Source organism: Cygnus olor, chromosome 15 (genome assembly GCF_009769625.2).
Source record: "Cygnus olor isolate bCygOlo1 chromosome 15, bCygOlo1.pri.v2, whole genome shotgun sequence".
In the NCBI taxonomy this organism is placed as follows: Eukaryota; Metazoa; Chordata; class Aves; order Anseriformes; family Anatidae; genus Cygnus; species Cygnus olor.
In genome coordinates, this window is record NC_049183.1 from 8,094,205 (window position 1) to 8,216,317 (window position 122,113).

At 39.7% G+C, this 122,113-nt stretch overlaps 4 protein-coding genes and 2 long non-coding RNA genes across 21 annotated transcripts; 2 read left to right on the forward strand and 4 right to left on the reverse strand.

Moving 5' to 3' along the window:
- Positions 1-588: 588 nt before the first annotated feature.
- On the reverse strand, positions 589-26,100 carry MARF1 (meiosis regulator and mRNA stability factor 1). Its single transcript, XM_040574586.1, is given in 29 exon segments — positions 589-3,018; positions 3,538-3,708; positions 4,673-4,813; positions 4,906-4,966; positions 5,715-5,768; positions 5,770-5,885; positions 5,888-5,927; positions 6,023-6,253; positions 6,940-7,167; positions 7,596-7,798; positions 8,320-8,453; positions 10,046-10,188; positions 10,933-11,153; positions 11,366-11,541; positions 11,878-11,997; positions 12,494-12,730; positions 13,040-13,120; positions 14,094-14,272; positions 15,000-15,189; positions 15,866-16,027; positions 16,123-16,289; positions 16,771-17,205; positions 17,975-18,147; positions 18,855-18,972; positions 19,899-20,125; positions 21,237-21,411; positions 22,394-23,059; positions 24,573-24,777; positions 26,041-26,100. Coding segments are annotated over 28 exon segments (5,229 nt in total). The 5' UTR covers positions 24,720-24,777; positions 26,041-26,100; the 3' UTR covers positions 589-2,785.
- A 4,458-nt stretch (positions 26,101-30,558) lies between these two features.
- On the forward strand, positions 30,559-46,322 carry NDE1 (nudE neurodevelopment protein 1). Of its 7 annotated transcripts, none has more exons than XM_040574642.1 (11): positions 30,667-30,813; positions 31,098-31,157; positions 31,545-31,680; positions 35,111-35,241; positions 36,261-36,414; positions 39,988-40,136; positions 40,452-40,588; positions 41,622-41,801; positions 42,837-42,928; positions 43,757-43,893; positions 45,001-46,322. In XM_040574642.1, the coding sequence occupies exons 4-11, from the start codon at positions 35,156-35,158 to the stop codon at positions 45,092-45,094; spliced, it is 1,029 nt and encodes a 342-aa protein (XP_040430576.1). In that variant the 5' UTR covers positions 30,667-30,813; positions 31,098-31,157; positions 31,545-31,680; positions 35,111-35,155; the 3' UTR covers positions 45,095-46,322. The 7 variants fall into 7 exon arrangements, with proteins under 7 accessions (XP_040430580.1, XP_040430575.1, XP_040430576.1 ...); XM_040574643.1 differs by having other exon boundaries at positions 30,693-30,911; XM_040574646.1 differs by lacking the exon at positions 31,545-31,680 and having other exon boundaries at positions 30,559-30,813.
- Positions 46,323-48,975: 2,653 nt separating this feature from the next.
- On the reverse strand, positions 48,976-109,774 carry MYH11 (myosin heavy chain 11). 3 transcript variants are annotated; one of them, XM_040574631.1, is made up of 43 exons: positions 109,656-109,720; positions 103,219-103,577; positions 98,403-98,559; positions 90,671-90,698; positions 83,438-83,540; positions 81,689-81,709; positions 79,534-79,626; positions 78,546-78,609; positions 76,489-76,587; positions 75,385-75,528; positions 72,861-72,956; positions 72,372-72,490; positions 72,043-72,195; positions 71,415-71,588; positions 71,047-71,220; positions 70,445-70,559; positions 69,346-69,539; positions 69,057-69,178; positions 68,872-68,941; positions 68,578-68,738; positions 67,616-67,724; positions 66,630-66,761; positions 66,129-66,335; positions 65,608-65,745; positions 64,830-64,953; positions 64,216-64,387; positions 63,184-63,396; positions 62,335-62,479; positions 62,043-62,249; positions 60,774-60,878; positions 60,521-60,673; positions 59,866-60,114; positions 59,391-59,603; positions 58,493-58,705; positions 57,613-57,774; positions 56,467-56,595; positions 55,845-55,933; positions 55,488-55,611; positions 55,121-55,329; positions 54,474-54,582; positions 53,700-53,872; positions 52,546-52,577; positions 49,522-49,657 (listed from the first exon to the last, which is right to left on the reverse strand). In XM_040574631.1, exons 2-42 carry the CDS (start codon positions 103,558-103,560, stop codon positions 52,550-52,552), a joined length of 5,832 nt encoding a protein of 1,943 aa, XP_040430565.1. In that variant the 5' UTR covers positions 103,561-103,577; positions 109,656-109,720; the 3' UTR covers positions 49,522-49,657; positions 52,546-52,549. The 3 variants fall into 3 exon arrangements, with proteins under 3 accessions (XP_040430563.1, XP_040430564.1, XP_040430565.1); XM_040574629.1 differs by lacking the exon at positions 52,546-52,577 and having other exon boundaries at positions 48,976-49,657; positions 109,656-109,774; XM_040574630.1 differs by lacking the exons at positions 52,546-52,577; positions 81,689-81,709 and having other exon boundaries at positions 48,976-49,657; positions 109,656-109,738.
- LOC121078443 lies at positions 99,299-102,381 on the forward strand. Its single transcript, XR_005824566.1, has 3 exons — positions 99,299-99,381; positions 99,928-100,031; positions 101,276-102,381. It is a non-coding gene; the product is annotated as an uncharacterized LOC121078443 (long non-coding RNA).
- Positions 109,775-112,189: 2,415 nt separating the features above from the next.
- Positions 112,190-114,583, reverse strand: LOC121078442. Its single transcript, XR_005824565.1, has 2 exons — positions 113,727-114,583; positions 112,190-112,639 (listed from the first exon to the last, which is right to left on the reverse strand). It is a non-coding gene; the product is annotated as an uncharacterized LOC121078442 (long non-coding RNA).
- A 758-nt stretch (positions 114,584-115,341) lies between these two features.
- Positions 115,342-121,065, reverse strand: CEP20 (centrosomal protein 20). 8 transcript variants are annotated; one of them, XM_040574648.1, is made up of 5 exons: positions 120,933-121,064; positions 120,433-120,666; positions 119,192-119,276; positions 118,212-118,351; positions 115,342-115,911 (listed from the first exon to the last, which is right to left on the reverse strand). In XM_040574648.1, the coding sequence occupies exons 1-5, from the start codon at positions 120,985-120,987 to the stop codon at positions 115,835-115,837; spliced, it is 591 nt and encodes a 196-aa protein (XP_040430582.1). In that variant the 5' UTR covers positions 120,988-121,064; the 3' UTR covers positions 115,342-115,834. The 8 variants fall into 8 exon arrangements, 7 of the variants coding, with proteins under 7 accessions (XP_040430582.1, XP_040430583.1, XP_040430587.1 ...); XM_040574649.1 differs by having other exon boundaries at positions 120,469-120,666; positions 120,933-121,063; XR_005824564.1 differs by having other exon boundaries at positions 115,772-115,911; positions 119,192-119,308; positions 120,469-120,666; positions 120,933-121,065.
- Positions 121,066-122,113: the final 1,048 nt, after the last annotated feature.

Genomic DNA, 122,113 nt, shown 5'->3' on the forward strand with positions numbered 1-122,113 from the left:
CATAATAGAACAATTTACTTGCAGTATTTTAACTAAGATTCTGAAGTAACGTTCAAAGCTCTCTAGTGAAGTTGCAGAGTAGCTTCTGTGCCAAACTTGTAGCACCCGGATATTTACTATCTTCAAGCTTAAAAAACAAGGCTATTTTACCCTAAGAGTGACTGGTTAACTTTATTGCACAGCAGGACTTTATATGACATTAGTCACATATTTTAACTTTTGAAAGTGAGATTAAAACTCAAGAGAACCTTACTTCTACCTGTTCCATTTATACTTTTCTCCATTTTTCTCTTTAGAGCAGTTAGTAATTCTTACTGCTCTTTGTACAACAGCTTCATGGCTTGTTTTTAGAAGCAAACTGCTGAGTGCATCTGTTAATAGTAGAATTGCAGAAGTCGAAAAAACCCACATTCTCCAGAGTTACGGAGATTATGAATTTATGGAATTTTCATCTTCATTAAGCCCCAAAATTTAGCTATCTGCTCTGTCTGGATAATTCAACTTAGTGTGAGTGACACAGCAAGCTAAGGATTCTAGAACAGTTTTTTTTTTTTTAACCTACATTTCCTCAGAAAAAGACAAGAGTTATGCTTGCTTGAAAATTTTATTGACACAACTGTTTGGTCCCAACACACAAAACAGCACTTGAGCCACAAAAGAAAGTGTCCAAACAAAGTAGACAGCTAAGAAAAGAATTTCTTCTCCCTCCCACTCCAAGAAAAAGATAGTGCATAAACTGAGGGCTTCAGTGACATTTCTTTTAAACAGACATTAATCTGAAATAGTACATTAATTGTTAAATTAAAGAATTTCATGGTTGTAATGCTTTTAAATCTGTAAGTCACATCATTCATTTAACCCTTTGGATAAAAAAATATATTGCAATTCAAATAGCTATTTTGTTACACTATAAACACAACTTCTCAAAAGTATTATTCTATTACCTTCAAACAGCAATTTCATCAGAATCACACATGAATCCAGAAAAGGTATGCTGACCTCCATAAACGGTATAACCACATGCACTTTGACAAATATCATATTTTCCTCTAAAGCATCAAAAACTGGTTTTCTTCAATACCCTAGATGACTTGCAGCTGCACCTTATGAAAATAGAACTCCAGATTTGCCTTTTCGCCAATGCATGCTCTTCTGAAACAAAGATCTAAGTGATCAGTGTTAACTTATCAAAGGTAAGGTGAAAGCAGATGTTTTTGCATTTAACTCAAACTTATTAAAAGCATTCCAAGAAAGCTTATTCTAAATCACAGGATGTCTGTAGAGGCTTACTAAGGACTCAGATACTGTGCCATAATGCTCAGAAAAACTTCCAAGTGTTTCTCTGCATTCACAATGGCTATATGTTTACTACAGGTAAAGTCTAAATTTAAAAGATTTTATAACAAAATCTGACTAGTAAAATTCTGTCTATAGCCATTATTCAGTGGCATTTCCTGTTGCTGGCTGAGAAATTAGAGCCCATGTTCCATCTCTTGCATATTACAATAGAATCCACCTAAAAAAATCCAGTTGGCCAGTGGAAAACCTCTGGTATAGGTTCTTTCAGTACAACAAGCAATTTATTTGCTGCCTGGCAAATACAACCCATTGTAAATGCCATGGTTACCCAGAAAGGGTATAAAGTCTCATACACTGGACACTTCTGCTAACTAGAGTTGAGGTCATCCACTGACTTAACTTCTCTTCCAAGGCTGGCCCTTTCAAAAGCCAACACAAGACACCACAAATTGAAAAAAAAAGCTTCCAACACTAGGAGTAAGTTTTAGAATAAAAACAGACACAGCTAAAACACAGCACATCAAAGAATAAGCTTCCCATTTACCAAAGATGCTTAAAAATAGAAAACAAGGTTAAGCAGAACAACCTTAGCATTTCCACATGTAGTTAGAACTTCCCTTACAGGTGGAAATAGCATCGACACCTTCCATCACAAAACATTTTAATAAGACCTGCTCCATTATCTGTCATTTATGCATTACATGCATATTTTAGAAATATCAGAATCTTCCTAACTTCATTTCTAGACACAATAAAATGTGTGTCTCTATCTCAAACTCATAACACCAAGACAGTCTTTTCCTTAACCAAATCCATGCCAGACTGGAACTAAACATAAAAGGGAAGCTTAAAACATCAATGTCCTAGAAAGCTCCTAAATGGAACTGAAAGGTACAGAAAACATTTAAAACGAGTTTTACAGAAATCCACATAATCTTCTACAGACGTCTTTATACAAAGAATTTACAATGCAGCTACAAGTCATCTGAAAGGGCAGAGAACAAGTTTCTCCTCTGGAGTACAATCAACTCCCTCACTCATGTCACTTCAGGTCAGCACATTAGAACTTCTTAACAGGCTTTTGAAAGACAGATCATGCATTTTATTAATACTGTCTGAAACAATACCAGTAAGCAACAGCCTATAGAGTATAATATGCTACATGTATGATTACACCACCAACGAGGCTTAAGGAAAATAAAATCTGTTCCATTTTAGTTGAATTTATATTTTGCTTTTACTGAACACATCTATGAAAAACTGTAAAATTTAAGAATAATTTAATGAACACTGGATTTTTTCAAAATAATAGAAAAAATTCTGCTCTGCTAATAGCTGTGTTCAGTGTAAAAGGAACAAAATATTCACAGAACACATTTAAATACAAATTAATTCTAGGCCTTTCATTAAAATACATAAGGGCTAGCAAATAGCTTTATTTTGTGCAGAGTCCATAGGTATTCGTCTTTCACACTAAAAGAAACAGTTAAAGCTTGGTTACAGGTGCAAGTGAAAAGTTTGCTGCCAATTTCACCTTGTTTTTGTGTTGCTTTTTGGCTGGGCTGTCCATTGCTTCCTTGTTTAGTTGGGTTTCAGAGGACTGACAGGGAGGCACTGAAGTATTCTCTATGGTGTTAGATACCACAGAACCAGAGGTCAATTTTTCTTGAGCTGTGGTAACGATTCTTTGTTTTTCTTCTTCTGTTAAAATCATCATCTCTAAAATAAGCAAGACAACTCTATTAATGCTCTGTTCTGGAAAAATAATACTTCTCTGATAATAAAAAAATAGTGTTTAAAAGCTTGTCAGCCTGATTAGAAGCCAAGAGATGTGTCACATTCACCTCTGCAGCTGACTTTATGTCTGCTTTTAGGTCTTTTTGTATTATACTATTTAGAAGGTTTAATTGAATTCTCATAAATTAAGCCTGTCAGCACTCAAAAAGCACAATGAAATTACTCTGGTGAAAAGACTGCTACAGGTTGACAAAATGCCATTTTAATGGGTGGGGGATAAGTTACCTATAAAATTCACCTGAGAGCCACTTTAGGGTACTTATTGTCAGTACTCAGACATCTGATAGAAGCCACCTGCATTTCCAACACATCCTATTGGACAATATATAGTTTTTTTCTTTTTAAATGGAACTTTCTAAACAACTGTTTGTTTGATGTTCTGTTTTCGAGATCATGAGTCATCATCACTACATTAGACACAACAGGCAAACAAACTCTTACCAGAGAGAGGTACAGGACGTTCCTCAAACTGAATTAGGTCAGCAGACTCAAGAACCACTGGATCAGGTCTCAGTTGCGGGGATGGTAAGCAGGAAGGAACTGGCTCGCACAGGAGGTCAACAGGAGACATATTGGTGAGGCAAAGAAGTTCTTGCTCAGTTTGATTAGAAACTACAAAAATAAGAGAACATCTTTCAAAGCATCTGTAAGCTACAAAAGTGTTATTATTTTAGCACTGTTAAATGCAAAGCCTTCAGATGTGATTCTGAGGATTTACAAGCTATGCCATATACCAGCCTCAGTTACTTTGCTGGGATGAAAAGCATCTGATCAAACTAATTACAATACAGCAGACAAAGCAAAACTCTGTTGAACTTGGTGCTTGCTCAAGCAGGTATACCCCTAGAGTAAAATCTACTATTTGCCAAACTTAACTAATAGACAGAGAGATGAGGAACAGTTTTTTTTTTTTAACAGAGAAGAGCCACTTCCCAGACAACTCCCCTGCAGATGTACTGACATCGTATCAGTTATTTACATGCCAACTAACACTTAGATGTGAAAATTAAGTTTCAAAATAAAGTAACGTGCCCTTACTAAATGGACTAACCCTAGACTTCTTAGGTAATACCTCAAGAATCATTTCTCAAGTTCTCTGAACTAGAGGCAGTAAAAGAATTGGAGACCACAGCAAGACATGAACTCAACATTTCCCAGTTATTTTTATTTGCAGACAAACCTATGCAAATAGGACTGTCATTATTTGCCAATACATAAGCACAAAGATAACCCAAGAAAGAGCACTATGCCCTATCAGAAGGTAGGGGACAGCCCTGCCAGAATCTACTACTGACCATCTTTTCTCATTAGCTTTATCCATACAGACTTAAGTTTCCACTAAAATCCAGGGGAAAGTATTGCAGTGACTATACACACACAGCTGAGAACAGACACCCTTGTTGAAAGGACACATGCCTAACTACACACTGAGATGATCAAAGAATCAGCTTTCAAACCCGAAAACGTTTCTACAGAAGTTAAATCTAACTCACACAGCTTTCCCCATGCTGCTTTGCTTACTCTGCTTATTTCCCCAGAGGTAATAAATTTCTTATACAAATCAACTTAGCATTACCATTGCTAGGTGTTCCTAGACTTAATTCCATTGATGAAGTGGATCCTGTGGTCTCCATAATATGTCCATTATGGTCAGCAAGTTGATTTCCATGATCATCCACATGATCAGCAGGGGGAAAACTAGGTGAGCTAAAACGAGCTACAAAAAGGCAAGTTCATTTGCTAAAGCGACCTCTTAAAAAGAGAGAAAAATGGAAACTATGATACTGGTTCAAAATTGAAATTGCTTACTTTTCATATCATTTTTCAGTACCACAATTCTCTTATGGCCATGTCCTTTGATCCAGACCACCTATAGAGAAAAATGCAGAATTAAACAGCAGTACGTGCTAGCCTCAAAGCCTAAAGCAGTTTACTCAGTGCCTTCATTCAGTCTTGCAGTGAAGTTATTTTTAAGTCAACTGAACTACATTGTTAATTTGTACTACGCTGCTTAAGTAAAAGCAGTGTCTCAAAATTGATGCCAAACAAAGGAAACCCATAGGGCTAGCAAGTACTAAATATTAACTAAAGTATGTTTAAATATGAAATTCTAAATTTCCATTTTGTTACTCTCCACAAACATAAATCTACTCAGAAGAGAACAGCCATAAACTGGGTCACAAAGTTATCCTAAAGCACTTAAATGCATGTGGATGACAAGATGGCATAGCAAAGTGCCACTGTGATGCTTCTGACAAGGTGCCACAGCTCCTTACTCCAGGTAGTCTACCCTAAGCAGAATTGGACTTGAATACTGTAGTTCTTTACAGTGAAAACAAAAATCAATTATCTCACTTAATAAAGATGTCACAAAAGCAAGAAAGTTTGTGGCCTTACCAGGAACAGTTCTTAAGCAAAGTTCGCCCAAAATATTTGAAAAAAATTCTCATTACAAAGCCCCGATTTCTCAGAAGCTATTAAAATACAACTGGTACAAGCCTCCTCGGAAAATATAATCATATAAATAATTCAAACTAAATGTCAGAAACTTCAGTTGTGTAACTACTTTAGTTCATTCAGAAGTCTCAATGTGATTGTGCAAAAACAACTCTTCACACCTGTGGAATTGCTCCCAAGAGCTCTTCTAAATTATTGCATCCATATGCTTTAGGTTTGCAGCACCTCTCCTGTGTATTTGCTATATGCTAGTGGGAACTCATGAAGAAAAATCTGCTGATAATGGTAGGTATGAAGTAAGGACCTCACATTCTTTGCAAACATATACAGATTGTAAGTTTCACATATTCTTCTGTGGCACCATTGGTAAAAACCTATTAGGAAAAGAAAAGAATTAGAGTGCAAGCTTATGTATCCTCTAGTTATGTCTCTTTCAAAAGTATGGAACACCAGAAAAGAACTTTCATACCTCAACCAAATAAGGCAGACTCTTCAAGAGCTCGGTTAAGGTCATAAAACCATATTCACATGGATTAAGAGAAGTACTATGGATTGTTTCATAATGTTGTTTAAGCTGTTCAACTGAGAGAAAGGATGTTCCATCCCAAGACATCAACAAGACTAGTAATTGGGCAGTCAGAGTCCGCAGAGATTTTCTGTTTATCAGCTGAATTTGCTTGCCAGCCTCTGTGTCAACAACCTACAAAAATGAATTTGGAATGTAGTTATGGACAAGGAAGAGATTGATCTATAAATAAAGTGTGTAGCTAGGGTTTCAGCACAGCTGTATCTTGTGTTACATACCAGCATCTGATAATACCCCAGTCGAAAGCCTAAAGATGAAGCTTACAACATAATTACAACAAAATATTTACTTGAAATACAAAACCTGTGTAGCAGTTTGTCTATGCAGTAGACAATTTTATTCTTTGTTCCAAGACAGTTGGATGTGACTAAACTCCAGCCTGAACATCAGCTGCTGAAGTAACAGCATGGGGCAAACTAAAAGAATACATCCATATCTACGTACAAGTAACTCTTCTTTTCTACTGGCATACAAGATCCTTAGACATTTCCATTCAGAGTCAAAGCCTCAAATCAGATTAAAAAATCAACAATATAAAGCATCACGAGAGAGTGAGACCTACTACAGCTAACAGGAAATGACTAGTTTTAACGCAGTCAGAAGTTGGGAAGAAAACTACACTATTGTTAAAAAAGCATTCTAATACAATGCTTTACTTGTTATTTATTAAATGCAGATGACTTTTCCTAAAAAAAGTTAAAAATCAAAATTTTACATTATTAAACACAACAGTAATTTGAGATAGGAAATCCTCAACACATTACATACCTTTTCGGTGGATAAATTACAAAGAGCATTACCTTTACAACATGACAAAGTTTTTGCATTAAAGCTGGAACTGAGCTAACATCATAGTCATGAAGACGCAGCGTATATCCAAATGTTTTACTGTACTCTGTCAGTAAATCAGTCATCATTAGGCAGTTGTCTTTCTGAGACCGCAGCAGTTTAACAAACTGGGCAGCAACTGCTTTGACTTGCTCCACCTCTGTGAGCGTGAGTATTTTCTCTTCTCCACATTCCAATACCTACAAAACCAAAATTACACTTGGTTAATGTGAGTTACCTAGTTTGAGTGAAAAAAATTAATCTGCAACTAAAATTCAGTGCTTGCAAGCAATCATTAGGTATACAGCAGGGCTACCTCACAAGATATTTACATAGCAAGCAAAAAAAACAGTTTCTGAAGTGACAAAGTAGGCAATAAAAATAGCTTGCTTTCTTTAACCAAGGTTAACACAACTTAAATGAAATTTAGCTCTGATTTTGATGCACTGAATTTTGTAAGTGTAATCCAATTTGAACATGTTAAACTAGCTTGAACATGCTATAAACCTTCGACAGTTTACTAACATGGCTATATCAAAGTTTTAAATACAGTTAGCTAACATAACTTTAGAGTGAGTTCTAAACAGTGTACTTTAAACTCTTCCTAAACACAAATTTTAGGACTTACTTGTAACACATCTGGTATTGCTTCAAAGAGTTCAAGTAGTTTGGTAAAACCGTAGTAAGCAAGTTTGCACTGACGACCAAAATGGTGGTGGTAAGATGGAATGAATTTATTGAAGGGCATTCGAAAGTGGGGTTGGTGGCGTAGTAAGTCTACCACCTCTTTAGAAAATTGTTTGGTTCTTTCAATTTCTTCTTGTGTGCGTTCTAAAATTAAAAAAGAAAGCTATAGCTATGTACCAACAGAACTATTTTGACATACAACAGAACATAAAATAGTGATTTTTTAGATTGCTCGCATTACACCACTTTCTTCTAATATTGAAGACCCATCTTAAAATAAGACAGGTATAGTCCAAAATAAGCATGTGATCAGTACTTCACAACATCTTTAATAGTCAAATATTTAAGTATGTGTTGTATAGAAATAACCTGCTCTCTAATCATACCAAAGAAAGCTTAGTATATGCAGTAGTAGCAGCATGATTTTGTGTTTTGCCACCTGCTTTCCTGTCTGTTCCATTATAAAATTATTCCTAATGTAACAAACCCTGTATTTGTTATAACTTCATAAATACTTTACAGTTAAAGGTGGTTATAGAGGTAGAAAGAACTATCATCAACAAAAATATAACCCACATCACTTCTACATGTTTTACACAGCCTGGTTTTTAAAATATTCAAAGAACAATTTCTTAAACAGTAAAAGAAAAGGTACTCAGACATACCTCTTTTGGGAATACAAATCACCATTTCATTATCTTGCTGTGACAAACAGATGGTTGTATCAGGAATTTCTGATATTATATCAGCCAGTTCACAAACTCCATACTCAGTAACATCCCAATCCTTGGAGAAACACCTGCAAGTTTTACAAAATTGTATATTTTATAAGATTATATAATACAAATGTCAAAGTTTTGAGTTAACATAGAATGCTATTAGGGTAAGCCTTAGATTCTAACAAGACAGGCATAATTTTCATATTACCCATGTTAGCATATAAAACAAAGGAAAAAGCGTTCTTAAACCAAATTATCTATTCTAACCAGGAAAGTAAGGGTTACACTAATGACTCACACGCCACTGGAAGAAAGCCACACCAGCCACTAGACACCTCACTAGTAGTGGCAAGTGACAATAGAAAACCTGAACTTGAATAGTATTACTTTAGGAAGAGACTGAAAAACACGTTGCATGCCCCCCCCCTTCCTGCCATGCTTTCAACCGTTTGTATTTGCATAATAAAGATGCATACTCTTCTTAAACAAGGTAAGGACTTGAGAGAAGGTATAGACCTATCCTGAAAACAGGATATTAAGGTTCACAATATTATGCAGAATAGTAAAAGGTATTTCGCTCCCCTTACTCCTTTCCCTCCAGACTGATGAGTATTTCTCAGATGCAGGAACGTTTCACATACATTCTTATTCAAGGAATTGCCAAAGCTAACCAACTATAAGGGAGATGCACATTTAGTAGATTAAGAAACAACCAGCAATGTATTTTGCCAATAGCAGAAATAAAGGTGTGGATTTCCACTAAGGAGGCATTGGCACATGTAGTGCAAAATCATATTTTCAGAAGTAGACCACATGTAGCACTAAGATACAATGGTTTGCATTGCACTAAGATACAATTGGTGACAGGATGAGGGGGAATGGGCTAAAGTTGTGCCAAGGGAGGTTTAGGTTGGATATTAGGAAAAACTTCTTTACTGAAAGGGTTGTTAGGCATTGGAATGGGCTGCCCAGGGAGGTGGTTGAGTCGCCATCCCTGGAGGTCTTTAAAAGACATTTAGATGTTGAGCTTAGTGATATGGTTTAGTGAAGGACTTGTTAGTGTTAGGTCAGAGGTTGGACTAGGTGATCTTGGAGGTCTCTTCCAACCTAGACGATTCTGTGATTCTGTTTCCTCAAAGCATGTGAGGTACTACTTTCTATCTTCACGGTAAGGAAAACATGTTTTAAAAAGAACCAAGGAATTACCGTACTAGACCAGAATAACTCCTGGTAATAGCAAAATAGCTATTATTCATCCTCATTAGTATGTCATTTTAATTAAATTTAACAATTAAGAACATTTATTGACATTCAGTCTATTTTATGTTTCTTTTATGTTTCCCTCTAAAAAAGCTTAACACTTCTCCCATAACAGTTCATATTATAAACATGCTACAAGCTGCTTAAATATATTAGTCAGCTTCAAATAGGACTAATGAAATAACCTATTTTCTGCATCAAGAAACTTACATGAGCCTAGTACTAAAGCAGCACAGCCTGACAGAAGTTTTAATTTTCATTATAAGTTGGAAATTGCAAACCATGGAATACAGTTGCCACAAGTTTTGTACTAAGATGAAAAGCGCTGACCCCTCTTGCACTAGGTTTAAAAGCCACAGGTGGATAGACATGCCCTGTACAGTTCTTCCTGTTTCATCAGAAGTTAACTTACCAGTGATAAGCCTGTAAGAATTCCCTTACAATAACTTGCTTGCTGGCCTGGGATTTCAGAAGCTTCAGTAAGTCCTGCGTAAAGCGTTTCACTTGAGCTCTGTGCGTTAGAGTTAATAAGCGTTTGGAACCCATGCCAAGAATCTGAAAGAAAGTTATTTGATCACTCATCGTTAGCATCCTCAGCTAATTATTTTTACAAGTTGGTTAGAAGCCAGTTCTAGTATAGGTACACTAGAGATAGAGGATGTAGACAACTGTTCACAAAGACAGCCTTGTAAAGCCATATACTTCCGGTAATAAGGCATATGCCATCAAGAAATACTTCCTCCAGGAGTACTACTGCAATTGTTGCATATGTTTGTATTTGTTATTTTAGACCTCTACAACAACTAGCATTCAAAGCAGTAAGCTAATGTGACCACAGTATCTTTTTTTGTAAGATAAGGCCATGCAATCTGTTATTTCACAGAACAATCCTTCAAGTCACAAGCTACACAGACTAACTTACTGGCATTCATATGTTTACTGTGTTTCTTTTACCTAAAATCATTTACCCAAGCACTGATGATAGGCTAAAAAATCCTTCAAACTTGCCACTGGAGGCATAGATTAAATAAAGTGTTTATTTCCAAAGAAGTTACTTTGGGAAGGTGGGGTAAATAAACGAGAGAACTAACAACTCAAGACAAGGAGGAAATAACTTAATTAAACCAAAGGAGGAAGTAACTTAATTGAACCTTGGACTGTAATCTCTCTTTTGAGGTCAACAAGGTAATTCCACGGCATCTATTATATAATACCAACCAGCAACAGGCTCATAATTCAGATAGTTCAAGATACAAATACAGTTCTCTAAAGTAAAAGGAACAGTGCCAGGTAACTCACTTGCAGTACATGAGGTACTGCTTCTAGCAGCTCCATTAACTTGGAATACCCGTAGTCAGACACACGGCATTGTTTTGCGAAGTGATGATGGTATGTTGGGATGAATTTACTGACAGGTATGATGCAGGACGGTTGGCTTTTAAGTAGATCTATAACTTCTCTACTGAACTGAATAAGCTGTGGATTACCTACAGGGCTCTTAGAACGCAGAAGCCAAGGATCTACAAAAAAAATAAATGGTGTTACTGAACCTTGCACTAGTATTCTTCCACTAATCACTGCATATTATTTGTGACAAAGGCTAAAGCACAAGAGAAAAATAATGTTAGTTTTCCTTTATTAAGTTTACCAATTATACAAGACATTTTCCAGTATTCTTTTTGAAACGTTTCCACAGAAACATATTAGTTCAGAAAAAAGATTAAATATTTACCTGCGGTAGGAGGTGGTGGTTTGTTATGTATCCATTTAATAACTTTAATGCCATTTTGGGCAGTGGCAATATTAACTCCAGGAACACAGGTAATCAGATGTTCTAAAGGTACACCACCCTGGCCTTCTGGCACCACTTGAAGATCATTGAACTCTGACATATAACAATCAGGAAAACTTTGGAAGAAAGAAAAAAGTTTCTATTACACACTAAAATACTACTATAACAATGATACTAAAACAATTATTTTGAGCCTGTTCCTGAACAAGAGGCTTTAATTGCTTACTAAGAGACTACAGAAGTCTTAATAAAAAGTACATTTTAAATAAAAGCATCTTTTTATGCTCAGCAAGATGTAAAAGCAGTAATTTGATACAGTTATTTGACAGAAGCATGTATGAGGAGTGGAATTTTTAATACAGCAGGTAGTTTACAACTTTATGGCTGTTGTAACATTCTGAAAACTTAAGATTTCAGCCTTTACGCTAAAAGACTAACTTAAACTACTTTACCTTAGTAAAGGCACAGTACCCTCATGGGTCTGTAGAAGACTGTGAACTTGAGGAGCAAATGTCTTCAGAGACAAAACCACAAAAGGAATTCTGTAAGAATCTGGATCAAATTCATGCTCACTGTAATAACAAGAGGTTGAAGTCAATACACTCATTCTATACTCACTTTAAGCATATGATGCCTGTGCTCATACGCACCCGTAATAAACGTATTATGATACACAGACACTAGCTGACCAGGCCACTATATACAGTCACAAGCATTTTTCATCTTTTATTCATCAAAAGGGGGTCTAAAGCAAGTTTTCAGAAGATAAACATTATTTAGAAGATCACGCTTTTATTATCATTAGATTAAGATGTGTAGCAAATGGGTAGCAGTACAGCAACACTTATCAGCCAGTTACCAGTGAACACCTAATAACAACAGTACTAGCATACCCTGGCTGTTGAGTAAGAAGAAAAATGTAATATGTGGCTTCAGGAAATCTTCAACCCAGTAAGAACAATTTACTAAAGATGCTATGTGAATGTTCTCTAACTTTAATCCACTTATTAGTGTTAACTGCTGTTCAAATACTTTATAATATTTTGTAATATTTTATGCACAGCTTACATAAAGTCTTTATTCAGGCAATGCTGCTTACAAACAGGCTCATGATATTCCAACTCTTCAAATATTATAGGACTACAGTTTGCTGATGAACCATCATGTGACTGTGAAGATCCCAATGGACTCTGACGGGCTTGACTGCTGGGCAAAAGACACACCAGTCGCCCACTTCCTTGGTCACGGATTGCCACAGTATCCGTTAGTTTGTACAAGTCGGATACAATTAACTTGTGCCCAAATCTAAAAGAAAAAGTAAAAAAATATCCATCTTAATTTCATATTTGTAACAGAGGAATATTGGAGAAACTATGCTATGCAAACTGTTCAGGCAACCACAAATCTGTTCACCTAAACACAACAAAAAAAATCAGTAAAATAGAACCATATCCCCTTAACCAAAGGCCAATATTACAGTCACTGGTTCTGGACAGAGATACTGCAACATCTAACAGCAAAGCACAGGACCTGTTAGTTTCTATAATGCACTGTAAGCAAGCACAAAACTGAATTCTTCTTAGAGGCACTAAACAAGAAGAACTGAGAACTTACTTCTTCTCATAGATTTCTGTGAACTTGAATACAGGCAGACAACAAGCAGGTGCATCCTGCAGAATGGAGATTGCTTCTGAGCTAGAAGAGAAGCTTTGTAATGTTAGCACAAAATTAATCTGTTAGTATTAGAAATAGCTATGTATTCCCTGGACCAGTTTGCGACATGTTTATAGATCTTGAAATGCATCTCTAAATATGAGAACAGGACTAACTATTCCCTTTTGTCCCAGTTGATGCTTCAGATCAGTGGAGAGGCAAGTAGTAATATATTCCTGCTACTCACATAGGTAACATCTTTGGAGAAATTCCATCTTTTGTAGGTAGTAAGTTTTTCAGCATCTTTAAGTTGTAACATTAAAACTGTAGCACTAGAAGTTACCAGTTACGGGGTCATTACATTAAAAAGAAATTTGAACTGCTATAAACAAAAATGCAAGAATGAAATGAAGTTGTATGAAATGAAGTTGTAAGTTATGCAGTAGCAAGAGAATTGATGAATACACTATATACCAACACACTATTTTCAAATGGAGCTTTGAAACAAGATGAAGATTTTTTTCTAATGCTTTCTTTCAGTAAGGAAGAAAGAAACAAAACATTTATATTCCCACTAGCATTAGCACTCTAGTTCTTCTACCAGTTTCCTTATAGGAAACTGAGATAAAGAGAGCAAAAGCATTTGAACCATGTGTCCTCTCTTTAAGGAGAGGATTTGTTGGCATTTTCTTGGAGAAAAGAAATACAAGATGCAAAGTATAATCTTAACTCAACTGCTAGAAGTACGTTATTGAAGTACATCAGTATTACAAAAGCGGTGATGAAGTCCAATACAAGGACACCATTAAACAGATCTAACCTCTTTAAGGGCAACTTTAATGTAAGCAATGCAAAAATGCTTAACTGAAAACTGTCAGCCTGGTTGCATTTAACACAATTATCAGATGATTAGACAGATTTTTACTTTGTTTTCCTATCATTCCTTTACTCAGTATTTTAAATTCTCTCTCAACTACTAAATACATGCTGTAGCAGTTAAGACAGTATTTATTACCTTAGGAGAGAGAGTGATTTATTAGTAGCTCCTGTTGCTAGTGAGACCTGGATCCTTTTACTACCAATTTTGTATCTGTGAAGACTGTTGACAGCACTGATTGCTTCTTGCAGATTTTCCATCTGAACTGTAGCCTTCAACTGGTAGTCTGTATGAGGACTAAGCTCGACACTTTTTACCTGAAAGTCAGAGCCACACAACCTTATGCATTTACCATAAAATATTAACCCAAATCAAGCTGACAGGAGAGTAGTAGTCTTACTGTGGCCAACAGCAAAACATGAGGCAAGAAAGAACTGAGTATGATGAGCCATAGCCAACAGGACAATGCAAACAATGATCCAGTGTAACAAGCTGTGGACAAGGCAAAGCCACAGTACTCAGGTATCTCCTTCCCATGCAGAAGATGCCAAAAGAATGTTATCTACAGATCACACAGCATCACTACAGGAGTGATCTCCCCCAGTATAATTACTTTTTTTTTTTATAAACTGATTCTCTCTCCCTGGTTTTGATCACTTAAAACTCAAAACAAACTCAGTTTTTACTTTTTTTAATCTGACATTAAGAATTCAGCCTTACAGCTTAAAAAGATTAAGTAGCTAAAGTGTATCTCTCTTCCCTCCATGCAGAAGGAACCACTTACAAATATATCATATATAACAAACTTCAAACTACCAGTTCTACAGAGACCACATGCAAGTTAGAAAGCTAGTGCAAGTTATGTTCTGAGTTTTGTTTTTTTTCCCCCCCAAGGAAAAACTTTGCTACAAGGTAGTATTGTGTAATAGTTACATTTGGATAGCTTTCTATTCCTACTCAAAGCTAGACCACAAACACACCCATAAAGAAACAGACAAGAAGTATTTAAAAAGACAGATTCAGTGGAGGGGTTTTACCCTTTACCTTGCCATGTCTTGAAAAAGTTTCTTGTAAAGTTTGCTGCAGCTCTTTTCTGGACAATCTGTAATCTATATTGCTGATCTGAATGTCTGCACCATTTGCAAAAGGATCAGGACATTCTGTACCGCTGGTATGATTTAATACATTAAATGTGAGCGGAGATGATCTATTTGAAAGGTTTGGAGACATACTCCTGGGTAAAACAAAAAACATTTATGAACTGAAGTAGTTATTGCACAGTTCTGATATGTTGAAATCCATTAAAACAGACAGATCAAGTACACAAATACAGAACTTTGAAGGCATTTTCCTGCTGTATGTATGCATGCAAAACAAGTTTCACACAAACAAAACACCAGAGCAAGACAAGCATGTCCTTTGAGAAGGCTGATGAATAATATGAATGACTTTCTAAGTCACCCAATTTAACATATGTGACACCAGGTCTTCCCCTACTATCTTACTAACACAAGTTAAACGCATTCAAGTTATTTTAATAGTTGACAGATGCCAGATATTAAAGCCTCTAAGAGAATTTGAAGGGCTTGGAGAAATTCCTACAAGGAACAAAGACACTGAAATTAAGAAGAGTAAGATGTCTAATACCTCTGATTTTTCAGAGGTATGAGTCAAAGTCTACATGAAACAACTGCCACACAGTAAGTTTCTGATAAAAGTTCATCTTATGTTTCTATCCACCCTGTCAGCTATTATGCAACACTATCACAACTTCTTTTAACATGCCCATGAATTGGTAATGTCTACTGTATGCAACTCCACATGAAAATATCAAGAATCAAAACAGATACTGTAAAGGCCTAGCACTGGCCAGTCTTGCTCCACATCCCAAATAAGACCCAGACACTTACCGAGATGACCAGCAACTCTGAGACATGAGCAAAGGACTGAGTTGTCTTGAGGCTGTCAACTTACTGAAAGCAGAGGGATAGCTGACCTGAAATACAGTTTCATCTTTATCTTTTTTATCTACAGGGGAATTAGTAATACTCCTGGAAGCAGAGGTCTCTTTTCTATTTAGAAGAACACAAAAAAGAAAACACATTATGTTGCAGAATTCATATAAAAGAAGTGCAGTTAACATTAACATCTAAGTTCTTAAACATACTTATGACTACTTTTACAAGACGATTCTCCCATTCCAGTTTTTTTGGTTGCCAGAGACACAGGAATCACTGCATTAGAGTTATTCTGAGACGGAATTTGTTCTCTTAAATGTTCTTGCTGGTTTTCAGTACTTCTACTGATAGTCTTTGATTCAAGCCGACATAACTCCTATACAAAACAGGAGAAACGTCAGCAAAAAAGCACTGGGCATTCCTTAAAGATGTTCCTTATGACAAAGTCAAAGTTTTCTTCAGTTAGATTTTCATTGGCACTACAGAACCAGAAATATTTGATTTTCTGTGACGGAAAGAAGTAAATGGTCAATGATTTTTAGTAGTATTTTTGCTACACTGTGTAGATCTACTAATTCAACACCAATTAAAAAGCTATAACTGACCTAGGATCCAAGACTCTGTAAGCACCAACAATATTTCCAAACTGAGTAAAAAGTGGTGGTGAGAGAGCAAAAACACTTTCAAACTCACCACATGCTTTCCAAGCAGATGATTATACAACTCACTCATGAATACACCACACATTACAGTTACACATTAACAAGGACTGACCATTTAAAAATACAGCTCTAGCAAGCAATCTTCAGAACATGACTAACAGCAAGGCTACAAAACAATGCAGAACACAACAATACCTGCAAACTCTTAACATTTGTGGGTTTGATAACTGATCCATGAATCTGTACCCCTCTCCCAGCAACGCCTTTGGTACCAGAAGCCTGATCACTTGCATCTTTGTTGAAGAGACACAGCTTTGTGTTCTTGTTAACTTTTTTGGGAGACTTCACCTTTTCAGTTCCAACAAAGCTGGAGGTTTTTGTTTCACTAAGTTCTTTGTTTTTGGGAGTAAAAGACACTATGATCCTGTTGCCAAAAACATCTTCATTTTCCATTCGTTTCCGGGCCCGTTCAGCACTGTCTTGATTTAAAAAACGGAGAATTGCACTGCTTCCGGAAATGCTCAGCACCTTCCCTCCACAGTTGTCTGACAAGCGCCGGAGTCTATTACTGACACTTTTACTGTCTCTGTTTGTTGGCAGATTGTAAACATACAACAACGTATGGCACGCCTGTTAAAGGGAATAAGATTTTAGTTTTATATCAGAACACCTATGTGCTGTTCAAGAACAATATTTTTATGTTGATTCTGGTGACAAGCTCCCCCCTGCAAAAAAGTCTTCTCTTTACAATGTTCAATTTGTTGGGAAAACTAATGCCAAGGTTGGCTCTGAAACTTCCATCTCCAAAATAAGTTAAAGAACAAAGAGACTACAAACACGCTGATCAATGGATCAATATCTGACTACTTCTCCAGATAAGAGCCTCACTGTTTGTAACCCAAGAATTCTATATCACACAGATGCATGTGAACACATAGTTAAGGAAGTTCTTCCAAAGAAAGAAAAGGCTCAGCGCTGTGCAAAGACAACACAGCACATCCAGAGAGCACCATCCAGAGAGAAAACACAGTAGGCTGTTACTTAAAACCAGCTTCTTTGTTAGGAGAGCATCACAAAACTGTCTTAATGAACAGCTAAGTTCTTATCCTACTTTCTGCCAGTGAAAGAAACTCATGTAATATACATTACCTCAAAATATTTAGTGAATGTGACTTTGCTGTTGTACTTTTTTTTTTAGTAAACTACTTGGTTCTTTATTTCATTCTTTCAGTTTTAATGCAGAAAACACACATACAGCAGTAACTAGAATATAGACAATGGCCAAATTTGTAGTGGACATTATGTCCCACCATAAAATAGCGCTGCTTTCCTCCAAAATCAGAGAGAGAGGGCTTTGACACTTGGGAACGTTCAGTGAATTAAGAATTTGAAACCTTACCGGCATTTTCAGTGGTAACCTTGGGGGCAAATCTGAAATAAATTCTTCAAAACAAATAAGTTCATGAGCATGATGTAAGAGTGCTTCTGAGGCTTGGTTTTTATGTACCAAAATTATCCGAAAACCATGTCGATGTCTCAGGTCACTGAGTTCCAAAGCAAAATTTACATCCGCTGAAGTAAAAAAGAATGAACACATGGGGAAAAAGTAAAAATCATAAATTAAACAAGCAACGCTCCAGAGCTCACTTGTCAGGTTTTATTTATTACTGAAAGTTTCCAAGGAAAAAGCACTAACAGCAACAAGACTTCAACAGATTTAAATCAGTAATTACCATTCGGTCTCAGAGAGGGACTTCCTTTAAATAGCAACTTGGAGCAATCTGCAAGGCATTTGACCACTACTGTATACTTTTGTAACAACACTTAGCTTAACAGGGATTACAGCTTTAGGGAGAAACCCAAGGCAACACACAACAATTTAGTAGTTGAGTGCCTTACATGTTTACCTGTATAGTATGCTGCTACAAGAATAAAAACAATACATTTGTCTCAAAACTCATTCCTGAAAGATATCCATAGGGAAGACTAAATTACTTTATTAAGGCTCCTACTGAAGCTGTCTAACAGACAGTATTTATAAGCATACCTAGTAACACTTAACAAGCCAACAGATTGCAATGATTTAACTAAAAGGTCTCATCCTTCTCAGCCTACTTTTCTCTCGCTGCCAACAAAATTATGAATTCTTAATTGAACAGGTCAGTTAAAGCTGATTCTAAACATAACCCTTGGAAAACAAAATACAGAAGTATTTACATGCAGAAGTAATACTACAGAGAAGAACAGAGTTCCGTACCACAGAAGGACCAAACACTTACTTGACACAAGAACCACAGTGGCAGGTGCTGTGTGTGTATCAGCAAACCTCCTAAGACTCTGTCTGAGTTTGTCATCAGCAGCATTCTTTGCTGTAGCATTGATGTGTGCAACAGTCACCTATAGAAATGGTGAGAGATTCTACAGAACTGTAGAAACATACTAGCTTAAAGGTTGTTCAAAAGTAACAGATACAAGCTTTCCCTTGCAATTTCTATTCAGACAATAGAATGCACACATGCATGAAGTACAGTATGTGGATACCAAACCACTCTAAAGAGCAACCAACTTGACTGCTAGTTGCTCAGTGTCTTACGGATGACAGCATTCTGTGTAGAGATCACGATTTCCATGTTTTGCATTCTTTAAGAGTATATGCCACTGCTATGAAAACATTCTACAAGCCATCATTTGAAATAGAGAGGTGACAAACATAGCAAGAACTGTCATCATTTTACCTCATGTAAGCAGGTAATTACAAACAACAGGCTGACAGTTTCTTATAGCATCAGACTAACACTATCCAGTAACAAAGAATTTGCTAGCATATCTACAAGTTCAGGAGCAGGAAGGGAAATTCTGTGTAGGAACCTGCACACAAAAAAGTCAAAGATACCAAGAAAATGTATTGATGGAAAAAAACAAGTTGTTGCAGGTGTCACAATACCACCAATTTGCAAGAACACACTAGTGAGCAAAACATTCACTAACAAAAGTTAAAGCATTACGTTCTCTAAGTTAATGCCATAATCACTTATTTGAAGGATACTACTAGAAGCATCTGCTTATTACTGAAAGAAATTAAAATCATCTGACAGCTAAGCTAAAAGGGTAATCTACATAAAACAGAATGCAGTTTCAGTTTTAAGTAGCATACCAAGAAAGTTTAGCATTAAAAAGCACCTACAAGTTAATTATAAGACCTAATTATAGGACTATGCATTTACAAAAGGAGTCAAAATAAAAGCTTTAGTAAACAGAAGTCACAATCTGTATCAGAGTACACATCCTCAAGCAAGCACACTAGGTAAATGCTGTTTTCATACCTGGCAGTTGTTCAGCTCCTGAATAACTTCTTTATTTTCTTTGCTTATGTCACACACACAAATGAATTCTGCCTCTCTGTGACCTTTAAAAAACTTTTCCCGAATTCTCTGTACAACCGCTACAGCCGAACGGCCAGTGGGAACTGAACAGTTTTCAATGTCCCAGAAGACTCCAATGGGGGGCAAGTTTTCCAGAACTTGTCCTGCTACTGCAACTTCTGGAGACCCTGTACAGGTGTAACACAGCTCATTTTAATCCCCAAACACCAGAAGTGTTCAACTTTGCACACTATGAACTTTGAACATATGATAAAAATTAGAAGTTTCACGTTTTAGAGAACAGCATGCCTGGGAATGCAAATTCATTATTATATAATCACGCATTTTTCCAGTTTCACCTCAAAGGAGAAACCAATCTTAAACATGAATTTAGTCACTGTTAAGTTAGAATAAAGATGCAACTGCAACTTTACTTTTAACTCTCAAATAACTAAGTAACATATTTAGAAAAGGTATCTCATCCTCAGGTGGCGTGTGCAATGAAGACTCAGTGCTGTATCAATAAAAAAGTGAAACCTGAAAGCTGTTCAAGTGTAAAGTGTGCATTAGATAAAGAATCTAAACAAAACCAGCTGAGATGACTAGTACTGTGTCAGTGATTACAGAAAAATTAAGGTAGTATGCAACAGAGGTGTCCTACAGAAATGGACACAGAGGATAAACTTTTGCTATTACATGCTAGAAACTGCAAATAAAGTTTCAGGTGTTTCAGCACTCTGCATATCTATATAGTTATGAATCAACATTATACACACTATCCCCACAGAACAGCCAGAAAAGAAATCTGATGAATGACCATCCTCACAGGTCAAAAAAAGCCAGGAAATAAGATTAGCTGAGAACATCAAATTCAGCACAGCAGATAACTACCAGGTTTGTTTGGGTATATGTTGACCAGTTATTCTACTGCATCTGAATTAAGATCAGACACTAGAGTAAGAAAATCCTTTTTAAAGCATGGCTCAAGATAACATCATGCATCAGAACAAAATAAATTCCAATTTCTTAGAACTCCTTTTTCTAGTTCTTAGTATTGTAAAAATACAATAGCCAAAAATCAAAACACTACACAAACCATGCAGTATATTAACTAAGCAGTGAAAACAGGTGAGTCTAAGTTACAATGTTGCAAAACAGATATAAGGTGTAATTTACTGTTTAGTCTTCTAGGACTTCACAGAAGTTTCCAGAGAACAGTGCAATTTAAGAGAACTCGATATGCAACAGTACTTAAGGAGGACATCCACTAAGTGCAAGTTTCTAACAAACGTGGTTTACCATATTTCTGTGGTGATGTGCCAAGGCTGCTTGCCAGTAGCAAACTCCTCTCAGTTCCTGTTCCTTTGGTTCCACAGCCATTACATATTGGGATAGAAACAGGTGCTGTTTGTGTACTTGGAGGAGGAATATTTGGCCAGATTTTAGCAGCATCAACTAGGCTGTTTCTGTTTGGCTGTTGGGACAATTTTTCAAAATACATGTTCATTTAGTATACAATATGAACACCTATTATTCCAGGCTAGAAACACTGAATTTCCCATCTGCAATGAATGCAAGTTCAAATGTACTCTAGAAAGTTAATTAACAGCTGTACCGCTCTATAAAATATTCTTCTAGATCTGAGTCTTTCCTAGTATACTTAGCTCTATATTCTCAAACACAAAGAAGGATCCTTATTTAACTGTGCATATGAAGATATGCCATCTTCAAAAGAGTCCTGACATATACTGAAAACACCTACCATGTGAAATCAGCACATTTAAGAGTACAAGGCTGAATTCTCACCCTCCCACCAAAAATAATATTTATGCTTCAAAACATACCAACTTGATCACTTAGTTTACTGAAAACATTTCTGTATTGGAAACTCATGCTTGGAAGCCTAAGTAATGCATCTTGCAAAGCTCTGTATATTATTTCACTCAAATTTCCTATTAAAATTCAAGTTCTAAGGAGTACCAAACTAGTACTGGAGTACAAATTACGAGTTGGGAAGATAGAACTAAGATTAAACCAAAACAAGAATATCTTTGTAGCTTCAGACATTTCATCTGAGTTTCAAATGGACCTTTACTGATCAGTACACAAGTGCACGTATTAAACGTTACCTAGCCTTTTTTGAATCACTGCTACAGAACATTTTATTTGGAGCTGTCAAGGAGAGACCTGTCTTTAAAATCCAATCAAAATTCTGTTTGAGTACATTAAAGATCCACTGTAAGCTATGCACTGATAGTCTCGTCTTGCTGTTAAGCTGAACGTTGCCTCAGAAGAGAGTGCCTCTGAGGGATCTGCTACATTTGGACTACCTGTCCCCATCTAGGTGAATGCAGACTGCAACCAACAGAAGCTGGTGTTTTGCTCAAGTAACACTTACTCCTTCAACATTTACCATATAGCATGCTTAATGAGCAAGAAACATGATGTGTACAAACCTGATTCAAGCAGTCATTGCAGTAGTGAGAGCCCTTTAAACAAACTGAAGGTGCCACGTTTAGGTGCAAAGGGTTGGCGCACACACGTGATGTTAGCTCCGACTGTGCAATATGCTCGTCCAAGTGGCCTGTAGCCCCACTTGTGAATTCAGAACAAGGAAAGTAGCCCGAAGATGTGCAGCTCTGAAGGGCTGGGAACTGATGCAGTTTGTGCATGTTACCATGACAGGACTGGAAATGGAGTTTTCCACAACAGGGCAGATGTTGACAGGAGGATACATTGTTTTCTATGCACATACCAGGGAACTCGCTGGCAATGCCTGCCAAATTGCTTCTAGCTGCAGGGTTCTTCAGTGAAGATGCAGGCTGGAAAGCAAATCCTGACCCTACTTGACAGGTAATCGTCCCAGTGCTTTTTGAGTCTAATATCGTGCCAGGGTGAATGACATTACCACCACCACCACCACAATGCATTTGTGGAGTACAAGGAGAGTCAGAGCCATGAGCACAGCAGCTTACTTTCGGGCCAGGTGAAAGCTGTATCTGCTGTTGCTGAAGAGGATGGACATCAGGAAGCGGTACTGCTGGAAACAGCTTAGAGCCAGCATTATGAGATGAAGCATCCTTCAATTCTACAGCAGCTTTCTTGTTCTCCATGTAACCTTTCTAGAAAATGAAGGCTACGTTACGTTCAGAAACATTAATAAGCCAACAATTTCACACTATCATATGTATATTTTTAAACATACAATTTTGACAATACCATTTTGAAAAGTGTTATCTCTGCCTCACTGGCTGAGCATGAAAAACTGGCATGTTTCCTTTAATACATGCCAGCCTGAGAAATACTGGTACTAATAGGTTTCAGAAGCAACAAACCAATTAAAGTCTGTAAAAACAGAATTTGAAAAGGAGAAAAGTGTTAGGCTAAGTCTAAGAGATTCCCTCCAACTGCAAAGCAAAAAAAAAAAAAAGAGTAAACCCAAATGGGTGAAATATAAAGTAAGAAAAAGCCAGTGGGGAGGTACATAAGTAAATATCTTTTGCTTTGAATAAAGACATCAGACCAGTACTAAAGATTTGAAAGTAATACATTGAAAGATTAAGACTTCAGAAAATTAGAAATGATTTCAAAAAGGTAAGCTAGAAAGACAGAAGACTAAATTCTCACAATGACTATATAAGTGCTTTTGCCTACCCCAAGATACCAAGAGGTACAGACAGAAAAGCAGCAGTGACAACCAAGCAGCAAGGTTATGAGAAGCACCAGAACACCGAGGTCAGTATAGCAAACCTGCACACAGCTCTGTTCCAAAGCTTCAGACCAGTACCTTGCTTTCCAAATTGAACTTAATGCATTGCCTACTACACAGCAATGAAAAATTGATTACTCAAGTTCAAAACCATTACTCTTTACCTGACGCCTTATCTTATACAAGAAAGAGACACAGCCAAAAACCCATCTGAAACTGCCACATACACTGAGCTCCAGAATTTACAGCAGCTCCCCTCCTAACTCCCTAGGCACGAAAAGACCAACCCAGGGTATATGCTCACAGCTTCCCCCATATCTTTTAAACAAAAGTAACACACATGAATGAAAGCTAATTAACTGTTGGAGCTTGCCTGCTCAAGCATGTCACTGTGTTCACTATTTCTTCTATTCCTTAGCACTCTACATCTTAACTATACACAATCATACATAGCTACAGAACTGAAACATTTAAAGAAAACAAACAAGGAATAATTGGGCCTTTGTTAAGTGCATATCTACCATTACAGTAATATATACCCAACTCAGAAAACAAATTATCTCCAAACTAAATCGAGAAAACCTGGAAGCATGGAGAGTAGCTTCCTACCCTACTCTTCAGCAATAGCTTCAGAGAGCTTTCAAAAAGCTGCCCTACACACTTCCTAAACCAATCAGTTGAATTACTCCAGACACACAGGTACAGAGCAGAGCCTGGCAAGCAAAACAGCATTCATACTTTCACCAGTAGCGATGAGAGAACTCTGAACACAACTACAGACCTTAAATTCCCAGGCAGACTTTGTACTTTGCACAGTAAGTGCTGTCTCCTCCCTCTCCCCTCAGCCAACAATAGCACTGCCATTAGGTATACTGCTCTGTATCCAGGTACCAGCTAGACTTTTGGCAAAGCAAACAATTACCTACCGTTTTCTCACTGCAAGGCAAAGTCTTCTCGGCAGCAGAAAAGCAATTAGAAAGTTTCCAGAGCCATGGTTTAACATCATTCTCTTGTCGCTGAAGCCATCCAAAAGATTTATTGCATAGGTTCTCTGTCCTGTTTCCTTCCATCATACAGCCACACAAAATGGTTCAACATTCTTTCATCCCCCCTTCCTTTCATTCTTTCCACCTGCTAAAGAAAAAAATGCATGCTTTAAAATAATTTTAAGGTAAGAAAGACAAAACCATGGTGGTCTTACAAATTCCACTATTACTAGATAACTAATCCTACATTATTTATGTTAAATTTAATTATGCATGGGACACAGCTTTGACTGGCTACATCAGCCTTCCTGTTTACTACAGAAATACTCCTTGTGCTCTGCAATACAGCTAAGGCAGTCTGAAAAGACAGCTGTTTGGGCCCATGGCATCACCTACGGAGTCCCAGAAAGGCATTACCGCTGACCTGAAATCATCCCTAGAAACCTTCATTGCACTCTCCTAGAAAGAGGAGCTGGGGTGAGTTTTCAAGAACAGCTGATCAGTAAATACAAAATAGGCGTAACTGAACCCAGCTGTAGAAATTGGAATGCATACTTATTGTTTTTCCATGGGTTTACAAAACTACCTACACCTATATTAAGCACACAACATTTAGTATTTAAACAGTTTTAAAAATCATTAAAATTATTTCCAAACACTTCTTGTAATCCTCAAGCTGTCCCATGGCACATCACATCACATCAATTTCCCCTTATGGAACCACAAAGAACTAAAACCCTTTGTTCAATGCCCAGCCACGCTCCACCAGAAAAATCAGGATTACCTTCCAGCTACGTGCTGCATTGATTAAACTACACTCGTGCAGTTCTTTGCATTTACTCTTAAACACAACAACCAGGGAATACATTCCATAATATTAAAGTCACCTCTAAGACCAAATTTGCCTCTAACATTGTTTTTAAGCAGAAAAACAAGTTTGACATTTCTATAAAGTAGATGTGTTTATTCACACAAACTGTAAGTTATGCTTCACGTTATTTTATACAACGTTATGTTGTGTAAAATACTGCGTCAAAAGACTTCATAAGCCTAGAGGGGACTACTTTCAAAAACATCTTGTGACACTCAGTAGATCCGTTCTGTTTACGAAATAAAGTGACAACAAGGAACCAAAACCACCCCAAAACCCAGGAGTTACGTCAGCTTGCCGTGCCCGCCCCCGGCCCGAACGCCCAGGTGGCAAACGGGCGCCGTCCCCTCAGCACCCCCCAGGCCGTTTGGCGGCCTCACACGGAGTGGGGGCAGCTGCCGCCCGCCAGGGCCCCGTCCCCGTCCCCACCGGGCCGCGCCGTTCCGCCGAGGCCTCCCCACCGCCGCGGGCAGCCCCCAGCGAACGGGAGCGGCGGGGCCGTTCCTCCCAGCCCCCTTTTCCCCTGCCCGGCCTCACCTGAGCCGCCCCCGGCCCTCACATGGCGCCGCCGCCCGCCCGCCCCTTTGTTGGCCGCCCCCCTCCCCGCCGCCGCCGAGCGCCGGAAAGCAGGGCCCTGCCGCACAGCGCCACTGTCGTAACGCACCGCTCCCCCCTCCCCTCCCGCCGGGCCGCGCTGGGCCGGGGCGGGCTTTAAATGGGGCGGGGCGGGCCCCAGGGGCTGCCTCAGGGCGAGGGCGGCCCCTCACAGAATCCTAGAGTCATTAGGGTTGGAAAAGACTTGCGAGATCATGTGGTCCAGCCATCCCCCTGCCACCAATGTCACCCGCTAAACCACGTCCCTCAGCACCGCGTCCAACCTTTCCTTGAACACCCCCAGGGACGGTGACTCCCCCACCTCCCTGGGCAACCTGTTCCAGTACCTGACAGCTCTTTCTGAGCAGAAATGTCTCCTCATTTCTAGGCTGAACCTCCCCTGGCACAACTTGAGGCCGTTCCCTCTAGTCCTGTCACTGATTACCTGTGAGAAGAGGCCGACCCCCAGCTCCCCCCACCTTCCTTCCAGGCAGTTGTGGAGAGCAATAAGGTCTTCCCTGAGCCTCCTCCAGACCAAACACCCCCAGCTCCCTGAGCCGCTCCTCACAGGACTTGTGTTCCAGGCCCTTCACCAGCTTCGTAGCCCTTCTCTGGACATGCTCCAGGGCCTCGATGTCCTTCTTGTAGTGAGGGGCCCTCAGCCCAGGGAGAGCCTCGCCCTGCTGGCAGCATGTGAGGAAGTACAAGAGTCAAGCTGCATGCTTAGAGATTATCATTTTTCAACACTTTGTGCCAAATTTAGGTGTTCACTTACAACTTTCTCACGCACACACAAAAAATATGGTAGGCTGCAAAGGACGGATAGTTTTAGTCGATTAGAGCTTGTTCCCTTCAAGAAAGTATAGTCCAAACCCTGAGGACAGCAGTTAGGTGTCAGTTTGTATATTGTAATCCAAGTATCTGACCCTTCTGTACTGTCCTTCTTGGGGTCACTTTGGGCATCTTTAGCTGCATATAAAGAAACTTCCCAGGCAGAATATATATGTTTTAAAAATGTAAAGCAAGTACTAGCTAAAAAAAACTACAGCAAGTTGCTAACAAGCCACTGGATAGGCATTAGTGTGTTCCCCACACCCTGATAAAACACCTGAAGTCTGCTGGCCACTCCTTGAGCTACCAGCAGTCTTTGTCTCAACAATCCTACTTTATCTGTAATTTTACTTTTCTCTCCACAGACACAGCCCTGTCTCACAGTGTAGCAGTTCCCTTACAACTGAGCATTCCCTCAGAAGGCCGGGACAAAGTCATGCTGCAGATCCGTACCATCCAGGCTGGGCCTTGCTTCTTGGCATGCAGGTAGCTGAGCCTCTCGAGGTGGGGTAGGTAAAGAGCAGGGTGAGGGGCCTCTCTCTGATGGCCCGGTATCTTTTAATCATAAGTGACATCATGGTGTTTGGCTAGGTCATCATTTTATCTTCACCTTTGCCTAATGGGCTGCAGTCACCACCAGGGTTAAGAGTCTTAGTGACAATGCTTGTATCCAAATCCCATCTTGGCCCTGCTACCATCATTCGCTCAGGATGTAATGCTGCTGGTGTCAAAATCTTGAGCGGTGTTGTATTTTGCTTTGCTGAGCAAGGCAGTGCTATTAATGAGCATTTGACAGCTTCAAGGTATCTAAAGGGTTTTAAAGCAGTGATATGCAAATCCAATTTTACAGACTGCAGAAAATTATGTAACATCTTTAAATACATGGAAATAGGTTTCACTGGTGTTAAATACTTACTCTTCTGTGACAGAACTATTTGAATTTGTGTATGGAGTTCTAGTACCTATGTTTGTCATATCTTGTTACGAGTATCAGTAATCCTCAAAAACATAACTAGTTTGTAATGACAGTTGGGGGTCAGCTCCTGCTCCGTCCATAGAGCACGTGGTTCTGTGGTCAATGACTTAATTCTTGCTGCAAAGCCAAGCTCTTTCTTCTGACTTCTACTAATGAATGTTCCAGCCAATAGGCTACTTCTTATTGTATATATTGTGCACTGTATATAGCGACAAGCTACACTATTAGCTGAAGGTGCTGTAATTAGATCTATGGTCTCCTATGTTCATTATCCATTTGATTTCCTAGTCTCCCTTTTCCTTTTAGCAACCAAGACTCATATTTATCATAAAAAAACATTTTTTAAGCAGCAGCTGCAGAACAGCTGCCATGATATCCTCTATCAGTCTGTTGTGGTTTAACTATTTAGGTTGCCTTTTTAATGCTTGTGTTCTACTTTGGTAGCTATGGATGTCTACCATTATTTTTATGTTATAGATGTTGGATTTAACATCACTGAATTTTATCAGTTAAAATTGTGCACAAGAGGGTTAAATTTTGGAAATATTAAACATCATTTTTAAGCTTCAGTTGCTAGGCTGTAGGGTCAGAGAGGTGGCTTTGTCTTTGGCTGTAAGACAAGCAGGATATATCCTGAGAATGACTTGCATAATTAATTTTGTATTGTTTTAATTGACAGAACATAAAGCAATATTGAAAGGTTGAGATAAAAGTGAAACAAATATGGACAGTATTTCATTATTTTTATGTCAGATCACTTTTAAAAAGGATATTTTTTTCAAATGTATTTGCCAAAATAAGAAAACAGCATGCTACTCTGACTTCCTTGCTCCAGAGCTCACACCAGACTGCTCTGAAATACTAGTTTTTCCATAAGAAGCCTATTGCCAAAAGATAATATTATGCAATGTTACCATAACTTATAACATGTACATTTTTGCTCAGTTTGCTTTCATGGAAGTCTCAGTGTAGCATTCTCATCAAAATAACCAGCAACAAATCTAGCACTGCAAAAACTGCCTGTTATTAATTATTCATCAGCAGAATAAAAATAAATGCAGAAAATCTTTTTTTTTTCTTCTCTGCTAATTTTGAAACAGGAAAATGTTCTCATGCTTCTTGCAAATAAGGCAGTGGATAGTAATTACAGAAACATTTTTATTAATATTTATTGCACTTGTACAGCAGCACCTCTGAGCCTTTGGCACCTGTCAGGCTGCTGTTCCGCTGTTTTGGAATTGGATGAGAGGCTAAACAGCTTCCTCTGAAATGTCAGAGATTTCGCTGTGCTTTACAAGCATATGAGATGACAACTATCAAAAATGTTCAGGTACACTTTTGATATCATCTGTATACACATGCTATCCTGAAATAATTGTTCAAAGAATTGAAGTGAACTGTCATTTGTCCCTAATTTGTGAACAATGTATGAATTTTCAAATTACTAGGGATGTACTGTAATGGCATGTCGTTTATTTTCTGTAACCTGCCCACTTAAATCTTTCTTGAGCAACGACAGAACTGCAAATTACTATTAACCCATTTTTAAGTACATAATTTAGTTTTCTATTAATAATTTTATAATATTTTGTCACTATTTACTTCTTCTGAACAAATGACCTCAAAATACAGTTATTTGGCTGAATATCTGTCCTGAGAGTATAATTATTTTGCTCACCCTGTTCAACTGAAGTCATCATAGCTATGGCTGGATTTCTCTTATAAGAATATTCTGATAGAAAAGCACAAATACTCTCTGTTACAGTCCCAGCCTTCTTCTGCAGAGTCGCTGGGAGAGGCTTACCCGCTTGCAGCCCACCCAATTAAGTCTTTGTGGGTTTGGGCTCTGCTCCAGGCCAGGCGGTGCATCTCTGAGGTAAGCGAGATGGGCTCAGGGCCCCAGTGCATGGGTGCCTGTCATCCAGCAGTTTGTAAAACGTGCTGCACGTGTGTCAAGCGATACTCAGTGACATATGGGCAGATGTATGTGGGCTGGCGTATCTAGGCGCACGCGATAATTTGTGCTTTTGTTTTGACTCAGGAAGCAAATACCAGGCACGCCTCATGACCAAGTGTTTGTGCATGCTGTTGGGTAGGAACACACCTGGGGCATACCTCAGGCCCCTTCACAGTGACCCTGGGCAGCAAGGGCATGACAAACCATTTATCAGCTGCACCAAGGTTTAACTTGGCCCTATTTGTGGGTGCCCTGAGGTTTAACTTGGCCTCATTGTTTGTAGGTGCCCCGTTCCCACTGTGGGTGTGAGGCTTGTGAGGGTGCTTTCTGGGATGGTGACGCCACGGCGAGGTGACAGGTGAGTGCAGGCAGCTAGCGTTCGGTAGCACACTTTGTCCTCATCATGCTGACTGCTCATCAGTCATAAAAGTCGTGCTGGCTGCAGCGACAGTCGGTCTCATTAGTCAGCCATACAAAGGGGTTTGGTGTAAAAATGTTGTGCTTGTGTTAGATGTTTACAGAACCACCTCACTGCTGGCTCTTTCAGGAGAGCCTTTGGAATAATAATAATAAAATAAATTTTAAAAGTACAACTTTCCCTTTTTTAGAGCATTTCAAAGGAAAAGACCTACCTTTTGCCACCACCCCCTTACCCCCGGCTGACGGGCCGCCCCTGAGGGGCCGCCCCTGAGGGGACACGGCCCCGCCCCGTCCCTGTTTGAAAGTAACGAAAAGTTCCCGAACGCTCCGCGGGCCGCGCTCTGGCGCTGCCGATTGGCGGAGCCCTGCGGCGCACGTGACCTCCAGCCAATGGGAGCCCGGGAGCGGGGGTGGCCGCGGTGAGGAGCGAGCCCCGTCCTCGGGGGAGCTCCCTGAGGTGGCCGTGAGGGGCTCCTGACGTTGGGCGCTGCCTGCTCTTGGCTGGGTTCGACGTCCGGGGCTCTGCAGCTGGGTTCGTACCGCCCGGGGTAACCGGGCGCCCTAGAACTGCCCTCACAAATCCCGCAGCTGGACTGCGGGGGAACGGCCCCCGCCAAGCCCGTACATGCGGTGAGCCGGGCTCTGGGGGCCTCTGCCCGCTCTGCCCTCGGTTTGCTTTTGTGCTGCTCGAACAACAGAGGGAGGGCGGTGCGCTGTGAGGAGAGTCTTGCGGGAGTGTTTTAAGGAGACTTGGTTTTTCGTGCGATGGGAAAGCTGCTTCTCGGGAGCAATGAGCTTTTTTGTTTGTTCTTACAGTTTGGAGAAGTGGCAAAGAAGAGCTTCGTCCCTGGCATGGATAATTCAGCAGCGCTAATGGTAGTCTTTCACCTTTACCTAGTTTCTTTCCTATCTTCTCCTTTCTCTTTTTTGTTAAAGTAGGATGTGATCAGGCTCCAGCCACAGCTATAAAGATAGGTCAGTGCTATTCACTGAGTTAGTGCTCCTTTGTATCGCATGTATTTGGTATGCAGGGGTTGTTCCGTGTCCTTTATTCTAGGACCAAACCAGCCTCTAAGTTGGGGTCTTTGTGATCTTGATGAACTGGGACTCTGATTCCTGAACTGAAATTCCTTCAGTAATGTTACTTGTGTGGCTTTCCTTTTTTTAATTCTTGTTTTTCCCTGAAGAAACTTGCAATTTTGCTGTCACTTATATGAAATAATTTCCTGCAACAATTACGCTGTGGTGTTTTTCTCATTGCAGAAGTCCCTTCCCCACCCATGAACACTTCACTTCCTGCATGCTGTAGAGATTTTGTAATGTCTGTGACCAGCACTTGTGATGCTTTTACGCAGGAAGTCTGGCCAGATGTTTTTTCTGGCTTTGTGTGTGAAAACAAGTAAGGGACAGCCAGCGTGTGCATTCTGTAGCCTGTGACTTTCACTTGTTTTTTTCACGTTTACTGTGTTTAACAAAATATTGCTAAAACCTCTTTCGCACAAACACACACCCTTCCCATATCACAGTGATCCTAAATAATGGAAAGTTCCTAACTGATTTTATTAATTACTTCCAAGGCATTTTGCATGCTGGCTCCAAGCTGTTAAAAATCAAGTAGAGAAAGTAGTTGTGTGTGTGAGAGGGAAATCAAATCCTATTCTTTCTACTGTCACTTTGGAAAAATTTGTGTGTTTTGATTTTATGATTTTTTTCTTCTTTTTTAATGGTCTCTAACACTTTGTCTGAAACTTAGACTTTTTCTTTTTAGATTCAGTTTGTGTCTTGTATCTTTGATAAGTTCGAAAATCCCTGTAAGGTAAAATACAGTGCAGGTGTACAGGGAATCTAATATGTCTTCCTTGGATGTTGAAGACAAAAAACTATATGCCTGTGGCATGGGAAGGTAGTGAAAGGATCTCTGCTATGCTAGGTTGTCTCTGGAATAAATACAGGTCCCCCAGTCTTCCAGGCATTCACAGTTCAGCAGTCAACTTTAAACACCAAGTACTCTTTAGTAATGATAACCATGAAGCAGTGTGTTCTTAATGGCTGACATCCTGAGTGGGTCCCTAATCTCTGGATTGTACAGACACAATTAGCAGATGTTGTGGGCAGCGTCTTTATGTTTCTCTGAAATTATCAAGGTTCTGTGGACCTTTTATAAAATTTATGACTCAGTGGAAGTCCTTTTGTCTGTGACCCGTGCAATCTTATGAAACATGAAGTAGCACATTCTTTTAGTTCTTCTAAGGTGCAGCGTAAAAAGACAACTGAGGGCCAGATATAAGCATATCCAAGCCTTTCAGGCCAACGGGAGCTGTCTGTTGGTTGCAGAGCTTTTGGTTCCCAGGGACTGTCTGAAAGCTTTCAGGTACCCATCTTGCACTTCTTCATTTTGTTGGATTTCTTTCTGTTGACTGTCTGAACACAGGTATGGTATTTATTAGTATGCTTGCACTGGTCAGAAGAAATCCTCTTTGGAGGCTTCTGAAGTATATCTTGGTTTGTGTAACAAAGTCAGGCGTATCCTAGATGGTGTCTCTGTTTTTAAAGAAATGCAGAAATTTCCTGTTGTATGAGTGGTGAGAATTAATGACCCAGAAGGATCTCTGGCGTGCTCTTCTAGGCGGTGGTTTGACCGCAGTAGTGGGTGCTGGTTCTTCTGGGTTTCTTCTTGCACCTGCATTGCTTCTTTGTCTGAATCTCCGTCCTGTCCCTGGTCTGTGAAAAACACAATTTTCTTCTTAGCAAGTATTCTGCAAGGGTTGGTGAGTGTCTGCAGTGCCTTGAACATAAGACACGCTCATTAACTTCAAAGGCACTTTCAGTTCACTTAAAAATGGAGTAGATGTGTAGTGAACTGTCCTAGGTAAAGAATGTTAATTGTGCTTCGTCTCGCTTTTTTTTTCTTTTTAGAAGGCAAGGATACTATTTAGAAAATCACTCCTTACTCATCCCCACCCCCATGGCATACTTCTAAAAACATATACAAGTAGCAGAAATAGCATCAGCCTTGAGAATTTGTGCTGGAAGGTTTTCTTTCTTAGAAAGAAGAGATTTTAGCTTTGTCTAATTGATGTTCTGAGTCAAGAAACAGAATTAAAAAACTAAATTAGTAACTTTCTCTCACCTTCTAACTCCCATTCTAAACAACAATGTAAATTCCACGAGTGTGGTACTGATACTGTGCATCAAGGTGTTTGGGCACAGTCCACTTAGCTGTGACAGCCACTTGTTTTTTGCTCAATAGCCTTCTGAAAATCATCTGAGCTGTGAAAATGACTTGTGCTTTCCAGCACTGCTTGGATTTATAGGAACTGGATTTTAGATCCCTAGACTTTTTTGAGTATTTGCTACTGTCCTCTATAGTAGAGGTAAGAACTAAAGTTTGGTTGTTAATCCTGGTTAAACCAGGTGGTTTTGCCCAGCAGAGTGTGATGATTTATGATTATAACTTCTTTTTAGTTTTGTAGATGTGGAGTGGATGTACATTTTCTTCAGCTATGACATACTGCTCAGGTCTGCTTCAGCACTTGCTGAGTGTCATAAATAAGAGCAGACAAGAGGATTGATATCTAAATGATTTCTGAAGTATTTGGCTATTTCCCCTGTTCCCCCTTTATGCTATCAGAATTACCTCAAAAAAGCATTCTGTGTAATACATGTAGAGCTAAGACTTGACAGAAGGGCTGTGTTTCCTCAGCCCCAAGAATTTCAGTAGTTTTGACAACACTGTTGCCATGGGCCGTTTGACTCCACCTTTATTTACTGCCTTTGCTCTATTGAGGGGTTTTATTAACTTGATAATGGCTGTGTGGAATCCTTGCCTCGCCCAGGGCTGCTCATGGCAGGTTATCCAGAGCTTTGGGTCTGATGTTTTTCCAGTGTCAAGACTAACTCCTATAAAGTGACATTTGCTAGCGACCTGCCTATTAGAGTGCATCATACGGCTCAGAGGGCATTTATTTAATTGTAGCATCTGCTTAAGTCTTCAAGCCGGAGTCACCAACTTAAGGTTCTTGATTTCCATGTGACTTTCTCATGTGCCATTCCTGTTTGGGACATGTGTCTGGGTTTATGGTGGCATAGGGACTGCTGGGCGGTCTGGGTTGCTGCAATTTGTCTGCACACTTAGTCCAACCACGTGCTTTCTCACTAGAGCCTCTGTGGAGCTCTTATGCCTCTTCCCTGGGGTTTTCTGGAGTTCCCTTCTCCCATGGCTCTCTGAGATATGCAGATACATTGTGACCCTCAGCTGTATCTGGGTTCTGATATTTCAGGTTTAAAATGGGGTAGTTTTGTCTATCTTGATTTAGGGAAAAGCTTTCTTGTATCCAGTGGTTATGTCCATAAGAAGCTTAGGCGCTTCTGGGAGTGTTACCACAGGAAACCTCAACCATGAGTACTTTCTCTGTGTCTCTTTGAAGTCTCTCTTTAATTTTGGGGTGTCTTTAGAGCTGTTGAACTCAAACTTAATTGCACTGTCTTTGGAGCTAAAGGTGTCTGAGATGTTGTCTCTTTCTCCTGTGTTCTGTGTGCATCTGCACAGCTGTAGCTCAAGTTTGAGGTTTGGTGTTCTGTGCTGCGTAATCAGAGGGTGGGGAAGATGCTTGCTGCTGGGATTGTGGCATGCAGCAACCTTGGGAGAACTGGGGAAAAGAACTTCATTATTCAGTAGAGATTTTCACTTTTTTTTATTACATCCAACAGACCACTGTCAAGACTCACCTTCAGTTCTGTCTTCAGGCATGCGCTGAGTTCCTGAGGGGGGCAGTGTACTGAGTTAGCTCACTGCATTAGCTCTTATGCTTGATCCTTTAATTTTCCAGGGCAAAAAATGAAACAGAAGTTGTAACTTTGAGGGCTTACTCACCATGGAAGACTCAGAACGCCATCACTTCAGCTCAGTAGAAGAGGAAACCAGATACTGGAAAGAGCTGGCTATGAAATACAAGCAGTGGTAAGGCAATGGCCTAGTTCCTCAGAGTTGTTTGATATGGTGCACAAGCACTGCATGCAAAGATAGAAATAGCCCCGCACAGGGAGGTGAACTCAAGGTAGCTCAGCTGTCTCGAGTGGCAACAAGAGCAAAGTAGTGGCACGTGCTTCTGCATGAGCTGCACCAGCCCAGAGTGCTTTGTGCTTATTTGAGCAGGGAATTTGTGCTGCTGTGGGACCACTGCTTTTGTCCCCTGGTCTGGTTTGAACGGGAATGCGTGTGCTGCACAGTCTCTGACTGCAGTCTGTGGGCAGCACAGGTGAATGTAAGTCACTGCAGGACCTTGTTGGGATGGTCCAGGCCATTGCAGAAGGATTCTGCTGTTTACCTTTTATATGTGGATCAAAACTAGTTTGGCAGCATGCAGATGGGAGAAGATCCCTGTCTGAGAACGGGCATGCTTTCCTCATTCCTTTAGCTCACTGTGTTGCTGTAAACGCAGTAGAGGGTGGAATAATTCAGCCTTTTTGATGCTGGTATTGGTGGATCCTTTCTTAGACCAGATGTCCAGACCTTTCAGTGCTGCTTACTTAGCTTGTAGAATTATTTCAACAGAATTTTCTTGAATATAAGAACAGACTTTCTTTTCCTTCTTTTACTTTTTCTCCCCTTTTACTGCTGATCAAAAATGGCATAGTTCCAATTTCCAAATAAGAAATTAGACTGAATAATAGGTTAAATATGAAGATGGAGTGGACAATGGACATCCTAAAGAGACTACATTTGTCCTGGTCACTTCTAGTGTAAAGACAGATGGGATTTTTTTTTCCTGTTTGTCTGTCTATTTACCGGTTTGCTATGGGGTGGCTTTCCAAGTTTGGGGAGGGGCGTTTGCAGATGGATGGGTTTTCCTGTTGAGTGTGTGTTGGAGAGGGACATAGAGCCTTCTGTGTTAGGTGGCAGTATCTTTTCATCCTTAAGTGTACAAGAGCTTGTTTTGATTCGTTGTGATGAGTTCTGCTGCTGGAATTGCCTTCTAGTGCTGAGAACACACAGGAGGAGCTGCGTGAATTCCAAGAAGGGAGTCGAGAGTATGAAGCTGAACTGGAGACTCAGCTGCAGCAAACAGAGTCCAGAAACAGAGACCTTCTGTCAGAAAACAATCGCCTGCGAATGGAGCTGGAGTCAGTTAAGGTAAGGGTGGTTGATGCTTCTAGTAGACACATCTCTGAGGCGTGAAGGTGAACGAGACAGGTGTATGCTGATTCAGCTTGCCTTGTGGGCAGAGGTCTATGGCATTATAAAGTGATTGAACAGCAAACTGCAAAAAATGTCTTGAAAAATGAAGAAACATCAATCTATTATCTGCTTTGAGAGTATTGGATACCTCAGTGATGTTCCTGAGTCCCTGTTTGCAGGTTGTGGCTATGTTTCCAGGATAGATTTGAGACAGGAGAAAACTGTTTACGGTGGAGTCAAGAGTAATGCTGTTGGCATTGTGCAAACAAATGATACTGCAGAAGAATGAAAACACAAACGTTACATCTGTGGTGTTCTATTACATAAAACTTAGCTGTTTTAAACCCTTTTTACGTAGTTGTGTGTAGTTATCCGGTGTTCCAGATAAACTTGGAAGCAGCAGCTAGTAAGTAACGCAGAACTGAGAGGAATGAAAGTTTCACTCTTGATTTTCGTTACCGATTCTGTCTGTAATCAGGGGCAGGATGGGGACACAGCTTATCCTCCTTATACTTAGTTAGTCTGGGGTGTGTGGGTGAAATAGTTGGCAAGCATTGATTTCCTTAATTATAAAACATAAGGGATACTAACTTACTGAGATGGAATGTCCTGCCAGGGAAAGGTAAGAAATAGTTACAGAGTTACCTAGAGTAGAAGACTGAAATGAGGCAGACACATCTCTTCAAAGATGCTGCTAGTCCCCTGTCCTCGCTGACGAGTTTAGGAAATACTACTAAACTAAACTTGAAGAAAAATTGTCATTGAAGTTGGTGTGCATTTTTCAAGCTTAATCTTGTTAGCATTTTACTTAAAGATGGTATAGTCACCCAGGAAATGTTACGCTCTTTTTAGGTCTAGGTCAGTATCTGTGGAAGCAAAGATTAATTTAATTACACTTCTCAGTTGTATGCAATAATGAGCTAATGGGAGTGAAGATATTTGTGTAAGTAATTAATCTGGGTGTATAGAGCTTTTTGTCTCAGCTGTTGTCTAAATTAGTGTCTGAAGTAAATATTCTTTAGCTCCAGATAAATGTCTTGTCTCCCAGCCTCAACTTAGTGATTTTTTTTTTACCCCCTCTTTTGGACAGCAAAAATTCCATGCTGTTTCATTGCATTTGTTCTTTTACACTGATCTTTGTTATTGTTTATTAGCACCTTAGCAGTATTATGCTCTGCTTGTAGTATGGAGTGTTGGTCTGCTCTGTTCCATGTAGCCACCCAAACTCAGGGAAGCTGATGAGTTTGGGGAGAAGCCATAGCAGTTCAATAAGCACCAGCAGTGCATTTGACTAAGAAGATCGTGGACTGTTTTCTTTTGCTGTAAGAGCTGAGAGAAGGGGGCAAAGAATGAGCTGAGGCAGTTGAGAATGAAAATAGCAGGAACTGACATAAAACTTCAAAAAGCAGTGAGTAGACCTATCTTGGAAAGCTAATCTTCACAGTAGATAACTTATTCCGTTAGATAGTTGGTAGATAAACATTCTGTTTGAAACAAACCCTTTAACAATTGGCTATTCATGCAGCCTTGAAGACTGCAGTAACAGCTTGCACTGAAGGAACAGAGGCTCCATTGATGGCCAGATCAGCTGATAGTTTATTACAATTGGCTGAAAACAAAGACTCAAACCTTGCAATCCTAGTCTTTTATTTGAATCAATTCAAGAGCAAAGCATTAAACTTGTGAAGCTATTGAATAGTGGTGTTAACTGAGCCCATCAAGGCTTGGTATCTGCATCCAGCCTAACAGGAGTGAACTTTGTAAGGCCCACACAGCTTGTTGCTTTGAGTTTACCAGCCTAATGAGCGTGCTTGCTATCCCCTCAGAAGCCAGAGTTCATGTTACCTGAAAATAAATGGAAATAATGTTTTGGAAGACTTGTTTAGAGAGCCTTGAAAAGCTAGCTGAAAGTACTCGACTTTAAGAGCCTCCAAGCTCTAAGAAGCAAGCATGCATGTATGCTTCAGAGATCAGGAATTATGGCAATGTGTCACCACACTGTAATCAAACAGGAATTTATTAATTCAGAATAGGTATCTCTTCCCTTCCTCCTCGTCTGCGCACTACATGCGCTAAAACAGCTCTCTTTACATAATCAGCTGTGCTAGGCTACTTGCCATGGTTTTCAAATTTCCCCCATGTGAATTTGTTTTCAGTGACTTCAAGTGTGTTAAATTCTAGACAGAAGCACTTGAGGAATGCTACTTACACAGTGATCTTGGAGCTTCACAGAAAAAAAACACTCTGGCATGTCAAAGTGATCTGATAGGAAGGTGGTGGAGTGTGAAGTGTTGTAGTAGATGGCGGCTGTGAAGCTTTTGCTGTCATATGATGTTTACTTCATATGGAGGCGATAGCAGGAGAGATGTATGCTGGCAAAGCTGTCTTCCTCCCCACTGGTGCCTCTTTTAAATGTACCCTTGTGTACCTGCTGTAAAGGACAGTTCGTTTTAGGGTCATGTCTGAAGTGTTGCGTAACTGCACCTTTAATGTTTATAAACAAGAGCTCTGAACCTGCTTGGGGCTAATAAAATCACAGAGGCAGTGGAGAACCCTGCTGGTTCCATAGCAGTACATAAATGTACTAACACTTTTTCATTGTCATTTAGGGTCATAAGTTCTGCTTGACTCTTGCTTAGACTTGAAAATAAGTGGCTTCTTTCAGCTTCTTTAGCATAGTCATTTGTGCATTGCTAAAGCTCTTGGGGGCTCAGAAATTACTGTCTTGTTCAGAGTTGCACACAGATCCACTTGGCTCCAGGTTGTCATCGGTGTTCTTCCCATTCCACCGAAGCAGATCGTAGAGGCGATGGCGCGCTTATAGTCTTCTTGCAGACAATCTCACTAGCCAGTGCACTTGCCTGGCAAGTCCTGTAGATCCTTCCTCTCTGTGGCATTACTGGGTGCTGTTGTTGAAGGGGATGCTGTCTCTTGGGCCTCTGCATTGTGGTTGTCACCTGCACCTTAAAACAGTGAGGCTAAGACTTGCCTTTCCAGCTACTGCCTTCTTACTTCCAGGCTGCAGGCTGCTGTGTGGTAGGGGAGATCAAGAGCTCTGTGCTGTTGCCTGTTGAGCCACCCACCTGCAATGGGCAGGACCCAGGCATGCTGGTTTGTCTTGTTTTTGAGCAGAGCACTGCACATGTGAACAAAACAGTTGCTGTTTTAAGCCTTTTCCTCAGAAAAAGGGTAAAAGCTGTCTGTGTGTAGGAGTATGTGTTTATTGCAACTTTGTGAATGGAGGACAGGTGGGGAGCACATGGGAGAACTGTCTGGGAGAGCAGGGAACAGCTCTGGGCTGTGGAGGTCGGAAGCTGCTTGCTCTCCAGCACAGTCACTTGATAAGGAGTTACAGGAAGAGCTCTTGTCTGCTGGCAGCCCAGAAGTATGTAAGCAATTGGCTTTGTTGGCATTTTACTGTATGTAAGCTGATGTTTCTCAGAAAACTTCACAGGATTTATGTCTATCTTTAAAGGCTTTAAGACAATGCCAAGTCTCTGATGCGCTGTTTGATTTTTCCTTCTTTAGGAAAAGATTGAAATACAGCATTCAGAAGGGTACAGGCAAATCTCTGCACTGGAAGATGACCTGGCACAAACAAAAGCTATTAAAGATCAACTTCAGAAGTACATTCGAGAACTCGAGCAAGCGAATGACGACTTGGAAAGAGCAAAAAGGTGAGCAGTCTTCTGTGTTTTCTTCTTCCACCTCAGTTCTGTCCTGTGAGTATGGTGGCCCTGAGTAATTTATGTTGCGCTTGTTAGCACTGCCATTCTGAACTTGGTGATGGTTGTGATGAAGATGCTTGTGACAGATGGGAAATTAGATTTTTTTTTTCCCCTGTCCAATCCCCCAACTCTACTATTTCATATCTTACAAGCTAAAATTAAAACAAATAAAAGCAACCCTAACCCAAAAGATTCTCCCTTTCCTTCTGGGAGAGGGAGTTCCTATATGTGCTTGAAGGGTCTGACACGTGTATTTTCTTTCAGAGCCACTATAATGTCTCTGGAAGATTTTGAACAGCGTTTAAACCAGGCTATCGAAAGAAATGCTTTTCTGGAAAGCGAGCTGGATGAGAAGGAAAACCTTCTGGAGTCTGTGCAACGCCTAAAAGATGAAGCTAGAGGTTAGACAGCAGTTTACTCGTACCTCTGCTTTTCTCCCCTCCTGACTCATACCTGTTCAGTCTCTTCATATATCTTAGAGTTTGGCTTTTACATTTGCATCTTCTAAATCTGCAATATGAAATGGTGAAGCTTCAAGACTGTCTACTCCTCTCCTGTTGACCTTGTTCCAGAGTAGCTTACAGGAGCTAGAGTCTGTTTTAACGTTCTCAGCCTTCTCCTAGTCTGTGGTGATGGGTCTCTGATGCAATGTGCTGTTTAACTTCCTGTAATCTGTGAAGGTCAGCTTTAGTAACCAGTGGTGTCTGTTGTTCCCTGGCCCGTGAAAAGTGGAGTTAACGACTAATGGGACTGTAAAACAGGAGGGCTCTGGCTGGCTTCCAGTTACTTTGAATAGTCTCATGAACTAGCTTCTTGATTTGTCAGTGTGACTGGGTAAGAAGATGAGAGAGACCGTGCAGCTATGGAGCTAGAAAAAACACTTCCAGCTCTGCTCCGATTCTGTGCCCTTGGGTGGTTTCTGTAAGCTATAGCCAGGCTGTCAGACAGGAGTGCTCTGTCCCTGGGTTAGATAATGGTGTGGTTTCCACTCAGCCTCAGCTCAGGATTCCTTGATGTGGAAACCCAAGTGGGAGGGAAAACAGTGCATTAGGTAGGAGTATCTGGATCTCTTCCCGGTAGGGAGCTGGGATGTAGCCAGGATATTCCAAGTTGCAGAGCCTCAGTCTTGATGTGACTTCATGTACTGGTCTGTAACGTTTGGATGCGTGTTAATTCCCTGCCTCAGGGGAAGCCTTGTGAAATGGTATAAACTTAAAGCCAAATAGCAACTTGAACTAACACAACAAAACCAACTTGAGCTGTAATGCTAGATAAGCCTTAGTGTTCATCCAGAGTTTGAGTATGTGCCTGGAGTAATCATTACAAGGATAAAGGATTTTGTTCCCCTGGTGAAAGTGAAGTACAGCTCTCATCTGCTTTTTATCTTGGCAAATATCAATTCCAAAGGCTTTGTTTGTGTTGCTTCCGTCATAGATCTACGACAAGAGCTTGCAGTGCAGCAGAAACAGGAGAAACCCAAAACACCAATGCAAACTACCCTGGAAACAGAACGAACAGACACTGCAGTTCAAGCATCCTTATCTGTGCCTTCAACTCCCTCGGTGCACCGGGCACCTGGCATCAACATGTCCACCCCTGTGACGTTTAGGAGAGGTGCGTGATGGAACTGGTACAGAAATACCATGTGATACCCTTGTTTTCACCATAGGTTCTGGCTGCAGGAGGAATGAGAAAGCAGAATTACAGTTGAGTGTTTCAGTGAAATCCACCTAAATCTAGTTACTGTGATTTCAGCATTCACTGACCCCAATTCTGGGGGTGTATTCGTAGGTTATTCATCTCCATTTGATGTGAATTGCCCAGTGATAATCGTAAGGGACAAGACGAGCTGTTGAGACTCTATTTGTTCACAACTGTTCCAGAGACACTGGGCTAATTTAGGAGAAGGATTTTTAAAACTTCATCATGATCTTTAATGCTACGCTCCTGTTACTTGAACTGGCTTCTCTATGAGCGTAGGTTTCCTTTGAGACAGGTTTTCTTCCTACTCTGGAACAGTAGGGAACAGTAGGACACTGGCAAGTCATCCTAACTGACTGTACTAAATGATCAATAGAATCAGTTACTTATTTTTTATGAGTGCTGATTATATTAATATTCTAATCCTCCAACATTAGCTTCCGTATTCTGTTTACTTAAAAAGTGAGAAATTGATGTAATTGTGTTTGTGCATAAAATGCAAGGAGTTGCAGGGTCATGTGCTGGTGTCTTGATATTACAGCTCTGAGTGTTAATCAAGTTTGTAGCTTTTGGTACTCTTAACCTGAAACTGTGTTTTGTGTGAGAGAAATTGCACTTGTGTAAAAAAGGATTCAAAAGTTTTTAGTGAAATGACATTATGGTTCTCTCTGAGAACGCATCCCCCTGGTCCTACGGCAGCAATAAAGATGTACAACAGGTCTCTAGAAATCTAAGCCATGACGTATGTGGAGACTTCAGCTTAGGCCTGTGTAACTGGAGCTGTCTCAGGGAGGCAGTGCGTTGTATTTCTAATGCACACAAAAGATCTGGAGGTCAGATACAAAAAAGTAAAAGGAAGATATTGATGTTTCATTTGCTCTGTATGACTATGTCAAAACTTTTTTTTTAAATACCGGGTAATGTATCATTCTTTATCCTGCTCTGCAGGTTTTGAGGACAGTTACTGTGCAACCCCTCTCACACCTGCTGCCAGAATATCTGCACTTAACATCGTGGGAGACTTGCTACGGAAAGTAGGGGTGAGTGATTACTTGTTAGCAAATGTTCTTGGAAGGACAGAGTTGTTGGAAACTGCAGCCAGCAGTAAGTATCTGCAGTGCCCAGAAGAGACTGGAAAGACTATTTCAGCTGCCAGGTTAGCTAAGCAAGGCCTTGAAGTTGGTCTGGACTCTGTATATTTCTAAGGAACCCCATACAAAGATAGGGCCCGTCTCTGCTTTTCTGAGATCTTGCCCCCATGTGGAGTCCTGACCTTTCTTCCTCTCCAAATTTCTGAAAGAGTATGTGCAGAAAGAACAGGCTGACATGAGTAAATGAAGAGATCATCTACTCCCATGAAGGGCAGAGAAGAAAGCAGGCTGGTGCCTGCTGTCCAGAGGGCTTCCAGTAAAGTTTTCATTAAGGCTCGAGTAGTGTTTTGAGCAGGGCCTAATGCCATGTTGAGCTGTAGTTCAACATGTCAGGTAGTGCTGATGCTGGGAAAGTTATGCCATGACTTCCTTTTGTCTTTTCCCTTGTGCCCTAGTGCTGTGTTAGCGCAAGCATTTATATGCCTTTTGATGGGCTGACTTCCAGAAATGATGGAGTTGAAAAATAACCCAGCAGGGGTTATTTTATAATCGTTTATAATCCTAAACCTCCCCTACAGAAACAGATTCAGTTTTCCTGGGATGTTTGAGATGATCGGCTTTACCTCAAAAATTCAGAACTCATGGCTTTGGAGTAAAAAAATCATCATTTTCTTCTACTAGACAACTCATTTTTAAAGCAAACTAAAAAAAAAAAAAAAAAAACCAACAACACAATGTTCTGAAAGATATCTGACACATTACCTGTGTTTGCATCAGGCTTTGGAGTCCAAACTTGCCTCTTGCCGAAACTTTGTGTATGACCAGTCTCCAAACAGAACCACAGTGTCTATGTACATGAACAGAGATGTCCTTGAAACGCGCCTGAGTCCTCACCAGCCTCTGTGCGATACAGGGTTAGTACTGTTCTCCAATGTTGTGTCTTAGTGAGAACTCTGTGACAGGTACTGTTCTATTTCTTATTGAACGTTTGGTTTGGTGGAACCAGTTTTGTTTTCAAAAGGTAGGAAACTTGTTTATTTAAGATTGATTGAATGCTTCAGATCAGTTTAAAATTTGTAATCGATAGCTGTTGAAATCTGAAAGCTAGCTGTGATCAAGTTTTGAAAAACAAATTCAAAGCAAATGTAATACACTTATTATAAATCCAGTGTTTAAGTGTGAGGAAAGTACAACAGAGGGAGCTCCTGCTTATTGTCTCAATTTCGTTTGTTTTATGTTCTTGTATGGTGATGCCTCAGGAATGTTGTGGCATGTGGGGACTTCCCTTGTCAAAGTTGAGATTCTCATTTATGGAAGAACTTGGGGGGGGGAATAATGAATCACCCCAATCAGAATGCTTTATGCTTGCTAAGATGTGTTTCCAGGGAGCAGTTGACAAAAGTAGTTATCTGAGGCAACTTGTAAATTTTTCCAGGTGCTTGAACTGGTTGCCTTTTTGTTTTAAATGCAATATCCTTGCTGATTTTTCTTCATGCAAGTTGCCTGCTTAGGCCATGCCAGTCTTGTACTGCATATTCTTTAGATTCTGTGTAAACCAAGTGGTTATAATATGGTTCCAGATGCAGCTATTCAACTGGACCTTTGCTCTGGGAGTACTGGTTTGTCCTGCTACCCAGTGTCCAAAGTTGTCAGGTGAAAGGAGTGTTCCATATTGTACTTGCTATTGCTAGAGAAACCTCATTAAAGCTCCTACAAGAAAGCCTCAAGGGCCATATGTTTGCATGATTACATACATGCTGACTATACCTCTACTGCTGTAATGCTAGAACTGAAATTCCAACACCTGTAAAAAATAGCTTCTCACTACTCAGAGGGAAATAGAACCTTGTTTTACAGTGGAAACTCAGCCTGGTTAAGTGACGGGCTCACTAAGTGTGCAAAGTGGTTTTTAATCTGCTGGCTTTTCAGGCTGAGTGGTGTACTCTTGTAGCAACCAGTTATTCTGATAAAATTAGTAAAACTGAGCAAGAAATGTACGAACTTGTGTTTTGTATTTGCAGGTTAGTGAAACGTCTGGAGTTTGGGACACGGCCTTCAAATATTCCAGGACCAATAAGCCATCCTTCACAAAGTGTTGTCAAGATGCTGCTATGAAAAGGCTGCGTGGTTTTGGAAAAGGGAAAAAATATATGAAACTTTAGTTTTAAAGAGATATCAATGAGCAATCAGTTAGCAGCATAAGGGTAGGTGAGGACTGAATAAGAAGCTGCAATTGGCAAGGGCCTCTCGTGGCCTTACCCATCTGGCTTCTTTGCTGAGTTCTGTGGGCAGTGTGATGAAGCAATGCTGCCTAGCAGCACAGGACTTTAAATTGCTTCCTATGTCAGCTGCTGTAAGTAACTCCTTGAAAGTTGTTTCTTTGACACAGTCAGTCAAAGCTATTGTCCTTTTGTCTCCAACAGGCAGTATTCCCTATGCAGCTCCTCAGGCTTTGGCTTTTGGTATTGAATTCTGACTGTGTCAAGTTTTTATTATGGGTGTTGTGTACTGCAGTCACCTGAGTTAGGGGAGTGGTTTTAGGTAGAGACAGGTGTATTTCTGTGGGGAAGCTGCTCAGTTGTTCGTGGGATGTTTGCTGGTCAGAATCATGCTACACAAAACCCTGCCTCTACAATGGTAAGGTTTTGTAAGCAGTTATTTGTCACTAAGAACAGGTATTGGTTAAAGGTGAGGAATGCCTAATGCTTAGAATAATTGGGAGATCCCAGAACTATCCATAAGGTAGGGGACTTTTAGCCTATAGATACTGTTTTTACCATATGGGGCTCATAAAGCCTAGCTGTTGTAGGAAGCAAGAGACCTGATTAAGTTCCTGGTTCTAACATCTTACTAGCTGGGGTTTACTACTTTGCAAACCTGCCTTTATTAATGTGCCTTGGGTTTTTGTGAATTTATTTTATTTTTGTTTTTTGATGAGAATATATGCCTTCAGCTATTACTAATTTAGCTATGTTTTTAACTTGAAACGTCCAAGTATGTCAGAATACTGAATTATTCTTGAAATCGGAGTTATTCCCCTATAGAATAACACTGCATTTTTTTAAAATGCAACAGGTTTGTTCACAGTATTAATGTACGTTCACAGTATTAATATACATTACAGAAGCTTGTACTTGCAAAATAATTATGGCTAAATATTTCTGTATTATTGGGGGGAGCTTACATGACAAAATGCATAAAATGTGTTTTTTCTTTTAATGATGTGAAAACAACTGATACATCTGTTTCTCTGGATTAGGAAGTAACTACAGATCATTCAAATTATTCAAGCCATCTACAAAGTTGGCTTAACTGGGAAGCAGAATAAAGCTTATTTTGAATGTTAGGTATTCATTTTGATTTTTTTGTGAGTTGTCATTGTAGCTCTTGCAGGAATGCTGGCTACCATCTTCTCAGCTGTTTCTTACCACTGGAGCCTGAGGATACATTGTTCGCTGAATCATATGCAAAGATTTTTCCTACCTTTTCCTTGTTCTCATGGTTTCTTACCCTAAGGAATGTAAATGTTGCCATAACTAATGATGCCTTTGGGATTTACGCAATGCCTAGAGTTGGCATTGCTCTCTAAAAACTTTGAACTCTGGTTTTAATCCATTTTAACATGATTTTTGTCCTCTCACGCAGGGAGTTCACACTTCTCTTACCCATGAAGAGCTGAAGCATGTGGGCTACTTTGTTAGTTCTGCTGTCACATGGACTCTGGCTCACTGGACTATGTAGCCTGGAGGGATCACTCAAGACAAGTTGCATTTTCTGTATGATCTTGCCAGAATTTGTCTGCTTGGTGAGCAGGTTGGCTTGCATTCAAGTTGAAAGTCAGCACTGAAATAAGGTAGAGACTAAGTCAGGGCTGTGCTAGGGCCACGAATTTGAAGTTAGTGACTACAGATAGTTTAAGGTAGTATGTTATACAGATACATTTTTTTTTTATGCGACTACAACTGTAATCTGATGGGGGTGGGTATGCTGTTGGGAATTGTCAGAATAATTTAGTGTAGAACGGTTACCTCTGTAATGGTGCATCTGCTGGGAGTGAAACTAGTTTGGTATTGGGGGTTAACTCTGGCAGCCAGCCAAGCACTACACAGTCACATGCTTCCTTCCCATGCCCAGTGGGGTCGGGGGAAGAAAATTGGATAGGTAAAAATGCAAAGGACTCATGGGTTGAAATAAAGACAGTTTAATAGGTAAAGGAAAAGCTGTGTGTGCAAGCAAAGTAAAATAAGGAATTCATTCAGTGCTTCCCCTTGGCAGGCATATGTTCAGCCATTTCCAGGAAAGCAAATCTTCATCATGCTTGACAATTACTTGGGAAGACACGACTCTGAACGCATGCCCCTGCTCCCCATGCCACATTGCTCCTCTTTCCCCCCAGCTTTTATTGCTGGCTGTGATGTGAAATATGGTATAGAATATCCATTTGGTCAGTTGAGGTCTGTCCTGGCTGTGTCTTCTCCCCCCAGCCTTTTGTCCACCCTCAGCCAGCTTGCTGACAGGGCAACATGGAAAACAAGAGGCCTTGACTGGCTGTAAGCACTATTCATTAACAGCTAAAACATTAGTGTTCTGTCAATACTGTTTTCATTACAAATCCAAAGCATAGTGTATCCAGCCAACACCAGTATATCTGGCTACTGTTGCAGCTGGATTCTCTCTGTAGTGTTACTAAATAAACACTCTTAGGCTTCATATTTTGCCACAAACTTTGTGGAATAGGGACTAGAACCCAAGCTTCTGAAGTGCTACGGCAGTACTCTAACCATTGGGCCAACATTTACTGTTATTCATATGAATTTTTCAGAAGAAATCCTTTTAGAAGGTCACAATGTTCATTTGCCCAGCTCTGATCTGAGTATTGGTGCTTAAGACTGTTCTGTTTGAACTCTGACTTCCTTGGTCTCCTTGTTTGCACGTGTGTAGGCTCACCAGTGTAATAGCTGGGTATTGGACATATTTACAGAGCTGGGCTGCTTGCCTGACCATGCAATGAAAAGCTCTCAGCTGACAGCTACTAACTGCCCATCACCAGTTTGTCATTGTAGTCACTCTAAATAGTGACTTTACTCTTTTATGAGCAAAGAGAACTCTATGGGATCTACTTCTGCTGGCTAAATGGTGCCTGGTCTGAAGTTCCTGAGTTCATGGTCTCTGTGCCTTCTGGTACAAAATTCAGTTTTGGAAGGTGATCACATTAGCAGTTAAGATAGATACTTATACATGATCTTCTCTCCCTGTAGTCATACTGTTTAAGGTTCACCTGCAGTACAACCTAAGACATGGAGGAAGCGCTCTGTTCTCAGTTCAGAGCAATTCTACACCTAGCTTTGCTGTTCATGGTTCTCTACTGTCCCACTATGACCACAAAGCCAGCTGCTATCTGGAAGTATTAGAGCTGCATGGATCTGTGGTAGGTCCTGGTAGTTCCCAGAAGTGGGCTGCAGTCCTGTTGGAGTGCTCCAAAAATAAAAGTAACTGCGTGCTGATCCCTTTATACAGAGTAGCTTGGCTTGGATCACTGCATTCAGTGGGGGCTGCTGTGTCTAATTGTTTCCAGCCTGCTTTAGGGGTTTGGGCTGGAACTGTCCCTATGCATACAGACTTCAAGTGTTGATGCAGTTGCCTAAACATAAGTACTTAGGGCCCTGTCTGCTTTCTAGCTGCTGTGCCAGAAGGGTGCAAGTCTCTTGAAGGTCCTGTCTGTCCTTAGATCCATCCTAGGGTTTCTTAGCACCATGTCTCCATATGGTAGCCAAACCTTTCCCAAGTGCTTCATGTCATTTTTCATTCAGCTGACTGTACATATTCTTTTATTCCTTCGAAAGCAATTACTTAGATTATCAGTTTTTCATTCTGGTGATTATAGCTGACCTTTCCTAAAAGGTATATGAGTTGTAAAGATGTTCCATTGTGTCTCCTATTTCCTTCCAGCATGTTGTGTTGCACCCAAGTGACACCTGCACACAAGAATATTGGGGTGTTTTTTATAGACTTTTATTAGTGTGTAAGCACATCCATGGTGCATATAAAACTGTAACAGTTGACTTAATTTGAACAAATGATATTTTATTTTTCAGTAAGTGATTAAAAAGGCACTTTCACCTTGTGAATGGTGCGTCAGGGGTGTAGTAACCAGGAAAAAAAAGTTATATTGAATACTTAAGACAAAATGAAAGTTTAAGAAAAGATTAACTGACCAATGTCTTTTTTTCCCCTGCAACAGTCTTACAAATCCTTTGTAAACTTCAGTTCACTGGGACTTAAATTGTCTGAGCTATTGGAACTTTCTTTCTGGAAGATTCTTGGTGAAATACTCTGAATTTAAAACAAAACTTTTCAAACATACTTCATGGTAAAAGTTTTGGAGTACTTTTAACATCAATCTATACATTAGAGACAAGGCAGTTGTGCTTTTTATCATCATCAGAGGAGTGGGTGTGTGTGACCTTGACACTAAGAGTAGACTTAAACAGTGCTAAATATCATCCTCCTTCCCCTTACTGCAGTGCAATTTTTAAGCGTGTTTATTCACTGGCTTTTCCATTGAAATCTCCATCTCTTCCATCAATTTCTTCTTCACCTCCATCTGTTGCATTCTCAATTACTCTTCTGCCTCCAGATCTGCGGGGTGGGGCAAAAGATGCTGGCTCATTTCCCCTCCTGTAGTAAAAAAAATAAAAAATAAAATTAGATGTTAGGTCATCTGCAATTCTCACAAATAAGTGTGGAGTTTTGTAACAGTACCTGTGGGCCTGAATTTTTAAATGCAAAACAGCCAAGAGCTGTGGGCACCTAATAAAGCTTTCTGTTCTGTACCATCTAAGGCTAGTTTATGGACAGGTTGAGACTCCCAGTTCCTTTGAACTGTGGTGAGATTCCTGTTCTTGTGCTTAAAGCTCCACTCTAAATTGTTTCATCTGCCACAGATCTCCTACTCTTCCTTTCATTTTACTGTTTTCCCTTGTAGGGACTGCAACTGATTGTGCTTAGAAAGGATTGGAAAGTGGGTTGCTTGTCCCCGCATCGGCATGGGAGCATTGTTAATGCTTTTAGAAGATCGAGGAGACACAGAAAGCTCATACCGAATTTCTGACCTGCAGTCTGAATAAACTCAACAGGTGCTGAAAGCCAGGGACTGGAGTGCTGTGGATGACAGGAGGCATTTTTGAGCCCACAGTCCCTCTCTGCAAAGGCTGTGTTGCTTAGAGCACCACAGGTGCTGTGACATGTGTGGCATCCTAGGCTGGGAGTAACTCCAACCTTTTCCACAATGGGGAGAGGAAGCCATCAGTGTGTTTTCAAACTGTCTTAACTCACATGCTGACACTCAGCAGAGTGTCTTACAGAAGAGCTTGAAGAAAATGCTTTTTCTCCTCCTACCCCCTCTTCCTTTCCCTCCCCTCCCCTCCCCATATATTTCGTAGACACAGCCCAAGCTAGGAACACTTTGGTCCTCAAGGTTAATTTGAGGGAGGTGTGAGCAAGTGAGCCAGAAGATATGTTTGTCTCTTCTTGGCCTCCATTGCTATTGTGTTACAAAACAGTGGAGTTTTGTAACATGGCCTCTCACTTGCTCCTCATTAAGCAAACCTTTGTAAAGGCTTGAGACCACAGACATAAGCGACAAAATATTTTCATGATCACTGAATGTTTGGCCAAAATTACTAATTTGGTGTTAAAATACATCCAACTCTGCACTTTTGGGTACAGCAATCATGCAGAAATATTTAAAGGCTTGTCTTGTCCTTGCAAAAGACTAAGCCACTGTCGTCCTTTCTGAAGCAGCTATTCAAGCCCAAAATTCACTGTTTCACACTAGGGAAGTAGGTAAGAGCATTGGCTGGACTAAGTTATTTCAGAGGTACAAACCTGTATTTCCAGGGTGGAACTCCTTGAGACATGGAGTCTGTTGCTTTTTTTTTCTTTTATGTGTGTGTTTAATCAATTCTACCATTTAAGGTAGACTAATTGTGATGTGAACAAGCAACTAGCTGAAAATAACGCTCCATTAAGTTCTGCTCTTAGATCTAGTTCTGGTGCCAATGGCATGTATTGAACACAAGGGTAATTAATTTCTACTCTGTCATGGCTGACAGAGTAAAACAGCAGAATCTACTACTTTATGATGCCAAGTATTTGTCACTACATTTTAGTTAGGTCAGTAAATTTGTTAGTTCTTGTCAACGAAGGTCTCAGTCTTCACGAGGAAGAGCTCTCTACCCTTCTTGGACTCTTGCTATCTGAACTTAATTATGAATCATTTGTCAAATGACATTTCTGTGCTGTGATAGTTCACTGAAGTGCTATAAAAGAACATGGGGCTGGTAGAGAGTAACAGGAGGTCTATCCACTTCTTGTAGTAAATTTTGGCTACAGAAAAGTGAACACCCTTCAAACTGGTATTGGACCTGTTTATAGATACTTTTTGTTTAAATCTGTTAATCTAAAACAGGTTCATGGCTTTGATAATGTTCTTGTGGTCATTTGCATCAATGCCTTTAGAGTAATGTGTACAGCTGAGGCAAGCCCTAAGCATTAGTGTTTTGCTTAGCATCTATTTCGTCTACCTTTGAACAAGTGCTAATGGAGTGGTGCTTGAATAACAGCCTGATTGGGAAGATCAGCCTGACTAAAAGGCACATGCAAGGACAAGACATCTTCTTTAAATATTTGTGTATTCACAGCGAAATCCAGCATATTTAACATAAGAGATATACAAATATTACAAGGCAGTAGCTCTTCAATTTTTGCAACAGCGGGTGTTATTCCTATCTCTAGAGAACGTGATAAAGTATAACATAATGCTGTGCTATGTTACAGTGTTCGTATGAATTTTGATGTCTGTGCTTTACATTTCAGTAATAGTAGACAAGCAACATACAGTAGACAAGCAAGTAATGGCTGCAAAACAGCTCTAAAAGCCTTAGTAATAGCTATTTGTAAGCAACACAGGCACAGAATGCTACATAACGAATGGCACAATTTCATCTTCTCTCTGTGATTGGATGCCACCAACGTGTAATAAATCACATGCAAATAAGACCTTTGCAAATCTCATGTGAATTAGATAGGGTCTTACCTTAGAATCAACATTACAATATGCATAAGAAATACTGTGAAACACTTAACATGCTGTGATGGTTCATATTCATTAGTGCTTTTAATCAATTTTACTAATTAATGGTGTATTTGATTTTCAGATTTTCTTTTTTTTTTTTTTGGCTGTAAATAGGTGCAAAAAAGACAATTTTCATGCAGAAAATGTCAGAGTACTTTAAGTACTCTGTTGGTAGAGTTTATAAGAGGTGAGAATGCAACATTGGTAAGTCTACAACAGTACATAACCTACTTGTAAGAAAGATGTATCACTGATGAACAGCTGATGGTAGCTAGCTTATTGTAATATTTGTCTCTTTTGAAAAAAAATTATTAATGCCAAGATATCCAAGCCTTCACAGTTTGCAGAAACCTCACATAATTTTTACTTGGGCCAAAGAAAATGGAAATTTGTGCAACACAAGCTAGCTGCAAAGTTGAAGGCATGGTACCTGCTTAGTCATGCGAAGGTTCCTGTGTCCCTCTGAAACAGAGATAAAGAGTCCTGGGCAGTTATACTAAGCACATGGTCATGATCAGAGGTAGGTAGATTACTTTTAAATAATTAAACAAAGTACATTACAGCCAATGACATTACATTCGGATCAAACAAAGATCAACTGTGCTATTCTATGTAAATATGATTTTCTGTGTAAAAGGGACTGGATGCAGCCACTCCTTTGTTAAGCAGCCAGGAGCATGCACCAACCAAGATGGTGCTAATGGAAAAGGCCACCACATCCCTAATTCTTCACTTTGAAGTAAGTATTCACATCTGAAGGTTCATGCGTGTTACTGGCAAACCTGAACAACAGCTGCAAGAACACATCTAGGCAGGTGCTTTAGTTTCATCTGAAATACCTTTGGTTTTAGGTAGAAAACAAAACTTCACAGCATGATGATGCAGATTCAGCAACTTCCTATAATTTAAGTCATCCTGTATTTCAGTGACTTGGAGCTTTCAGACCCAACAAGTGCAGGAAAACTCAGGTATGTAGCGGGCTGATCACAGCTTTATCTTTTTCCCAGTTAGTTTTAATAAGAAAATACAGAGGGACATTTTGATCTTTCCTTGGTCTGATGACACTGAATAAGGAAAGGTGAAGTCCAAAGAGACTTTTGGATAAGAGTCACATAATGTGCTTTGCCTTTTGCTGCCCGTGGAGTTGTGCAAGACTGATTACAGTCATTGTGTGTGAGTTGTGCAGGTATCAGAGTGTGAAAAGCACGAGCATTTGTAACTGTATTTGTAACTGTAGGAATAAATATATACAGCAATAAGGATGTCTTCAAAAGCAACCAAGCCTAATTCTATTCCTATTTAAGCCAACAGGAGTTTAAATTAGAAAAAGAGGTAAGTCTGTGCCATGTTATCACAGTTGTTCATCTCACAGCTGAAATCCTGAGACTGCTGCAGTCTATCAAATGCATTTCACCTTCTGATTTTGGCCTTTTGTTGCATCTGCCAAGCTAATACAAGGAGTAATTTTGCAGCATAATCGCTGTTTGTTACTCAAGTAGATATTTTTTCTACTTCTCTAATTTAGTTCTAAATTTCAAGATTGTAACTGAGTAGGAACAGCTATTCCAAACAAAGGCACTCTACCTTAGCTTGCTCTTCAGTGCTGCAACCTCCCGGCCCAGGGCTTCGTTACTCTCAGTAGCTTCATCCAGCTCTCTCTGCAGCTTCCTGCGGTTTGCATTGATACGCTGAGACTCTTCCTCAGCCTCCTCCAGCTGCCTTTTCAGTTGCTTGAGTCGTAGGTTGCCCTTCTCGGCCTACGTGAAAAATTTAGAATAATTCTTTAAGTCAAAAGAGATCTGATAGCTTTAGATTCCTCATTTTAATTCCATATTTTACAGAAATAATGACCTGAATTCAGTTTCACAGAAACATCACCTGACCTGAATCAAAGGTGAAAGCTTAAAATCTAAAAATGTAAAAATAACTTTACTTTGTGGGAGTTCATTTTACTAATAGACACTGTATTTGGAAACTACTTGTTTCTTCTGCTGCACAGTCCTACCTCTGCATTTTTGGTTTTCATGTTGGTGAGTTTTATGTGAAGGTAAACTTTTCAGTGTGGGACAAAATTCGATCATGGTCTCCATTTGTGTACCGAAAGGGATGTTGTGCAGAGTCCTATGTATCACTGTGTGTAGTCAGACTGTTGCAGCTGGTTGATGGGCAAGGACTAGTGCTTTGGCACTTGTCTCAGCATGAAAGAAGAATCAGATTGTCAAGTCATTTAGCAAAGTGCTGTATAGCTTCCCCAGCACAGAATATTCTTCAAGGTGGAACGTGGAATATTCTTTTCTTAGGGTAAAACCTGAAAATCCCTGTGCCCCAGGCTAAGACCCTTATGACACTTTCTGATACCTGATCTTTGTACTGCTCTGCTTGCTTTCTCTCGTCCTCCACCTGCAGCAGTGCATCCTTGAGCTTCTTGTCCTTCTGGCGCAACGTCTTGGCTGCAGTCTGCTTCTCTCTGCGAATGACAATGCAACATTTGATGATGTAGAAGTTCTGTAGTTCTCACCTGCCTCGGGAATGTGACACCAAGGAACAGTGTGTTAAATGCCTTACGGAATTTCATAGATGAATTCTAAGCAAAGCTTAAAGGTTGTGTTCTTCTGTTCAAATCAAATATGCGTCTTTGCTACGTGCTAAGGTGTTCCAGGGATATGGAGATGTGCTCAAGCATGAGTTGATTTCCTCAAGAAATAGTCCTACAAATGGCACAGTATATAACAGAGAATCTGGCAGGGGCATACGGCAAGGCAGGGGAACAGATCCTTGCCTTTGATACCAGTAAAACTTCTCAGCAATAAAATGGTTCTTACTCAGAATCTGGAATAACTCCAATTAATGGCCATGTCTCTAAGAAATGTTAAGTGGGTGAGAGACTTTACCAAATATTAATGGCACTGAGAGCCCAATGATATAAATCCTATATGCTTTTGTTTAATTTGACTGATTAACTGAAACAATAAATGGATAGCTGTACCATCTGGAATTCCACATACCTGGCTTCCTGTTCCAACTGCTCTTCAAGAGAAGCAATTTTGGCCTCCAGAGCAGCAATTGTGCTTTTGAATTTGGACTTCACAGCTCCCTCCATCTCTTGCAGTTTACTCTTTAGCTCTTTGTTCTGCCTCTCCAGTTGCTGCCTGGCATTTTCATTCTTCTGTGCAGTTGAACGCTCTGTTGCCAGCTCATTGTTCAGCTGCTCTGCCTGAAAGGGTGAAAATGGATGCTGTCAAAAATGTTGCGTACTTTCAGGGAAATGATAGGTGGTGATTCATGGTGGCAGTTCTCCAAATATTTACTCAGAACCACAAATAGCTTTCGCTGGAATGCAAACAGGGACACACATGCTGAAATGAACTCTACCTGCTGTACTGCTTTCCTCATGCGATCACCCATTGCCTCTATGTTGCTGTGCTCCTCTTCTAGCTCTTCCTCCAGTTGGGCAATTCTTGCCTCTAGGCGCCGTTTCTCATCCTGAAGGCTTGTCCTGTAAGTTTAAATTTAAGAAGTGTGTTGTTATGGCTCTGATGAGTTGAACATGTCTGAAACTATTAGGAACTGCCTATAAGTCACAAAGAAAAGAAAAACAGATCATGAAACTGGTCAGATGTGCATGTTGTGTTGTCAAGCCTGGATGGCTGTTGGGACAGGCCAACCTGGCAGCCGGCCGATGTTCAGCAGCATGTTTATAGCTTTGTGAGGCATCCAGTCTATTCCTACCTTCCAGAAGAAGCACTTGCAAGTTCCTCTGCCATCTCTTCTTTCTCCAGATCTGCTTGTTTGCGAGCTCTCTCTGCAGCAGCCAGGTCCTAGGAGTAAAGCAAAAGGAAGCATAATAAAGAAATGAGCAAATGTTCAGTTAGACAACCATGAATTTTCTGAAACTAGTGTATGCTGGGCTGTTCAGTTAATGGAATAAATTTTTATATCATAAATCCTAGCGAAGTATGACAAAATACACTTTCCTCAGACTGTCAGCCTGCTTTCTATTCATTTTAGACTAAAAGATTTCCACTTAATATATACAGGAATAATTAATTCATTCAGGAATTTATAGATATTGAAAACAATTTGTGTTGGATCATACAGATAATTTTCCTTTAGATCTGGTGAACTGTGCTTTCTTCCAAGGTGTTTTTTTCAGTTTAATCTGGTTATGCTCAGATGTGTATTTTACAACTTTATTGGAGTGCATGGAACACGTGTAACTTGTAACAAGTTCCGCTTATAGTTTTCCATCTCTAGCTATTATAGCCCATATATTGTTTCACTGCGGTTCTATTTTGCTACTGAATATCCTGTGTACTCTGCTTTATATTGCTTTAGAAGTTTTCTACTTTACCTCTTGAAGCTGGATGAGTTCTGCTTCCAGGCTCTTTGCTTTCTTCTCATTTTCTCTGGCTGTAGCAAATATTTCTTCTCTGGCAGCCCGTGCATCATCCAGCTCTCGTTGGTAGTCCTTCATCTGAGCCTTTTTGAAAAGAACAACAGATTTATTTTTGTCTGGCTTTATTACAATTTCAGTAGAAAGAAATTTGGACAGAATAGAAGACATACATTTACGTAGTCATAATGCCTGATTAAATGATATTTTCTGGAGAGATCAGCTGGCGCATGTTGGAAGGGTCTGAAATGCTATTCCAAGAAAAGTGATGCTTCCGCTTGCACACTGTGACTTTTGTAATGCCTATTGTCCTCATTTCCCCTGAATATTTGAGTATGTGTGTGATCTTAATCTTTGCAAATACATCGCTTTCATTGTTTAGTTGTCAGCATATTACAGAACAGTAGATATGGAGACGTACAGTATAAATATGAAGATACTAATTCAGAAATGGTATGATTTCTGAAGATTCTTTTGTGCTTTTGACGGACTCTAAGAACCACGATTGAAGTCTTGTAGTAGTCTTTATCCTGTGGCCCTTTCTCTACATTGGAATCTATATTTTTCTTCAAATGAGTAAGTTAATAGCAGATGGGTGTTGGCCGGAGAATGTCGGAAGCTCTCTGCAATGATGACATTTAAGGTTTTCATGGTTTGCCTTGTAAAGTTTTCTTTTATCATTCATATTGAACATTACAGTACAGATACTTGGTTCTGGTAGGTTAGTTAAAAGTCCCTCTAACCTATCACCTGTAACAAGTATCATGTTCACAGATGTCACCAAACTTTCATATTCATAGAATATCCCGAGTTGGAAGGGACCCATAAGGATCATAAAGTCCAACTCCTGGCACTGCACAGGTCTACCCAAAAGTTTAGACCATGTGACTAAGTGCACAGTCCAATCGCTTCTTAAATTCAGACAGGCTTGGTGCAGTGACTACACTGGGGAGCCTGTTCCAGTGTGCAACCACCCTCTCGGTGAAGAACCTCTTCCTGATGTCCAGCCTAAACTTCCCCTGCCTCAGCTTAACACCGTGTCATACTGTGTCAGTACAAAAGACAGCAGCAGAAAAAAAGACTGTATTTGTGGGTTGTACATACTTGTAGTTTGCGAAGTTGTTTGATGGCTTCTTCCCGAGCTTTGTTAGCAGAATCAGCTTGGCTTTCTAGATCTTTGACATCAATCTCCAACTTCTTTTTGGCTGCAGCTGCCAGGGCACGTTGCTTCCGCTCATCTTCCAGTTCCGTTTCATATTCATGGAGCTGATCATTAAAGAAGACAAGATTAGAAAAGTCCTCGAGAACTTTTAAACACTCTGTATAATTCTGGGTAATCTATACAGTCCTCTATGTCACTGTTAATTGTGGTATCACTAGCCGTTAAAATATTTACATTTTGTTCAAAAATCGAAGGCTCTTCAAAGGAGTCAGCAATATAGGTTCTGTACTTGTGGAAATCTGACAACTACAGTATTTGTCCTTGCTGTCACAACACTACTATGCATACTAGTATATATCTACAGTCTTTATCTATATATCTACTAGTATATATCTACATAATAGGCTCTGTCCTGTCTGTGTTCATTTCCAGTGCTTTTGTATCCATTCAGCGTACCTTGAGAAGGCAAATAGATATATTAGTTGGTGTCTTTTTTCACTTGCACTGAGAACACAGGGAAAATTCTCCTTACCGTGCTAGAAATAATTCATATGTTTTATACTATATTGATTGTAGTGTTGAATTGCTACATCTGTTTTCTGTTGGAAATTGTGCACCTGCTACTGAAACAGGAAAAATGTAATACTGTTATGCAATTTTGTGCTTTTTTAGTGCAATAGCCAACATGTATTTTTTATTTGCCAAGCACGAGGAAACACGTTTCCCTATTATTACAGTAAAGTGCTTTAGTAATGGCACAAGGCTGGGGACTTTCAACTGTTTTGTTGAGATATTTACAAATGCAATAACAAAGAATGATACCTGTTTAAGGAGTTGTCTTCTCTTCTCCTCATTCTGCTCATCTCTGGCCTGTAGATCTCTTTCAAACTGGCTTTTCATGGCTTGCATGTTAACTTCCAACCTGAGTTTGGCATCTTCAGCAGCCTGTAGCTCATCCTCTAGCTCTTCTAATTGTGTCTTCATCTCTTCTACTTGTTGTTCAAGGGTCCGTTTAGACTTCTCCAATTCGTGGACCTTTCAAGCAGTGAGAAATTAATAGATTTGTTATAAGAAATAAAAATAATTCCACTTAAACACAGCTTATTTGCATTATAGGCCATTTGAAAACATCAGCTTTGGACAATGAATGAGATAAGTTGCAGTGTAAGTAGTAAACCAGCATTTTCTGTACACTTGAAAATCTGTCTTAAAATAAACTGGGAGACCCTGAATCTCAAACTTTCATTTCTAATCAGTCAAGTGTCATCACTGAGTTTAGTCAGTATTAAAAGTGATACTGTCATCTCATTGTAGTAAAAGAAATGATTGGCAATGTATCAGTGGAAATTTGCTGCAGCTGTACAAGTACATGTTAGGCTAGTGGCAAACTCAAATATAATTATAAAATGAGATTGCAGAGGTTACAACTTTAAAGTTGCTTAATAAATAAATGATTTAGAATCCCCTTTTCCAGTCTTAGAAATCAATAGGAATCTTCAAACTTGAAGCTGTATTAAGAATAAAAGTAGCTTACAGGTACTTTGCCAAGTCTCTTGAAGGTTTGGGTGCAAATAGAATAAACTTTGAATTCTGCATGAAATATCTGATCTTATTGAAAGGATTTGTTTGCTACAGAGAGCTCCCTACACAGAAAACAACCATCTGTTTGTTAGCTGCTGTTTTAAGTTACCGTGGATATCATTCTGAGCCCAAAACTTACATTCTTGCCGACATCATCTTTGGAGCTAACAAGATCTTCCATTTCAGCTTTCAACATTTTGTTTGTTCTCTCCAGTTCTTCTTTGGCTTCCAAAGCCTCTTCAAGTGCCCGCGCCAATGACAGAGCCTTTGTTTCCTTTTCTCTTGCTTCAGCTTCTGCTCTGTCCCTTTCATCTGCATATTTTGAAGAGATGTTTTTCTCTTCAGCCAGCATCTATAAAAAGGAATTCATTAGTAGGATGTATTTTCTATTGCAACTGTCTTATCAGTTGTTAATGACAGAGAGAAACCTGCATTTTGATTAATGTATATAAATACTAATTAACCACTATATGGTATGTTTAGTTCAATCCTACTTTATTTTTTGACCCTGATCTTTCAGATCAGGGTCAAAAGATTTTTGATCTTTCTCTATGCCCTCTGAGTCCTAGAAAAGTTAGGTGATAACATAGCAAGGGAGAATTTTAAATCCACACCTGATCAAACTTCTTCTGCTTCTTCTCAAGGTTGGAGACCAGCTGACGTTGGTTATCTAAGTCCACCACCAGGTCATCCAGCTCCTGCTGGAGTCTGTTCTTGGTTTTTTCCAGTTTGTCATAAGAAGCAGCCTTTTCCTCAAACTGTTGCGTGAGACTTTCAATTTCTCGCTGAAGTTTCTTTTTACCTTCTTCCATAGTTTCTACCGTGGCGGAAAATTCCTGTAGCTTCTTCTTAGAGTCGGAGAGCTGAAATTTGAATTTAGAGAACAAATCTTTATAGCAAGTGACAAAAAAAGCTTGGCAGAGAAGGTGACTAAGAGACAACCAAGATCAAGAAATCTGTAATTTGACCCATGTGAGGCTAGTTACAGTTACCCGTTACCCATTACCCATCCTTTATAAAATGAGGCAGACTACAGGTCTAGTATGCACATACAAGCCTAGTGTGCAAGACTCTCCTGGGACCTGTGTTGCATATATACCTAGAGGAAGAGTGCTGGCTCCATTGTAGAGCCTCACTGATGCCATCTGGGCTATCAGCACTATTTCACTGAAGGTCCATATGCTTTATCAGGCTAGTTCTACAAACCTGAAACCTGTGGAATTACAAAACTCAGTGATGGAGCTAGTGATTTAGCTATAGCACTGATACCTGTATCGTAAGTGTTGAAATATGTCTCTCCAGATTTTGTTTTGCTTCTACTTCTTCATCCAACTGCTCCTGCAAGCTGTTCCTTTCATCTTCCAACTGACGAAGCTTGGTAGACACATTTAGCTTCTGCCGTGTTTCTTCCTGAAGCAGCTCCTGTAGTTACCACATCAACCAACAAGTTGGTCATTAGTTTAGGTCATTTATAGTGTATTTATAATTACTGTAGGTGAGCTGTTACTGGATATAGGTTTACCTGTGTGTCTTGTAGCTGAGATCCTAAGGTTGCAACATCTTTGGTCAATTTGATTGTCTTGCTTTCTGCTTCGTTGAGCAAACCGGTAACATTTTCAACCTCAATCTATGAGAGACCAAAGTGACAACGCTCAGTTATTTTGCACAACTTCAACATATTCCTTTAACTTCAGTTTGCTCTAGATTGAAGTCTTAATGTTTGAATGGGTTCTGAATCTGCTTCTATGCTTCTTAGGTCACCTCAAGCACTAAAGGTGTTTCTAGCTCAACTGGAATTCGTAGGACGGCCATAAACTTTGCCACATTTTTTCTGGACAGTATATGGGATATAAGTCCCATAGAGCTAAATCCTACATACAAAATCTGCAATGTCTGAACGTCATCTTTGTGACCTGTGTATTAAGACCCCAAGTTGTAATGCTGTTTTTGTCTAGAGTTTACCTTAGTATCGTATTACTATCAAATATCATAGCCTGTTCCTAATCATAAGGTAATACTAATATATCGTATATATTACGACAACAGGCAGTATTTTCAGGAATTCAGTTATGGGAAATATTGTTGTTTAGGTGAATGACACAGATGCTGAAAATACAGCTCCCATTTTTCATTCACTTTCCAGTGACTTGCAAAGATGAATGGGGAGTTTCCTGTATTTTACTTTTTCTCTTCTCAAGTTTGAGAGAAGCTGATGATTATATTTTCTTCATTATCCATTAACTTAAAATAAACAAGAAAAGCTTACTGCTTCTCTGAAAAAAGTTGTAACAACATGCTTGATCAGTATTGCTAGGCACTGCAAATCTACCAAAGAGTCATCTTAAGTTATCTTTAGTTAATTCCTTATTAGAAATTAAATCATAAATAAGTAAGCATTCTCCTTTCGCTGTCATTTTTCTGAGTACATCTTATGAGGTTAATAGTTGTTTAATCCATTTCCAGAAGCCACATTCCTATTGGTGTTCCCCACCACCCTACGACAAATGAACAGAAAGAATCTTTTAAAAACGTGCAGTGCTGTCACTGAAACAGTGGTGGCATTACAGATGTGTACAGGGAGACCACGAGACTAAGAGCTGTCACTTCCATGAAACAGCGTTCTAATTGTTCAACAGCGTGATATCTGAGGTAGGAGCCCTACAGATGACAAGGAGCATTCCAGCTGAAGTCGATAGGGCCAGGATTCCTCCAGATGTACTCTAAAAGAACTTGGCCTAACTGGTCTACTGAAGTCCAAGGTGTCACAGTGAAAGGTCAGACTCCCCCTTACCTGTAGTTTATGAACTCTTTCATTGAGTTCTGTCCGAACACGCTCTCCGTCAGTGTACTTGGACTGTAACTCTTGCAGTTGTACTTCCAGCTTCTTCTTTTTGTGCTCCACATCCTGTTTGGCCTGATTCAGGCTCCTGACTTCATTAGCCAGCTCAGAATTTTCTTTCTCCAGTGTCTGTTTGGTCTTATCCAAGTTTGCTTTAGCCTAAAAGCATGAAGTGAAGAAAGAATTTCTATAAAATGAAGTCACATTTAGTGGATAGTTTTCAATAAGATGAACTTCTGCTTACCCTTTTAAATTGTTCCAGCTGCTCTGTTAGCTCTTCTACAGCTTGAGTGTGTTTTTGCCTCATCTCCTGGACTTGGGCTTCATGAGTTCGAGTCTCCTCCTCCAGAGCTCTCTTCAGCACTGTGACCTCCTGTTCACGTTTTGCTCTGAAAGGTAACACCCATAAATGGAGCAGGAGCAGATAAGAGTGTTTCAGTCACTGGGAAAATGACTGAAAGTCCTGCACAGTTGTAGAAGGTACTGCAGCTACCAAAACTCACTTTCAATTCTTGTGTATGGTTTTTGGATCTTTAGGAGCTGGAAGGCTCCAACACAATGAAAGCCATGGGAGTTGCAGTACTAAGTCATGGCAAGGCAGAGTGAAAGCAAACTGAAAGTCAGTCTAGTTATAATTCACGTTGAGAGGTAATGCAAAAATGAATTTACAGAAATGCCATGAGGTGGCTATCACAGGATATAACAGACAGGATCATAGGAAGTGGCACTGAGATCAGTTAAAAGAATTATGGTCCAAAGAACTGTGGTCCCTGAAGCATGAAACATCGGGGAAAAGAAAAGGTTTAGATTTTTATTTAATTAAGTACAAGACTGAATTATTTAGGTGCCTAAGACAGAAAATGAGATACCTGGCTCCAGAGAAAAAAATCTAGATAACCTGAATTAGATTGTCTAGATCTTGGAGACCATCACTGTGAGAGACTAATCTTTCCACTGACTGCTGTCTTCCAAATGTGCCATTTACAATTATGTCATCTGGGCTAACCCACCACAGGGCCATATGAAACACCAGACAGTGTTGTACTGAGCTTGGTGACAGCTTTTATTTGGCCCACGTGCGAAGTCTCCCTACCTGAGTTCTTGCTGGGTGGCTGTGGTATCCAAAGTATCTTCAAGCTCTGTCTTAAGAGCCTCCAGCTCTTCACCTAGGTCTCTCTTCTGTTTTTCTGCTTTGTTTCTTGCAGCTTTCTCAGACTCCAAGTCTTCCTGGAGATCAGAGATGTGAGATTCCAATTCACGGATCTTCTTGAGGGCATTGTTCTTCTGACTAGTTTCATCCTCAAGCCTGAAAAGAACATATTTCATTTTCTGTATTAAAAATATCATTTCACTTTCAGGAAATTGGTATACAGAGATTAAAGGTTTATCTCCAGGGTGCAATTTTAACAAACTGGAAATGTTTAGTTTTACCATTATCACTTCACGAGGAAGCATGGTTTGTCTACGTAAAGTTATATCTACTTGTATTTAAGATAGCATGTGATACCATATATTTATACTGTGTATTTGGTGTTCTGGTGTTCTAGAGTTCTAGAGTGGTATTTAACAATGTAATTGTGAGCAGTAAGTCATGCCAGTGAGTTTTGAAAGTCCTGCTTTATATTTATATGAACCTACCTGAAAACTGTGCAAGAAAGTACCAGAGAAAGAGTGGGAACTGATGCAAATGGGGTCTGACAGTTATGTTTTATCAGGACATGATAACTGGAGATGCTGAATCAACTGATTCAGTGAAAGTTTTGGTTGAGTGTTCTCCCTCTTAAGTTTATACAGAAAATCCACAGACTAGAATGGATCGAAGTTAGACTTAAATTTTTGCCTTTTGCCTATAAATTATGTTGTTACTTTTCATTCTTTACTTGGCAGCACTGCCAAGGTCTTTGGGAAGAGGAGTTCTCATTGCTATCTGGACATAAGGTTAGGTTGTTTATGAGCAAAGTGTCAATTTTTTTTTTAGTTGAAAAAAAAATTGGAAGTTGGGAAAGCATGCAGACAGAATGTACTGAGATGAGATTCAGAGTTGCAGCATCTGGGTGTCTAGGGAGGGAAGGGACATGTTACAGCCTGATATTTTCAACCTGTGTGTAGATTCAAGAGTGAATACCTGGCTAGAGCAGCCTGCAGCTCTTCCTCTTTCTTGGCTAGTTGTGCCTTCAGCTCAGCAATTTGTGCCTGGAGCTCTGCAATTTGCTCATGTAGATCACTTGACTCCCCTTCCAACTTCCTCTTTATTTTCTCCAGTTCTTGTCTGCTCTTCTCTTCTTTCTTCAGTCGCACTGAAAAAGTAAGGATTTTATTCATGGGACTGGTTAGTACAAGGAATACTTAACCTAATCTTAAATTCAGACAAAACTATTTTGGCCATCAGTGAGGCAATATGTTTAACTACAAGTCACTGTGTTTCTGAAGCACCATGCAATACCTGGCTGTCATCATTTATTTCCAGTCATTCAAAAAAAAAAAAAAATTATTTCTCTTTCTCCAGAAGTGCTATTTTTTTCTTAACTTCCTGTCCTCTACTCTTCTGTTTATAAAAAGACAAGTATCTATGGTTTATGCTCCCTGGGGTTTTGGTGATTCTCATTCCCAAAATGGCTTCAGCATACAAAAGTTGGAAAACACCACGCACAATTTTTAGTTTGCTTCAGATTCTGTTTGTTTGTTTGTTATGAGCCATGACAAAAATCGTCAGATTTAAAACACTTTTGTTCATATTACCTTCCAGTTCTGAAATCATAGATTCATGTTTGTTTTTCAGCTTTGTAAGATTTTTGGCTTTTTCTTCCTCTTCTGCAAGATTCGTTGTTAGATCACTTACTCTTTCCTCAAGAAGTTTTCTTTCCTTAAGAAGAATCAAATAATTTTGTTAACAGAAGTGTCTTCCATTGGTGATTATGAAGCGTCCCTACACCAAATAAAAAACGTCCAAGATACTGTCTTGCAATGCTGTTTTTCCTGAGATTGTAGTGATATGTTCCTATTTGTCGATTATAGAGGGGCTGAAAAGCGGTACCTAAGGTTTCCATCCTCTCTAATCTGCTGTTATTAGAATCTTATACTCACTCTAGTGGCTGGTAAGTATAGGGCCTATTTGAGAGGAGTATCGCCTCTCCAAAAGTACTGGAATACATGTTTACTTCTCGTTCTAATCATGAAGTTTGGTTGAAATTGGTTGAAAAGCAAGAGACTTATTTACTCCTCTTGAGGCCAAGAAAATGTGTTCCACTGATTGTGCTTGGCTGCTGTGGTGATTTTGCTTGAAGATACTGCCACCACAATGGACCTCAAAACTGGTATTTTTATGTAATTTTGAATTATTTAAATAAGCACAGGAAAATCATCAGAAATTTGTTGACTACAGGCTGGACTGATCATCTGGTAAATATTTACACCCATGAAACTACGTAGTTTTCCTAAAGCATTCCTTTTGTTCTTCTAGCTGAAGAGATTTTCTCTCATCTTGCACAAAGTAAGAAAATGGACCCACAACACTTACCTTTGTTAGCTTGTTATTCTGATCTTCCATTATGAGAATATCATCTTCCATTTTCTTTATCTTGCCATCTGCTGTTACTTTTTCAAGCTGCAGTTTCTGTCTTGCAGCTTCTTCTTCTTCAAGTTGTTCTTCCAGGTCCTTTGTAGGGAAAAAGAAATAATGAATTCTGGAAATAAAATACCACTTAGATAACAGGAAATGCCTAATGCTTGTCGGTCTATGTGGGGTATGTTCTAGACTTTGGTTTTACTAAGAAATAGATAATCTGTAATGCTTAGTGATTTCAAAGAAAAGATTTGTTAATTCTTTAGAGAAAATTTAGAATTGGGGTATGGAAAGAAGATGTATATGGAATTCTGGAGGAAAGAACAAATATTGATTGTTCTTACTACAGTAGAGTAAGCACATACTATTGAGGGCTGCATAGCAAGCTCTTTCATGAGCAAACCTCAGGTCCTATGTCTCGTTCTTCTCTGTGAGATACACGTTATTGTCTCTAGTTGTTGCTTACACCTTCTTACCAGCATTTGTTGCTGCATCTTTTTCTTCTCTGCTTGCAACTGTTGGCTGCGCTCCTCCTCTTCCTCAATCCTGGCCTCCATCTCATGTAGAATCTCTTCCAGCTCTTGTTTCTTAGCAGCTAAACGGACTCTCATCTCTTCAGCTTCAGCATACAGTTCAGTTTCTGCCTGAAGCTGTTCCTGAAGGAGGTTCTTCTCTTCACAAAGCTACACAGATAAAATGGATAGGCAGGTAAATTTTAGATTGCAAATTGCCCCCTTGTGTCTTTTTACTAGATAGTCCTAGTATACAGCTAGGCAGCTGCACCACATGGTTTTTGTGCAGGCACTAGGCCTCCACTGAAGGAACTGGGAGTTTGTCTGCACTGAGCTTTTGTTCTGGACCGTTAATTGCCATGAATACAATTGTGACTCCAAAGGAAGAAGAGACCTTTACTGTAACAGCTTCTAGAAATGGTGAGAGTGGCTAGCATTTCAGAGAGATTCAGAGCTGTAAATCACCTGGGTGTGTTTCTGTTCTAGCTCCTTCAATTCAGCCTCTGCTTTCTGTTGTCTTTCCTTAGTTCTTTGCAGTTCCTCATCCTTGGCCTGCATTTCTTCCTCTTGGCGGGTAACTTGTAGCAGCGGTTTCACCTGGAAATAAAAAGGTTTTTTAAAGAATGTTTCCTACCAGTGCTTATGTTACTAAATGCAGCACTTAATGGTGCCAGGCTGACGGGTACTGAAGGCAGCACTATCTGTTGTTCCGCAAGTAGTGGGCAAATACTTTCTAACCAAACTCAGTGTAAACATCTTTAAAGCAGCAAGCCCCTGCAGTGTTATTAACTGGTTTTGTGTTAATTCTCAGAGCCTTGTGAGCACCTCTACCTCAAATAGTGTCACTTCTTGAAGGATTCCAAGCCAGGTTTCATGTGTTGAGAATGTCCAGGGACTATAACTGCTACACAGAAAGGCACACATGCGCACACGTGTGTGTTAGTGACTGTTGCTATCAATGCAGGTAGGAACAATTTTCTGAATCCAAACTGAAGGCCATTTTTGGAAAAACAAAATAAAACAACACGAAAAAAGCCTCTTCAGTAGGAAAATAGACTTAATTTGCTTGACTGCCTAGCAAGAAGGTGTTTAATATCCCATTTAGGGAGTTCCTAAGCTACTCTATCCCTAGATGCATAACTGCATGTTCATGAGATTCTGTTTTATGCTCTCTTCTCATTATCCACCTATGTGAAAATATTTCCTTTTTGGCAATTAAAAAAAGAACACATACAAAATCTTATATGAATCTCTGCTTAATTAGTTTGTTTTCATCCCAAGCTAAAACTAACTTTAATGTAATGGCATTATATAAAAGCTAATGAAGCTCTTGCAGTCAGCTGTGATAAACTGGAGCAGGAAGGATGCCTGACATGACAGGAGTTGGTGTCTTGTGCAGTCTATTTCTTTTGGAAAGCTGAGGGAGAGATTCACAGATAGTAGTCACTTACTTTAGTGAACAGTCTCCACCATTGCCAGTTCCTCAGCTTCAGATAAGCAGCACAGTTTCTTTGGATAACCTTCATTGCAGTCAGCTGTTGCTGTCTCTTGGCAAAGGCTCTGTGATTAAAAACACAAAGCAAATTGGTTCAGTCTGAGAAGGCAAAGTGTTTGTAAGATACAAACATTAAGTAAAGAAGTTCTAGCATGAGGGTCTACTGATTTGAGGATTCTGCAATAATTCTTTTGTCACTTAAACAGTGCCTGTGCTTTCTTGAGAAAAGGTAATACCTCTGTTTAGACTTCCAGTGTTTTATTTAGTCTTCTTTTTTTTTGGCTGTTTGCGTTCAGTAAGTAGGAATGAAACAGAAAGTAATGGTATAATTCTGGATATATTCAGAGTACATGGGCACTCAACAGACATTGATTATCATTTTTGAAACCTATTATGTTTAAATTTGTTTGCTCATCAATTTGAAACCCTTGGTAGTATGCAGGGAAAAGAGCATTGCTGCTAATAGTTTAGTGATGTACATTAACTGAGATCGTGCTAGATGACTCCAGTGTTTCATTCCCACACTGTGTAAGCAATTATTTTATGTTTTAGAAATGCCAGTGGTGCTGCTATTTGTACTGTAATAATGTGTGTGACTCCAGGCATGGTTGAGGATGTACCTTGTCCTGTTAGTACAAACATGTTTAAAAAATGGGTCATTGCTTCAGAGAGCTTACTGTACAGAAGGTTTAAGAAGACTCACAATATAACTGCTCCCCTGTAATTATACTAGTAAGCCTCTTCTGGGCAGGAAGTGAGTTGTTTTAGGTCAGCATTGGACACAAGTTGAATTCTAATGCAATACAACTAATAGGTAATAAAATATCTTAGTATCTTCAGTTTTTTATACAGAGAACAAAAGGCTACGGTAGATACCCCACTGCCAAAGATATTCTTTTTGTTAGTATGTATTCTTACTTTCTTGCCAGGTAGCCTCGGCACTGAGCCTGGAAGGCAATAATGACATCTGTGATCTTCAGGTCTCTCTCTTCTTCCAGGTGAGCCAGAACACCAGTTCTGAAGAAGATCTTACTCTGCCCAATTCTGTACAAGTTTGGATCAAGTTCCAGTGCTTTGATCTGGAGGAAAACAGGGATATTTGTAAATTCCGGTGCTGAGTATTTAAAATTACTTATTTCTATTAATTCGCAGCAGCTTTTATATAAGAGGTATAGACCTGATTATCAATAGGATCAAAGATGCTTTCCTCACCATCAGTATGCAAGCCTGCTTCCCGTCCATGAATCCTTTAGGAATAGCATTTGCAGCAAGAATTTCATATCTGCCAAAAGACACAGATGTTAAGGAGGTGGAAAAACATCAGATTATTTTGTACAGGCAAACGTGTATTACAGCACTTTTAAACACTGAGGTAGGACCGAACAAGGGATTCCTACCGCTGACGGAACTCCTGGAAGACAATCCTGTTGGGGAATCCCTGCCGGCAGATACGAATACCTTCCAAGACACCATTACAGCGCAACTGCTCCAGCACTAAATGGGCATCAAGTTTGCCAGCCTGAAAAGGGAACAGGAAGTATTCTTAGCACGGTAGAAATTTACAAAGATGTTACTTCAAACGTCTACATTTGAAGATATCATTCATTTCTGTAACGTGCTGACACAGTGAGCACCTCAGCATGCATAATGTGCCAGGGTTCTGAAAATTGAGCATTTGAAATTTACCCTTTTTTCATGATTTGGAATGATACAGCGGACAAAGTTGGGATTGGTGTTCCTTAAGGTGGTCATCAGTTTAGTCAGCTGCTCCTTATAGAGTTGGCCCACAGTACGGAACATGCCTTTCTTGGTTTTTGAAGCACTAGGCAGTGAACTTTCAGTCATCTTGGCCATCTGGTCCAGCCCAACTATACGGTCCACTGCAATATAAAAGAAAGTGTGAATGGGGTTGCTTATATAAACTGTCCTCACCATGCATTACAGCTGTCACTGACATTGCTAAAGTGCAACTTGCTAAAGAGGACCAAAATATTTTTGATGCAATAGAAGCATGCTAACAAAAGCACTGGAAGATCCTTCTAGGTAAATGGTCCACTTCTGTCAAACTTGAAATGAGGAGCTTTGTAAACTAGTGACAGAATGGAAAAATGGAATACACAGATTTTGTGTTTTGTTTTACCTTTGCTCTACAAAGGACAGTCCTGCAAAATATCCCCATTGGTAGGTTTGTGTCCTACCAACCAGAAAAAAACATCGGTGAGCCTAGCTTGATAGTAAACTATCCACCACTTTCCTGGAGTTTGCATGCACACTTATTTGTAGATGTTACAAATGTATAGTGTAGTATATATGTCTTACAGATCCACAGAATTTTTTTAAAAAAGAAATGTTTTGTATGTATACAGATATTCGTCTGGTGGAATCTGAGATTATACATTGCTGAAGAGAACTGCTGCGGGACTTTGGGGAGAGGAGTGCGTAAGGTAAGGACTGCTCACAGTCGTCAATAATAAACAGCAATAACCTGTATTAAATCAGCTGTCTGGCATGATACATTCAGCAACATGATAACAGCATAATGAATGTTTTTTAGGATGTTGCTGAATAATATTAAGTAAGGAAATTATTTTAGTTGTGCTTAAATCTATCTAATGATGTTTTCCATAAATATTTCTTTAGAAAAGGCTATTCTTGCTTCTTAGTTCAATCTCTTCTATTCTTAGTTTCAAACTTGTTTCCTGCTTGTAAGGGATAGCTGTCAAAATAGTTCTGGTAGAATTTTCTCCCTTTAAACTACATTACTGATTTGAGTTGCAATTCATACCATCTTTCCAAAGGTCTGCCACAAATTTGTCTGAAGACTGGTTTAGCAGAGAAGTCACGTTGTCATTTAGTGGATCCATGTTCTTTGTTAGCCAGGCAGTTGCATTGTAGGTAACCTGCAGGAAACAATACTAGGTCAAAAATCTTTTTTTGATAACAGAAATCTGGAATGGCCAAGAACACAAAATAATAAAATGACTGACACAAAATAATAAAATGTGAAAAACATGCTTATAGTTGAGAGCTGAGTTGAATATTTATTCTTGCACGTACTTGCATCTAAAGAGCTTTTTTTGCAGACATATCTATGGCAGGGGACCTGCCCTGCCTTTAAAAATCTGGTTGCTAGAAAGGAATCCCAAGTAATTGGATTTTCAAAAACCTCAGTACTAGTTATTTTTTGTTTTCATGTGATCTTAGCATAAACACGAATGTTTTGCAAATCTTACTCCACATGTTTTGTAATTAAAGCTCTTAATGCATACATTATATTATTAAAGCTCTGCCTTATCAACAGGGGAACTGGACTGTTTCTTTTTTTTATTGTTTGAGCATCACCGTATCAAAGTTCCATAATTCAAAATAGCTCAATCTCTCCAGTACCTTTCCTGCATAGTGCATTATACAGAACTCGGTTTTATCCTTGAGTTGCTTGGACTTCTGGAATTTGGCATGGTTGCCTTGCTCTTGAATGAGTTTTTCCACAAAGGACGTGTCAGTAGCTTTGGGGAACCAGCACTCTTCATCCAGCAGAGCCAGGACACCTGGAGGGTTGGTCTGCAATGTGAGCAACATCAAATCAGTATCATCACAGCCAGAGACAAAGAAAGAACACCACCTTCTTTTTACTTTGTAACTAATCCTCCCAGGCATCAAGAATCTGAAATATCTTAAATGGCTGTCTCATTGTACTGATACATAATGGATCCCGATGAAACCTACGTAGTGTCCCATCTATAGAGATATCTTACCGGTCTTTCAATTAGCTCAATGCAAGGTTGCAGGTCAAGGCCAAAGTCAATGAAATTCCATTCGATGCCCTCACGCTGATATTCCTCTTGCTCCAATATAAACATAGTGTGGTTGAAAAGCTGCTGAAGTTTTTCATTAGTGTAATTGATGCACAGCTGCTCAAAGGAATTGATCTGTGATGAAGACAAAATAATTGAATTCCTACTGTTAGAAAGACACCTTCAAGAGGGAACTTACATGACAAGATGAAATTTTCTACCTTCTATTTCTTTTTAAAGACTACTGAAATTAAAATAAAGGATCCGTATTTTTCTAATTTAAGGTCTCAAAAATTTACAGTAAGTTCACAAACGGTCAGTCTCGGTACTGGGACCTGTTTAATAAACCACAAAGACCAGACCTTGGTTCTAAACAGAGGGTCCCACAGCCACCCAGCAGGATAATGCTGCCAGCCCCGAGCCTTTCCAGGTAGAGTAATCCTGTGGATTGTCTTGGTCATGGGCAGCTAGCCAGCTTGAAAGAAACATATTGTTTTTGTGGCTCTGAATTTAGGTTTTTGTCATCTTGCATTCCAAACCACAGTGTGATGATAAGGAGTTGAACCAACTTGTATCTCACAACACATACCTCAAAAATCTCAAATCCAGCAATATCAAGAATGCCCAAGAAAGAAGCACCTTGTCTTTTTGTTTTATCAAGAGCTTTGTTTACACGTGTTAGAATCCAACGGAAAAGACGTTCGAATTTTGCCTTGGCCAAAGCCTCTATGGCAAAATCAGCCTGAAAAAAGAAGAGCAAAGTGTAAGTGAAAGAAGAAATGCAATTAACAGCTAATTTAAGTAAGAATAATGAATAGGGAGACAAGAAGCAGACATTTCCCTTTAGACAAGAAGTAAGAAAGAAAAGAAGACAGGAAAAATATCTTCAGGATTGCTGAGCAGACTGCAAGTAGATACCTGTTCTTTGGTCTGAGCTTTCTGAACAACATCTCGTCCTACTTTGATCCTTGGGGTTAGAATAGATCTTGTGAAATCTGTCACATTAATTCCCATCAGGTGACACACTTTTTGCGCAGCTAGAATAAAAGAGTGATACTATATTTCAGATTGAATTTTCTCTTAGTAGGTCAGTAAGTGTGAATACGAGCAGTCCAACAAGCATACAAAGCTATTTATCTTCCTTAAAACCTCCTCTGTTGTACACACAAGAGTAAAAGTATTATCCATGATGCAAGCAAGAAATTCACTGTTCGTCAATTTATGGATTCAGGGTTACCAGAAAAGTTAGTGATAATTGAATGGATTGCAAGCATAATATATCTTTTAAGACCTGTGAAGCATATAGGCAATTACAATTAAATTAAAAATACTCATAGAGTGCTTACTCAGCTGCTATTTTATTTATTTTTTTAATGTTAACTCAATTTTTAAAATGACAAATCATACCAGTATTGTCAGGCATAGAAGCTTGATCAGTGTTTCTCTCCTTCTTGAAGACAATGTTACCCAGCTGTAGGACAGATGAAACAACTCTCAATATAGCTGTAAGATAAGCAGATAAAATAAATGAGGAATGGAATGACGCATTTTGAAAACTCTATTCTCTGCAATAATGAAAGTTCATTGTATTTCCTGTGGTAGTCTATGCCTCTGTGGAAAGATCTAGGTTCGCTTTAAAAGACTGCTCTAAACTTCAAGAGTTTGAGAGCTGATTGAGGAGCCACTCAGATAATTCATGCAGTGGAGTAAACAGGCCAATCTGGGAACACCAGCACCTCCAAGTTAAGCTGTGCTTGTTCACCAGGCAGACCCCCAGGTCTCAGGAATTCATCTTCCACTTAAAGTGGCCTGTAACATATTTCCCGCTTGGTCACTGGAGAATCTGTATCTCTGTCTTTAAAATCAAACATATCTATGAATTACCAACAGCTTCAAAAATGTGTGGCACTTCTGAAGCTCAAGTTATGCAGGAACATGTGGCTTTTCACTCATGCAACTAAAACTAAATGCATACAAGTCTTTGCAGAATTAGTGCCAGAATAGAGAAAACTAATTGATTAATGTTTGCTTACTAAAACATATATAAATGTGATGCTGCCTTACCTCAGGTAGTAAAATCTACTGCTATGTTATAGATGAGACCATATTAATCTATGTTATAGGTGAGATCATATTAATCTAATCAATTTATTCATTTGATAGACTTACACAGGAGAATAATACTGCCCTAATGGGCTTATATTTTAAAGCATGAAATGAAAGGGGTTCAGTCAGTAATACAACTCCTTTTGATATCACGAAGAATGCTGCTGACAATGCCACTGCATATGCCCTGGCTGGAGAATGAACCAGTCTTTATCAGTACTATCATCTGAATTTACCAGGAGTGGGATTATCACGGCTGTCCTGAAAGGCAAGACATTTTTTTCTCGGTACCCTTAGTCACTCTTGCAGGGCTGAGAGGTGATGGAGATCAGCTCCTGCTGTGGCAGCTGGTCCAAGGCTCAAGTGATGGGGTGACGATGTTTCTGCCACCAGGTGTCACTTGGGGCATGGCAACTGCAACCATGGGTCATTCAGGCTGATGAGCATGAGACAAAATCCTGCACACTCCTAGTAACTGTGAGGGGCAAATGCTACACTATTTGATGTCTCTGGTAAGCCCACATTGTCAAGGTAGTTTAGTTCTTTGTTCATGCTGTCTGTTTTTATGTCCCTTTTCTCCCAAACAGTGAATATGAGCTATTTGAGCCTGATCCACATATTTCAAAATTAAACTGTAATATTTTGTAACTTTTTCATTTAACTCATTGAAAAGTTCTGAAAAAATGCCATTAAACATTCATTCGCATTGTTAGAGCTGGCTTGAATTCAGTATTCTGTTCTGAGTATGTACGGAGTTCTGTTAGTGAGATGCCTAAAATCTGTCCTTTCGTAAGCACAAATTACCTTTGAAAACACTATGTCTTTTAGTAGTTCTGCATGCTGACAACTGTACTCAGTTCAAATGAGTCAAGAGTGCATGTCATGTTCCTTCTACGAGTAGGTCTGCTGAATTTATAAGACTTAAAAGAATAAGAAAAAGACTTGTGATTCTTCATTCAAGTGGAAAGCAAAATATTGTGATAATTATTTTAATTCCCTGCTAAATTACTACATATAGCTGCCCTGCACATCACCAGTTGCTCTGTGTATCACAGAGATAACTACTCTTTGATGATGTATACTCTTATTTTCCAATGTAGATGGTAACTTCAATATTTTTTTTACTTTGTTCACAGCAAGTGCTGCCAGTTTAAATGTTTGAAGGAGGCAGTATGCAAAGAGTTTTCACTATTGGTTTCTTTGGCTCCTAACCGTACCTACTGCAGTAATGGGAAAAGGTAGGGCACTGTTGTGATATTTTTTAAGAGATCTTTTCTAACAACAACCTAAAAGCAGTGAGATCATAATTAGATCTCCTTGCAAGGTCTCCTTGTGAATATCTCCTCATACTGACAAGACTTCTCAAAGCATCACCCTGTTTAAACAAAGGTTTACAAACTCCTGATCACACAGAAATGAGTTCCAATCTAAAGCTTAAAGTGAGGAAGAAACAGATCCATGCTTGAGAAGGCTTTCCTTTCCATGAGACATCTATGGTTTAATTCATCTAATACTTCCTGTAAAGGAGAGAAAGAGGAAAATCCAGGGGCTTTAATTCACAGCAGACTTCCTAGAAACAGTAGTTAGGTTAACAGTTGATTGGTACTAGTTTTACTCAGGGGAAATAAGAGGCAAAGAGGTTGAACAACATAACTAGATTTAGAATCCTCCACTTTGTGTTTCGTGCAAGATCACAAACCTTACTTCACATGCCTATTTTGCAAGCAGGTTACTCTACACAAAATCAACTGCTGTGCATTTGCATCTGTATATCATGTCTCTTGCAGATGTATACCTTCAATGCAGTCTTACTAACAATTCTCACCTGTCTGTTCCTCCTCAGTAAAGCCCATAATTGTCATGGCTTCCAAGGTCTCCTGGAACATTTCATCATCTTGTTGAGCAGGAATAGGCACGTGACCATTAGAGAGAAAGGTATAATTGTTGAAGCCTTCCAGCAACAGATCATCTAAAAGACAAAGAAGAAAAGTGTGAGTTAAGTATGTCAGCTTAATACTGTTCGTTCATGGGTTCCCCCAAAGAACAACAACAACAAAAAATTATGTTTTCACCAAAGGAAGATTTTAGGATTTTATGGTGGACAAATATTTTCAAAATAACGTATCATTTAGCAAGTTTGATTGCCTTAAGTTTCAAATTTTCTTTAGTAACGAGGGAATGTCTCTGTCCCTCAGTGGAATTTTGCACCCCATGCAAAAAATCAGAGCCATTCTTCCCATAAATTTTTCATTTAATTCTGTGTGTAACCTAGTCAGAATTACACCTCACTTTGTCTTCTAGACCTGGGGATTCATACCAGCTAATAATAAGAATGGAAACAGGTAACAACCACAGGGGGCCAAACCAAAAGATTTTTCAGCCCATACTGTGGCCAGCAACAGATTCTTAGGTAAGGAGCATAAGTACCAGAGAAAATACAGAATTATCCATTGCTTCATACATAATTTGGCAACCAGTAGTGGAGGGAAAGATGCTGTATTTAAACCATGATGTTCCAACACGTTATATTGAATGCCCTTTTTTAAAATCATGTGCTGAGAGAAAGATGTTCTCTTAATCGATTGTAAAACTGCTAGCCAATAATTTTACTGGGAACCCCAATTTCTTTTGTGTAAAAAATTAATGAACAGCTCTTCCCTGTTCATCTTGATAACATTCAAGATTGGCTTTCAATGAGTTTGCATTTCCTGTAAGTTGAAACGTCTTATAAACTGCAAACCACCTGACTCAAACAGATATACACCAACTGAAGCTTTTTTACAGGTCACTTGAGAAAATTATTTCTATGGCTGTTTGTTTACCAAAAGTATTGAATGACATTTGATTAAAGAAATTAAGATAGATTACTTAAGTAAGTCATTTTTTAGGCTGTTTAATGAGATGGAAGAATTGTTATCAAGTAACTTACTTCTCATTTGTTCAGAAGCTCCAGCAATCAAATAGTAAAAGATATGAAATGTTCGCTCATCTTTAGCCTGACGAATAGCACGGGATTTTTCAAGCAAATCTGTTTGTCAAGTATGTTAAAAAAAAATCAATAACATATTCCAGTCCTTCCTTAATTGTGTCATCAGCCTCAGAACCATCAATAGCATTGCTGAAATATTTGCCATGAGCTTGTCTAACATGATTTTGAGTCTAATTCTGTGGCACTAATATTGGTATAATTCTCACCACAAGGAGTAGATCAATTTCCCACCTCTTGTTGCATAGTAAATGCTGGTGATCATGATAGTAAGCACTACAATTGTCATAAATGCATTCTGAAGTTAAACATATAAAAATGGTGTTGATAGTATCATTCACATCACTTTTAGAATGAAGTACAAATATGAATCACCATAAGGTGGGGCTGCTAGAAAAAAGTTCTTGGAGCCATTGTTGTAGGTATCAAAACAGGTAGGTATAAAGTAAACTTTATTTATTGTCCATTTTTATGACTATCTAAAATATTAAAAATGAAGTTGACAATAGCGTAAGTATTTTGACATCAATCAGTGATTCATTCTTTAAATGCTATATTGCTATAGATAAAACTTCAGTTAAGACCGGAAAAATTAACCCCCCTTTTTTTTCTGAAGATCACTTGTCAAAATAAGAGCAGAAAGATAAACTGTTTGCTGTTACACCTAAGACATAGGGTCCTTCCTTATAACTGCAATTTTCTTTATCCTCATTTTTTGCAGCAAGCAGCTCCTCTATGCAAAGATGAGCAATGCAGCACTGAGGAATCTAGCTACATACCCATTTGTTCATTAAAACATGCTATCTCATAAACATAACCAAGGAAGGAGGCAACAGTACTTGGCAAGCAAAGTCAGGCTAAGTTGAATTTATCTGAAATGTTTTTACTATGGTCCTGAAAAAATAAAATCACCAAAGATATTGACATATAGAACACTGCTCTGAGAGCATCATTTGAAACAGCAGAAGAGTATTTAGTACCCAGAGAAGACAAGTTATCTGAGAATATCAAGTGTTTGATGCTATCTGGGGCATCAGCACCAGCATCATATTTGTTTCACTTCAGTAGTGTGAGTTCCCAGAAAAGTAATTTATGACCATGGTGATTTAACAAAATATGTAAAGACTGAGGCAGATGCAGGGTAAAATGTCCCTCAGCTTGACAAAGGGAGAGGAACTGTAGGGCATACAAAGGTTCTTTGGCTTTTTCTGTCTCTTTTGTCTTTATTATTATCAAGTTCTTAGAGGGATGGAAGATAAAGGTATATTACTTTTATTACGATGATTCTTCAATCCTCCAGACATAGACTGTAAAGCTGTTTTACCAGGTATCATACGGAATTCTCCCCTAGCAGGTTATTCTCAATGCTTTTTCTTAGAATCCATCTATCCCAGCACAACATACATAACCTTTCCTTTGCCAGAGTGCTAAACTTAAACTTGAGAACTGGGAAATGTTCCAGGAGGTCCTGGGTATGCTGTAGTGATATGCCAAACATTTGGTGTTTTTTCAAAGTGTGACAGCATTACTGAGAAACAGGAAAGTTTCAAATCTTTTTATACAGCTGGAAGCCCAGATGACAGGGAACCAGAGAGACCCAATTAGGATCACACTGATGTGAAACAAAATGACTGCGTAGCTCTCAAGATCACATGCAACCTCAACCACAAATCAATCTTCTTGCCCTGTTGTGTTACTGGGAATCTAATCTTAAGTCCCCTCACGTTGCTTTATGCAGGTATGTTGCCTCCATTTTCTGAAGCTGTATATGGGGAATAGCATACTTTCCTATAGCTGAGAAAACAGACCTGAAAATGTAAACATGAGAGTAAGACAAACTGAGAAGCTAGTATCAGCGTAAATGGAGCCACTTCCCTCCATCTTTGTTTATACCAGCCTCGGTGATATTTGCCTTTCTTAGACATGCAATGGAGCTTGTTTATTTTTCCTCCTTCCGCTAACCCTAGTTAGCTTCCAGTGCAGCTCATGGAAAAGGATACAAGTCTCTATGTTTGCTCCGACAATGTAGCCTGTCACATCAAAGTTGATGCGGATGAATTTGCCCTGTGAAGGAAAAGAAGACATAGGTTGGGCTGTTCTTTCAGGTATGTTGGATTTTACAACAGTAGCGTTTAGCCTGTTTAGTGGTACATATATATTATCTTCTTAAGAATAACATGCTCGATTCCCACCTGCCAGGACAACCTATGGAAAAGACTGAAATGAAGTGACTTTCTCGGACATTCTCACTGTGGAGATTTGCTCCCACGTTTCATTCACGTACTTAGAGGGAACGAAATTCTCCCTAGTGGAACAGGCTGTGGAAGCTGTCTATGCCAGCGTCTATTTTATACTTTGATTTCCATAAGGTCAATTAGGGAATAGCATTAGGTCTGCCTGACTCCATCCGCTGAGGGATCCCCAGACTCTGCAAGGAATCAGCAGCAGTAGAAGCAGACGGCCCGAAGGGAAAACAAGCATCTGCCAAAACTCCCAGCAAAAAGGGGCATCAAAGAGTGACAGTCCCCAGCTACTATTATTCCAACTTCAATCTGCATGACTGCTTTCTCGTTTTCTCTTGTAGTCTTTCATTTAACACATTAACTGCTCTTTTTCCATAACAGTCACACCTTCCAAGAAGATGCATGCTCAACAGTGGTGCAAAGGAAAACAAAGTACAGGTTTCATTTGCAGATTTCTGGAGGAGGATATGTCCTGGAGCAGGAGTTGACTCTGCATGGCCCACTCATGGACCACTAAATTGTGAAAGTACAATGGCACTGTCAAGTCTGAGCTTGATTTTTAGTCTTGTATAAGGCCAAATTCCTATTTCAGAGAGGAATTCTAAACAGTGTTTCTTAGGGATTAGTTTGGAGAAGCTCTTTAGACAGAAACATTGATGACAAGAAGGCCACTGTTTGTCCATTCTGTTTTAAAAGATGCTGTAGCTCCCCACAATGTAGACCCAACTGGATTTCTCCTACTTACGAATCTGGAGGAGTTGTCATTCTTCACGGTTTTGGCATTTCCAAAAGCTTCAAGAATAGGGTTTGCCTGTAGAAGCTGTTTTTCCAGCTCACCCTAAAATTCATTCAGACTCAGTTAACCCTAAACTTCATAATTACTTAATTAAAAACAGCACATGTACACTGGAGAAAAATGTGGAGAAAGATAATTTAAGTCTTGAAATTTTTGCTGAATACTCCACTTCACGTGGATTTGTTTTCATCCTCTGTTAATCTTTGTGTTTATATATTTGTGCAGTCGATTGCTGTCCTGTATACATGACCCATTTCCAGCCCTGTTGCCTCTGACAGATCAAAGTCTATTAATCTGTTTAGCATCATGACAGGCCTTTCTTTAAAAAAAGGGTCATTCAATGTCAAATATATATATATATATTTTTCAGTTCAATGTCATTTTTAAAGGGATATTCTTAAAGGAACCTCTAGCATATCTTCTTCAAGTTAGTTTATTGAGATCCTTTGCTAGCAAATGATAATGTAATTAGAATAACTTGCCGAGAATCATTTTAATGTAATGCGGCACAAAGCTACAAAGCAGATTTCACCAAGTCTATTAATAATGATTCATGCAAGGCTATTTAGGTTAAATATGGAAATGCACTGATTTATTTCAAACTAGGATAATGAATTCTCATGCAAACACACAAAACTTGTATTATGTTGTTAATTGTGCTTGGTAATTGCTAATGAAACAAATCATGCAATGAAACGAGCATGCATTTAATACTCCTATTTCTAAACAAACCAGTGAAGTTGAAAAAATACTTTGCTTATGAAGACTTTTTTTTTTTAACTTTTCATTCAGCTCTGGACTATGAAGTTACTCACTTTCACATTTGCTTCTTGTCATCCTGTTTGAGTACTACTCTGCAGTAAGATTACCTCATTTTAAATAACTCAAGCTAAATAACATACAGAAAAAGTCCTTGATAGATAATATGATATCATTTAAATCATTCTAATGAGAAAAAAAATCAACATTTAGGTTGAATATAGAGGCAATAATTTGGAAAATGACAGCTCTTTCCCAATCAGTGTGCAAAACTGGTAACCTTCTAAATGCCATTTCTGAATGTCTTATAACTTACGTGGGAATGATGAGACTACCTCAAAAATATAGTAAAAAAAAAGAAAATAACACAACAGTTTGTTAACAAATGGCTAAGCTTGTCTGCATGGTCACAAGATGGGAGAATGAGCACCCTCCCAAGCATAGTTCTTTTAAGAGCTAAGGCATAAAGCAAGTCCGCTGAACTACACAGAGTTGCCTGGGCCATCAATTAAGTTTTATTTTTTTATTTTTACAGAGAGCTTGTCAAATGAAGTAATAAATTAACTAAGAGGCAAAACTTTGTTGTAGTCAAAATTTGAGAAACAGCAGTCAGAATGAGGGGAAAAAGGGGTAGTACAAAAAAAAAATCCATATGCCTGGCATACAAACAAAAAGAAGCCAGCAAACCTGCCTGTTTTCCTAACGCACTGATGTGCTGGATGTCACACCACAACATAGGAGGGCCCCCAAGGGCCTGTGAGAAACTGACATAACACACCTGCAGTTACACACTGCAGTGGGAATTGCTCTGTTATACATCATAGCAGCAAGCTAGGAGCATGGTAACTTTTGCAGATGTGAACAATTCTTTATAGTTACATGAAAATGTCATTGAAAGCAATATCAAATGGAAAGCATGCAGCCAAACAAATCAATCAAACACGGTGAAGTTTAGGAATTATTTCACAACAGTCCTAGAAAGTTCAACCTGAAGCATGGAAAGCATTTAGGTATTTTCATTCAGAAATCACATTGCTCAATTTCAGGCTGAGTGGCTCTTTCAGGATCGTGGGAAATTTCATTCAAACTACGGCAATTTGAACACACACGTATAGGAGAGAGTGATATTTGAGAGATGACCCTGCCTGTGTCAGACCTCATTCTTTACCATGGAGCCTGACACAGTTAGGGTTGATTTGTGAGAGCATTTGGTGCTATTGTTGCTTTTCATCATATCATACAACATATTTCAACAAAATCTCTCTTAAATTTTTGAGGTGCAACAATAGCATGCAGATCTACACTCAGTGCCTTAAACACACATCAAACAGTCTAAGTTACTCACGTAAGAAAAAGATGGACCTTGCTGTATTGAATAATGTGGTATAAAACAAGTGTCAGTATCATTTCCATTACACAGACATTTTTACTGTTTTTCCTGTATTAAAATAACCAATACACAATTTCCATGCAAATAAACCAGAAAAACAAACAACAAAAATCTATTGCAGACATACCAAGAGTACAAATACAAGTAGCACGTATGGAGCATTTTAGCTGAAGAAAAAAAAACCAACGTGAAGCAAAGGGATGGGATTTGGATCCAGTCCCAGGTCAGTCTCCCAGGACCAGACAAGGACAGATATTTTTAGGGTAAATCCCCAATTCTTTTCTGGTGCAATGGAGGCATTTTGCTATTCATTATTTTTTTAATGACTGAAATTGCAATGTCAGTAGTCCCAGTCACTGAATTACTATTTGTCAACATGTTATAGAACAATTTAGACTTTCTCTCAGCCCCCATCTGGTGGATATTTGCCTTCAGGTCTCTCAGAGCCAGTTTGATCCTGAGACTCATGTAGTTCCCCAGGGGAGTCAGCAGCAACTACAGTTACATACCCATTAGGAATGGCCCTGAAACCACAAGTTCATTTCCCCCAGCCACTGAGAAGGACTCGGCAGGATGAAATAAGTTTTTTTTTTGCATAAACATTCAACAAAGGAAAACTATGCCCTTGGTCTTGGACTGTTTCCACCAACTTGAATCACAGATTTCTAGAAAATACTGCCCTAAGGGACATCTACTCCCTCCCTTGCCCTGAAGCAGAATACGCTGTATGTAAACAACAATTACTCATGGTGGAAGAGGCCAGGCTCTGTGCTCTGGAGTCCTCTATCCTCAGGCATACAGGATAGGCAAGTCCCAGCACAGGTGTGGTCACAAGATTTTTACTTTGTTTTTCACTACCCTATTAATTCCTTATTTTGGACCCAGTCTTGCATTTGGGATGCACTGAAATGCCTTCCTGAATTAAGCCTGTTTTGTCATAAAAGTTAATTGCTACCTTTTTTTTTTTTCCCCAGAAGTTTTTGAGTAACATAAAAAAGGCTGGAAATGGTTGAAATGACTTAGGACCTCAAGTTGTATCAATGAAAACAGCAAAGAAGGTGAGAGCCTCAGCCACACCAACGATTTCAGGGAACTGGGTACACATAAGCTCTTATGGTTCAGAGCAAAATGTTGAACTTTAATCACTAAAGCAAGATTATTACAAATTTTGAAGCAACAAAGTACTTTATAGAAAATGTGCCTTTCAAAATTGTTCTGTATCAACACCATAAAGAGAAACGATAGTTTTTATATTGAAACTTTTGGCTAGTTCATAAAAAAATTGCGTGCTAACAAAGCCAATCAACTCTTCAGAAGTCTAAAAGTTGATATAGTTTTTGTAATGCAGATGGATGATGTTTTAGCTAAAGGTTTTCCTAAAGTTCTTATTTGCCAGAAGCCAAGGGTAAAATAAGGACCCAAGCCCTTGCAGACTTCAAGGCCTTCATGTTAGGATATAAATAAGTACTATGCATATAGAAAGCTATGAATATTTCTCTTCTAGGAAAGTACATTCTGATTTGATGCCTAACAGGGTGTCAAACAAAAGTGTTTTTTTCCATAAACATAGAGCTGTGACATAATTGTGTACTCTTAATATGTCGACTACTTGGCAAGCCAGAGACATTGACTTGCTGTTAGCAATCAGCTCAGTACAGTCCTAACAGGCTCAAAGGAGAGTTGAATACAGAAAAGCTCACTTACAGTGATGCTGGTGTCCTTTTTGCCCTTATGTGATGAAGCAACAACGGCCAGGTACTGAATGACCTTTTTGGTATTTTCTGTCTTGCCAGCACCAGATTCACCTCTGAGGGAAAAGAAAAGAAAAGAAAATAAAAGAAGGTAACTGGTGGACTCCTGCCATTTGATGAGTTTGTTATATAAAGACAAGACTAGAAACTGCCTGGCTCAGTATTTATCCCTGAACATGGTCTCTCCAAACCCACTTGACTTCAGCATGCAAAGAACATGGTATCAGAGCTGTATCTCTGTCCCATTAGTATTTTGACTGGACATTGGGCCATGTAAGGCAATTCTAAAGCACTTCTGTACAGCGCTTCATCTTGCTTTGGCAGTGTCTAAACATTTATGAGAACTGGGGCTGGCAGGGAATCTGCTCATATTTTAAGACCCAAAAAAATGCAACATTAACTATAATGTGGTACAAGAGTAAGAAAAAACATCAACAGTAATTGAACAGTTTTCTCATCTGAAACACTGGCATTAAAGCAAACTGACCGATTATATCATTGCTGTAGAATAAGGGAATGATACTGCCTTATCTGATCTCCATGATCTTCAGACTTTCCTTGACCTCTGTAAGACCGGAGCTGGCACTGCCAGAGTTGTCCCAGCTAACCAGGTGGCAGGGGACTTAATGTGGGGACATTTCTGACCAGCAGAAGCGTCATCCTGGCTGTGCTCTGTGCAGTGTCTCTTGGGAAGCAGGAACGTGGTATTAACTTTCTACCTCCCAGAGGATTTCCGGAGTTAAGTTTATTTACAACTCTTAAGCCCTCTCTTAAAGTAAAATGCTGGTTTTCTAAGTATAAGTACAAGGACCAAATTTACAGTCTTTTCTCAGAAGTAAAACCATTTCCAGCCTACTTGTCCCTCTCTGTCACATTTCATTGTCTCACTTCTTCTAGATATCTTTGGTTCTGATGATTATATGGACTAAAATGTTTTTATCCTGTCCTGTCTCAGCAGTCAGAAAGTGCATTACTGTGGATGTGGATGTAGTAAGTTAGTTCTTTCAACTCTATTAAGCTAGTGCTATGAGGAGGGCAACAGTCTACATGTAAGTTGGACATCTCTCTCTTTGGGTTTGAATCTAAGTGGATTTAAAAATAAAATGAACAATACATATAAAAGCCCCATGGATATTTGTCAACTCTTTTGAAGCTGAAACTATTTAGCCGGATCCATTGCAGTTCTGCTTCTTTTCCTAATTAGGAAGTAGAGGAGTTAATTTTCCCTACCAAGGGACCAGTGAAAAATAGATGTTAAAAATATGAGTAAGTGCTAGGCAGAACTTTAAAGATGGGATGACATTGATGTAAACCTTAGAAAACCAGAAACAATTCCTGCCCAAGGTACACATGATAAGTGCTTCTTCCGGCTTTTAGAGTTTTAACCAGAACTAATTGAGACGAACATGTTCCTTATCATCAGACCTGGGGTAATTTGTGCAGTTTAGAGGTTGGATTCAACCCTGCCTGGACTTCAGTGCTAAAACATTTCCATGTTTTATTGATAAAAATTAAGTGTCCTGGGAACTATTCCAAACTAAGCACACCAATTTGAAGACATAGGCATACTAAGTTTTCAAATAAATTTACCTTGCAACTTTGATACTTTGGAATAAAAGTAAAAATTTTCTTCAAACAAACCCTAGACTTTGAACTATTCTATTTTATTAAAGGTTATTTGTAGTTCATCACTACATGAATTGCATTTCCTTTCTCCCAGGGCAACAGTGCCCATCATTTGGCTTTCCCTGAATCCCTGTGAGTATTACCATATAAGGCATCATTTCACTTGTAATTATCCTACCATACTGCAATGCTAAAATTGCTTAACATTTTGTTCTGTGCTTGCTTTCCTTAACTCTTTGCTCCTGCATGAGCTGAGGGTTTTCCTATTTTCTGCAGCTACTCTTTGAGGCTTTAACTTCCTTTTGAAGTGGACAATAAAAAATTCTTCAACGTGAAATGGAAATGCTTCAAAACAAAATGGAAAACAGGATCTCAACAGCTGCAAGGAAGAAAAGAATCTCTAAGGTCATTAAGTAATGAAGAATCATGTCCATAGCTGATGAACACTTCTAATTTTTAAGCACATCAGATCATTTTTAAATGTCCTTGGCAACACGCAGGTCTGATAAGCAAGTATTAATTAAACAACATTACTCTGAAGGATGCATCAGAGCTGTATGACAAGGTCTAGACTTCATCTCAGTGATAAAATACCATGTGTTTGAAAACTAAGTAATGAGGAGGAATAGCTAAATCGGGTTCAATGCCTTTCTTTACACATCAAGAAGCTTACACTTACAAGGGAAAAGACCCAGGAGGAGGAGAGCATGTGACTCTCAGCTCCCTTCATAGGTGAACGAAACTCTTCCTATAACTATTGAGCTGCAGCAGAAATGGTCATGCTATTTTTTTCTCTGCATCTTTCTTGCAGTACCATCATTTCTGGGATGGCAGAGGCAACTTTTATTGTGAAATGGCATGCAGAATCCCACCTGTTTAAAAATTGGCATGCTGTCTTCATTCTCAGTGATTCAATTGTTAAAGACCGGCCTTTTTCTTGCAAGTGTCTTGCAAGCAGTGATTTCGGCATGAACCATAACCAGTGGGGTTCCTCCCAGGAGGCATCTTCTGAGTGCCTGTTTTCCTCAGTCTTGTATCCCAAATCATGTTCCAAATGGGAAGTTCACCATGCAAACTCTGTTAACCACTGTCCTAATCATCATCTTTTGGAAGCAGACCGATCATTTGTTTAACTGAAATATCTCAAGTCATTCTTGTTGCCTGCCATACAGAGGCAGCACATTTATTGCCAGAGCAGTTCTTTGCAACCAGCTCAGGTGGGCAATGCAATCTAACAAACAAACAAAAAATAACAGCAAAAGCAGTTCCTGTTGCTCAGTTGTGATCAGTTCAATAGCAGTATTTAATCTGCTTCCCATACATATTTTCCTCCCAAGAAACTACCTTCCTTTCCCAGAGTAAAAAAGTTCACTAGGCTTACAGGCTTGCTCTGATAAAAAAAACAACCCAAACTCCAATTGTGTGGCATAGCTTAAATTTATTTCCCCTTTGTTTCTTGCCAGGATTTGTTTTTGGAACTCTATAAAGGATTTAAAGCGCATAGCCCCCCATATAGTGCTCATCTATAAGTTTTTTGTGCTATACAAGCTACTAAATCCTCCATGACTCCATTGCCTTCACCTTACATGAAAATTATCGTAGTTCAAATAGGTTTCCAAATTAGTACAAGATGAGAGTGGGAAGCTGGCCCCACTGTTGTGGGGTGAGCCCGGTGTGTAGCTAGGACTACTGAATGTTTGGGCATAACAGGGAAAAAAATATTTTCAGAAGTAGATTTTTTATTGAAAACTTGAGAGCTTTCTATATTAATATTATGATATAAGACTTAATTTAATTCCGCTTTTGGAAACATCTAGAAAGTTACAGAAGGATTTATTTTCAGCATTTGTTTCATCAAGCAATGAACCACAAAACTGACCATTCACACATCCCTTAATCTAGCTACCCTGGCACTGCGGGAAGCCTCTGCATAGAGCAGTCAATGAGGTGCTCCAAATCACATTAGGGCTTGGCAGGCTGCAGTATGAGATGTGCAAAGATAATGAAAATCTTTGTCCTAGACCATCTGAATCCCCCCAGAGACCTCGCTCAGAAGCCAACCCACTGATCCTCCTAGTTTGCTTATAAAAAAATTCCCAAAGGAGGCCAAGCTGTTTTGGCACCAAGCTCTACCTCGGGTCTAAAGCTGCACAAGATAACCATGTGGGAGAAGAGCCAGGCAGCAATGTGTGCCAGCTCCAGCCTTTGAGATTTAGTGGGCTGGGAAAGAAGAGTTTAGCTCTCTTGTGGAGGAGGCTTTGCCTTACAGAACTTTGCAATCTGGAGGATGTCCTGGGTGGCTCTGCTTCTTGACACATGCCAGGGGAGAAAGCAGGTGGGGGTCACGGGGCCAGGTGAGGCTCTGGACAGTTTGCCCAGAAAGAGGGAGGAAGGGGGAAATTGCAGGATGGTCACTGCCTTACTCAGAATTTTGTCTGTTGCTATGCCAAATTAAGTGGAATCAGTACCCTGCTACCATATGTTTTGAAAGAGGCTAATCAAATAAAGTGAGCATATATAAAAAAAAGTAAAAGCTAATGAAAAACTATTTGATTACATGTACAAATTGAGTGTTTAACAAACATTTGTTTTCTTAGGCTTCACATTTCCCCTAGGCTAAGAGTTTTGATCAGATTTTTTTCCTCATTCATTCAAGGCCAATTTTTGCTTAATTAAGGCACGTGCCTGATACTTTTAGCCACATCTGGTTTCCAGAAAACAATATTCTACCCCCTCTTTTCAGGAAGTAGTTAAAATATTGTAACTCCAAGATCAGACAAGTGTAAGAGCAGATCTTTAAAGCATTTATGTGATTAGCTATGCGAATAAGTACCTGTGGAATTTTGAGTAAAAAAAAAAAAACTTCTAAAAATTCCATCAGCATCCACTTGTATCTTTAGAAATCAAAACATAAAGGCCAGAAGTCTCCTTTGAGAGCTGGTGCCTTAAGTTGGAAGTAACTTGAAAAGTCACAAGCCTCTTCACTGGCCATTGCTTAGTTGCTGATGCACCGAGGCTGCTCAGGTCCCCAAGTGACTGAATAGTTATTCCTATTTGTTTTCTCCCTTCAGCAACACCTAATGTTCTGGTCCACAGCACCCAGGCCCTCAGCATGGTTTTTGCAAGAGTGAGTTCAGAATACTTCACGGCCAACTCAGATATCAAAGAGGAGACACTACAGTGGGGGATTTCAGGGAATCCCAAGAGGCAGGCAGAGGAGGGGAGGCTGCCCAAAGCAGCATGGGGACTGAAACACGAAGATGGACAAGTATTAACTACCTGGATTTCCAGACATATGGAATAATGAGATGTCATACCCTTAGTGCAGAAGCATACGCTATGTTATGTTATGTTAAGTTATGGTAATGATATAATAATCCTTATAGCTACATTTTTAACAATTTAGGTAGCAGGCTTTGGAAAGCTTGAGTCTACAGCTGTTTAAAGAAAAGATCCCAGCTGATCAGTGCCATGAGATCTTCAGTTGTTGTTTTATTTTTTAGGGAAAAAGATAATTTCTTAGAGTTTTTAGCAATTATAAAATAATGTGAATTGTTTGTGCTTGAACACTGCCTAGCTGAAAGTCAAGTGAACTTTCTTGTTTCTGTACAGCCAAATAAGGCCAAAAAGGATGATAAACAAGTAGTCGTTAAAGCTGTGTACAATGATTTTAGCTTGACTAATCTTGATTTAAAAGACCAGCGAGAGCAATATTTCAAGCTATGGGTCACGATGCCCATCCAATATACAGCAGTTACTCCAAATGTGGCTGTTTTCAAAGTGGGAAAGACATTTCACTCTCTCTATTTTATGCCTTAGTGGGGTGAAACACATAATGTTTCCAGCTTCTAGGTGGAAAAAAAAAAGGTATTCTTGTATTCAATACATATGGTAGCTGTCAGAATTAGAATCCTTAAAGGATTTTCATTAACAAAAAGTCATAGGTTTGCCGAAGAAAGTTAGTTTCTTAAAAATCCTAATATTCCAAGGTTAAAAGAAGATCTGAAGAGTTACCAATGGAAAAATAAACTAAAGTACAGGAATAGAAGGAGGAAATGCATATTGCAAATTAGTCTTCATTACCATGACATGTTTCATCCTGGGAAAAAGTGTGATGTGAATTTTTATTTCATCTTTGCGTCAATTTTAGATTTGGTATTGGTTTTCATGTATTTTTGGACAGATTCTTGACTGATATACTGTCATGTAATGAAATCTGGTCACAAGAGAGGTCAGAGCTATGCTAGCCTTTAAGGTACTGTGTACAGTACGTGATTTGTACTTCTTAAATGATTAATTTGTTCAAGTCATCAGTGGCACTCACAAATACCTGTATGGCTGGTGATCACTAGCACTACTTTTTAAAAACTGTAGTATAAATATTCAGTCAGTCAGTAGCCACATTTTTATGGATGACCTCCCAAAACCAATTCAGTTTGGGATTGTGATGTGTATTTGCAATATAGGACAGACTACAGCATCACAGCATGATCCTGCTATAAACAATATGCATGCCATCTTCTACAAACAAGAATTTGTTTTCACATGAATCAAATCCTACCTTTGATTGGCAGAACTGGAAGATGCCTAATACAACAAACACAAAATTAAGCCAAAAGCATTCTCGATGGCATTCAAGTAATAAACCCAACTGACTAGCCATAGAGAAATGCAGACATGGTCAAAATTGCAGGACAGATGGAAGATCCCCATCCAATTAAGGAGCCTGAGAGTTTTGCAGAAGTGGCTAGGAATGATAAACCTAGGAAAGGATTTTGAGGAGCAGTAAGTTGTGCACAGCAAATGTTATTATATTAAAATCTCTGCCTGACCCATTGTCACGATGTGGCACCACCTGAGCACTGGCAGGCCAAAACTCAAAGAGGAGGCCTTCAGCAACTCAGCACTCAGAAAAATAAGGGCTTTCAGAACAGGGCTGGCTTAGTTGCTATTTCGCTATTGCCTAAAGCGACTACATCAAGACTACAGAAAGGTTCGACCCATACAGTGTGCACTTAGCCAGCGCGCCATGGCCTTGCACACAGGTGAGCTGTGCCAGCAGGGAGGTGCCTGGTGTTGGTTGTTCTGGCTGCACTACATGCAAACAGTACAAAACAACATGAACTTAAGGGTCACATTTTTTATAACAACAACTGATTTAGGATATGTTGGTAAGCTACCAACACTTAAAAATGAAAAGCTGCTCAGTAAATACCCAGGATGCTCCGTGTTCCTCAGTTTTCTGTTTCCTTTAGGGAACTCTTAAAGATCTCCTATTCTCCCTAGACACAGTTTTACAACTATGGTCTCCGGCTGGTTGTTGTAAGCTCTAAATCTCTGCATTAAGAAAGTCAGTGTAAAGCAATAAGTTTGTGCATTAAAAACTTCCTATGACATTCATACCTGCTTCTTATTTCATCAACAGGTAAATCTTACACTGGGACTGGAGTTCAGGCTCATTGAAGGTGAGAATATATAGTTCCATCAAAATCGGAGTTGATTTTGAATATGGAAAGACATAATAATACTGAGATATACTAAAATGGATGAGTTTACTTACGTGCACAGGATAGACTGGTCTTCTCGATCTGTGAATAAAGAAAAAAATCCATTAATTAGGGAAAATGGCTAAGTCCTGACAGAAGGTGTTATATTTATAAGGACTTACATTGAGCAGTCTAGACCTTCCAAAATCTGGCAATTCATGATTAGTCAAAAATACAGGGTTCAGATCTTACATAATTTGCCTTCATATTTAAATAAGCATCTCTAATGGAAATATTTTGGACAAAAAAAAAAAAAAAGAACAAAAGGTTAATAGTTCAAAAATATTTTTTGCAAATTCCATTAGAGATGAACTATAATGAGGACAGCAAGAGGATCAGGCTCTCTATAAGAAGATTATAATTGATAATTTCAAGCCTGAAACTCAAGTTTTTACTATGCTTATGAAGTATGGCTAGCAGCCCACTTCAGACAAAGTCTGGATAGATAAGGCATCAAAAACTAAAATGTTTGAAGCTGGCTATGGAAAGCTTTAGATTTTGAAAGCAGACCAGTCCAAATAACTGAATGATGTACTCAATATATTTTATTTCATATTTAGAGATAACTTTTTATCAAGAGGACAGATAATTTCTGTAAGGTATCCTCCAAAGACTGAGACAAAACAAGATACTTCACATATTTTACAAAAGCATATCAGCAAGAACATAAGTATTCTTCATATTTTACCATGAACAGGATTATCAAACACATACTGGATGAAAAATTATAAAAAGGTGAGCCAAAGTCTCCACTTCTACTGTGTAAGACATTTAAGAGGTTTCTGTGCAGCAGAGTCCAATATGCTGCAATGCTGCAGCACATTTTAGGATTACGTCATAGCTCCATAATCTTGCCATGTACCTCCCTGTTCATGCATTTGGAGTCTAAGTTTCTCTTTACCTACAGAACTTTTACACAGAATTTTCTACCAAAAGGCTGATATCAGGCTAAGCTTAGGCTGTAATAGACAGTGAAAACACACTGAAGTTTCATAATGTGCTCCATAACACTAAAGTATTTCCCAAAGCTCTACTGAAAAGTCTGTGATAAGGGGAGGCTTTACAATTTGCCTCTGTGGAAAGATGTGTGTCTAGCACATTTACTGTGATCACTTCTGAAGCAGAACTCTTTTTTTTTTTTTTTTTTCACCATGGGAATGGTCAAACTCTGGCACAGGTTGCCGAGAGAGGTGTGGTAACTCCACCCTTGGACACAGCTACAGGTAGACTTGATCAAGGCTCTGAGCAACCTGCCCTCGCATGGAAGTTGGCCCTTCTTTGAGTGTGGCTGTCTCAATCTGCCGTGTACAGACTGTAGTGTTTACCAGATGGAGAGCACACATTTGACCAGGGAAGCCTCTGGGCAAAGGTTAAGACCCAAAACCCTCCCTCATTTTATTCAGCGTGTTGGATGACTTGCAGGGCTACCTATCTGGTTGCTTGCCCTTATCGCTGACCCTGTATGTAATAAATGCCATGAGATAAACAAGCTTTCTGTACTGTGTAAAGATAATGGAGATAAATTCAACCTATTAAGCTTACAAGTTGTAATTGCTGCCTGGACCACAGCCAGCCTAGGAAAATCAGTAGTGGTTTCTGCTCTGGTGTGGATTTATATTAAACAACTGTATTTAGTCCCAGTTCTTCAGTAACGTTTGAGCAGATGCTATAACATTGACTGCTTTATTGATCACTCCCACAGCAAATGGCACGACTTTACCACTTTAGTCAGTAAATTGGTGTAAAATGAATCATTACATTGCTGTTGGAGGTATTTGTCAGTAATCAACATTGCAGGACTCTTCCACGTACACATTTTGGACAAGAGGAACTGTGAGCCATGTTTACTTTTTGCTGCAAGATACTGAGCTAGGCTTTCTCTTAGGTTAAAAAAAGTGAGAACACAGTAGAATTTTGCTAAAAATACACTGTTGTGTAAATAGAAACCATGGGCATCTATTGATATTACATCACAAACTCATAAATACCATAAAGAAAACAAAATTGACTCCTTGATACAGAGTTGCCAGTGGAAATTCTGAGCTCAGGGAACATTTGAAAAAATCAGTTTCCTCCAAGCCAAGTGTTTTCTCACTTCTCTTTGCTGCCCATTGCTGCCCCTCTTTTCCTCCCCAGTCAGTGACAGACCCCTCTTGAAGGTGTCTCATAAACTGGCCCACCACAGGAGTTTGCACAAGTGCATGTATATGGGCAGCTTGGCTAAAATGTAAGAAAAAAGGAATGGGAAGGTCAGGAGTTGCACCAAGTGCCCTCTGGGCCAGTGAACAGACCATACAAGCCAAGCAGGAGGTACTGAATTTCTTCAAACTCAGACAGCCCAGCCCCTTGTGCAGGTAGTGGAAACAAACCAGAATAAGGAGGAAAAGGAGAGAAGGGTGAGTCTTTGGTGTGCTGCCAGAGGCAAGGTCTACTGGCTCCCCAAGAAGGAAAGGGTGCCTCTGGTGAAGCAGCACTGTGTGACACTGATATGCAACCTGAGGGCTACTGGGATTCTTGGAGGGAAAAGGAAAACTATTTGTTTGTTTTCAGCTTTCTCTTGTAATCCCAAATGGCTTCTGGGATCATACCTGTGCAATTTGATCATTCCCTGTAGGTGAGCTGCCCCATGGCATTCTTGCAGAACTCTGTGAGGGAGCAGTGAGAAAAAGCTCCTTTCTTGGTCACTGGACTTAGCCCCTTTAAATGTCCTGTATACTTGGCAGCCATATGAAGTTGTGAAGTTTTAAGCCCTATGTTTCTGAGCTGTGCATCCTGTCCTGCGAAACCTCACACCAATAAACTGACCTATGCACATTCATGGAATGAGAATGGCTGAAAATGCTATATTACCTTCAGAAGTTTTAACAAATTGCAACAGTAAGGATGGAACGTATCAGGAAACCTAATCCTAATTTGTTATGCCATGATCTGCAAATACCTGCCTCATTTACTTTCCAGGACTCTCCAGATTGATTGCTTCTATTTCTGTTCTGGAATATTTTATTCTATGTAGGAAGGATTGTACCCTGTTTTGGGAGTCTGCAACTTTATGTGGGTCGATTTATCAGAAGAAAATGACTCACAAAATAAAGCTATTTAAGCATAATTTCTGGGGTTTATGAAGTATCAAAATATGTTTGCTATCTTCCAAAATCTCTTTGGTTAATTCCTTTTTTGAAAGATTGATACTACCTGGAAGACTATCCTATCCTGTATTTCTATACCCCCTCTATGTCCATATTAGACATTTTGGATATTTCTGTGTTTTCTCCTCAACTCTAACAACATACAGACCTACTTCACAGTCTAAAAGCCACTAGCTTTCCTAACCCTGCAACTGACTTTTTTTTTTTTTCTGGAATCTGCTTCACTTTTTCAGCAAACACCTCCAGTCTGCTTGTAAGAATCATATGCCCCTCTGTTCTCAATAGACCAGCTAGTTCTGCTTAATCACAAACAAAATCAGATGGTTTATCACAATGAAGCAGCAAGTTGGCAGCTTTACCATAAAAGGGAAAAACAGACTGAAGCCATGCTCCAACACTCGCTTACTGCTTCTTTACATTTGTTAATAACCACACTGCCTAAAGGGGACATTTCTGTACAGTCCTGCTAAGGACGCAGTAAACAGCTGGCTTTTCACAGCAGCCTCCTTTTCTAGGACCTTGGGAACTGTGCTCCCCTCCCATACCTCCCAGTAACTACCAGGTTGTTTTTTTTTTCCATCTCTAACTCAAGCTTGCTTACAAAGTCGTTGCATAAAAATGGCTTTGCAGAAAATAGATAAGTTTCTTAGAGTTGCAGGAAGCCTCAGTATGTCTTCTCTATATCATTTATTGCTAGAGCACTTAATAAAAACCTAATCTTCCACATTAACATTTTATATCTATTATTACTGCTACATAACCTGACCTTTTGCATTTGTGCTGTTTACTGCTCATTTGCTGTTTGCCACCTGCAGGGGAGATGGCAGAAGGCAGCAGAATTACTCATCCTTACTGGACCAGTGTCTGAGCTCAGCCACCACTGGAAGCTGGCAACGGTGCAGGAAGCCATCCATCCACCCACCTCTGGCTCCTCTTCCCTGCCCTGCGCTGCTCTCTCTTGCATGAAGGCATGATGCAGCAGCAAGGCTGGCGTGCACTTTAAAACTATCCCAGCAAAAAGCAAGGGGTGATTGTAACCTGGAACAGTTCTGTGTGATGACTGAGTGAAGAATAATGCTGACAGTGTTGGAATAAGGGGGTTGCATAGCAGCTGCGCGCCTGGAAAGCTACTGCCTCCGTAACACAGGAGAGAGAGGTGAGTACAGAAGCATAGGGTGTTTTTTTATGATCACAGTCTCTAAGTGTAGTAGTAGTCAGCTAGCTGGTCTGTAAAGGCAGTTAGTTCAGTGAGGTAGCTCCTGGGACCAGATACACACATACAACGTTCTCCTGGAATATTATATTCTCCTGGATTTTTAGATGAAAGAAAAGTTCTTGTTCTGTATGGAAATGAGCATGAAAGAATGACTGTGCCTGGGCCATAATTGTACTGCATTAGTGACATGTGGTAAGCTGCAGATTCAACAAGACATTCAGCACCCCAGTTTGAACATGGTAGAGCATGGCTGTGATTTGGAAAAGATCACCAGTCCTCATAACAACCTGGTGCATGTGGGCATTTTATCTCTGTCCAGCCAACATCTCCATTAGTTCCTATGTCCTGTGAGAAGTCAGCTTTTCCACATATTTGGAAGAAAGTCCAATTATCTGATTTCTGTTAACCATGACTAAGTGTTATTACCAGAACAACTCTGATAGGACTTAAGCATCATCCCTAAGGAGTACATTATCCAATTAAGTCTCAAAAGCAGAGGAGGGGCACAGAGTGCCCTGCTCGTGCCTTTTGCTGGATATTTGTGCCAATAGAGAGGCTGAGAATATGAAGGGTTGTAATTCCCAGCTGATGAACCTGCAACAGGAAAATCTACAGACACTATGGCTTGGTTCACTGAGATACAGAGGTTCCTTCGGGCATCTGAACAAGCTGACTGCTCTTGGCCAAGCAGCCCTGGTCAGGCAGTACTAGCATGTAATTCTTCAGTCTCATGAACCTAAGATATATTTTACTTTGGCAAGAAGAAACTATGCAAGTTTCCCAGATAAGGAGCAATACTGAAATTTCACAAGGAAAACGTTCAGTGCCCCGATCCATGTTTATGAGTATGAATTTCTGTTTATACTCCATTTGTAAACATGCTTACAAAGACCTACAAAGCATTCTGTGCCTATATGTATTGCGTGCACACACACACACACAATTACATTGATGACTACTTTCACCACTCCAGTGTGAATACAATTTGGCTGAATAACTAGAGTTATTTTGAGGTTTGGTTTAGTTTTATGCACAAAATATGAGTCTGTTTTCCCAAATAAAAGCACAGCTTTAAAAGCAGCTGGGGCCCTCCTCAGAGATGGAGAGACTCCAAAGTGGCATATGCAAGTAAATAAGCAAGAAAAGCGTAGGTGTCCTGGGCTTGTGATGCAAGCTGTTGTGAGAAGGCTCCCCGGCTGCCGTGCCAGCTGTGCCTGGTTGGGATGGGAGACAGCAGAAGAGCTCCCTTTTAAATGTTCAACTTATGATCTGTTTCCTCCTCCTTTTTTATTCCCTTCCTTCCTATTTGTTCTCCCCCTCTTCTTTGCTGTCAGGAAGTTTTCCTTGCAAAAGGGACACAAATCCTGAGGCGTGAAGCTTCCCCAAGAGTCGGTAGGGTCAGGACATTATTCCAAGCACCAAAAAAATGAAGAGAATGAAGGAAAAGCATACACTTGTGCTGCCTCCTCCTCCCAGCACCCAGCCTGACAGGCACAGCTGAATCCTTGCTGTTCTAGGTGCAGTTAATGGCCACAGTGAAGGGCAACAAAACTCAGGTGGCTTCACCAGGGCACGTTAGGAAGAACAGGAGAGAAGAACAGTGAAAGAGGTCCTTATGCTGCTGGGATCAGGCAGAGAACTGATACTGTTTTCATCTTAAGCAGAAAAATTGTGCATACTGCTATGGTGAAACAATTCTTATTTTTTGGCATAGGTATAGTATTATGTTCATTTCTGCAGGTAGTTTGAGGTCCTTCCTAGGTGTTTTTTCCCCCCGTCACATTTTTAGGGGACAAACAGCAGAATTCTGCACTGCTGAATGGGAGAATACTGCTAAGCTTCTTGCAGAGCTTCCACATGAGGCTTGCTGCTTAAAGGATTTGGGGAAAAGTAGACTGTTCTAACTTCAGGGGCTGTTCAGAGCCCTTTGCAGTGCTGTATGCAGAGCACTGAGCTTGAGAGATGACCTAGAAGACAAATATGTGACTGTAGCTTACAGGGATCTGCTTATACCAAGTAAGTTTCTTTTAGCTGTGGCTCCACCAGAAATTAGATTTACTGCATCATGTTATTCTAAAAGCTTGCACCTGCCCACTTAGCCCTAAATATTTTATGTGCCTGTCTTCATGAATAACTGCTGTTACATTAAGGAAGGAAGGAAGTCTGTTTTCACTGTGTCTGGTATTGGTATGTTATTGATCCTCATTTGCTGCACCGTAATTCTGCCTTCAGGGATGCCTTCATAAAATAAGCTGACATAGTTCCAGAAAATAAATGTCACATAAGCAATAGGAAGAAAAGGGTTGCTATTGTAAGGCAGATACCTAGTTCTCTGCGTTTAGAGTTGAATTAATTCAAGCACTTGTATGTCTGAAAATGTAAGATCCTGAAGTTAGGAACCAAAGTTACTATTAGCTGCTCAACTTAAATTTAAGTAAATGATCTTCAGGAATTTTAAGTTTTTTGTTATCTGGATTATTTTGTTAGCATTAATGTTAGTACATATAAGTACTCAAGACTGCTGGTGAGAGAAAAGAAGATGTTTATTGTTTTTCCCCAGTCAGACCTGAAACTCATAAACCTTAAACCCTTAAAGCCTTAAGCTCCAAATCAGGCAGCCCTAAACTTTGGGGCTGAGCCATAGTCACCTGCAGGATCAGGCCCCTAATGAGGGCATTTAAATCTCAAAGCATTCTGCATCCTCCTGGTTCTCTGGAGCACCCAAGGTTGCAGCAGGATGGCAACCAGTCATGTCCCTGCAGCCTGTAGGTGCTGCAGCCTGTATGTTCACCTCTGTAGCTTTTTCATCCCTAAGCAATCTTTCCCTAGAACAAAATCCCCTTGGTCTGTCAGTAGTGACTGCGGAAATTCCCTGTGAATTTCTAAGGTTTCATTTGTACACTTTGCAGTCTCCTTTCCTGCTCTGTTAGGAAACAGAGCATATCAAAACTCAGGACTCCAAAGCATTAGGCAGTTAATGAAAGTAGCCCCGAAATGTTATTTGAATTTGCTTGTAGGAGAGAGAGAAGCAACGCCGACAGATGCAGCAGCATTAGCAGCTAACTTTGGAATAGTCTCCACTGGTGGAAAGGGAGCGTTTTCCATGCCCGTATTTGCCAAAACTATTTGCTCAACTTTGAAACCTTCCCACATGCCTCAACACAGATGGGTAAAAGGATTGTTTTTCCTTTTTGAGTCACAGTGTTTGTGGACTGCCGTTCCTGCCAAAAAATTCCTCCGAAACTTCTCGAAAGTCCGTGTCTCCCTCTAGATCAGACCTTTTCTGACTGTGCTTCTTGCAGGAGCACATGTGGAGCTCTCAGTTGTTTTCTCCCACATTATGGTGCAGAGATTTCTAAGAACAGCAGCATTAAACTCGCCTACCTTGCAGCATGCTCCTGTAGGCTGTGTCCGCAATAGCATAGATGTGGGGTGGCATTTCGTGCCTCTTCTTTCCCTTGTACATGTCAATAATCTTCTCTGAATAAATGGGCAGCTGTTTGTATGGATTTATCACAACACAGAAGAGACCTGAATAAGTCTGCAAGAAAATTCAAATAAAAACGGGAATCAATATCACGTACTGCCTCTATCTCGCGAAACACAGGCATCAGTTGCATTGAACTATAACAGCATTTTAGCAAATAACACTTTCTTTTGTATATCACTTAGCTTGACAAATGAGGCAGTAATTTTTGGATGTACATGTATGGATGCAGTTTCCAAGTGCACAAATATTTATTTCTAATAAGCAAACAGTCAGAAAGCATGTGAATTTAGCTGCCTGTAGAAACACCATGTATCGATTTGATGTTGCAGGTTTCTTTTTACTTTAGCTATTTTCAGTACATAGTGAATCACCCTTATTTGTGATGACATTACTCTAATGGTTCATAATATTTCTTTGTATGTGTATTTGAATACTGGAATTCATTCTCTACTCAGGCAGGTGTCAAATTTTGTAAATCTTAAATAAGAAACTTGGTTTGATGTTGCAAAGTCATTTTTAAAAGATGATGTGACTACCATGTAGCAGTAATAATTGAAGTGAGTCCTTGAAAAAAATTACTCAATTTCCAAATAGATGTTTTATTAGAATCATCCTATGCCTTTGCTATGTAACTATTTCTGTAAGAGATTCAAGGAAGAATGTTTTATATTTAAGGTTTACTGAAGGTATTCATATAAAAATATGTATGTAAACAAGCAAGAACAGTGGCTAGCAGTTGATAGCTGTTCATCCAGGTTTTGTTAATTTTTTAAAATTTTCCTTTATTTCAGGAAGCTCCAGCTATTGAACTGGGAACAGAAGTAATAGCACCTGATAGTAGATGATGACCCACATCACAAACGGTTACCAAAAGTAAGTCATTTTCAAGGGTTTAATAAATAAACACAAAAATTATTAATAATAATAATAAAAAGTGAGATTATAGCTGCAGCCTTTAAGCCAGCTATTAATTTTAAAACCATGCCAGTCTGGGGAAAAAAAAAAAGAAATAATCAAATTGTGTTCTTTATAACTTAGACATAAGTTGTTGGTATTCCCCCACTGCGTGAGTGAGTGCTTTGTGGTGCTCAGCTGCTGCCTTGCCCTAACCTTGGGGCTGTGTCCAAGGATGGCTCAAGCCACCTTGGCTCCCCCATTAGGAACCAGGGCAGCGCAGGACTGTAAAATGCCATCTCGGAGGCTTGGATCCGGGCACAGGGATTTCCCTTTCCTGACCATATTAGGAAATGGCACAACACAGTCTCGGCACAGCCTGAGCACTTTATATGGTATTCAGCAAACAGGGCGAGAGCATCCATCAGCTCCTAGCAGTGAGGAGCAGGTTGGGTGCTCCGTGCTGGGCAGGAGAATGTCTGGCGTGCTTTGGCTGTTGATGAGGGCCTCTCCTACTTTTTACAGGTTGTGATTGTGTTTCCATGTGCTCAAGTGAGATAACTAGAAAACAGAGTTCAGGATCTTCTTCAGCTCTTGATATCCCCAAGCTAAAAACTTTGCTATGGAAGGTAAATCATTACTGTGCTGGCTTTTCATTGACACCAGAGCTTAGGATGAAACTCTGTGCTAATTGTATTGAAATGAACTTTATTGCTGCAGGGATGACACAGTTGAAAAGGGCTATACTCTTTATACCAGAATAACCACAAGGCCCTAAATGGAAGAACAATAATGCCTTTTTTTTCAGTAGAAATAGATTTACTGTATATGCTCAACTAATAATTCCGAAGTAAGTAAAATAATATGAGAGTAAATTTCTGATTCAGAAAATTACTTAGGCCTCACTTCCCTGAGATTTATAGACATTTTCCTGACTTTCATCATGCAGAGTCCAAATGCCCCTATATAGCTATCTATTTGCACTTGTAAGAGCTAATTTGGAGGCACAAGAAGCAGGTTACTAAAGAGAAATAGCCTGAGCTGACAAAGTTCAGGAATCCCCATTTCTGACTGGCCTGTGAGTGATACCTTCTCTCACCTGAGGGAAGTTAACCAAGATTTTGTGGTTTCACCACTCATAATTCTAGGTCTCTACTTTGCAAAGATTTGGGGAAAACAGATTAATGTATGCAGTATTTTGAAGGCAAAGAAACCAGTTGGCTAAGCATGGGTTTAAAGTGGTGAATTTGAAGTTTCTGTGCTTTGGATTATTCTCCTGGGTTATGGTCCCTCCCGGGAGGGGGGCCTGCCATCATGCCCCTCCTGGGGGATCTGAAGGCAGGACCTGGTCTGAAGTATTTTAGGGATACTGTCTGCACATGACTGCTGTCTCTTGGACAGCCACCACTGATTGGTATTTAAGAGAGATTAATGCAAATACACGTGTCTATGTTGTAAATGTCTAAATTTAGGCAGAAGAATCCTGCCACTGGCTCCAACATGCATATATAATTTTCTGTAGACAAGAAACAATTCTGCACTGTTGAGCAAAGACTGAATGAATAGTGCCTATGAATGCAGGTACAAGAAACTTGATTCTGCTTGCAAATCCATTGAAGCTAAGCTGCTATTTTATTTATGTTTATACCATCATTTTTAGTCTAATTTCTGCATGGACAAGACAGATTCTGTTTGTTTTGAACAATGTGAAACAGGAGTTTGCCTTTCTTTAAGTAACTCTGAAGAAGAAAAAGGCCAGGGTGTTCTTCCAGTCTATGGTCACTCTGAACTACTGTACTCAATCTTTTCTATTTAGTAATGTTTAATTTAAATGCAAGAGTATGTAATGTATTTATTTATTTTTTCCTTCTAGGTTGGCTTTTTTTCCTGTAGTGTAATGGGGAATCCTTGCTTGCATCAGTGATGCTCTGAAGGGAAGAATATTAAGGTCATGTTTTCCTTGTATGTGTGGGACTCCAAGGGAGGCAATGTTGGCAGTGCTTGGCAAAGGGAGGAGATGGTGGTTTACAGTTAGTTTTGCAAATGGATGAGAACAGAGCCAAAAATTCTGTTTGTTTTTAGGGCTTTTTTTTTTTTTTTAACCTCAAAAGGTATGACATATGACAGTGTCTAGCAGGGCAGTACTGTGTAAGGCTGGACATTTTTAAAGCAGTTTTAGGTTTCCTGAAAATACTAAGAACTTGTAATACAAGTAAAAGTAATTTCTTTATAACTGTTCATTTTCCACCGTCTTAAAATGCGGTCTCTTGAGAGAGAGACTAATTTCAGGTACACTTCAAGGTTGGACTCAATGAAAACAAATTTTAAAGCAGTGGATGGTGCAATTAAATTAACTCCCTCTTCATGCAAAAAGTGGAAGCTCCACAAAACCCTACAAAGTAAACTGACTGCAAGTCCTCAAATATCTAGTCAGTGTAATTTAATACAAACAAACACCACCCCCCACCTTTTATCACTCTAAACAACTAGTAATTCTTTTTAAATCTTGGAACCGCACAAAGCACTTCTGGACAAATTCCATTTCAGTAATTAATGCTTTGTGCTCTAATATAATAATAATACATAGCTCCCTCTGTTCACCTGCAAACATAGAATCCAATAAACTCAGATCTGAAAGTGTGGAAAGTCTAGCTTCTTTCAGGCATCTTGGTGATGTGCGTTTTAGTACATTCCTGCAGGAAAGATCTTGAGCTTTAGGTCCTTTAAGTTGTGCATTACAAAGGGTTTCGTTGTTGTACTATATATAACTATCTTATTTTCTGCTTCATTTCCTACCTTCCAATTTAGCATTCCTCATATTAAAGAGAGCTCTACTCCTGCCTCCAAAACCACGTTACTTAAGCTCTGTGCTTTCTTTCATTCACCAGTGGTCTATCATGCAAGTAAAATTTCCATAGATTGAAACTATTGATGACTTCTCTACAATGTAGCACAGGGATTATCCATGTAAAATCAAAGGTAACTGCTAAGTTCTGTGGAAACTTCCTGGGCTTTCTTACTGTGCAGTTTGTAACTATTGGCACAGCTACTCTACAGGGTTGTCAATGGCAAAATATGCTGGTGTTAACACACTTGTGTGGATTGGAAGACAGAAGAATCTTGGCCCTACATCACATTAACGAGAGGAGATTGCAATTTGCCCAGGCTTATCTGATCTGTAAGTTGACCAACAGGGAGAAAAAAAAATCTATGTTGTAGTAGCTGTGTCTTTCATTCAGTATTGCACTGAAGGATAGGAGTACCCAATTGCATTCTGGTGGGATCACTTGTTTATTCAAACATAAGGTTTTACTCAAGAACTCACCAAACCAGAACTTCTCAGCTGTCTTTCAGTGGGAGTTTTGCCTGAGAAAAGACTACGTGGCATGGCTTTTCTGTATGTTCTCTTTGTAAGTTACTGCTGGAGCATATGAACTGGAACCTTCTCAGGTTTCCATTCAAGTCATTGAAAAGCCCCTACTGACCTTCAGAGCATGAGGACTGAGGTGGTGGTTAACTATTAGTGGGTACTCTCCAAATGACATCATCATTTCAGAATTAGCAAGCTTTGGGGGAGAAACCTTCATGCGTTTTAATTTAGTTGAATAAAGAAGCAATTATTAAAGAGGCAGAATAGTAATGGAGAATAAAGTCAACTAGATTCATTTCTGGTTTGAGGTCCTGTTGCTGAGGCAGGTGTACTTGCATGGCTGTGTTACACCAGGACTGTATCCCTGACAGCAGCTGGGGTCCACTTTGTTCGTGACAGTACATGGTAGCATGCAGTAAGAAATGTGTGCATTTGTCTCTACTTACATAAATTAAACCTGAGAAGTATCTCTCCCTTAGATTGTGCAGCACTGAAGCTTCATTGAGGCAGGTCAGCTCTGCCATGTCTTCCACTTTGGAGAACTTTGGCGGGTTCATCTTTTGGATATCATCTTTGCTCAGTGTCACTTTCTTTCCATTTTCCGTCAGTTCAACTGTCACCTCATCCCCTTTCTCTTCCTTGATACTTGCTGCTTCAAATCCATGTTTCTCTGACGGAACCCAAACCAGTCTCTTCGCTGACCAGTCAGCCTGGGCAAGTGGGTTATTAATGAAGTTTTTGTCCACAAAGAGGAATTTCTCATCATCGCTGAGAGGTTTTTGAGCCATTTTGACTCAGTAGTCACCTGTTGAGGAAGCAAAATATTCTGCTTTAAAAGGGAGGTAAATATGGAGGTGGTCCAGGCAATCTGATATTTGTCAAATCTGTGCCATGTGGTAGATCCAAAGCCCTATAGGTCCTGTGTCATATCCTACATTTCCATGCAGATATTTTAGGGTGCCAGTTTAGATACCTTAGAGAATCTGTGCTTAGATACCTGAGTCCTATTCTTTTGTTACCATGTCTGAAATCATCTAAATCAAAACCTTCAGAGCACTAAAACAAATGAGAACTCCTGAGCTTATTACCTTCATTTTGCTTATATCGTACTGAAGATCAAAGAGAAAAGTAAGGCATAATTAGCATCTATGCAATTAGACAGTCAGGATTGCACCAAGGCTACCATCTGAAGAGTTTCCTGCAGCCTCATCTCTTGCCCATCACTAAACTAGTTGAATTTATATATATTCACTAAGTTAATTGAATTCAGATATATTCAAAATTTATCATTGCCCAAATACTGTTGGGTGTGTACCGAAATACTAGTATAAAGAAATAATTAGTAGAAGAATAGTTCCCAGGCTGTGTTGCAGAAAGAACAGAAATGAACTTTACCTGTGAAGGACTATTTCCAATCTCTCTAATATCATTTCATTTGGAGAAGAAAAAGATTAAGAGAAAATCAGAAGGAAAAAACTTAATGTTTGAAAGCAAACTCAGAGGACACAAAACAAAACCCAACCAAAATAAAACCAACCACTGCTATCAGTAGTGCTGTTGAAGGAGAAGTAATTTAGAATTATTTTCTTTCTGTGGCTCAGACAATGAGAGCTGATCATTTATGAAGAAATAATGTCCACCACGTGACAGACAGGGAAAAGAAATAAAACAAGTTACTAGATACTTGGACTTGGATAAAGCTGCTGGATGTATCTGCTCTGCAGGTGAGAGTAATGGGAGGGTTTTGGCTGCTGTGCTGTGTTGGGAGGGAGGAGGCAGCTTCTTTCCTGCACTGGCCATTACAAGTCAGGATGCAGCTGCAGCAGCTAGGCTGATAACACTGGAGTGTTCCTATGTGTGGGACACACAGCCCTCAGTGAGAAAAGGGGTAAACAGAGGTCTTGTGCTTTGCTACAGGGCAGGAAAAGCATGGTGCTAGTCAGGAAACCTGCTGTGCAGCAGAGCAGAGGGCAGCTGCGGAGAGTGCGGAAGAGTATGGCTGAGGAAAACATCACCAGGAGACAGAGGCTGTTTCATTTCCTTATTGAGAGTGAATTTAATATTTACAGTATTCAGACAAACACAAATCTTGAGGGACTTTGGAGAACTGAATGCTAAAGATGTCTGCAATCAACCCATAAGCAGAATGATATTTGTAAAGACCCAGCTCTGTGGTATGTGGCCAAATGGACACCCTGTACTCTGGGAGTATTGGAGAGTGATTTCCAAGTATTTGTCTCCAGAGCCTTTCCACAGATTAATATTTTTTGCAAGGCCAGGCTGTGTGAGGGGTCTGAAAGAGAAGCATGGATCATGCAGAAGGTGACCTAAAGCTTAAAAACAAAACTAGGATTTTAGAGGCGGATGAAATTGTTAGCTGATATCTCTGTGGAAATCAGAAGCCCTGACTCTTTAAACTCCCTTGACAATGCTCTCATGTAACAAAATCCATCTTTCCTTTACGTATGATTGCTCTAGAGCCACCTAGTCTGAAAAACTCTAAGAGGAAATTTTACTCAGGTCATCGATGGGCACACGATGTAGGTGGTGAGGTGGGTAAATGGGAGGCAGATCCTAACAGCTTGGTTCTGTGCATCACCACTTGCCCATGCACGGCGTTCTCTGCTGTCAAGTCCCTGCGAGGGAGCTCTGCAAGATGTGGCCCTTTGCAGGCTCCCAGGGGATTCTTGGAAGAGAGCTCCAAGAGGAAACTATTTGACCTCTGTGTGGATTAAGGCAGAAAATGTTCCCTCCTTGCCAAGAGGGCTGGTAGAGCCGCACAGTTCCAATAATGGAGATGGTATTCTCTTCAGCTGAGCTTTCCAGCTGGCGGCTGCAGGGTGAAGCCGGCTGGACAGAGCTGCAGCTCCAAGAGCAGGCTTTGGGGAGCAGCAGGATCCTGCCACGGCCTCTCTGCTCCTGCTGCGGTAGCAGTGGGCAAGGCACGTTCTCCAACCCATGCCCCAGCAGCACGTAAGGAACTGCTGCGGGGGGGTGGGAGGATTTTGGGTTGCCGTAGGGCCAGAATAGAGAGATATGTAGTCATCCTGAAAGGCTGGATCCTGCTGCCTTTGGCTAAGTGCCAAGTGGCAGTGCATCCAAATTGATTGGAATTTGGTATTGCTGCCACCAAAAACTAGACTGAACTGCAGAGCTGGGTTTCACGGAGCCTAATCTTGCTACTTTGAGGCTGCCCAAAAATGATGGTGGTGGAAATCATTCTGAACGCTTACCTTAAAAACCCAACTGAAGATGAAACCTGCTACAAAGCACGTCACCAGTGGGACAACCCAACAGTTCTTTGCTGTTTTGTTGCCCAGGGACCAAGAGAGAGTTCCTTTTCTTGTTACATCCTATAGCCAAAACAAAGCTTTACAAACATCCTCTGCAGGTCCCAGCATGATACTGAGAGCTGGTCTGCCTGTATTCTATTAGGTTCTACTTCTTCCTGTGAGTAGAAATTTTTGCACGTTGTTGTGGTTAAATTTGGTCTTTTTGAAAATGAGGTGAGGTTGTAAGGCCTGAGAGGTGGAGCAAACTGCGAAGCTTGGAAAAGAGTTTTTATTCCTAGATCTAAGCACATTTGACTGTTCGTAGTACAATACGATCCTGTGGATACTAGTTTAAACATGGTAAGAACAGACCCTCTACAAGAAACAAGGAATATCTAGTCTGAGCCACGTAACTCCTCTGAAACATAATTAGGAGAAAACATGGATTTTTCTAAAAAGTTTTCATGAATGATACCTGGAATCTGAGGATGACATTTGAGTAGCAGCTGAGTACAGCTGTAGTAACAAAGGAAATTCAGTTATAAAGGGTTTCTAGATAGAAGGGGTAGAAAATGGACCCCAAAGACTTGACTGGATTTGTCCTAGAGAGGTGCTGGGCATTTAACTAACGAGCTGCTGAAGTTTCTTAATCAAAATCAGAAGTAAACCTGCTGGACCATCTCTGATCTAGGCTGTACTACACTCCAGCACATGGCTGATGCTGGAGACATGGTTCAAGGGGAAAGACTCATGACTGCCCATTGGGAACATTCCCCGAGATGGCAAAACTGAGCCCTTAGCCAGACCCTGGGTTTCATCCATAGGGCTGGCTAAGAGAAATGGAGACTAATACCAGTGGAAACCTGTGATTAAAGGTTCTCATCCATTATTTCAGGTAAATCTTAGCCCAAATCATCTGAGTAAGAGCAAAGCCTGTTCTGTACTCAAAGCTGAGCTGTCCTGAAGAAGGGAGGAGGAAAAGCAATGGCAAAAATGATACTGACATGAAGTTTCTTGCCTCAGAAATATGACAAATTACACCAAGTGCATTTGCTATACTTGTCTAAATTTCAAATGTGCACATATGCGGGGCCATGCATACTTCCATAAGTTATTTTCTATTCCACTTTCTACTGCCCTGCTGCAGATATATCCTGCTGATTTTCACTGTCCTTTCCCCTATAATGTCAGTAACAGAAGTTGAATGCCGTCTTTACAATTAGTTTTTCCTGAGTATATTATTCCAAGGACGAAGTATAAATATCTCCAGGAAGTGCACTTTAATTAAAATGTTATTGGCCAAGCAGAATTGCCTCCTGGGTCAGAGCTCAAAGGGAATGCTTTTGTCCTAACGAGAATATAAAGGACACTTCTCCCTTCCTCTGCAGGATGTGAATGTCAGTATAAAAGCTTATCACAGCTGTGCAGGGAAGAGTTATTAGAACAGAGGAACATATAACCAAGCATGTGAATTATTTTCAGGAATTATTTTGGGGAAAGGGAATAAATAACTAAATAAATTCTAGGCATGAATCCTGATCTTTTGACCTTCGTTTGGGACCTGGCTCCCCGGCACAGTTAGCTTTGTCATGAGCACTGTTAGCAATCCCTTCTGGCCCTTTGCTTCTTCTTGCTGGCCACTGGGACCACCCCTCAAATTCTTTCTGTCATCACAGACAATTTGATCTGAACATGAAGTTATTGTCAGTACTATTTTATTAATGTTGTTCAACCAGGGAAGAGGGAAAGTCTGTATTTTAAGAGAGAACATTTTCAGTAATTTCACAGAGCTGGTTTTTAATACATTCTCTGTGCACTTTAATCAAATTGTCTGCAAGTGACTTGGCCTCCTATCAGGTGTGCTCATCTCTGTTAATGCAAGTCAATAAGAACTATGATAAGACACTTGATAGGTCCAGAGAAATCGGTCCACATTATTATCTGTTACAAACTGAAAGAAAAATTAAAGGGAAAAAAAAGAGACTTGAACTGCATTCTGTGGGGATAGATTCCTTCCTCTGGAAAATACTAGCTATTTTGAATACCCTCAAATGTCATTCTATGTAGTAAATCAGATTCTGCATGTTCATTAGAATTCATAAATAATCTATATTTTAGCTGGACTACGCACAAGTTGGAAAGCTACCTTTTGCTTTTTGCTTCTAAAATTAACATACTTGAAAGAAAAGCCAAGAGATTTGCAACTATTAATTCTCAGTGAGTTATAAAGAGCCTGGATCCCCTGCGTACATCTATGCATGCTTCCATATATGGCCATGTTCTCCTCAATACTAGCTGTTCCGCAAAAATGTAATGATAACAAATTCAAAACAAATACCTTTTAGGGACTAGTGTGTCAATTGCAAATGAGATAATAAAAATCATTGTTTACATCTAAGCGAATGCAGCCAGAGGAGTATCATGCAGTAATTGAAGGGACTACTTAGTTAAGTGCTTTGCCCTCCGGGGTTTCATCCTGTTAGCCTCTGTTAGTGGTTTATGGGAACTGAGAGCTTTGGGGGTTTGGAAAGTGGGACCGGGCACAGCATCTTCTTGCAAGCTGCCTGCCAGGGCAAAACTTTGAGAGAAAGAGAAGGTGGGCTTGCTTTTAAACAAGTGTATTTCAGAAAAGATTTTATTGAGATGTATATGTTATATAATAAGGATGAAACTTCTGATTTCCCTTGTATTTAAAATATCTCATTTTTTTCTTCATTATAAGCATATATGTACACCTCTCACATATATATCCACATGTTTGTGTGTGCATACACATATATAAATATGTATGTGAGAGTAGCCAGTGAACTTCTGGGATGACACTGAAGCTGTTTTCTATACTGCCCTCTACTGTCGTCTTAATTTACTCACAATATTTTGTTCAAGTTAGAAGTTTGCTTCATCTTCCCTTTAAAAAAGGCATAAGTTGCATTTGAAGTCACTTAAATTAGTCTAGTTCAGTGAATTATCAGATTAGTTCACTTAAAAATTATTTCCAGCGTATTAAAAATACACAAATGTAATAGGTATTTTTGTAAAAATGTTTCCATTTCTTCTCCTAGTTTTTAAGCATTTTTCCTGTTTGAAGAACAGAAAACTGGAAGGCTAATTATATTATTTGGTTTACTTTCATTAAGCAGCTTAGGAAGTGCACTGTAAAAGCAGAAATACTTAAAGAAGGTCAGCTGCTCAGGCTAGTAGGTTTCTTCCATACCAAATGTCCCTATGATGCGTCCGTGCAGCACGTACCTGCTGCTGCCCGACAGTGTGTGGCACCTTGCAGGCTGCCTTGCTGCTGGCTCAGAGCACGACCACTGCTCCTCAGCCAGCACCTTCAAGGCTCAATTCAGAAGTGACTAAGGACCAAGCTAGATCATCAACATGTGCTGCCTCTTGCACATTTTAAACAGAACCCCATTAGTAATATACAGGATAAACCACTTGAGCGTGTCTGGTAGATCTATTTCTAATTCATATGCTCTCTGCAGGTTCATTCACTGAAAATCTTTGAAAAGTAGCACCATACTCAGGTCGCTGCCCTACTCCATCCCAGCATGGTGAGCCCCCAGCCCCGTTCCCAGCAGAGATGTGCTGGCCCCCCCGGTACTCACAGGCGTCCGATTAAGGCAGGGAGGGAACTGGAGAGTCAGGAACCTGTACAGCCACCAGCCGGGACAGTCCAAGTCCTCACCGCCTTCTCAACCTCCCTATATAGAGGAGGAGAATCTTGTCAGTGGGGAGGGGCCCTGTAAACCACGTCCTGCTGGAAAATCCTCCCAGTACCTGGGTTAAAAAACCCAGCCTCAGCCAAGGAGCTCATTCCCAGCAGGGCCTAACCCTGGGCTGCTTCCCCTGTCCCCAGCTGTCCTTCAGCCAAGCTGGGTCTGGCATCCCTGGCTTTCAGGAAAGCATCAGGGGGTAGCCCAAACCCTCAAGTTTGGAGCTTTTGCTTGTTTCTGGGGGTGCAACTCTTTGGCCAAACAGACCTTTTAACTCCTTCCTGCCTCGGCAGCATCCTTGCCCCTTGTGGCCCCCCACCAGGCGCAAAGCGCAGATCCCGGTCCCATGGGACACAGGAGGTTTCCCACCCACCCTCAGTGCCTTTTCTTGGAGCTAAGATGTGTTCCCGAGTTGAGGAGCTGCTTGGCAGAGGGGGGTTATTCCTAACACAGCAGGGTCTCTGGGTGTTTGTGTGACATTTGGAGCTTGGGGCTGGTGTCAGCCTCCTTTGCCCCCAGGGAGTAAGAGGGATGTTTCCCAGCTCCCCAGCACATTTGCCAAAGTTTCTCTTGCCAGCCTGTGCTCAGCTCAGTTCCCGAGAAAGCACTGTAAATACTTTTTCATATATAAGAAATACCTCCCTCTGTCCATAAAAGGAAGAAGAGAAGTGATAAATAGCTGAGGGGGAGCAGTCGCTGGGATGCAGTGGAAAGAGCAGGCAGCAGGCACTGCGTGCCGGGGGGGAGAGGAGGACAGGGTGCGTGGAGCCAGACCTGCCAGGGCTAGGGAGAGATCTGGTCCTCGTCAAACCTCCCTCACACCCCCGAAACCTTCAGTCGCCAGCTGTCCCCCCTCCTCCCGCAGCAAGTAGCCAACAGCCTTGTGCAGTGAGACCTGTGGATGGAGACATCCCAAAAAGGGAAAGCTAGGATCCTCTAGGAATTCCCATCAACGTGCCAAACACAAAATACCGAAACAACCCCCTCTCAGCACCAGGCTAAATATGGTGTATACCCAAAGGATCAGAGCACAGTCCTGGGTGAAATAATTTCTCTTGACATCAACAATCCGGTCTTCTCTGAAAAATAAGCCCTCCTGAGGAAGATGGATGAGAATCATATTGGTCTTGGCATCCTAGGAAAATACCTCTGAGGGGAAGCTGAGCTGAAAACCTTGGGTATCGCTCGTGGAAGTACCAGTGCTTGCAGGTGTGAAGGATGAACAAACCCTTCTTCTAGTGCTGGCCAGTGGTGAACAAATCTGGTCAAACAGGAGAGAGGGGAAGTGCATCGGTGCTCATTCCCCACCACGCTGCAGAAGTACCAGCTGTGGACATCATGAGAAGCCTCAGCTGGAGAAGACTCAATTTGCTAACCCAGTTGCATGTTTCCAGCAAGTTGTGCTCAAGTGGAGGAGCAGTGTCCACTGCCTCATGAGACGTGGGGCTGCCCCACAGCCTGGCAAAGCCCTTACAGGTTTGGAAAGGCACCAGGGTCGTATCAGACTGATGCACATGTGACTGTGTTGGAAGGAAGCCAGGGGAAATGATATCCAGGACGTCAATCCAAGAAACTCACCCTTGTTAGCAGAAAGCTCCTCACTGCAGAGTTGACCCTATTCTATTTGCAGTTTTTGTGTTGCAAGCTTAGCTTTTAAATAGGAGTATAATTAATAGAAAATACTGAAACACGAGGGGATCCCCTGAAAAGTACGATCATTTCAGCATTCGTCAAAGTTATCCTAAGAAGCTCCTTCTAAACCCACACAGCTGTTTCACAAAACCAGATGCATTTTAATAGTAGCTTAAAAAGGAGTGGAAATTATTCCTGCTGGTTTGCAAACCACTGCATGTGCACACGCAGGCTTGCTGCCTGAGTAGTATGTTTAGCAGAGGCAGTGGTGGAGGATGATATATGATGTGACATTAAACTGAGCTGCAAACTAAAAAAACATTACTGCTGGGACTGAAACAGTTGCACTTTCAAGCCATGTGGGGTAGGAATTGATAAGCCTAAGCCTGGCCTCCATCCTTGACTTAAAAGTTAGCGTAAGAATATAGTAATGAAATAGCCTGGTTGGAGTTTCCCAAGTGCTGCAGTAGTTTTTAAACCAAAGTTGCATCAGCTGTGGAGTCCCAGTGGATGATGCTTTTGGGACAGCAAAATAAGCTTTACTTAACCCCTCCTCCTAATTTATTTATTTTAATTGCTTTTCTAGAAAAAATAAAGCCTGCCCTTAAATATCTCCATGCTGAATTCGCCCAGTAAACATTGTACTCAGAAAAAAAGAGGACTCAGGAAGGAAAGAAATGAGTTTTTCAGCTACCTCAACACTGTGTAAACTGAAAACAACGGAGGAAGAAAAAGAAAAGCCCGTGTGATGATGTGTTAGTTTCTTAAATAATGTGTCAGGTAACCATTTTTGTTTAAAAATGATTTTATCAAAGTTTATCAACCATATTTCTCTAAGCTGACATAATTAGAACTAGGAAATGTAATAGCGGTATGTTAAGATGTACTTTTGCAATAGGAGGGACAGTCTGCATCAAACTAGAACAATTAACCACAGGAGTAGTCTGATGAGGCAGAATAGTCAGAAACTGCTTAACGTTAAGCGTTGTGCTTGATGCTCGATCCAGGTTAAGTGAAGTATGTGAAGCAGAGAGGTTGATTCTAGATCAGTTGACACCAGCTGCTACTGAAAGGGTGTCTCTCAGAGCGTGAACAAATATTTTTGGTTTTCTCTTCCTAAACATAACCACCAAATGTTAATCACTCCTCCGGAAAACTGATCAACTGACACCAAGATTCAGCTTGATTTGAAGGGCGCTCAGGAAGGAAAGTGTAACTGACTCCATGGGGCGTGTTGATAAAACCTAGAAAAAAAATTCCCCCATGCATGACAGAAACTAATACCTCTGCAACAGCACTGATGCTGTCGAGTATATACACAGTTTCCTCTGATTTTAGGGGAGAGCAAAAATTTGGTTTTAAAGATTTTTTTTTTTTTTTAAACTTGTGGGTCAAGTTCTTCCAAAGTACTTTCCAGATCTGATATCCACAACAAACTCCCCTGGCTCCTTGCCACCTTCACTTTTGATATCACACACAGACGAAGAACAGCCTCTCCTAACATAATTCCCCTGCCTAACAGTCTTACTTACAGTGTTCTAACTCCAAAAAAGAACACTCACAGGGTTCTAACTCATTAAAAATGCTGAACTTCTAAATCCTTACATCTTTTTCTCATGTTCTGGTATCAGTAGAAAGAATAAAGGCAGTTAATGCAAGACATTACAGACTGTAATTAAGCTATACAGAACTTAAATTGTTTGAGAAAATATTTTTTGTATGTGCTCACCTAGATGGAAGTTTCATCTAAAATCTGAACCTGCCCCTCAAGGATTTTGAATTACTTTCATCTAAATACTGGCTGACCTGGCCTAAACTTTTAAGGAATGATTTTTTGCAAGTGCATCCATAATGTACAGGATTTGCACTTCCTCTTCTTACTCGAGCAAGTAAAGGCAGTCTGTCATTCATAGGACTCACTACATGTCCACATCTTGAAAGATGCTCTCATATTTTATATACTGTCAGGATAAATGCTAGACCATTAATAACATGATTAGACTAGTATATTTTCAGGCATGTTTCAAAGCTTCATTGTACAAATAAATACCATGGGAAATACACTTTAATTTAATTTGCTCGTACAATGACCTTACTTTAGAACAAGAGATTGTTCCAAAACTCCAAATTTGTACTGTGAGGGTATCAGAGAATTAGGTGAAACGCACGTTGCACAAGAGAGCAGACACACCAACTCCTGCTCCCATACTAGCACAGAATCTTGAGAAGTGGACAGAAGCTGTACTTCCCAAAGAAAACAGTTCTGAGATTTCTTTCTATCTTAAACGAATTTCTGCTCTGATTTCAGATACACCAAATACAGACTTTTACCTCAAAGCTTAATGAAGCACACCCTTGTAACAACTTCTGCTTTCATGGCTGTGGAGACCATGAGCATGCTGAGCTGTGTTCTTGAGGAAGGTCAAGTACCAAGCTTCCCTTTGTCCTCTTCCACCAGAACAAAAACTATTTTTAATATCAGCTGTTTTAAGTCCTTTTCCCAAGGAGCTCCATGACACCTGAGCAGCTTTTGTATGATCTATGGTAGGAAGACAGAAAGCAGACGCAATGGCTTTGGTTACACGGGAAGATTTGCATAGCATAGAAGGTTGCTTCTGTGTTTTCCAGTAGAGCATTTTCCTTGCCCTTGAAAAGACAATTCGCATTCCAAACATGGATAATAATTTGACCCACTAGGTTATGGAGAAACATAAAAATAGGTTATGGACAAACATTTAACCTCTGGAAAACCAAAGTTAAAAATTCAGGGATTTCTGTGGCCAGATCAATCATACCAGCATTCTGTAAAGGTTAATTTTTGGAACTTCTCAGAGGCACTTTCAGCTCATTCCAAAATGAAGGTGATTTGTAAATAACAGCTTAAAGACCATTTTTCTACTGTATTTTTAGACAGAAACGAAGAGATAGAATGGTAATTTGCACTAGCTTGTCAGGAAAAGGCCTCTGCATTGAGGCAGATTCCCATGATGGTTGGGCTTTTACAGAGACGGCTCTTCAGCTAAGTAGCTGATGTGATAGTGGTGTTAACACAGCAAACATTGAGGGCATACAGAGATAAATTTGCTTGCTTGACCCAGTAGTCAATAATAATTGATGTAAAGCAACACAAGACTTAAAGATGGATTTGATTAAGATAAATTTGCAACACAAGTCCTCTCCTATTGGAAACAGTCCTGAGATACTTATAAATAAGCAAATGGGGACCTGGCAGCATTGCCAGTCAAAGGTGATGAGCTCACTCCTAAGGCTTGAAATGGATAAATGCAGCTTCCTTTAAAGCCATAATGGTTCTCTGCACTTTCACATTAAAGTAGTGCCTTGGCTGCTTATAAAAAAAAAAAAAAAAAAAAAAAAACAAAACACCTATAATGCTAATTGGTTCAAATGATGACTAAGGCAAAACTTTGTAGAGTCTGTAAAACTCAGGGTCCTTTCACTAACATTTGCAAACTGTGTGTTCTCTTCCTTTTACCCCAGACACTTACTGTACCATTTATTTAACAATTTAAGGATTTTTGGGAACTCAACCCTAAACTTTTATTTACACAAAACTCCTCTTAGTACCACTGAAAAATTAACATGTATAATTTTTATTTAAAAAGAAAGGAAAACAGATAACCTGGTATTTTTGATGTACTCGTACAAGGTCTGCGTCTGCCATCTCAAAACATATAAATATCTCAGCTAAAAAAGTTATGTGAATCAGTAATCTATTATCAACTTTATTTTTATTTTTAACTTTGCCTGACTTTGACTTTCATGTCATTTGGGGAAAAAAACAAACAACAAAGTTCCTCTCCCTCCCGTATATTTAGTGTTACACCATACAATTTATAGCAACTCCAGATGGAAAAGGCTTACCCTCGTTTGTTTGCTGGCATGAAGATAAATATAGTCCCCATTTCCAGAGAAATAAAAACAACTATTCCTCCAAAACACTTTTATTTTCAAATTCATTTTCCCATACTTATCTGAAAGTAGCAGCTTCTTCTGCTTCTTAATGATGAAGAATCATTAAAATACTTAGTTTGAATTCTTTCAAAATACCAAACACAATAAAACTAAGAAAAAAAATCAGAAACCAGGAAAGACATGTGAAGACATAAAATAATAAAAGTGCAGAAATTATAAATTATCCAGTAAGTCTTTATTTTTATAAAATGAGTATTTTTAGGCCCAATTCTAGACACAGGCTTGATTAATCTGACTTCAGATAGTTTTCCTTCTATTAGCACTGGACAAAAAAGGCCTTTGCTAACATTTTTTCATTGGCAGCAAGTAAGACCCCATCTTTATGTCTCATGGGTAGCTCTAAAAAAATAAAATGGTCCCACTGGAAATAATGAAGAAATTTAAAGAAGAATTTCTTAAATTAATTCTCAAAGAGCTTTACATGAGAAATTAATATATGAAAGATATCATCTGTTTATACTTTGTAAAACAAGGGGCTCTTCAATGCTGGTGCCGGCCATCCTTTCTGGTTCTGGAATTCTATCTAAAAATGAAACAGACAAAAATGTTTTCACACATCTGGAGAACCAAAGACACGTGTTACTTTCTACATCATGAACTTTGACATAGAATATCATCATAGGAAGCTCAGGCAGCTTTATAAATATATTTTTTCCATACAACTGTATGAGATAAGAGCTTTGCATGACAAAAAATTAGATTGTAGACAGCTTCAAATCAGCTTTAGTAAATCAATTAACAGAAACATGAAATTGCACAATCTGTATCGGGATCCCCCAGTCTTTGTACCAGTTTATTGGAATAGTCATTCAGCAACATAAGCACGACAATTTCTAACATGAAAAGCAAGATAGATGTTAGATATGAGATTGTGAACGTCGTGTAGATGAATGGACTTGAATACCTTAGTATGCACCCTAGTTAAAACAGCTAGGTAGTTAGTATTTTAAATACACTTTGGGGGGTATTTTAAACCCACTTCAGTCTTCGTGTCTCCACTAACATTCCATAAACACAAAGACATGCAGAAAGTAACTTCAGACTACAGTAACTTAAAGGTTAAAAATATTACAAGTCTACTTTTATATGTTTGTTTAGTTCAAAGAGCAACGTGTTGTCATGCCTTATGATTAATCCTGTCTTGTAACCAACTCTAAGCAATTTATCCCTCTGTGAAATTGTGTTGGAGTCAACAGGGGAAGATGACCATACATAAGTTCAAGTTTGAAACTGAGGCACAAAGTTTTATTCAAAAAAGTCTTGTCTAAGACTTGTCTGTAGTACTGGATTTATTACAAAAACAATAAATAAACAAATCTGATAGGAATAAAAATTTTCTAACAACAAGATGAGTTATAGCAGTTTTGATAATGAAATTCTACTTCTTCAGCCCCCCCTTCTGGCAGAAGGGTAACAGTATTGTATCCATGAATTAAGAAAAGGTGCTTATTCAGTACTTTTCTCACGCTTCTTAGATGTTTTAATAATAACCCCGACCTCAGATTTTTTTTTTTTTTTATACAAAAGCAATAGCTGATAATACTATTACTAGTAACATGATAGTACTCAATGGCCCAAATTCCCACAGAGTAGAAAGTGAAGTAATATGCCAAGCAGATTCTTTTAAGGAAAAAAATGAACTACCGATCCCTTTTGTTCTATAGCTTAGGCAGTATTAATACTAAACCAGCAAAGAGCAGACCAGAAAGGGAAAAAATCTAGCAGTGTTCTACTGTTGAGAAGTGAAGTCAAAGTGAATTACATCTGTAAAAAACATGCGTGCCCATATGCAGAACTGACAGCTAAAGAATTAAGAATGTTCTATAGAAATGAAATTAGAACAGATGAGAAACAAAGAGATATGCACACTATTTAATATATTTTACTGAGAACTTGGGTTAAATTCCTGTATTAAATTCCCAATGTGATAAGACTATCTCTCCCTTACCCTTTCCAGATTTGCAGCAGCATAAGAAGTACAATTTGGCCAGTTTAACTTTTAGGAAAATGGGAAAACAATTTGGTAGATGAGTTTTGCGATACTGAGAATTGGGTTATCAATATGTTCTGGACTTTACCAGCAACTGCAGCAGTAAATCTCTGTTTCTAAAAGCATAAATGGTGTAACAGATATTCCACTATCTACTAATAAGCACAACTGCTCAATTTAAATTAGTTTTCAGTCTTTAGAAGTCCAAAAGACTTAACAGAATAAAGCTAAATAATTAGGGTTTTCCCCTTCCCTCTAGTAACTAACAAATAGCTACAGCTACTGCAAGGTAACAGGAGCTTCACAGTACCTTGCACTGCTGAAAATTTATACAAGTTTTACTGTCTCCAATTTTTAAAAATGCCTCTTTAAATAACATATCTTTCCATATTAGAATGAAAGTTCAACTACTGACACATTTGAAGGCCAGTCAAGCATTTCTGAGGGCAATCAGATTTGTATAGCGTACAAGCTGTCCAATTAGCTTACCAGCAGAAGATAAGCAGGCCTAAAAGCCTGTTTAAGTTGGATGCTTATTCAAAGAAACATACAGAGCTAGTTTTAGAAATCAATGAATTGGATATAGTAGGACTTTTCTTAAACAAATATACGAGCAACGCTTATGGTCAGGTCACAGAGTTCAATGGTATTTTGAGGTGTAAACACTGTTCTACTGAAGAATTTTTATTTTTTATTTTTTTTATAAAAGAGGTCTCAGTTCAAAAGTACCCTGTGTACATCTGCATGATTATGTAATTATAGACACAGGTGTCTCATAGAAAATCTAGTTGCAAACCAAACTTCTGCAAAAATGACTGCATTCCCACACCTACCTTTTTGATTTCTCTCAGTAGGTGGTTTACCAAGGTTCTGCCTTGGATAACTCAGTACAGACCCTTTCAGAAGGATACTCTGGGGACTTTCTTCTTTACCACCACGTAAGAAATGACATATAATTCCATACAAGAGAGGTCTGCTCAAGACAGAAAAGTAAAAGCAGCCAATGAAATACTGAGCACTAATAAAACCACCCTTTCCTCGTAAGTTCTTAGACCTTAATGTTCACTCTTAACGTATGTTCAGATGTCTTCAATTATTTAAATACATTATGCCAGGTGTAATTATATAAATAAGCACAGACCTAAGCTCCCTCTGAAGACCACCACTCTCCCAAAAAGCTTGCAGTAAGAGGCACTCTCAACTGAACTCCAGCTCGCTCCTATAGGGCGAACTAGAGCATGCTTAGCACATGAACACAGAGCCACGTTCTCACTGATGCAATACAGAGGATTGCACTGGAGCCCACAATACCACCGCATACCCCAGATTTGATTTTTACTAAAAGCCTGAGGCAGATTCTTTGAGACCAAACTAAAGAGACCCATTGGACATGTTTATACCTGCTTAACACCCTAGCTCATGAATGTAGTTGTATCAGAACACTGTGACTTTGTATCTAATCTCAGCATACGCTTTTTATTGCTCTACAAATCAACTTGCTGATATGCAAAGAACATGTTTTCTGCTTCTGACTGAAGGAAAGACTATAGGGCTAAGAGACTTGTCTTTTGGTATGCAAGTACACTACCTGTAGAATGCATTCTGTAGCATTCGTAGAATTTAATTGTAGTTTGGAGTATGTTTGAAAATGGACCCATGTTTGAAACTGTGAGTTTGAATCCAGCATATTAGAGCAGGCATGTGATATAGTCACATTTCAGTTGGTAAGAACATTTATATGTGATTTACACAAACACTAAGGGGAAATATACGCAGAACAGAATATACTGTGCATTCCAAAATCAACCCTTACACTGATTTTGCATTTGCATCTTCAAGGATGTTCAGCTCTTTGACAAGAAACTGTCTATCCAAGGGCACTTCAGGCTGGCCAGCTTCTGGAAAAGAAATTTCCCCACAATTCTTAAGACTGGTTAAAAAAAAAAAAAAAAAGTGTCACCAATTAACTTTTCAATGCTACCCATGAGACTTCAAAAGAATCAGACCACTCACCTCAGTTTTAGACTATTTCTCTCTAACCCTATACAGTAATTTCAGGGAACACAAGTATTACTGTTTCGTACTAATATAATTTAAAATGGCATATTACAGTTTTTATCTTCACTCTAAAGGTAGATCAGAAAAATATTAAAGTTTACAGTATAAAGATGAATTAATCAGGCAAACAACTTCCTCTAAAGAAGTACTGTTGTCAAACTGATTCCATCCATTAACACATACTGTCTCCACTCCCTCTTCTCATTGAGATGAACCTTTGTGCCTGTAATTTTAATAGTATGAAAACATCAAATTCTTATATAGCAAATGTGATTACCACATCTAAGCACAATTACAAAACTTCAAGTTTCAAATACAAATTAGCAATAGGTATAAACGTAACTATATGCTGTACCACCTAAAGTATAGCTACCATTTAAATGTTGTAGCTCTCAATTATTAGTATTTTAGTACAGCCAGTAACAATTAACCGCAGTTGTTCAAAAATAGGGTCCTTCTTCATATCCTTTTCTGTATGTAAGGATTAGATTGTAAGGACAATGACGATTAAATGTAAGGACATCTAATCACATTTCTGACAGTTTATACGCAGGAACTGCTGTAATCCAGACTATTAACTACTTTAATACATTACTTTAGATTATTCTTCAAAGATTTTTTTTTCATTTGCAGGATTTCATTTTTTTTTAATTTCATCCAAATGCCAATGAGAACATTGTGATACACGCTTTAAAAATAGTTAGCCATTTTCTCCAATACAAAAGCAAGCTATTTTGGTTTTGCAGGTTACTAGCAAACTTTCTTGCTCTTGCATCAACAGTTTTGTCAATGTAAATACTATTTACCTCAAGGATAAGCAGCAAAGAACATGTTTTCTTGAAAACTAATGGGATGATTTGGCTTACTGCTGCGAATAAGGTGGTGGAGAGAACGTTCATGGCTTACTTATTTCCAGGGAAAAAAGAGATTGTGCATTTCGTTCCCACTCGTTAATTTCATAATGCAATTACTCAGTAAATCACAGTGACAACCCACCACAGTGGTGACAAAGCCGAAGCCCAGACCCACTACCTGCGGTGAGCACAGACGCCGTGTACTTGTACTTGTTGTACTCCAGGTACTCCCGGACGAGCTCGTTGATGAGCAGATTTTCACGGGACAGCGGCGGCCGGGGCTCGCTTTGGTCATCCAGCGCGTGAAAGACTTCGGCTCTGATGTTAGCTTTTATTTGCCCGAGGACACCTCTTTTTTCCAGCGCCTCCTTTAGGGCTGTCACCACAAGAAACCAGCGAACATAAAGCCAGGCGCGTCCCAGGAGACCCAACCCCACACCACCACCACCACAGCTTCAGCACACTCACAAGGAAATTAACACAAGATACCCATACCCGTGGCTATACCGCTCCTAACAACACGGAGATCGTTACAGATAAAACCAAAGTCCCCAAACACGCTACAGCCCCCCAGCTAAAGTCCCCAGCTAAAGCCCTCAGAGCGCCCTCAGAGCCCTCGCTGCGTACTAATCCCACCCCCACCTTGTTTGAGCTCCACCACCGTCGCCATAGCCCCCACTGCACCAGCAGCGCGCATGCGCAGCGCGGCAGCGGGGGGACAGGAGCCTGGTGGTCCTGCCTCATGGCGCCCGTCAGCCAATCGGGCTGCGCGGTGGGCGGGGCGGGTGTTCGGGTGGCGAATGGCGGCGGGGCGGTGCTGCCTGAGGCGCTGGCGGAGGAGGGCGGGAACGTGGCGGCTGAGGGGGGTTTGGTTGCCACCCCTCGCTGAGGGAGAGGGCATAACGGCAGGTGTTCTGTGTGGGGACTGTTTTTTTTTTTAAATCCTTTTATTGAAAAAAATCCTTTTTCATTTCGAAGATTGTCAATGTTTACTCCTTTTATTAACAGGGAGAAAAAAAAATGGAGAAAGTTTCTCCCTGAAAATTTTTACACTGGGTGTCTCAAAGATGAACCTTTCATTAAAGAGCTCATCAAGGCCGAGCTTTTAACTGACGGCTTTTGCCAAAACGCCGCTGGATGCTGGGGGTTTTGCACGCACAAGGTCTCTCGTGTGCCTGGTTTGTGTGGAGGCATGCGTGCGTGCCTCGTGTTGCTGTGAGGAGGTGGCTGTTTATTTTGCAAGCGTATGAAATATTCCCCAAGGAAATGCTGTCAGTGTGGGCGAGCTCCCTGGGCTTGTCAAGGTCTAGATGGAGCAGAGCCTGCTGGGCTTGGGGGAAAATGTGAGTCGTCTCAAGCGGCAAGCCCCTACGGCCTTTAAGGAGTGCCGGCTTTTTTTTTTTTTTTCTTCTTCTGCCAATGTTTCCTCTGAAAGCAAACATTTATATTCAGAGTTTCCAAGGAATATCTGAAAGGAAGCATGAAATACAATTCAGAGAAAAAAGATTTCTGAGTTAATGGTGAAGTTAACCCTCACCTTTCTCACAGCAGCCACCTGCAGTGGTGCCTCCACAACGGGGCTGCTGCGTGGCCCCTCCAAGGAAGGATAATTTTCCGCTGTACCACTTCAACTATAAGCTTATATTCTGTTATCACACACAGAATGTGTGTAAAAGTGTAAGCTCTTAGAGACTGTGTTATCTATTTAGATTTTTTTTCTGGCTTAGTCTGCTATTAATAGTGCTATTAAAAAGGTTCTTCCAGCTTAATCACTGGAGCTCCTACCCTGTATTGACTGTCAGAGCTATTAATGTTTATATGCG

What these genes read in the sequence shown, in the direction of transcription:
- MYH11 (XM_040574629.1), bottom strand. Translation starts at nt 103,560, where the DNA reads ATGGCTCAAAAACCTCTCAGCGATGATGAGAAATTCCTCTTTGTGGAC. An exon ending in GGTGGAGACTGTTCACTAAA is followed by an intron (nt 66,762 to 67,615) that starts GTAAGTGACTAC and finishes TTTTATTTCCAG; the next exon opens with GTGAAACCGCTGCTACAAGT. An exon ending in TGAGGAAAGCAGTACAGCAG is followed by an intron (nt 55,330 to 55,487) that starts GTAGAGTTCATT and finishes TCACCCTTTCAG; the next exon opens with GCAGAGCAGCTGAACAATGA.
- NDE1 (XM_040574646.1), top strand. Translation starts at nt 35,156, where the DNA reads ATGGAAGACTCAGAACGCCATCACTTCAGCTCAGTAGAAGAGGAAACC. An exon ending in GCTATGAAATACAAGCAGTG is followed by an intron (nt 35,242 to 36,260) that starts GTAAGGCAATGG and finishes ATTGCCTTCTAG; the next exon opens with TGCTGAGAACACACAGGAGG. An exon ending in ACTTGCTACGGAAAGTAGGG is followed by an intron (nt 42,929 to 43,756) that starts GTGAGTGATTAC and finishes TGTTTGCATCAG; the next exon opens with GCTTTGGAGTCCAAACTTGC.
- CEP20 (XM_040574648.1), bottom strand. Translation starts at nt 120,987, where the DNA reads ATGCGCGCTGCTGGTGCAGTGGGGGCTATGGCGACGGTGGTGGAGCTC. An exon ending in GGTGGTGGAGCTCAAACAAG is followed by an intron (nt 120,667 to 120,932) that starts GTGGGGGTGGGA and finishes TTGTGGTGACAG; the next exon opens with CCCTAAAGGAGGCGCTGGAA. An exon ending in TACTGAGAGAAATCAAAAAG is followed by an intron (nt 115,912 to 118,211) that starts GTAGGTGTGGGA and finishes TTTCATTTTTAG; the next exon opens with ATAGAATTCCAGAACCAGAA.